Source organism: Panthera tigris, chromosome D1 (genome assembly GCF_018350195.1).
Source record: "Panthera tigris isolate Pti1 chromosome D1, P.tigris_Pti1_mat1.1, whole genome shotgun sequence".
NCBI lineage: Eukaryota > Metazoa > Chordata > Mammalia > Carnivora > Felidae > Panthera > Panthera tigris.
The window spans coordinates 16,356,954-16,486,197 of NC_056669.1; the positions used below are offsets into that span (position 1 = coordinate 16,356,954).

At 52.8% G+C, this 129,244-nt stretch overlaps 8 protein-coding genes and 1 long non-coding RNA gene across 30 annotated transcripts; 6 read left to right on the plus strand and 3 right to left on the minus strand.

Annotated features, from left to right (window-relative positions):
- Positions 1-11,029: 11,029 nt before the first annotated feature.
- Positions 11,030-24,530, plus strand: CXCR5 (C-X-C motif chemokine receptor 5). The gene is made up of 2 exons (XM_007080375.3): positions 11,030-13,237; positions 21,986-24,530. Exons 1-2 carry the CDS (start codon positions 13,181-13,183, stop codon positions 23,051-23,053), a joined length of 1,125 nt encoding a protein of 374 aa, XP_007080437.1. The 5' UTR covers positions 11,030-13,180; the 3' UTR covers positions 23,054-24,530.
- Positions 24,531-24,613: 83 nt separating this feature from the next.
- On the minus strand, positions 24,614-52,783 carry BCL9L (BCL9 like). The gene is given in 11 exon segments (XM_042957368.1): positions 24,614-27,987; positions 28,426-28,707; positions 29,165-31,451; positions 31,535-31,619; positions 31,783-31,858; positions 31,861-31,992; positions 34,844-34,963; positions 35,676-36,061; positions 37,324-37,425; positions 45,938-45,995; positions 52,415-52,783. Coding segments are annotated over 9 exon segments (4,488 nt in total). The 5' UTR covers positions 37,350-37,425; positions 45,938-45,995; positions 52,415-52,783; the 3' UTR covers positions 24,614-26,893.
- Positions 52,784-52,895: 112 nt separating this feature from the next.
- LOC122230952 lies at positions 52,896-61,746 on the plus strand. 4 transcript variants are annotated; one of them, XR_006207996.1, is made up of 6 exons: positions 52,896-53,246; positions 54,491-55,257; positions 58,501-58,598; positions 60,494-60,741; positions 61,208-61,329; positions 61,427-61,746. It is a non-coding gene; the product is annotated as an uncharacterized LOC122230952 (long non-coding RNA). The 4 variants fall into 4 exon arrangements; XR_006207997.1 differs by lacking the exons at positions 52,896-53,246; positions 54,491-55,257 and adding an exon at positions 55,546-55,828; XR_006207995.1 differs by lacking the exons at positions 52,896-53,246; positions 54,491-55,257 and adding an exon at positions 55,914-56,182.
- A 3,971-nt stretch (positions 61,747-65,717) lies between these two features.
- On the plus strand, positions 65,718-76,823 carry UPK2 (uroplakin 2). 10 transcript variants are annotated; one of them, XM_042959386.1, is made up of 9 exons: positions 65,718-65,832; positions 71,245-71,302; positions 73,451-73,567; positions 73,833-74,233; positions 74,881-75,215; positions 75,405-75,543; positions 75,816-75,886; positions 76,255-76,387; positions 76,711-76,822. In XM_042959386.1, the coding sequence occupies exons 3-9, from the start codon at positions 73,493-73,495 to the stop codon at positions 76,730-76,732; spliced, it is 1,176 nt and encodes a 391-aa protein (XP_042815320.1). In that variant the 5' UTR covers positions 65,718-65,832; positions 71,245-71,302; positions 73,451-73,492; the 3' UTR covers positions 76,733-76,822. The 10 variants fall into 10 exon arrangements, with proteins under 10 accessions (XP_042815320.1, XP_042815319.1, XP_042815322.1 ...); XM_042959385.1 differs by lacking the exons at positions 65,718-65,832; positions 71,245-71,302 and adding exons at positions 72,190-72,483; positions 72,673-72,806; XM_042959389.1 differs by lacking the exons at positions 65,718-65,832; positions 71,245-71,302 and adding an exon at positions 72,559-72,806 and having other exon boundaries at positions 73,451-73,646; positions 73,833-74,637; positions 75,081-75,215; positions 76,711-76,823.
- A 6,506-nt stretch (positions 76,824-83,329) lies between these two features.
- On the plus strand, positions 83,330-95,025 carry FOXR1 (forkhead box R1). Of its 6 annotated transcripts, none has more exons than XM_042958275.1 (6): positions 83,330-83,810; positions 92,276-92,350; positions 92,451-92,707; positions 92,947-93,173; positions 94,261-94,499; positions 94,946-95,025. In XM_042958275.1, exons 1-6 carry the CDS (start codon positions 83,750-83,752, stop codon positions 94,972-94,974), a joined length of 888 nt encoding a protein of 295 aa, XP_042814209.1. In that variant the 5' UTR covers positions 83,330-83,749; the 3' UTR covers positions 94,975-95,025. The 6 variants fall into 6 exon arrangements, with proteins under 6 accessions (XP_042814209.1, XP_042814211.1, XP_042814207.1 ...); XM_042958277.1 differs by lacking the exon at positions 83,330-83,810 and adding an exon at positions 84,086-84,155; XM_042958273.1 differs by lacking the exon at positions 83,330-83,810 and adding an exon at positions 84,252-84,417.
- Positions 95,026-99,796: 4,771 nt separating this feature from the next.
- Positions 99,797-106,588, plus strand: CENATAC (centrosomal AT-AC splicing factor). 2 transcript variants are annotated; one of them, XR_006208193.1, is made up of 11 exons: positions 99,797-99,971; positions 100,100-100,263; positions 100,673-100,771; positions 103,161-103,227; positions 103,303-103,365; positions 103,697-103,761; positions 103,911-104,016; positions 104,913-104,943; positions 105,990-106,079; positions 106,132-106,286; positions 106,373-106,421. XR_006208193.1 is itself a non-coding variant. In XM_042958058.1 (11 exons), exons 1-11 carry the CDS (start codon positions 99,852-99,854, stop codon positions 106,518-106,520), a joined length of 1,086 nt encoding a protein of 361 aa, XP_042813992.1. In that variant the 5' UTR covers positions 99,797-99,851; the 3' UTR covers positions 106,521-106,588. The 2 variants fall into 2 exon arrangements, 1 of the variants encoding a protein (XP_042813992.1); XM_042958058.1 differs by having other exon boundaries at positions 106,154-106,286; positions 106,373-106,588.
- On the minus strand, positions 106,525-108,767 carry RPS25 (ribosomal protein S25). The gene is made up of 5 exons (XM_007072911.3): positions 108,657-108,767; positions 108,328-108,423; positions 107,608-107,791; positions 106,698-106,796; positions 106,525-106,604 (listed from the first exon to the last, which is right to left on the minus strand). The coding sequence occupies exons 1-4, from the start codon at positions 108,657-108,659 to the stop codon at positions 106,702-106,704; spliced, it is 378 nt and encodes a 125-aa protein (XP_007072973.1). The 5' UTR covers positions 108,660-108,767; the 3' UTR covers positions 106,525-106,604; positions 106,698-106,701.
- Positions 108,768-109,093: 326 nt separating this feature from the next.
- Positions 109,094-112,133, plus strand: TRAPPC4 (trafficking protein particle complex subunit 4). Its single transcript, XM_007072907.2, has 5 exons — positions 109,094-109,325; positions 109,489-109,663; positions 110,662-110,765; positions 111,381-111,507; positions 111,789-112,133. Exons 1-5 carry the CDS (start codon positions 109,151-109,153, stop codon positions 111,865-111,867), a joined length of 660 nt encoding a protein of 219 aa, XP_007072969.1. The 5' UTR covers positions 109,094-109,150; the 3' UTR covers positions 111,868-112,133.
- Positions 110,736-119,487, minus strand: SLC37A4 (solute carrier family 37 member 4). 4 transcript variants are annotated; one of them, XM_042958057.1, is made up of 10 exons: positions 119,445-119,487; positions 117,921-118,263; positions 116,818-117,050; positions 116,262-116,505; positions 115,591-115,749; positions 115,262-115,347; positions 114,624-114,737; positions 114,341-114,406; positions 113,865-114,003; positions 110,736-110,821 (listed from the first exon to the last, which is right to left on the minus strand). In XM_042958057.1, exons 2-10 carry the CDS (start codon positions 118,066-118,068, stop codon positions 110,736-110,738), a joined length of 1,275 nt encoding a protein of 424 aa, XP_042813991.1. In that variant the 5' UTR covers positions 118,069-118,263; positions 119,445-119,487. The 4 variants fall into 4 exon arrangements, with proteins under 4 accessions (XP_042813991.1, XP_007072970.1, XP_042813990.1 ...); XM_007072908.2 differs by lacking the exon at positions 110,736-110,821 and adding an exon at positions 113,229-113,742; XM_042958056.1 differs by lacking the exons at positions 110,736-110,821; positions 119,445-119,487 and adding exons at positions 113,229-113,742; positions 118,822-119,095.
- Between the last annotated feature and the right edge of the window lie 9,757 nt (positions 119,488-129,244).

A 129,244-nucleotide genomic window follows, 5' to 3' on the forward strand; every position in this document is an offset into this window, starting at 1 on the left:
ACTGACTTATGAGTCCTTCTTTAGTACGTATTAAATTCTAGTTGGGGCAGCCAACAAGTATTTCTAAGCCTTGACTACGTGCCATACTATGGTAGGCATGGGGAAAAATGACACATGGTGAGTAAAAACATAGTCCCTCTCCTGACGCGCCTGGAGCTTTATACAAACGCTGACGTACATTTCCAGGTTATCTATTTGGTTCCACTGGTATCTCTAGGACTTTTCGTCCCAGGGCCACGGTCGTTATCATCGCGTACTTGCCATTTATTGAACAGCTCGTAAGGGCCAGGCACTGTGCTGGGCGCTTTCCATACAATATTTCATCGAACATTCATAACAGTTCTGTAAATGGTATTCTTTCCCCCACTCTACCGAACTCAGAAACGGAGGAACTTTCCCAAGGCGACTATACTAGTCCACTCCAGCCGCCATAAATAACCAAATACCGCAGACTGTGTGGTATAAACAATCAAAATTCTTTTCTCACAGTTCTGGAGCCTGGAAAATCCAAGATCAGGGTTCTGAGGTCCCAGAAGGGTTTGGTTTCTGGTGAGAGGTCTATCCTCGGCTTGCAGATGACTGATCGCTCTCCCTGACTGTGTTCTCGCCTGGCCTTTCTTCTGCGGTCTTGTGGCAAGTGGGGAGAACCCATCTCCAAATACAGTCACACCGAAGGTGAAGGCTTCGGCGTGTAAATTTGGGGGGGGGGGACCCAATTCAGTCTGTAAGAGCGACATGTCCAGGAAGTAGTGGCACCACATTCAAACTTCCTCCAGGCCTGAATTCTTATTCAACGCCGTTTCTGTCTAATAGGGGGAAATCCCATCTAATTACACTTACTTTCTTGAAAACCAGAGAAAACCAAGAACAAAACGAAACAAATCGAAGCATCCTTATCCGTGAATCCTTTCAGATGAATTTCACAAATCACCTCGACACGTTCCGCGTTGGAAAGAACCGATGTCTATATAGCAACACATCGCCGCATCCGGGAACAGACTAAGTGCTGTCTCAGCACCACGTGAGGGGAGTCACCTGCTTCTCCTCATCCGCGTCTCACGTACATTTCTTCTTATTAAGGGTTTTCTGAGACGATTTCTTTGAGCTTAGTGCTTCTCAAGTTTTAATGTACATGCGGTCCCCTGGGGATCTTCTTAAACAGCAGACGCAGCGGCCTGGGGTGAGCCTGGGTTCCTGCATTTCCAACAAGCTCCCAGACGCGGCTGCGGGCGTGCTAGGGACCGTACTTGGAAAAGTAAGGTTGTGTTCGCGCTGTTCTGCACGAGACGGTTTAGTCTAATATTTCAGAACTGGCTACTGTGATTATCCAGAAAAGCTACTGATTTTTATTTGACCAGTTTTGCATACCGTTTCCTTCCCGAACCCAGCAGGTTTCCTTGTGACTGTGGAGACCGGCTGGAGCAGCCAGGGTCAGGGCCAGGGTCTGGGGAGAGGGGACCGCATGCAGGTGCTAAAACAGTCCCCTGGCATCCCCCGCCTGGAAGTCTGGGCAACCAGGCAGTAACGCCCTTCCCACCCTCACCCTTGCGATGTCACCTTTCTTTTTTGTTTTTAAGTTTACTTATTTATTTTGAAAGAAAGGGAGAGAGCATGAGCACGAGCAGGACAGAGAGAGAGAGAGAGAGAGAGAGAGAATCCCAAGCAGGCTCCGTCTCACAAACGGTGAGATCATGACCTGAGCTGAGATCGAAAGTCAGATTCTTAAGGGCGCCTGGGTGGCTCAGTCGGTTAGGCGGCCGACTTCGGCTCAGGTCACGATCTCACGGTCCGTGAGTTCGAGCCCCGCGTCGGGCTCTGTGCTGACAGCTCAGAGCCTGGAGCCTGTTTCAGATTCTGTGTCTCCCTCTCTCTGACCCTCCCCCATTCATGCTCTGTCTCTCTCCGTCTCAAAAATACATAAATGTTAAAAAAAAAAAAGAAAGTCAGATGCTTAACCAACTGAGCCACCCAGGCACCCCGTGATGTTACCTTTCCGCATGACTTAGACTCAGACCCGGTGTATTGCGCATCTTAGCCTAGAGTATCTGCTCAATGAACACTTGCTGGATAAATTAATCTAGAGCAAACTCCCCCCGACAAATCGTTCTGGCAGATAGGGAAACTGAGGCCCAGAGAGAGGAAGCAAATTTTTGGAGCTGAGTTACGGGCCTGGCTGGAAAGAGAACTCAGGTTTCCTGCCTTCTATGCAGTGGTGCTCCTTGTGCTATGCCTTGAGAGAGTCATCAAAGGGGTGTGGTCTCACTTGAGGAAGGCTCCAGAACCTCACAGCATTAGACCCAGGAGGAGACCTTAAGATCACATTATTTCTTAACCAAGGTGTGTGTCAGAACCACTGTTTACACGCCTGGGCCTCACCCCAGAAGAGTCTGATTCAATAGGTCTGCTGTGGGCACGACAGGATCCAAACAATCCCCAGGTGGGTGAATCAGATACACAGCCAGCTTCGAGAACCGCCGTCTGGACCTGATCTCCTTGTTTTCCTGAACCGCAGCAGCTGGCTGATGGCCACGCAGCACCATCCCATAGGACTTCCTTGAGACCTGAGCTTCCAGAAGTTAGGAACCATGTCTAATCATGGGCTTCCTGACCAGGAGAGGGGAGGGGGAAGGGTGACAGAGGGTGAGGGTGACTTGGCAGCCAGACCTGGCATCCCATTTCTCCAAGCATAGCGCCAGGCCAGGAAAGTCTCGTGTGCGAGCAGGAAAGGCAGTTGTTTAAAGGCTGTAATCTGAGAGATGTGGAAGGCTTTCTCCCCAGCTTTAAAAAAGTGGTATAGGTCACACGGCGGAGTGATTTAAAAAGCAGAGATGGGGCGCCTGGGTGGCACAGTCGGTTAAGCGTCTGACTTCAGCTCAGGTCACGATCTCGCAGTCCGTGAGTTCGAGCCTCGCGTCAGGCTCTGGGCTGATGGCTCGGAGCCTGGAGCCTGCTTCCGATTCTGTGTCTCCTTCTCTCTCTGCCCCTCCCCCCTTCATGCTCTCTCTCTGTCTCAAAAATAAATAAACGTCAAAAAAAAAAAAATTTAAAAAGCAGAGATCTCTCAAAGAGCCCGCGAGAGAAGTCATATCCCCGCTCCGCCACCAGTGTTAGCAAATTACTTCGCCTCAGCCTCAGTTTCCCCACCTGTAAAACGTGGGCATCAACAGGACCCACCCGTAGAACCCAGAGGCGAAGCTTGTGACACTTGCAGCCAGACTGGCTGGTTCAAATCCCAGTTCTGCCGCTTGTCGGCTGTGTGGCTTTGGGCGAGTTATTTAAACTTCTTTGTGCCTCAACTTCATCACTTGTAAGATGACGATGATAAAATTTCCTCAGAAGGTTGTTGTGAGGGTTGCATGGGTGAGTACCTTTCCCTAACCTCTGGGCCCCGGTGCGTCTTGGGCCACACGGTCCGTCTCGTCTCTGCGCTCTTCCCGGGCTGTAAATGTCACCTGACTGGTTCCAAATTTATGTCTCAAGCTCCTTCCTTTCCTCTGAACTCTACATCTGAATATCCGACCGCCTGATAGACAACTCCCCACTCTGCTCCCCGCTGGCACCTCCCCAGCCACTCTCTCTCCCCACCGCCCCCCCTAAGAGTCCTCTCTTTGCGGGCCGACCGGGGCTCAGCCCCCCAGACCGATCTCCAGGACAGTGAGTTCCACGGCCATAAGGCCTGGGCCAGTGTCCAATTTCCACACACTGGGCTGGTTTGTCAGGCTCAGAGTATTGTGGCTTTCTCCACCCTACCCCAGGCCTGCAAGGGCAAAGGGCCCCACTTTGTTTCTGGGTCAGCCAGCAAGTAAACGGTGATGGCCTCTCTCTGAACTCTTGCTCAGTGGCATGCCTTCGGCACCCAGCTGGGGGCCCTGGAGCATCGTGGGACTGGATCACCTGTCCAGAGGACTAGAATTTCCTCTGCCAGAAGTAGAACATTAGTAACAGTGACAGCTGATGCTCATTTCGTTTCCAGAACACCTTGCTTACTTGGAAGTAGGATTCTAAACTCCAGAGACTATTGACTCTCCTGTCATTCACGTGTTCATCCACCCAGTCACCAAACCTCTGTGGACTGCTGTCCCTGCCCCGTGCCTGACACTGTGCGAGGTCGTAATCTAGTAGAAAGGCATCTACACGTACACAGTTGTCTCTACTACAAAGGGTAAGGCGAATGCCCACCCGATCCCACCCCCACCTAAGAAAACAAAAAAAGGCTAAAAAATTACTCTCACTTGAATGGCTAGCAAACAAACGGTTGAGCACTCACTAGGCATTGGGTGTTTTCATGTCCTGATCGCATATCGATGGGCACAGTGTTTTGAGGTAGGTGTTTCCTAATGTGTACATGAGGAAGAGGACAGACTTGCCCAAGGTCACGCAGCTACTGAGGGCCAAAGCTGAGATTCAAAGCCTGTGTTCTTTCTCCCGACCTTGCGGGCAGTCCCAGGGTAAGTACAGCGTACCCAAGCCCCAGCAAACCACCAGGGAGAGTCAGACTCCCCTGGGCCCTACCCAGACTTCCCACCACTTCTCCTCTGACCCACACCTTCATTCCCTCGTCAGTCAGTCCGTCAAAGACAATTACTGAGCCCCTCCTAGCTGCAAAGCTCTTGGGGAAAGAATGAATTATAAATGACTGTCTCAGGAGGCCCTCCGCCCAATAGAGCATAGTACATAAAGAACTACAGTGCAAGGTACAAGTAAGAAATACAGGTAAAGTGTTAGATTCGGTTCAAGGGAGGAAATGATTGTTTGGAGTCAGGGGAATCTTGAGGAGGAAGGGGCACCGAGACGGCCTTGGGCCTCGAGGATGTTTAGGTTTGGGTCTGCGCGATATGGGGGCGGGAAACGCCTAAGGAAAGGTGTGGGGGGAGTGGGGCACTCCAGAGGAATTAATTCTCAAGGTTGGAGGAAAGCTCACCTGAAAAGGAACCAGCAGGAAGTTAACTTTGGAAACTCACGGTGAACATTCTATAAATATGTATTGCCTGAAAAACAAACAACAGCACATCTGGGCCGTGTTACAGGGGCCTGAAGTGCCAAGCTACAGCACCTGGCCCTTGTTTCCTCGCTAACAGGGAGACGCCCACGTGATTTTCCAATGTTTCCCCCCCACCCCCCCCCCCCTTGGCAGGCGCTCCATCCCTGCCTCTCCAGAGCCGGCCCCACACTGTCAGCAGCCCTGTCTCCCACTGCTGTGTCATCATTTACTCTCTTTCAAGTGCCTGGCCCACGCCCAGCAGCCCCCACACTGCAGCCCAGAAAGCTTCCTTCCTGGGGCAGCGGGGCCCGGCGAGTCATTTGGAAACCTCTCTCAGATGAGCTCCGTGATCAAGGTGCTGATACGGCAGGTGGGCCAGCCTCGCCGTGTCCCCAGTCGCAGAGGTGAATGCGGTGGCGAGTTTCGTTGGCCCATCACCTCCGCCTTGGGCCTGGTACACTTTCACTGCCGCAGATGGGTGTGGATGCCTTTGACAAATGTCATTTCACGATCCTGCTTCAGCCGTTTCCTGCCTTTGCCTGTCGAGGCTGCTCCGTCCTGTGGACCCCACCCTGGGCCATCCGATACCAGGCGTCCCACCTACCCGCTCCTCCCTCCCTCTTCCCTCTATGGGGCTGTGAGGACGTGGACTTGGGCAAGATGAACTTTTTGCCATTTTGTCTGACATCTCGTCTACAACACGCAGGCTAAGCGGCCCACTGGGGGCCTGTTCATCTCATGCCCTCGGAGGACAGAGCACAGGGTCTGGCGTCAGAAGAAGTGGCTCAACTTCCTTTCTAAGTGGATATACTTAAGCAGCTCATGAGATGGGCCGAGGCCTGGTTTCCTTATAAATAAAAGAACTGAGAAATCCTGGTTGCCTTTCTCCATGGGCTTGAGATGAGGTTCTCCTGACACAAAGAATGAGAAAGGACTTCGTAAACTGTAAATGAATCCGGGAGTGTGACGATGCTGGTTATTAGGTTGTGAAGACTGAGTTCGCATTCTTTTTAAAAAATTTTTAACGTTTATTTATTTTTGAGAGAGAGAGACAGAGCATGAGCATGGGAGGGGCAGAGAGAGAGGGAGACACAGAATCCGAAGCAGGCTCCAGGCTCCGAGCTGTCAGCACAGAGCCCGACGTGGGGCTCGAACTCACGAACTGCGAGATCATGGCCTGAGCCAGAGTTGGAGGCTCAACCGACTGAGCCACCCAGGCGTCCCTATATTTTAATTTTTTTACGTGTTTATTTATTTTCGAGAGACTGAGAGACAGAGTGCAGGTGGGGAAGGGGCAGAGAGAGGGAGACACAGAATCGGAAGCAGGCTCCAGGCTCTGAGCCGTCAGCACAGAGCCCGACGCGGGGCTCGAACTCACAAACCGTGAGATCGTGACCAGAGCTGAAGTCAGAGGCTTAGCCGACTGAGCCACCCAGGTGCCCGTCCCCGTTCTTTCTCTAAATGACACTTTCAGATTTTTATAATTGGGAGTTATTATTATTAAACACATAAGCTTGTTTAATGCCTGCCTCCCCTCCAGGGTGCAAACTACAATAGGGCACGAGTCACGTTTGGTTTTGTTTCTTGTTGCTTTCCCAGCATCCAGTTCAGTGCTTGGAATGCAATGGAGGCTGAAGGAATGATTTGCGGATAAGTTACGGGAGGACCTCTCCACCCACCCATCCTCACTAGAAACATCTACTAGGCTAGACTATCTTGTTTGCTGCTAAACCTGGGCACACAGTAAGCAGTAAATAGGTGTTTTTTTGGAAGTTCGAAATGAACAAATAAATTCCTGCTTCATTGTGAAGTTCTGTTGCTAAAGACTGCTCATGACCTGAGCCAAAGTCGGACGCTCAACTGACTGAGCCACCCAGGCGCCCCTCCAATAAATCATATTTTTAAAAAGACAATAAAAATAATCATAATTACAAAATAAAATAAAAAGTGTGTGTGTGTGTGTGTGTGTGTGTGTGTGTGATAGTACTTTGTACCCATGGAGGATTTCTATTTGGAAAAAACTTTTGCGTCCATGATATTACTTTTGCATCCAGTAGCCAGATAAGCAGTGCAGTCACGAGTGTAGAGATTAGGAAACTAAGGCTCAGGGAAGTTTTATCGGTAATTTGTATACCCAGGATTGTGACTGATTTGTGGATCCGTGAAAGCAATTTGGTTTAAAGAAAGAAACAAACAGAGAGCAAAAGAAACAAGGACGCTACATACACCTACTAGGAATGAGTATTATTTGTGAAACGTGTGTGTGTAGGTACTTACGCCAGCCAGGTTGTGAGGTAAAACATATTTCTTACCGGGGGCCATGGTCAAAGGGACTGGGTCACACGGCCCGCTGCAGGTTACCCAGCGGGGCGTAAGCACCCCCAGTTGGAGCAGAGGCTGAGACCAAGCAGAGAGGCGCCAGAGGTGGGGGCCAGGCGGGCAGCGTGATCTAAATCTCAGTAGTGCCATTTTGGGCCCCGGGGAGGTCGGGTGCTCCAGGGGAAGCCAGCTGTGGGTTGTGGTACCAGCTATGTGAGGGCGTGAGGTGTTAGCCGTTGTTCTAGAGAGGCCTCAGCTGTGGCAGCATCTGTGTGAAGAGGCTGAGAGCGGCGGAGGGGTGGGTTGGGAGCCCCAGGCTGGGACACCGGCTGTGTCGGGGCAAGCCGTCCCGTGTGCCGATCCTGTGTAGACTGGGAAGCGGTTCTCAAAGCGTGTTCCCGGGTTGGTGACCCAGCCTCACCTGGACACTTGTTAGAACTGAGACTTCTCAGGTCCCACCCCCGACCTCTAGAAGTAGAACTCTGGCGGGGGGGGGGGGGGGGGGGCGGGCAGCAATCTGTGTTTAACAAACCCTCCAGGTGATTCTGAGGCATAACATTCGAGAACTCTTTTCCCGGGGGTGCCGTTTGGCATTCTCTGCTGTGTCTGAGAACAGCGACGCAGGGTCTGGTCCAAAAGCAGCCTTGTCGGAAACCAGAAGTGCTGGGCCTCCAGTCTGGGTCTTGTGATATAAAACCCAGTGTTGTTTCCACGATTTCTGTGGCCCATTCCCGTGCTGCACTTAGGTGGGTGGGAACGGTGGGTTTACCCTTCTTACTCGGTCACCTTCCGCACTGCTAGCCTCGGCCCGCACCGGGTTCGTGGATACGGTACGTTCATACATACGGCTCTGCGAATGTTCTCAAGTTGCACGTGTATGTGAGAGTGCAAAGTTGCACGGGTGTATCTGTTCTGCCTTCTCCGTCAGACAAAGTCCTCCCAGGGCAGAGGCTGAATCCCGCCATCCTTGATCTCCACATTTCCCCTCTGGTAGGGGTTCAGCTCATGTTGCACAAACACCTGACCAAGCACCTGACTCACTCTCTAACTCTGGGCACACAGCCCACCCGTGGGCCGAGGTTCCCAAGCACACTCATGGCCCCTGTAACCTTGAGATAACCTTGATGTGCCTACCAGCACCTGCACCCCATTTCCTCCCGCAGGACACCTACCTGTTACCTAATGAGAGAGGAGCTATGCGTGGGTGCCGCCACTGAGAATCTTTACCACCCCACTTCCTGTGTTGATTTGTATTGTGCTTTTGGGTCCCTGGTGCCTGAGTGAGCTGTTAACACTCACAACTACTTCCTACTAGTGCCTGAAGTTCAATTTCCACGTGTGTGATAATGTGACAAAAATACCTTAACACCTTATGAGTCTTCAGAGGATGGAAGGAAATAATGTGTGTGAATTTAGCACAGCTCGTGGCACATAGAAAGTACCTGACGAACAGCCCATCAAGGGTGTAGGCAGAGCTTTCTCCTCGGAGAGCCAGATGAGTGCCTACCTATCCTTTGCAAAACAATCTCTGAGAGAAGGTTGTGTGGCCTGGGGAGAGATCCTCAGGTCTGGGGTCCGCAGGGTTGCTTCCGACCCTCACTCCGCCAATTACTCTCCCTGTAATCATTCATGAGCGAGGACCTGAGCCTCTGTTTCTTCGCCCCCCACCCCTATCCCGAAATATGGTCAGGGATGATGCCAATACCTCCCACACAAGGTGTTTTGAGGATTAGATAGGATTAAATGCGAAATGAAGTTAAATATGAAGCGAAATGAAATGTCAAAATTGCAGAGCTTTGTACAACGGTAAATGCTAGGCGAATGTCATTGCTGTTCTCTTTTGGTGCCTAGAGAGATGCCCAGTGCTCCCCCAAGGTCCACTCACTGGTGGGGAGGGGGGACGAGGGGGGGGGGGGACCTGGGGAGCTCTGTTCTGAACAGTTGGGAAAAACTCGTAGAAAGAAGACAAGACCTCTGTCCGGATCAGAGAAGACAGCGTCTCAGGAAAAAACCCCAACCCATTCCCTGCACCCCACCCTCTGCAGAACAGCTTAATTTTTCTGTGGAATGTGGGAAATGAACTCTAAGACAAGTGATTGTATCTGGTGTCTGAAATAGACAGAAATGTAACCTAATCCACAAACTGTGAAGTAAAATAGCGGAGAAAGACTCACCTGAGCTAACCACAGCGGTCATTTTGATGAGAAGCCTGGAAAATAATTCAGCCTTGGGTAGGCTGCCCAGGGTGTGGGGATTGGGAGACCACATAATAGAAATACAAGCACGTTGCACGTTGAAATAAAATTTGGGCTGCATGATCTGGAAGCTTTCCCTCCTACCCCCACCCAGCCATCTGATTATTACACACTGGTGGAAACCGTGCTGTCTCATCTTTAAAGTCAAGGGATCACTGGGGCGCCTGGGTGGCTCAGTCGGTTGAGCGTCCGACTTCGGCTCAGGTCACGATCTCGTGGTCCGTGAGTTCGAGCCCTGCGTCGGGCTCTGGGCTGATGGCTCAGAGCCTGGAGCCTGCTTCCGATTCTGTGTCTCCCTCTCTCTCTGCCCCTCCCCCGTTCATGCTCTGTCTCTCTCTGTCTCAAAAATAAATATATGTTAAAAGAAAGTTAAAAAAAAATAAATAAAGTCAAGGGATCACAGCCTAGGCATTGCCTTCTCTATTTTGGGGGGGTGGGGGGTGGGGTGCTAGTCTGACTTGATGGGTTGGAAGGTCATAAGATCATCTTTTCGACCAGAGGCAGTTACTCTCTGAACCTTCTAAGGCAATGTTAGAATTCATGGTCGAGAGGTATGTATCCATTTAGGGCAAAATGAGTTGACCATCAAAGGCCAGTGGCCGGGACAAGTGGGCTCTGGGGACCTGCAGTATGTCCTAGCATCTGGAGAGACAGAAAGGAACATCTGAATGGGTCCATGGTGCAAGAAGCATCAGGAAGTCAAAGGACTAGAAGGGAGTTTGGGGGACAGTCACGGTTCCCTCTGTCCATGAAACCCAGGTCAGCCATTGAGAAGCCAGTAGATACCTCTCTGCCCCACACCATCATGGCTGGAACTACTACCACAGCTTGCTGCTGCACTTAAGAAGTAGTCCTGAGCCTCCTCACAAACTCCTCTTCTGGGCCTGCAGTGCATCATGGGAAATGGGCAACTATAAGAAGAATAGGAGAGCGGAAGGCCCCAAGAGCAATTCCTATCTTTCCCCAGGCACACTCTGACCTCGTGCCTCCTCCTCCTGCTGTCCTTCATCATCATCATCATCACTACCATGACCACACCCCCACGTATTTTTTTCATGCAGTCCTCATTATCTCCCATGCCCCCTAGCCATGCACCCTCCCCTCTAGTCACTTCAGGTCTTTATCCAAACTTTCAATGTCCGGCTCATGTCCCACTTCTCCCACGAAAGCCTTCCCTGGCCTTAGAGAACAATGGGCCTCTAATGCAGGAAGCAGAGCTCCGTGTTTGACGTTGTCCTGCCCATATTTTCCATCGGGACTCGGAGAGACCGAAGAATGGCGTGCTTACCTATGTTGTTAACACATCATCAGATGACCGAATCAGGATTTGAAAAGTTGTCCTTCACAGGCTGAGATGATGCAGGAGAACCACCAAAATGAAGTGTGTTAGGCACGTTGTCAAGGGGAGCGGGAGCCTATAGGAAAGCCCATTTTAATCATGGTTATATACGTACGGAGTCTCGAACAAAGAAACTCTTACCTTTGTATATTTTGTCCTAGACAGAGAATATGTGGACCGATAACCAGAAATCACCCAGAGGCTGATGAGGGACTCAGAAATCACGTCCTCTGAAATGACTGGAGACACGCAGAATATGTATTTTGAAGAGGAGAAGACTAATGGGGATGTGGGATCCGTCTTCAGAAGGTGCTTATTAGACAATCAGGACGAAGGCAGTGCCAGGACCTCTGGGATGAGTTACAGGGAGATACACTTTGACTCAGCATGAGGAACCTGCTTGCGATGATTAAATCATCCTGCCTTAAAACACCAAGCTCTTGAGAGGAACAAGTTTCTCACCCTTAGTGATGTTTGTCCAATACCGGGTGACCGTGTGATAAAGATGTAGTGACAAGAATCTTGCATTTGCTGGGGGCAGGGGACGGGGAATGAGAAGGGACTGGCTTATCTTCCAAATTTCCTTCTGGTTCCCATATGATTCCGTATGCTGTATTCCCTCCTGATCAATGTCCTTAGAAGTAGCAAAAACTAAGTTGAATGTTATCAATGGTTTGGAGGGGCAGAGATGTTGGGGCATGGGGCTGGAAGAACGGGGAGCGCTTAGCAAGCATGGGACACAGGAAACATTGGGGCAGCTTCCTTCTGAGCATTTCAGGACTGGAAATACAGAAGAGGAACTCCCACCCCTTGTCCTCGGGTTCTTCCTCCTTGAAAGCAGTTGCCAAAGGCGGTGAGCGAATGAGGAGGGAAAGACAGGCCCCAACAGCGCAAACAGAAGCCTGGGTTCTTCAAGTCGTTGAAATCCAAGAAAGCTGTGTCTGTTGGGGGTGCAGCGGGGGTTATAAACGAGGCGAATAGGAGAGAAAGAGGGGGGATGAATATGGAGGAAAAGGTGAAGGAAGGCACTAGAAAGGGTGGAGTCCCAGCAAAGGGTAATCTGGCTGGAAAGGAAGCTGATGACAAGAGCAAAGAAGTGGCATGTCATGTGTGGGTACCCCTGTGTGCACAGTCACTGTTTTCACGACATTGTGGCCCAAGAGAGGAAATGCCCCGCTCCTGGAAGAAAGGGCCCAAAGATGAGGTGTGGAGAGGAAATTGATCTGTGCCTACAAAGGGGCTTCTTAAAGGAAGGGGTCCTCAGACAGGACAGAGTTGAGGGAAACGCGAGGGTCACATGAGCCTGTGAGAGTGGCAGCCTGGTGTATACGGAAAACTCTGAATGTGCCGTGAGGACACCTGGGTTCGGGTCCCCGCTCTGCCACTGGTTAGTTGTGGGTCCTGGGGATGTTCCTCTCCCATTCTGAGCCTCAGGATCCTCCTGTGTAAAACTCTGCTCCAGCTGGGTAGTGGCTGCTGTTAATAATTAGGTGCCAACCAAGTTAATGTGTAGCCGAAACATCATTCTTTTGAGTCAGAAGACGACTCGGTGACTGTTTATGTTTTTGTGCTGGTAATTTGGGTGACTTTATTTTTGCCTTCCAGTAATGTTTTAATGATGTTCCCTTTGAAAGTTTCTAACGTTTCTCTCCAGGACTTGAGCTGGAAAGGCAAGAGGTTTTGCCCTTGACCAGGCAAAAGGATAGCAGCAAGTTGGATGACCAAGCGTCCCCATTTGCCTGGGAGTGAGGGGTTTCCCAGGACAGGGGACTTTCGGTTGGTGGCAAACCAGATGATTGGTCACCCTAGTGGCGAGAGAGGTGAAGGCTTGGAGGTGACTTGGAGAGGAGGTCCTGGAAGGGCTCTCCTCTTCCCTTTCTATCTGGAGTGTCCCTCGTTGCCACCACTGACTGGTGTGGTGGTTGTCATTACAAGCTACAACTCCCTTATTGGGAGGTACAGGGAGGAGAGGCGAGGGGCAGCCTTCGTATCTGTCACAAGCCCCATTGAGACAACTATTGCCAGGAAAGAAGCCGAAATGCTTGACTAGCACTGATGCTATGGGGATTTTCCCTTTTTCTTCAAAAAAAAAAAGACCCAGTGGAAAAAAAAAAAAAAAAAGCGATGAGTTGTGAGGCAGACAGCGGGTCCTACGCGGCCCCAGGAGACAGTGCGCAACTCATTTGCTTAAATTTGCAGCTGACGGCTGCCACCTCTCTATAGGCACCAGGCAGAGAGCCTCTCAACATCAGACAGTGACCAGTCTGGTGACATACGGCTACAAGCATGAACTACCCCTTAACCCTGGACATGGACCTTATCAACTACAACCTGGAGGACATGGTGAGTAGAGACAGATGGTCACCCAGACCCCGCTTGGAATTCTTAATTTCCTGTGCCCAGGGCTTAGGGAAGAGGGGACAGCTGTGGAGTCCCCTCCCGCTGTGGATCAGCAGAATCTAGACAGGCCCAATGGCACCTGCCTTTTAAGACTGTATTTCCCCATTCCAAGGAGGAAGCAGAGAAGTAGAGTTGTTGCTTTAAATAGACATCCTTTAGAGGGGATCAGAATTTTGGGTTCCAGTCCTGCATCCTCCCGGGCTTGCTATGTGACCTGGAACAAGTCACTTTGCCTCTCCGTTCTTCAGAAAAAGGTCCTCCTCTTATCTTTTAGGGCTGGAATAAGGGTCTAGATGGGAAAGTACTTTGGAGGTGTTCTTACCGTCAGGAACCTGGTGCTGTTCCAGGATATTTATCCATCACTTGCTATATGATTGTATCATCAGGGCACTACATTCTGTATTGAATGGAGAAGCCGAGGATTTGGTCCCGGCCCTCAGATAGCTCACGGTCTACCCATGAAGACAAAACCCCCACTCACTGGAAACTTAGACAGTAACTGGGTGCTAAACCAAGGAACTGTGAGACCAGGTGGCCAGCAAGGGAGGGGACCACATGGGGTCAGAGTCGGGGGGGGGCACAGGGATGCCAAATTGGTGGGAGAAACTGTGTTAATGCTAGAAATGTTTTAAAGCATGTTGTGGTCCCCGTCAGAGCACTGGAATCTCTAGAGTTGAGGTGTTCTCGGATGGGCTAAGAAAATGATTCCGAGAATCACACTCTGCTTCTCACCCAAGTCCCTCCTGTGAAGCAGAGGTTCAGCTGGCTTGGCTGTCACTGGGCTCGCAAAGGAGGTGTGTAGGGAAGAGCTAAAGCAGAGACTCTGGTGCTCCTGTGTGTCGGCAGGAGAGGGCTCTTTAGGAGGATCTTTGGGGAACTTCTTTCCTCCTTTCCTCCCGTGGCCAATGGCACTTCTAGGGAAAGGACTTCTCTTTGAGCTACACTCTGGGCTGGATCAGAAAAGATCCAAATCCTTTCTCCCAACGCCCACTTGCTTTCCTGACCCTAAACTCACCCTGAAATGTTCTCCAACACCCTTCAGTTCCACCGGCTGGAATCCATGCTGGAACTCTACCAGCCGGGTTCCCAGACGTGCTTGGAAAAGCCCGCCCACTTGCCCAGATCCCAGAGCTAGGAAGCCGCCGAGAATGTGAGGGCAAGAGCTAATTACCCCAAGTCTGGTCCCTCAGACCCAATCAGATAAAAAGCAGAGCCAGAACCATCAGTCTGATCCGACCCGCCGCCTAGCCTGTGGGAGCCAATACAAAATGAAAACGCAGGGCCCCTTGTTCAAAAATTAAGAATTTCAAGATAGCCATCGCAGAGCCCTAAACCAAGCGTGGAGCTCTTCTCAGTACAGGGCCCGGCGTGACTGCACAGGCCACATGTCCATAAAGTTGGCCCTGAGAGAAATGACAGACTCTGGGCAGTACCCTCAATCAGGCTAAAACCCCACCGCCCTGACAAGGTGCCAACCTCCCACCCTGGCCCCCAGTCTTGGCCCCTGGCCTCACCCGAGTAGGTTAGTGGATGTTTTCCTCTGCCCACAGCTTCGAGCTGACCACGAACCCTGACCCAGTTGGACGCATAGTAACCAACCCAAGATCTGGCCACTCCTGGCTTCTGAGAAACCACAGGAGTTTCCCCTAACTGCATGCGCCACTCCACTGCGTGACCTACTAGAGACAGGTGGTGGCAGAGGCCAGGGGACAACAGGGTGCGTCCCATATATCAAAGACCACCAGCAGCCCGGGGAGAGCGACCCGACTACTTGTTACGAACTGAGGGCCCTTGGCCACAGCCAGGTGTTGGTCATCCTGTCTTCCCTTCCGCCTCTTGAATTCTGAGATCAACTCCAGCCACTGGAAATGTCCATTTTTAAAAGATGAGCAGCCAATCCCCATGAGTGGCGGACCTACACAAAAACTCTAGATGGCTGACTAAGCACAAGGAGCCAGGTCCCTGGGGTGGGTGTACCAGGGACCGATCCTGCTGGGAAGGCAGACCTCGGCAGACCTAGAGAAGTCTCTGTCCACAGGAACCTTGATCTGAGAGTGCAGAGCCTCCTCTTGACAGCCCCGGGGCCTGGGCTGGGGGACCTACAGGGGCTGGGGGAAAACCTCACCTCCAGCCCCACCACACCAGCCAGGAGGGGAAGCTGCTAAAAAGCAGGACGGATCTGGTCCAACCCCAGGACCTGGACTCCCCTATCCTCTCCTCAGTGATGGTCCCCCCAAAACATTTCGCTGTGGGCAGAGCATCAAAGCCCGTCCACGTGTATCACCTCATTTCATCAAGGTGCAAGGAAGAGGAACCCAAACCAGCCCAGGCTGTCTCGGGCCATGCGTTGGGAGAGGGAAGGATCCCCCACGCCAAATAGGTCAAAAGTCCCAGAAGAATCCCAGGGCAGAGGGCCCCAACTGGAGGTGATTTGAGGAATCGGAGGTGAGGGAGAGACCCAGGTCCAGCCTGGGGAGGGTTCAGTGTTGGGGCGAATCTGGGCTCAGACATACAGACCGCAGCCTCCGCCGGGAACTCTTGCCTTCCTTAAGGACACAGATCCCACCCCTGTGGCAGAACGGCAGAAAAAGGGGCCACGGACTAGGCCCTGAGAATCAGGAGACAAGAACGAATAGTCTTTCAGGAATGACCAGACAAAATGTCTCAAGTGGGTGCTGACCCACGAGATGGTTGCTGTACAAAACCTAGGGTACACATCTACCTGTCCCTCAGACTAGGTGACTGTCCCCAAAGTGTAAATTGACTTTGGGGTGCCACATGGGGACCCTCCCCCAAAACCTAAAGATTCTGCGCAAAGATAGAAGTAGCTTTGGAGCACCTGCGTGGCTCAGTTGCTTAAGCGTCTGACTCTTGATTTCAGCTTAGGCCATGATCTCGTGGTTCGTGGGTTCGAGCCCCGTGTCGGGCTCTGCACTGACAGCTGGGAGCCTGCTTGGTACTCTCTCCCTCTCTCTCTCTCTCTCTCTTCCTGCCCCTCTCCCTCTCTGCCCCCACTCGTGGTCTCTCTCTCTCTCTCTCAATCAATAAACATTAAAAAAAAAAACAAAAACGTAGAAGTAGCTTAAAGTCTCCCCCCAGAACCACATCCGGGGCAGTACCATGTTCCTAATGGCCAAAACCCTGGGTACAGAGGAAAGAGGAGCCTGGCGGCTTCACTTCTGAAGGGGGGGAGGGAGAAGGGGGGAGGGAGGCAAACCAGGCCCCACATCTCTTCTTCCTTCAAGTGGCAAGCCAGAGTCTCAGATGGTCTTTTGGGAGTGTGGACCCTCAAAAGGAAGAATGGGATCAGGGACACAGACCCCCATTCGCACCCTTAGCCCGATCTCAGTCCTCAAGCCACTGAAGGCTGGAAGGACAGATGCCCGGCTGACTCCATTCACAGCTCTTGACTCTTGGCTGGGAATATCCAGACAAGGACACAAAAGGAGACGGAACCTGTGGGTGCTCCCTAAGGCCAGAGCAATGACCTGCGTCTGTGTGCAGACGCGTCCTGCGGCCAGTATGACTCAGGCCCCTGGGCTCCCGGGGTTCTGCCCGGATGAGCCACAGCACCCAGCAGGCCGGCGCTCTCTGGGGGGCTGAACGCCAAGGTCAGTCTGGCCACAGGACAGACAGCTAGAGAAGCGAAGCTCCCCCACAGGTGCCGAGCTACCTGAAGATCGTGCTCATCCTTGGGCAGAGCATGACAGCCCGAGAATCCGAGCATCTGGGAGCTGTGAGTGAGAGGCACTCGAGGGCAGAGCCCAGTCTCCCGTCCAGGGCCGGAATCCCTTCCCGAATACTTGAGCCCATTCTTCCTCCTCCCAGGGGACCCCAACCCACCGTGGGAGAGTTCTGCCTGTGAGAAGCTCCTTTCTCCTTTGACTGAAACACCCAACCCCCAGCCTCTGCCCATCCCTCCCCATCTGCCCTCGAGAGCCTCAAACAGTGAGCCCGTCCCGCCCTCTTGCCTATGGTGGTTCTTCCAGTCCTTGAAGAAGGCATCTGTCCTGGGCTCGGGTCTTCTTCTCCTAAGACTCTGCACCCCGGTACTCAGAAAACTTCCTCCCAGGGTGGGGATTTCCAGACCCCTCAGCAAACTGGTCACCCTTGTCCAGACCAAACAAACTGCGATGGTGTCGGCTGCCCACCTACAGGTTTCTGTTCACCTAAGTAAGGTGACGGGAGCCTTTCTGGCAGCCGCGTCACCCTGTTGACTCATCTTAAGCTAGCAACCAACAGACTCTCGGGCCTTTTTCTTCATCAACTGTCGGTAAGCCAGGTCTTCCCTAACTTGTCCCCTGACGGTTGAAATCTTAAACCCGCGTCTAGGTCTCTATGTTTTCCCCTGCCGATTCCATCTGGTCAGCTTGGGCCTCTAGTTCCAGGTTGTGGAGGACGCTGCGTTGCCTGGAAGGGTCCCCCAGCCGTGTCAGCTAAGACAGGGTGGAGAGTGTCAAAGGGGTGAGGGTCCGGGACAGACTCCGGAGGAATGCCCCGGTTAGCCCCTGCCCCACCAGCTCACACAGTCTAATCAGCAAATGTTTGCTAATCCTCACGCTGGCCAGTGCAGCGCCCCGATGCACCTGCTCCCCTCCTCCCCCCGGCCCATCCTCTCTTCTCCTCAACACCAGAACACAGAATGTTCTAACTCCTCTCGCCCTGTCCCCGGTGCTCAGGGCAATTTCTACCTGGATTCCTGGCTCACTGCTCAGCTTTATCCTGCTCATCAGGTCTCCTTGCCTTCTCTGGGGCATGAGCCCCCGGCTCCTGTGCAGGCTCTCTGCTGGGTACCTGCCTAGGCCACATGCCCTCGTGGCCTGGCCTGGGCACGTGGCTGAGTCTCTACACGGTGCATGCTGCTGTCAGGGTATGTGTGTGCCTGAGGGCCCCGGGTTCCTGCAGCTTTTGATGTCAAAGAATGAGTAAGCGCTCGGCCAGATTGCCTGCACTGAGCTCCCTCAGGGTGTGAGCCTTGGAGGGTTCCCTTCTGCACCCCACTCCCCAGCGTATTTAGGATTCGACGTATTTAGGATTAGGTTCCTCATCTTCCCACCAGGCCAGAGTCAACCTTGCCTCACTACCTCTCTCCATGGTTCGGGGAGGGGCGGGGCGACTGATCCCCTAGGTATGGGAAGTGGCTTTCACATGTGTCACTTCTGAGCCCCCAAAATGTCTGTTTGACACCTCCTGCTGAGATGTACTAACAACTCCCAGCACCCCTCAAACCGGCTTCCTCCCATGTTGTTGCCCTCCCTGCCCGAGCACTTTTCCAAACAAATACCTCTTGGCAAGAAGGAAAAGATAGCTCCCCTCAACCCTCTTTGAAACCCAGCTTCTCAGGAGATGGGAGTTCTAGGGTCCTAGGGGCACCTCCCGCCGTGCGGATGTTAAATGGGCAATAAACCAATCAGCCTGGATGCTTTAGAGGGTAAGGATTTGAGTGGTTCTCATAAAGGGCCTCCCGGGTCAGGTAGGCGGGCTGTACCTACACCGGCCAGACGTTGCCCAAGGGGCAGTGGGCGGCCAGGCTCCCCCCCCAAAGGTAGGCGGAGTCCAGCCCCACTCACTGCCCCAGGCCCCCCCTATCTCTTCGCCCCTGGTCTGAATTGCTTTGCTCACCACTCACCTCACTGTTTCCCCCGTGTACCTCCTGGTCAATTCCAATAGGAGTCAACGAGCATATTGGAAATAGCTCCCGGTATGGGGACAGAACCCAAGATGGGCTCTAGGCTCTCAAGGGTATTGGGAGGAGGCAGGAACCGAGGAAGGGTGAAAAAAAGTGTTTGAGTTTCTGCAGAGGCACAGAGAGGGACTTGCCTCAAACTTTGGAATACAAGGGCCCCCGGCCCTCTCTGAGAAACTGCTCTCAGCGGTAGTAACGACACAGAGAGGGGCGCCTGCGTGGCTCAGTCAGCTAAGCGTCCGACTCTTGATTTGGCTCAGGTCACGATCTCACAGTTAGCGGGATCGTGGGATCGTGGCATGGAGCCCTAGGTCAGGCTCTGTGCTGACAGTGCAGAGCCTGCTTGGGATTCTCTCTCTCTCTCTCTCTCTCTCTCTCTCTCTCTGTTCCTCCCCCTGCTCTCTCTCTCAAAGTAAATAAAGATGAAAAAACTTTGTTAAAAAGACGCAGAGAATGTAAGAAGAGAATCGAGTTCCAAGCTAGGAAGGAGGGAGGTAGGAAGGTGGGGCTGAGTGGGACCTTGGAAGAAACATAGGCATTAATGAGACAGGCAGTCGTGGGGAGAAAGAGTTATTCTGCAAAAGGTAGAGTTGGAGCAAAGTTTTGGAGACGGGAATGATGAACCTGGAGGACAGGGCGCCTAAGGCGATAAAGTAGAAGGCAAGGCTTGAAAAGTTGGAGGAATATACATTTTGTAGACACGTCAAGCCCCCATAGGGGAGTTCAGACGTCACCCTGCAAGCCCATGGTTTTCAAATGAAAGTAGAGCTGTGTTTTTTTGTTTTGTTTTGTTTTTTGTTTTTTGTTTTTTTTTTTTTTATTAAACGAGAGCTTCTGTGTGAAACACCACACGAGACAAGAGTGGAGAAGTCTGGTTTGAAGGCAAGGAGAGGAGCTGAGCCTCCCCCTCCCCCCTCCTCCCCACCCCTCCAGCCCCAGGAAGCCCTGCAAGGACAGTCCCTGGATGGGATCACGCTGTGTGGAGTGCCCTGCAATCGGATCTGAAACGTGGCCGTGTGTGTCAAAGAGAACAGGCAGTTAATCTCATTTCTTTTTGAGAACTACATCGTATTCTGTTGTGTGAATGCACGGAGACTGGCTTATGCCAATCTCCTATTGAGTAATTGCATCACAGACATGACTTCTTATAATTGGCTTTGCTATTAAATGTGAAACTGGGCGAGGGGGGTAAAGGTGAAAAGAAAACCACTGCTTACAGGTAACCGGGGACCAACGAAGGACTTTAAGCAGGACACTGATGGGATCTGCGGGTTGGAAAATTCCTCCTGTGTTTGGCGGATGGACAAGGGTGGAGAAGTTGCTGGCATGGGGCCATGGAGGCGGTAGGGCGAAGAAGGGCTGGACTGAGGCTGTGGCAGAGGGATGCGGGGTGGGGGGAGGCAGAGGGCTCTGCCATCGCACCGATGTATCCCCCACCCCCTTCCCCCAGACCCACTTGCCCCGGGGACCGGAAGGAAAGACACAGGTTGGGGACCTGGGTCTGCCCACTGAGAGCGAATGTGTGACCCACAACTGGGGCCCCTGGGTGGCAGTGTAACCATCTCCTGCTTTGTGCAAGACCCTCACTCTCCTGGAAGAAGGGCAGTGTGAGACCATCTAGAGCTTCTGTGCCGAGTATCCTGTCCCATCCTCTGCCTCCCCGGGGCTCATCATTTATAGAAGTGTCTTTTTCAACCCACATAAGTTGGTTATAATTGGTTTGAAACCATGGGGAGGGGGCCGGTGGGAGGGGTGGAGAACAGGGCTGGGAAGTGAGGAGGAGCAGGTGCAGGGGGACAGCTGCGAGTGAAAGGTATGAAAACAGACACCGTGTCTTCCTTTGCGGTTAGCTGGGTAAACAACCTGAGCGCTGGTGGGGTGGGGTAAGGGGGGAGGAGGAGGGGGGGAGGAGAAGGAGGAGGAGGTGAGGGGAGGAGGAAGGGGAGGAGGAGGAGCTTCCAGAGACAAAGTGGGCGCACCACCCTCTCTTGGAACAGCAACACCCCTTCCTCTCTTCTGAAACAGAGGAGGGAGCTCCCAAGTGATGGGCAGGAGCAGGGAGGGAAGCCCAGGCAGGGCTGCGTAGTGGTGGAAAAATCGGCTCTGGAGGGAGATCAACGTGGGTTCAAACACACCTGACCTTCATAAGATAGGAAAATCCCAGGGGCGCCTGGGTGGCTCAGTCGGTTAGGCGTCTGACTTCGGCTCGGGTCGTGATCTCACAGCGAGTTCGAGCCCCGTGTCAGGCTCTGTGCTGACAGCTCAGGAGCCTGGAGCCTGCTTCCAATTCTGTCTCCCTCTCTCTCTGCCCCTCCCCTGCTCGCTCTCCGTCTGTCTCTCTCTCTCTCTCTCTCTCTCAAAAATAAACAAACATTAAAAAAAAAAAAAAGACAGGAATAGCACATACCTGAGCTTGTTATGCGGAGTGAACAAAGCAGGAGGCTAGCACTACAATTTCAGCTACAGTGAAGACATTCAGGAACAGGGAGACGCATCAAGAGGAAGCCCGTAGGCCACACCAGCAGCTGCCCCCTCAGCAGGATCTTAGGTTTTAGCGCCCGCTGCTCTGTTGGGAATGGGAGCAGACGGCCCCTTGCCCCAACCAGACCCATTTCCAAAACTGAAGTTCCAATTCCATGCCGTGAGCCGGCGGCCTTCCCTACCCGAGGACGCGTAAACTCAAAGCACCTAACAGGTGCACAGCCCTTCAGAGTCCGTGAAGCCTCTCCCACCACGTATCTCCCTCCATCTTCGTCACCACCCCACCCCGCGAGGAATCAGTCCCGTTTACAGTCGAAACCTGCAGCTGGAAAGGGCAAAGCGATTTGTTCGTGGACACACAAGGGGAGGTCGGGATTTGGTCGGTGCGGTGTATCGGGAGTCCAGGGACAAAGGCAGCGTGGGGGTGGGGAGGACAGGAGAAATCTACAGGGGACTCGGGGTCCCCCTGTGAGGGGGGAGATGGGTCCTCAGTTCCCCGCCCTGCTGTCTCCTTGCCCTTGCAGTACAAGGAACTAGGCAACTACAGCGACAGCACGGAGAGCCCCGCGGTGGAAAATCACCTCTGCTCCACAGCGGAGGGGCCCCTCCTGTCCTCCTTCAAGGCCGTGTTCATGCCCGTGGCCTACGGCCTCATCTTCCTCCTGGGGATGATGGGCAACATCCTGGTGCTGGTGATCCTGGAACGCCACCGGCAAACCCGCAGCTCCACCGAGACCTTCCTGTTCCACCTGGCCGTGGCCGACCTCCTCCTGGTCTTCATCCTGCCTTTTGCCGTGGTCGAGGGCTCCGTGGGCTGGCTCCTGGGCACTTTCCTCTGCAAAACTGTGATCGCCCTGCACAAGATCAACTTCTACTGCAGCAGCCTGCTCCTGGCCTGCATCGCCGTGGACCGCTACCTGGCCATCGTCCACGCCGTCCACGCCTACCGCCACCGCCGCCTCCTCTCCATCCACATCACCTGTGCCACCATCTGGCTGGCGGGCATCTTCTTCGCCTTGCCCGAAATCCTCTTCGCCAAAGTGAGCCGCCTCCATCGCAACGACTCTCTGCCGCGCTGTACCTTCTCTCAGGAGAACCGAGCTGAAACCAACGCCTGGTTCACCTCCCGCTTCCTCTACCACCTCGGGGGCTTCCTACTGCCCATGCTGGTGATGGCCTGGTGCTACGTCGGAGTGGTGCACCGGCTGTGCCAGGCCCAGCGGCGCCCTCAGAGGCAGAAGGCGGTCAGGGTGGCCATCCTGGTGACGAGTGTCTTCTTTCTCTGTTGGTCACCCTACCACGTCGTCATCTTCCTGGACACCCTGGCGAGGCTGAAGACCGTGAGCAACAGCTGTGAGCTGAACGGCTACCTCTCCGTGGCCATCACCATGAGCGAGTTCCTGGGCGTGGCCCACTGCTGTCTCAATCCCATGCTCTACACGTTCGCGGGCGTCAAGTTCCGTAGTGACCTGTCGCGCCTCCTGACCAAGCTGGGCTGTGCCGGCCCCGCCTCCCTCTGCCAGTTCTTCCCTACCTGGCGTAAGAGCAGTCTCTCTGAGTCAGAGAATGCTACCTCCCTCACCACCTTCTAGGTCCCGGCCCCCTTCGTTTCTGCTTTCCTTGGGGGATGCGGTGTTACTGGAGCCCCTTCCACGGGACCTGGGATCCTAAGAGCTCGCCGTGGCCTAGCTGTGTCCTCACGTGGGGCAGCTGGATGAACCAACCCCTCTCTCCAGGACATCCCTGCCATGGCTTCTTCCGGCCCCAGGGCTGGGCTGCAGGCCGGGGAGGGGAGGCAGCCCAAAGGCAAAAGCAAAGGATACCTGTGCCCAGCTGTATCCCCTGGGGCTGAGTTGACCCCCCACACGCCTTGTTTCATCGTAACCATTGGAAGCTCAGGAAACAACTTTTACTTCTGCCCTTGCCCATCGCGGAAGTCAGTCCCCTCCCAGAATGCACTCCGTCAGCTCAGGGACCACCGACCTGCACCACTACCCACCACTCCTCTCGCCCCACCTGCCGAAAGAAGCTAGAGGCTGAGCACCAGGGGATGGATGGAGGTCAAGGCTGAGGAAAGGCCAGCTGGCAAAAGAACGCGGCCTTAATGTCTCAGTCACTAACAAACACAGACGTTCTGCCGGGCCACCAGCCCTGCAGCATCTTGGCCAGGCAGGAAACTCAGACTGACCCAATCCCAGAAGCTGCTCCTGGCCCTGACCAAAATGGCGCTGGGCCAGCCCCGCGTCACTGGGCCCTGGGAGGTCTGCAGACTGAGGGCAGACTCCAGGCGCCCTCAGAGACCAGCCAGCCAGTGTCCTACAGAAGAAAGAAGGCCCAGCCAGCAGAGAGAAGCCACTGACAGGAAAGATTCTCCTTCCTTAGCCCCAAGGAGGCACAAGTAAAAACCAAGGCCTGCTGTCTTCTCTGCCCAGTGTAAAGAGGGCCAGGGGCAGTAGGGTCCGGGGTCCTGGCGGGTCCGGGCACTGATAAGGAAGGAGGCAGTCCGTTCCTTCCCGCCCCCCTCTCTGCAAGCTACACAGAAAAGGGGTCGCAATCGCACGGAGGGAGCACTTCGCCGCGAGTCAGAACGGAGATGGAGACCCGCCCCCAGAGAAGGACGACAGACTGAAAGGGGCTTCTGGGGGTCATCACATCCGGCGCCCTGCCCGCAGGCCAAACCCAGAGCTTGCCTGTCTCTCTGGGCCTCAGCGAGAGCCACGAGGCATCCCCTTCGTCTAGGCAGGGTGAAAAGCAGGCCTGGGCAGGGAAGTCCCCGAGCCTCAGGAAGCCAAGCCCTGCCCCTGAGAGGATACTACTCAGATGGAACCAGAGGATGCTGCTCCGTGCCTGCCTGCCCAGAGAGGGCTCTCCCTCCCTCCTCCACAGCCTCTGGGCTCGCCAGGGCGGGATGTCCGGGACCCCAGCACTCGCTGAGGGCACCTCTGGGTTGCCCAGTCCCGCTCAAGGCAGCTGGCCAAGCTCTCTGGGAGGCCCCCATAGTGGAAGTCAGAGCTTGTGACCCCAGGAGGGAGGGCTATATCTTCACCGTAGGACCCTGGGAAAGCCCCCGGAGCCCCGCTTGTTCTCTCCCAGCATCCAACAGTAAGCTGGGCAGTCGAGTAGCCAGACACAGAAGCAAAAAGGCAAGAGGATGGATTTTAATTTTCTCTTTTTAATAAAAAGGCACCTATAAAACAGGTCAATACAGTACAGGCAGCACAGAGACCCCCGGAACAAGCCTAAAAATTGTTTCAAAATAAAAACCGAGAAGATGTCTTCACATATTGTATTTATATATTTATATTTATATATATATATTTATATAATGGTACAAAATGGCTGGGGGTATGGCCGTGGATGGAGGGAAGTAGGCTGGCCTGTGGAGTTCACCTTGGAAAGCTAGTCTGGTGGCGGAGATGGGAGAAGAGAATGGGGAGGGCATTAGGCCCTTTGCGGTCTGACCCCTCTCTCCTCTGGGCAGGAAACACTTAGAGTCAGTTTGGGGAGTCTTGGGTCAGGGTGGGGGGGGGGAGGGGGGTTCATGGGTACAAGGCCCAGGTTGAGGCAGGGTGGGCAAAGCGCCTGGCAGGATGGAAGCTAGGTGGCCCCCAAACACAGATGTCGGGGCCCTGGCCCTGGGCCCCTGGGAGGGTGCTGGGGGAGGCCGGGGCCTGCAGCCAGCCGGCCCCAGAGGAAGCGCTTGACCTGGCTGACGGTGGACTGAGGACAGCACCAGACTGGGAAAAGTGGGGCGAATTCCCTTTGTATCACAGCTGCCAATGCTAGACCAGACCCTGCAGATCAGGAAGGCTGGGGAAGGGGCCACGGCAGAAGACCCCTTGTCTAGAAATGGCCCTCGGCCCCGGAGGCGGGGCACAGAAGGCCAGGGAACTGCCCTGCCACCTCACAAGGCAGGAAAGGAAGTGAGAAAAGGAGAAGTGTTTTACTCCTGGGGCCAAGGGGGCAAAACACTGAGTCTGTATGGCTTCAGCTCTGACCAGAGGCAGGTGGGGAGTTTTGGGAAAGAGCAGGGGACTGAGGGGGAGGCAGTGGCTGCGCCTGGGCGGGCACAGAGCCCTGAGCCCGGGGCAGGGGGACCTTGCCGGTGAGAAGGCAGGCAGAGAGGAGGCGACAGGATGCCCCCTGCTTTTCCAACACTTTCTCTAATCCACGCTCAAAGGATGGAGGCTGGAGAGAGACAGATCTACTCAGCCAAACCCTTTTCCTTCCACCTTTGGTGATAAGAAGTAGGTGTAGGTAGCAGTTCCTGGAAGAGACGGGGCCTGGGGGTCACCTGGCCCAGGGCTACCGCAGCAGGCACGGGACCACGTGGACCACCGTGCCACCACCCCATGGCTCCACTCAAGGGGGCCACACAGCCTCCACCTCTCCCTCCTTTCCTTCATCCCACACCGGGGAGGGAGGACTTCAAGTTCTGGCCAAGATGTAGCAGCAGGGGATACCAGCCATCCATAGCTGGGGAGCCAGGGCCCCGTGTCGCCTGTGCGGGGCGAACACACACGCCCGTGCACACATTCTCCTGAATCATTCAGCAACAGACAGACTGCCGCTCTGGGAGGCCTCAGCCCGGATGGGGCTCTCCGGGAGGAAGCCTCGGTGGTCTGACCTCAGTTTAGGTGCGGGCTATCTTTCATTTCACCGTTTGGGGAAGGGACCGGAACGGTATCCTTACAGACCCAGAGACAATGCAAACACTGGGTACCTGTGTCAGACTGCATGGTCCTGAGTCCAGGAGAATGGAAGGGGCAAGAATTTGAAGAGGGAGGGAAGGGTTTTCTTTTATCCTTTTTTCTTTTTTTGTGACTTCTATCAAAACACAGAAATACAGCACACACACAAACCGGCACAAAAGCGCAGCGCTCTATTTACAGCTGCGGCTGGCACCTGCCCACCTGGCCAGCCGCCTGCAGGGAGGGGTGGGAGAGGGGGTCAGCCACATCAGCAGGGAGAGGAAATGAGGCAGGAAGAGACAGAAGGAAAAACAGGTGGGAGCAGAGAAACCAAGAGGAGAGAGAAGCCCGCGGCAGAAAGGAAAGGGACAGAGTGGGGAGACCTCCTCCTTCCCCTCTCCCCCACGGACTCGACACAGGGCTCCGAAAGCACAGCTGCAGAGGGTGGGTGCAGAGAAAGAGGGAAGGGAGAGGCTCCATAGGACTGGGGAGGAACGGGCGAGGGGCAGCCCCGGTGGCCGAAATGGAACCCCAATCCAAAACCCCCCACCCCGCTCTGTCACTTCCCCTTAAGCCGCCAGCACATCTGGTTTCCACAAAATGCCACGCCCCACACAAGCCCCTCCCACCCCCTCCACCCCACCCCTTGACCCAGGCCATCCCAACACTGGAGGGGAAGGAACTTTCTTAAGGTTATCATATTTGCAGTATCGCCCCAGCTCCGGCCCCGCACGGGGACTGCTAGAAGGGCAGGTTGGCCATGCTGCCCGGCGCCGGGAGGTAGCCCATCTGGCTGTCCAGAGACACACTGCGCTGCCGCAGGGGATGGGACACCATGAGGTTCTGCTGGGGCGGGGGGCCCATGAGGGAGCCCTGTGGGGACAGCATGTGGGGGGGCTGGCTGTAGACCTCGCCCCCCACGCCCCGTTGCTTCATCAGCATGAAATTCTGCTGGGTCATGAGGCCTTGCGGAGGCGACATGACCCCCTGGTGCAGGCCGTGGGGCACCATGCCCTGCTGTGGGGGCACACCTGTCCTGCCCAGCAAGGACATCTGTCCGGGGTGGCACATGGACATGTTGAGCCCCCGCTGGACGCCCTGCTGGCCCGGGAGGTTGGGGGGCCGTGAGGGGGTCTGCTCCGCCATCATGTTCTGCAGGTTCAGGAGATGCAGATTGGGGGGCTGGGCCTTGGGGGGCTGGTTCTCGCTCTTGGGGAAGTACTGGAGGGTGCTGCTTGGCTTCTCAGAGGGGATGATCCTCGACAAGTCGAACTCAGGGATCCCCGTCGGGGTGGGCCGGATCACCTCGCTCAGCTCGGGGTCGTTCAGCACTGATGCCACCCCGGGGAGCACGCCCGGCGGGTAGGCGTCGCCCATGCGCCCAGCCATGCCTTTGCCCATCAGGTGCTGCTGAGGGGGCATGGGGCCGGGCGGCTGGCTAGGCAGGTCCTCTGGGGGCAGGGGCATGCCTGAAGGGTAATGCTGCTGCAGGCCAGGCCCCCCACCCCCACCCCCACTGGGGGCCATGGCACCGTGGGGCTGCTGCAGCCGAGGAGGGAAGGGCATCATCTGGGAGGAGCTGGGCACAGGGCCGCAGGGGGCATTCAGGGTGTCTGGGCCCCCTGGAGGCAGCATCATCGAGTTTTGAGGGGGCCCTCCTGTCCCCTGCGCATTGGGGTGCAATGGAATGTTGGACCCCAGAGGGGTAGGGGAGGGCAGCATGGTAGGTGGGGGTTCGTGGGACAGGGGCTGCTGGCCTGGCAGGTTCATGCCCATGGGGCTCTGGGCAGCAGCCGAGTTCAGGTGCATCTGGTTGGGCTGGTTATTGCTGATCCCTGTGGGGAGAGAGAAAAGAGGGTCAGAAGCTGTGTGCGCCCAGCTGTGAGAGGGTGCAGAACTCAGTCCTTCCCCACTCCCCAGCCAGGCTCATGCCAGGAGGGGTAAGGGGCCTCCACCGTGGGCCTGTCCTGGCTGCAAGGGCGTGGACTTGAGGCATTCAAGTTAGAAGCCAAGAGACCCAAGTTCTGGCCCAGTGTGCCATGGGGTCATCATTGGATGTTGGAAAGACCACTGGAGTACTCTGGGCTTCGTTTCGCTAAATTGACGACAAGCGGGGGAACTTGACCCGGGACGCCACACCCCCATCCCCAGGGCCCACTGGAAGCGCACGAAAGCCAGCATAACCACAGGGGTGACCGCTGGCCATGGCATCTCTTCCCGTGCCCGGTGCCCACACCAGCTCTTCTCCTTGCGGCCCCCTTCCTGCCTCGCACCTGGCCCAGAGCCCTGCGGCGGTGGCGGAGGGGGGAGCAGGGGCCGGTCGGGCAGCAGCTCGTCGTCAGAGGTGGCGATAGTCTTGATGGCATTGTGGTAGAGCGGGGTAGAGCTGGGCATGGCGTACTTGGACATCTGGGACATCATCAGTGACAGGGGGTTCTGGGAAGGCGTGGGGTCTGGGGAGGAAGTGAATGGCAGGCTGGGGTTCATGAGGCCGCTGGGAGGGTTGGCGGGAGGCGCCGAGGAGCTGCTCCGGGGGCCGCTAGGCGGGAGGGCACCTACAGAAGCGGGGAGACAGAAAGAGCGGGAGTGACTGGGGAGGGGAAGACGAATTTGGCTGCTCACGTTGTGGGTGAGGAAAAGGCCAGCTCCCGAATCTCCCGACTCCTCCAAGCACGCCTCTGTTCCAGTGTTCTGCTCAGCACCCTCAACGTGGACCCCCGCTATCACTACAGCCCACCCGTCTTCAAGCAACTCCTGCAGCCTCAGGGGCCCAGACAGTGGGGAGACCCCAAGTACGAACCCCTCAAAACGCCTGGGAGACCACCACGGCGCTCCCTGCGGAAGCTCACGCCCAGCTGGTGACACGTGCCCCTTAAGCAGAGCCATCCACCTCTGCGCCCGGATACAGACGCCTTCACTCACTTGCCTGCCCCAGCCCGAACACGCCCCCCGACCCCCGGAGGTTCCCAGCGCCAGAGTCCGGTGTCCCCCGGCCTGGCCTGGCGGACTTACCCTGTTCCATGTTGCCCAGGGTGGTGGAAGAGTTCATGTTGAGAGGCGGCTGCTTGTTCTGGGGGACCCCAGGGCTGGGCATGGCTGTCTTGGGTGAGGCGACCCAGCCCGGAGAAGGCACCGCCATGGAAGGAGACTTGAGCCTGCTGGGCGAGCCAGTGGGCGAACGGACACTGAGAGACGAGCTGAGGACCTGGGGTGACTTGAGAGGTCCCGGTGGGTTGGCCGAAGGCAAGGGCACCATCTGTGAGGGAGTCTGGGGTGATTTGAGGTTGGCAGAGGGCGATGTGACCAGGGGTGAGTGCACCTGGCTGAGGGTGGGCGACTTCAGGTGCCCCATGCCTGGTGAGCCCATCTGATTAATACTGATGGTGAGGTCTGAAGGCCGTCTGCCCAGCCCCCGACTGGGGGCCGAATGCACGGACCCGGGAGGATTGGACGCGGGGGGCAGAGGCATGTGGCTGAGCCGGGTGGTGCCCACGTTGCCCATGGGCATCGAGCTCTGGTCAGGACTGAACATGTCTTGAGTATTGCCCATGTCCTGGGGCATGGCTTGGTAGGGTCCCTGGCCCCCAGAGAATCCCTGCTGGCCCTGGTTGGGAAACTGTGAGGGCATAAGCATCTTCTGCGGGCCACCCATCATGCCACTGCTGTTCTGGGCCCGCACCCGGGCCATCTCCTCAGGGCTGAGGCCCTGCGGCCCCATCATGTCCCCGGGGCCCCGCATCTTCTGCGACATCAGCATCTGCTGCTGTGGGGTCATCTGGACGTTCAGGTTCATGTTCATGTTCATGTTCACATTCATGTTCATGTTGAGGTTGCCTGGCCCCATGGGAGGGTCCACCTCTCTCAGCCCAGACTGCCCCATGGGGGGACTCAGGAGGCCCCGGCCTCCACCGAACTCCATGCCCATGGGGGTGCCCGCCAGGCCCTCGCCACCAGCCATCTGCCCGGGGAATATGGCCGGATCCATCTGCCGATGCGCCTGCATCATCCGCTCCATCTCCATGCCCTGCCCCATGGCGCTGCCTGCCATGCCCAGGGGGCGTTGCATGCCCATCGACCGCTTCTCCAGCAGCTGGTGCCGCAGTAGCTCCTCCCGGACCCGAGGGGTCATGAATCGCTCTGCTTCGCCCTGCCCCCCTGGGTAGGGCACAGCATTCTGGGCAAAATTGCCGGGGCCCCCCATGGGGGGCAAGTCTTCGGTCCAGCCCATACCCGGCCTCACGGGCCTCTGCATGGCATTCATGGGCACCTCCATGGGCATACCCTGCATGCCCCCAAACCCAGGCACCCGTTGCATCTGGGTGCCGGGGAAACGGGGGCCGGGAAAGGGAGGCCCGCCCCGGAGCTGCATGGGATCTTGGACGTCCATGGGTCCCCGCAGCTGGGCGCCCATCCCTGGTGGCCACTGATCCCCAGGCTTGCTGTGGTAGGGAGGCGGCGGCCCCCTCACCATCATGCCCCCCATGCCCATCATGTCCTGCAAAGGGCGGCCCCCGTGCAGCCCAATCTGCTCCTCCTTCCGCCGCTTCTCCTCGTAGTATTCTTCCTGCAGCTTGCGCCAGGCCACCTGCTCCGGCGTCAGGCTGTCCTGACCCAGCCTCTGCATCATCATGTTCATCTGTTGCCCCATGTCGCCGCCCGGGGGGTGCCCAGGCACTTCATGCTCCAGCGGGGGGCCCCCTAGGCTCTGCGTCTGTGAAATCATGGACTGCAAGGGCTCCTCGTACTTCTTCAGCCCGCTGGGAGGGGCCGCAGGGGGCTGCTGCGGGGCGGGAGGGGCTTGTGCTGGTGGGCCCCCCTCCACGGCTCCTCCTGGGGGCCCCTTGAGGAAGGGCTCCGCCTCCCCGCTGCGGAGCAACAGCCGCTCAATGTCTCGAAGCGTCTGGAGGGAGCGCTCCCGATGCTCCAGCTGCTCCTTGGACAGGCCTTCCGAGCCCACCAGGCTCCGCTGCCCGTTCCCGGCGGGGGCGGCCTCCCCCAGCAGGGCAGGGCCCGGGGCGCCGCCGGGGTCTCCTCCAGGGGGCAGCGGGTTGTTGGCGGTGGCGGCTGTCGGGGTGTTGGGGTGGGTGCCCCCGGCGCCACCGCCCGTGCTGGCGGCTCCCACGGAGTTGGGTGTCAGGTCCTGACCGGCGTCCTCGGGAGGACCCTCTGAAGGCAGGGCGGGCGGGGCGCTGCCAGGGGCGGGGGGCGGCGGGGGCGGCGGCAGTGGCTGGGGCTGCGGCGTGCCTGCTGACGGCGTGCTTAGGGGCAGCGGTTCGGGGGTAGGTGGCACTTTCGGGGCCTGCAGGACGACAGAGGCAGAGTGTGAGACAGCTAAGGGGATGCGCCGGCCAATCCTCCTGTTCACAGGGGCGCCGCACCCACCTGGTCCAGCTTGGCCCGGGGCACGTTCTGCTGGTGGTAGGTGAGGATAGAGTCGGCCCGGCCCTGAAGCACCGCCTCAGCAGCCCTGTACGGGAGGGAGGGTCGGGCACAGAGAGCTCAGACAGGGGGCCGGGAGGGAGCCCTTGCCCTCACCCAGCCCAGCCTAAGCCTGGCTCCCGGCAGCCACACGCTCAGGCTGAGGGGCACCGGGGAAAGGGAGCCGGCTTGGCCTGCCCCGAGGCACTTACGTGTTGGCCAGGTGGGTGGTGAAGACGTACACGTACTGCGAGGGAGGCTTTCCGGGGACGCCCCCACCCCCGCCCCCGGGGCATCAGGCCGGAGGCCTGGCGGAGGCCCGTGGGGGGCGCCTGGGGCGCTGCTCTCGCTGAGGGGCAGTTGGGCGGCTTGGCCGGGACCCAGCTGTGGGGCCGCCATGGCCGGGTCTGCTACATTACAGTCTGCGTGAGAGAGGAGAGAAACAGGGTAAGCAGCCCAGATTTAGAAAGGAGAGCCAGCTGGCACTCCCCGCCACCCCATCCCAGAGATGCCCAGGGACAGACGGGCTCACTGTTCTGCAGCTCGTGCCGGCAGGGGCCGTTTGTTGTCACACTCTGGCGGTGTGTGTCTGGCTTCTACGCTTACTTGCCCGATACCAGTCCTCGACCACGACGGATAAATTGTGGGGAGCATACGGAGCCGAGGGGGAGGGAAAGCGTGACCCCCGCAAACAGGCTCCCGTGTGCCTGGCATTCTGCAGGGTACTTACAGATGTGATTCCATCTAACCACAACGTCCCTGGGAGGGAGGTGTCACACACCCTACTTTACGGAGAAGGAAACGACTTTGGAAGGATGACATTACTCACCCAAGGTGACACAGCCCATCAGTGCAGAGCTAAAGTTTGAACCCAGGCAGGGACTGCAAAGCCCTTCTCTGAGCCACGCACTATAGTGTGTGTGTGTGTGTGTGTGTGTGTGTGTGTGCGCGCGCACACACACCCCTGCGAATGCTCCAACAGTGTGGGTGACGGTAGGAGGAGGCCAAGAGGCTGTACAGATCGATGATTCAAACGATGAATGGTTTTGCAAGCGAATCCACCATTAACGGATGTTATGACCTTATGAAGATGATAGTCCGTCCCCTTAAGCCTCAGTTGTTTCGTCTACACAATGGAAATACTAACTCCCACTCTGCACAGGAGGCAGGCCAAAGAAATCTGTTTTTACGGTAACTTCAGAACTGTGTCACAAACTAAAAAAAAAATCACTCCAAAAACAGAGTTATGAAAGGCTGGCATAGTGGATGCACTCCCAGGGTAGACAGACCGCCCTGAGTATGGACTGAAGTTTGTTCCACGGTCACAAAGTTGATTCTGAGTCCTAGCCTAAAAAAAAGATCTACACGTGGTCATTAATGGGACTAGGTAAGTCAGCAGACCCATTCCCACGCCAAGAAAAACAAAAGTTAGGGGTGCCTGGGTGGCTCAGTCAGTTACGCATCCGACTCTTGATTTCAGCTCAGGTCACGATCTCATGGTTTGAGGGATCAAGCCCTGTGTCAGGGTCTGTGCTGACAGTGGAGCCTGCCTGGGATTTTCTCTCTCCCTCTCTCTCTCTCTGCTCCTTCACGCTCTCTCTCAAAATAAATAAACAGACAAGAAAGAAAGAAAGAAAGAAAGAAAGAAAGAAAGAAAGAAAGAAAGAAAGAAAAACAAATTTTACATAGAATGACAGAGCCAAAAGCTTGGGGGCCCAGGGGGGGCTTGAGAGCTGACCTCAATGTGCAGGGTTGCCCTGGGGAAGAGGAAGGTGCATATTTGGTATACAGAACTAGGACTCCCAGGTACAAGTTAGGGGAGGGAGGCAGGCTTTATTCCAATGAGGAATTTTCTAGTACAATAAGAACAATAGCAAAAGCTAACTGTTCTAAGTGTTACACATAACTACTCATTTTCTCTTCATACCAACCCTATGAGGTAAATACTTTTACAGATGGGACAACCGAGGCTCTTTCCCAAATGTACACAAATAATAAATGGGAGACCCGGAGTATGAACCAAAGCGGTCTGACTGCAGTCTGTGCTACTCACCTCTACGTTAGACTGCCCCCAACCTAAGAATTTGGGAATCTAATGACAGAACTGAAACAGTAACAGTGGTTGCCTTAGTTTGGGGTATTGGAAGCTATCAATTTCTCCTTTGTATTTCCCTGTTTCTTTCAATGTTTCTACATCCTGGCAGTCTAATGTTATAAAAGTGAACGAGGGTGGTGGGGGGCTGAGGGTCCTGGGAGGCAGTGACCAGCCCCATCTATCCCTGATGGGTTCAGTGGGGCTCATGGACCACCTGGGCGGGGGTGGGGGGGAGACTTGGGACCAGATGACCTTTAAACTCCCAGACAGCTGCAGAGGCTTCTGTATTTAATCCCATCCACCAACACGGTCCACTCATTCCACAAACATCTGCTGAGTCTATTTCCTCCTCTGCAATAGGCATCCTAAGAACACCTACTTCATAGGGCTCTTGTAGGGATTAACTAAAACAAAGTAGCAAAGTAGCCAGCACATTCTTTTTCTTCCTTCTTTGTAGGGTCCCAGCCCTGGAGAAGTTCACAGTTTAACATTTCTCTGGCTGGCTTCTTCTGCATTAAGTTGTTTCACCCCTCAAACAGGTGTAATCTTTGAGGGGGCCGACCAAATAAATGCATATGGACTTCCCAAGGGCAGGACAGTATCTGGTTCTCCCCATTACGTGAGCAAAGGCCCAAATACACACTGATCAATACAATAATGAGAGGAAGGGGCATCCACCCACACCCACTCCTCGTCCTGGTGACGCACTCTAGGCATTTGCCAGGAGTCAATTAGAGGTTGGGGAAGGGTGCCAGAGACACAGCCACTGTCAGCTCACACCCAGGCTTAGCGAGACTTCGCGAGCAGAGCCAATGTCTTGCTCCCAGGGATGCAGGACCCTCGCCACCCTCCCTCCACTGACCAGTAGGTGGCAGCAGAGGCCAGGAATTCACGGGAGGAGGTCTAGGTGGTGTGGCCAAGAGGGGCCACCCCACCCTATCTCTGTCCCAAGGAAAAGGGGCCACTGAGCACCTGGAAGGCAGGGGCTAAGCTGTCACATCGCGGGAGGGACAGAGTGACAGGTAGGATGGGAAACAAGTAGCCTGGGCTCCTGACCCCTGCTCCTTGCCCAGACTCAGCCGGCTAAAGCCCTAGGTGAGGAGAGGGAGTCTCCCTCAGGGCAGCCATCCCCCAGGGGCACAATGGGCCACAGCATCCTGGGATCAATGGGCACTCACTGTGGGTGGCCCCAATGGGCTTGTCGTCCTCCTCGCTGTCGGGTCCTGAACACCATTCGTCCCCACTGTACGGCTGCTTCCGCTCCAGCACACAACGCCGCTTACTCCGGGGTGCCACCTCTGCCCGGGCAGGACAGAGCAGGCAGGGGTCAGAAGGAATGCCCAGAGGCCCTGTCCTCCTACACCCAGGGTCTCCACAGGCCCATTCTCCCAGATGCCCCACCCCAAGAGGGCAATGCCCAGGACATGGTGGGCACTTTGCCAGCCCTTGGCCCCCACCACACCGCCATTTGTTTCTGATTTCTCTCTCCAGCCCCGCTGCCTGTCTCCCTTCCCCCACCCAGCACCAAGCACAGCATAATCCCCAACCACAACTGGTTCTAATTAGGGCTGGGGGGGGGGGGGGGATGGTGAGGGAGGGGGAAGGCGCTGCTACTCTTCCAGGCCCCAGAGCCTGCTCAAGAGCTCCCACCAGCTGGGATACTAGGAGGTTCCTAGGAGGTGTGTGGGTCTGCTCCTCACCCCAGAGCACCTCCCTCTCCCCCTCTGGAGGCTCTGGTGGGAAAGCAGAAGAGCAATGAGGCTGACCGGAAGCCCCATCACGCTGGGTGGCCCCTCCATGGGTGGCACCTAAGGATGAGAAATCTCCACCCTGGCCAACCCCACTCCTGAGAGAATGACCAAGTTGGTGGGTATAATGGGGGTGAGAGAAAGGCGACCCTGCATAAATGCTGGAGAGAAGCAAGTGATAGGAATCGGGCAAAGAGGGCAGCAAGCTTCGGCCTTGGACTATGGAACATGCTGGGGTCTTGGGGACCAGGAAAACGGATACCTTTGGCCTCTGAATCCAGGGATGGGGTCCCAGCCTCTCGCTGCTCTCCAGAGTCCACAGACACGCTCCTCTCCCTCTTCACCTTGCCCTTGAGCGAGCTGAAAGGGGGCACCCCTGCCTGGGGGTTCTTCAGACTTGAGTTGCTAGGTGAGATCTGGTTGGCCTTGGCCCCATGGTTCCCCGCCCCCACGCCCTTCGAGCCCAGGTTGCAGGTGGGTCCTTGGTTCACATTCTGGTGCTGGGATTGGGCCCCGCCATTCCCTGTCTTGCCATGATTGGTCAACTTATTTTCTGGGTGCATTGGCTTGGCTGGGGCTGGGGGGCAGTGGCCGCGTGGGGAGAGCGGCGGGCTCCCTGGAGCTTCTCTCCTCCTGGGGTGGGGTAACCTGGGAGAAGGTGGGAGAGACATGAAAAGTTAATCTTGCTAGGGGCCTAGCGCACCTGATTTTAATGCCCCATCCTGCCTCACCTGGTGGTAGTGGAGGTGGGGGCTGAGTAGCATCTTAAGACCACCAGCTATTCCCTATCTCCCTCCATGGTTTCTCAGACAAGGGCTGAGGTCTTTCTCCACCTTGGGGAGTGAAGATAGGGCAACCCCCTCCACATCTCAGACCCCACGATTCAAGTGGACACCAGGGCCTTGGTTGGCAGAATCCGCCCCCCCCCCAACATCCATCACACTGCGAGCCTCCATGGCAACTCCCCTCCTCTAGCACCTGACCAACACTTAAACAACCTCTTTTAGGGTTTGCTGTTTTCAGACTCCTTCCAAGTTCCTACACCTCAACTTTCATGTGCCCCTACACCAGCAGGTAAGGGAAATGGGACCTGAGGGTCATTGTTCATGCCCCAGCCCCCTTCCTCTGGGGAAGTGGGGAAAAGCACACTGGAGAGTAGTGCCCACTGATCCAGACAGCTCCCCAGAGCAGGGAGGGGGGGAGCCTGAAGGGGGTCCACCGGCAGGCCTGGCAGGCAGGCAGGCAGGAGCAGGAGGAAAGGGGGAGGGGAGTGGCGTGTTAAGCAGAATGGAGTGAAGCTGGAAGCCAAGGATTCCTGCAGCCTAGGCTGCGGGCCCTTTAAGCTCCAGCCCGCTCCCCCCACCGCCTCCCCCTCCCCGGAGACCTATTAATAGCCGCTGGAAAGATCACATCACGGGAGAGGATATTTATCCCCCCTCATTCCACACCAGCTCAGATTTATTTCAGCTCTGCTGTCCTGCTGCTGCCGCCTGGCCCTGTCTGCCGGCTTCTCCTGGGGAAGGGGAGGGAGGCAGGCACCGCCCCTCCCTCCAGCTCCCACCCCCGGCTAGACTGAGGCCAGAGGGCGCCATTGGACCCGACAGTGAGGTGGGCGGGGGTCTGCTCAAACCGTTTTTTTTTCGGAGGCAAGGGCTGGAAGGGACTGGAGCAGCAGTCATAGCTGATTGCCATTCCCCTCTGTCCCCTGGGCCCAGGCACTAAGGCCGTGGGCTCCTGCCTCAAGGCAGGCCTTCCCATTCTGACCCCCCTTTAGCCCACCGGTGGCCTGGAAGCCAAGTGCCCACAGGGCTCACTTTCCAAGCCAGCACCGCTCAGCCCCGTGACCACTGGGCCCTTCCCTTCCCCGCACTCCACACACACACTTCCCGCCCTCCACGACACCCACACACCTTGTCTTGTTAGCCAGGATCCTCATGGCTCCCACACACAGTGGGGCTACGGCCCCTGTGCGTGCCCAGGGCCCAGCCAGGTACTCGGTACTGGAGCACGGACTGCAGCAACAAGCCCCAAAGAGAAAACTTGTGACTTGGGGAGGGGGTGTGAGAAGGGGAGGGGTGACGGGAGGACCCAACAGCCCTGGGACTAGGGAACTAGAGAGGGTAAGGTGGGAATGGAAAGGGAGGACTACTAGGTGGGGTCTCTATCCTGGAGGCCGGTCCTATCCCCCATCCCTCCCGCACCTTACCCTCAGGGAGCTTGCAGTCTCTAGCAAGCACACACCCCACACCCCCCGCCCCACCCCGGGCCGCTGAGGCACAAATCACTAAAAGGATAGGTTGCAAAGGTGCCCGCGTGGGGCTGCCAGGAGGTCTGCTCTAGCCCCCTGGGGGACTCCCGCTCCCAGGCACGCCCCTCACCCGGGGTGGGGACCTCCTCACGCCCCGCCCCCAGGGCGCCCGGGGCGTGGAGGGGGCCGGGGTGGGGGCAATGCCCCGCCCCGCCCCCAGCTCGAGGCCTAGCCCGTGCCCATTCCAGCAGGCCCGGGCGGGCAGCTAGAGGCCTGGCGGGGCCCCGGGGCTGCAGCTGGGCTCTTCTGGAGACCAGTAACGCTGGCTCAGATTCCTCCCCGACCGCAAGAATGCAGGAGCCTCCCCTCCCCCCCCCCCCGCCCCTGCACCCCACCCCGCCCCCTTCGGCAGAGCCCGAGCGGAGAGGCAGAGCGAGCGAGGGAGCCAGCGAGCGAGCGAGGGAGCGGGAGACGGACAGGACTGCAGCGTGCCTCGCCAGGCCCCGCACGCGCCGCACGGACAGACACACGGCCAAGTGCGGCGATGGGCGGGGCGCGTGCGGCGGCGGGCCGAGGTTCAACCTAGCGCCGGGCGCCGCCTGGCAGGGGCTCAGAGACTCACAAGCACCCAAACTGACTCACACACACTCACAGCACACACGTGGACGGGAAGACAAAGACACGCACGGAGCCCAGGAAACTAAAGGCGCGCCCACGCCGACCCCGAGGAGGTGTGCTGGAGGGCGAGGGAGGCGCTGGCCCAAGCAAGAGCACGGAATCAGCCTGGGGCACCCGCGGACGCCCAGGCTGCCCGACAGCAGAGAGGGAGCGGGCCGACTCATTGAACAGATGAAAAGACTGAGGCCCGGCCACAAGGGAACCATGGAAAGTTGAGCCTGATAGTGACAAAGAACCACGCGCGTGCGCGCACGCACACACACACGCACACGGGGCCACAGATACACCAACAAACAGACTTACACAAGCACCGACGCCCCACCCAACCGCCCCCTACCCTGCCCTCCCCCGCCCCACCGACCGAGTGGGGGAGGGGAGGAGTCTTGGGCCTAGCTTTGCCCTCGTGATAGGCCCAGCCAGACACCGGTACACATTCTCGCTGCTCCCTGGAAGGCTGCTGGAGGCTGGGCTGGAGCTGGAGGCGAGGCGAGGCTCCCTCCCACCCCCCGCCCCCGTGATCCTGTGGAAGTCTAACCCTAATTTAACCCCAGGCATATTGGCCTTCCCTGCTCTAGCTCTGTCTCCGGGAAGAGAGGCTGCTCAGGGGAAGGTTCCAAAGTCCAGGGCCTGGCTGGGAAGCCGCCCGCTGCCAGCCCGCATCTCCTGCAACAGGTCAGAGCAGGAACAGTTAAAGAGTGGGGCTGGAGAAGGCACCTGGGCTTAGGGACAGGCCCGTGGCTGACAAGTCTCGAGCGCTCCCTTTCACCACCGCGCTGATCCTCAAAACTACCTACCACCCGATGGGGACAGTATCCCCATTTCACACCGGGGAAACGGAGATTCGGGAAAAGGGTCTGGGTCATGTGACCAGTATGTGGGAGCGCCGAGACCCCATTCCTGGGGTGTTTCTCCGCACTGCAGTGTCTCGCGTCCCCCCCCCCCTTTGGTGTCATGACTACGCATCAGAGCCTGCACCATATCGGTGGGCTTCTCACAGGCCACCTACTGGGCCCGCCCCCTGTGGGGCAGAGGGGCAGGGCGAGGGCCACCCACTACCTCCTGTGTTTACTTCAAATGTTGGGACCTGTAATAATTTGGGAAGCGGCTGTTAGAAAACTAGTCCTCTCCTGTGTCCCCAGTCAGGCCAGGGCTCCTCCTCAGAAGAATCTCGGAGTGACCCTCCCGACTCCCTCTCGGACTCCACCCCCTCGCTCCCACCCCGCCGCAGGGCGAGCTGAGTCAAGCACAGATGAGTCAGGACTTTCCCATCTCTCACACCTCCCCCCGTCTACCCCTCAGGAGTCTGCCCCAGCTCCCAACGACCCCTCATCCTCACACACTCACAGGCCCAGAAGAGACCTGGAAGGCCTGGGGATGGGGGTAGAAGGGCTAATTCCTGGAGGGTGCAGTTTTTCACCACCGAGTAAAGGGGACTTCCCAGAACTAGAGCAGAAGCCCCTGGGATGAGTGAAAGGAAAGGCACCACCGGGCTCTGGGAACAGCGCTGTGGCTCCCTCTCAGAGGGTAGGGTGGGGAGTGGTGACCTGTGCTCACAAACAGGCTTCAGTCACCTGAGTGAATGGCCAGGAGCACACCCTGAGAACAGAGCCCAGGAGGCAGTTGAGACAAAGAACCTCAGATCAGCTGCTTTGCTGGTTGTCTTCCTTGGGGGAGGTGGGGGCTGGGGGGGTAGCCAGCGGACCTGACCCCAGCTGGGGGAGAAGACCAGGAGGCTTCCATGGATGCTCAACACAGAACCGCCACAGGTAACAACAGGCATTCACACACCGGTTGGCAACCTGCTTATTTCCAGCTGCCCCCACACTGGAAGCCCCTGCTTGGTTCGCCAGCCAGCCCACCGGTCTCATTGCCTAGCTCAAAACCATCCAAGAGACGCAGAGAGAAAATGGCTTGGAGGCTCCATGCTCCCCCCATACAGTGGGCAGACACCTCTAGAGAGGAAATGGGCTGCCTGGGCCCTCTGTGATGGCCGAAAGGTCAGGGCCCTGCTAGAGCAATAGGGGTAGGATTATTGTCCCCTGGCTCAGGGAGACGCAGCTCCCAAGACAACAAGGTCCGGGTGCCCCTTCCTCCTGGGTGTCAGGATACCTTGGTCCCTAGAAGCTCTCCCCTACCACCCAGGTCACTTCCTCTTCCTGAGGTGGTGACTCAGCCAAGAGGGGAGGTCAAGGATTCATACCCCAGCAGGAAATCTGCTCAAGGACCAAGGTATTGCTCTGGGACCCTCTATGGGGACTCGTAGACTCAGAGGCCTTCCCCTTGCCCTGGTTCCTAGCAGCTCTCCCCCTTTCCCCCCACCTCCTGCCAAAGGAGACCATGCAAATCAACAATTTTTGTCTGGTTGACAAACCACCTCACCCCACCTGCAGCCCCAGGGTGACGCCAGGCAACCTCAATTCTCCAGGGACATGGCAACTTCTGGCCCCAGACTACTGTAGTCTGGGGGCTCTGAACAGGGTGCTTCTGGGGGGGGGGGGGATGCTGCCCATTCTGGTGCCCACTGTCCCTTCTGGAGGCCGCAGAACAAGTGGCATTGCCTAGACAAGCTTGAAGTCACCTCACTTGGCTCCTTCAGCCAGTGCCAATGTGGCCAGGCCTTGGGACACAGTCATGCCCTGGCAGTGGGGTGCCCCCAAAGGCTGCTGCCCAATCCCTGGCTGCTCCCTCCCTCGGGGGGGGGTGGGGGAAGGGAGGGTGGGGGGCACAAGGAAACAAGACAGGGCAGGAAGCCCAGGCAGGCGGCGGGCACTCTGGGCCAGGCACAAACAGCCAACACAGGAAACCACAGCCCACCCCCGCCCACCCCACCCGCCCAAAGCTCTGGGAGAGAGGAGTTGCCAAGAGGCTGGTACCCCGACTGGGGCAAGGGCCTGGGGTTAGCCGGGGGCAAGGCGGGAGCAAGCAGTTCTTCAGCCTTCTCTCTGCCCCAGACCCTACCTGGGGAGGGGGAGAGGAAGCCAGGCTGGCAAGGGACGGTGCTGCCTCTTTAAATCCACCGAAATCCTGAGCTAGGCCCAACCCAGCTCTGGTTTCACAGGAAGGAAAGGAGCTCAGGAGCCAGTAGGGCAGGCGGTGGTGTCTGGAATTAGCCCCACCGGCCCAAATATATCTGGTCTCCGCCTGCCACCCCACTGGCACTTCCTGCCCCCTGGCACCTGCACCACGGTGGGGGTGGGAGAGGGTCTAGGTGCTACTCCCTACCCAGTGGGAGACCCTGGTCTCTGGAGTTGTCCTGTTGCTGGGTACACGTGGGTGGGAGGTGACCTCCCAAAGCCTTCCCAGAAGGGAGGAATGGGCAGGGTGGCTCCCTGAGGGCCCTCACCTGGCCTGTCCTCCAAGGGGTTAATCTGGCCCCTGTTGGGGGGCGGGGGGGTAGGGGTGGCCTAGGAACCTCCTCCAAACTGCCTGGCGGCTGGGAACAATGGGGCCATTGTGGGAGGACCGGAGTGCGGGCAGACTTGCTGGCACAGCCAGCCAGGCGGGACCTCACCCAAAGCCGGCCTGCCTGCCGCACTGCTCTCTCCCCCAGGTACTGCCAGCGGCCCAGACGTCCTCCCAACCCCCTCCCCTCACCCGCCTGGCCCAGACCCCTGGCACCAGCAGCACCTGGAGGGCCCTCAAGCTCTGCCCACGTTGACATCCAGACTGCTCTGACCCTACAGGAAGCAGGGGCATGTGGGCCAGGGCTGGGTGGGGGTGGGGACTGACGAGACAGGATGTGTGCCTGTGATCCTCCTGCAGGGAAGACAGGAAGGCCAAACGGGGTTTCTGGTGTCAGTCCTGGCACCCTCAGGCCAGAAGGGCTTAGGGGATTGTGAGACCAGTGACCGGCAGGGTCCCCTGCCCCCAGGCCTCCTTTCCCACACTCATTCCATAAACCTGCTCCCTGAGGAGATCCTGCCCCAGCAGCCTCACCTTCTGGGGTCGGGACACTGGTAGGCAGTGCGAGTGATGCAGGGCAGTGAGAACTGGGTTTGCGGTCAGACAGACAAGGTGCCAGTGACATCCCGCCCTTTCTGAGCTATGGGACTTGTCCCTCTGAGCCCGTTTCCTCATCTGCAAAATGAGGATACATTTACAGGGTGAGATACGTATGACATACTCAGCCCTCAGGAAACCACCTTTGGCCCTGATATCCCCTTCTTTGCCCCCTGCATAGCACCCAGATATGTGGGCATTTGGTAAAGGTGGGCATTTGCCCTTGCAGTATCCAAGGGAATGGGGCCTGTGGACATCATATTAATGGTACCAAGTACAAACGCTGGGCTCTTCCTCTGCCCTTCTGGAAGAGGCCAGCTCCCTCAGCTAGCACTCCCCTGGGTATCAGGAGATGTACTGACATACACTTGAACCCAGAGTGTGAACCCCCAAATTGATAACGTTCTCCGCTCTCTTAGCTTCGGGTGTGTGTCTCAAAGCCTCAGGAGGCAAGTGGGAGGGGTTTTCCTTCAGTAATGGCCTGTATCCTCCAGCCAGGCATCCCTCTGCCCGTCCGACCCCTTGGTAGTATCCTGTAGGGTTTGGGCTGGAGGAAGCTGGGGCCTCCTTTCTTGCCATGCGCATCTTTAAAGGGTGAAGGGTCCAAGAGAGCAAGAAAAGCAACTGGCACAGGCAGTTCTGGAAAGCATGGGTCCAGGGAGAAGACCTGTCCTCTTCTCAACTAGAGAGGGCTGTCCCTCTCAGGGTGGCTCCCCGAGCCCCCAAAGGGTTAACAAGGCCCTAAAAATAACCTGCTCCCAGCAGGACCCGCTGATTGGAACCCTCCAGCCATCTGTTCCCATTTTCTCCTGTTCACATTGGAACATCTGAAACCAGCCCCAGAGCCCCAGCCCGATCCCAAAAATAGCCCCAGCCTGCCCAAGGAACAGGCCCCAGGGGCTGGGCACAGGCAGCATGGCCAGCCCGGCAGTGAGGCATGGCCCAGGCCAACTCTGAGCCCTCACTTTCAGGCGCATAGAAGGGAGGTGTCCTCTCTGGTCCCAGAAGGAGGTGATGAGCAGAGCCAGGGTCTCCAGCCCACTCATCTTGGTACCAGGCCAGAGTACCAGGTCCTCATCTTGGTACCGACCAGCCAAGCCCAGGTCTCAGACCCAGGAGCCCTGGGATCCTAGCTCTGCCACATCTTAATCCACTTTGTCCTGAGATTTGAATACTCGCTCCCCAGAAGATCCAAACCACCCGTCTGCAGAGCTCCCCCTGTTGTGGGTACCCCATGCCTGCTGCCTACTCCTGGGCTCCTCATCCAGAAGTTCCCAAGCCTCAGCCCCTCCACTATCTCACTCCTACCCCAGGGCCCACAGGACCCTGCTCACCCAGGGTCACTCAGCATCCCCCCTGCCCCACGGTACACAGGGCTGAAGCAGAACTCTTTCCAGCACTGCCCACACTCAAGCAGCCCAGGAAAAGAGTCCTCTGGCCACGGTGGATGCCAATATGACCCCACCCCACCCCCGGGGGTTCAGGATGCCTCCTCCCTGCCGGCTTGTGTACAGCAGGTGCCAGGCAGGCCCATCTGGGCTTCTATACATATCCCGGGCCTGGGCACTGCTCTGCCACACTTGGGGAAAATGTCCAGGCAGGGTACAGGGAATCTAGGGGACCCTGGACCCTGGGGCAGGCCTCACAGCTGCCATCCAAGTCACAGCTCCACACTGCCATGGCTCTCCCCAAGGAAGGTCCCTGACCTCTTAGGCCAGGAAGGAGAGGAGGCAACCAGTTAAGCCATTTAAGGACAGAATGTAGCGTTTCAGCCTGGTGAAGAACAGAGCAGCAGGGATGGGATGGTGGGAGGGGTGCTAAAGTTGATCTGAGCCAAGCAGCCCGGGGGAGGGAAAGCTCAGCCTGAGAAGTGCTGGCAGACCGGGAGGGACATGTCCTAAGTCCCCCAGGCTCCTCTCTGGGCCTCTGGCTATTTGGCAAACTTGCAACCCAGATGTTGGTGGGCTCCAACGGTGGGGAAACTGAGGCAGCAAGAAAGTGAGTCTGGAAGGGTATTAGAATCCAGGAATCTGAAGTGCTGGAAAGGTTGCCCCCCCCCCCCACTCCTCCCACCGGCCATCAGTTCTTCCCTGCTGGAGCACCACTGGGAGGGTCGGGAGGGGAAGGGTCGGGGGTTCCTGCAGAAAGCCGTGACTAATAATGAAGAGAAGCAACTCTAGCGTTTATTGAGCACTGGCTCTGTAACATCAGACTGCCCCTAATGCTTCACATGCATGATCTGATTTAATCCTCCCCATAACGCCACAAAAAAGTACTTTCCTGATCCCCACCTTTAAGGCACAGGGAAGCTAAGTAACTTGCCGAAGGTACACAGTCCAGAATTGGAAGAATCAGGATTTGAACCCACAGACCCGCCAGCAATTGGGTTTGTAACCATTTTGCAATACAGATTCACCCTGGATCGGCTTTGACGAGAGAACGGGTGCCCCTCACTCATTCCGCACACACTCCCTCCACGCCTGATGTGCACCAGGTCCTGGCTAGAGGCCCCCAGTTCCTGCCCAGGGAAGAGATCAAAGAGAGGGCACCAGTCCCCACCCCCTCAGCACAGGTGCCCTGAGAGCAAAGTTCTCTAGGGCCCCCAGTCCTACCCACCCCCAATCTGCTAAGTCCTCACCCATCCTGGTCCCTAATAGTGGGAAGGGAGCCAAGCAAGTTACCATGACAACAGCACAGGGCCCCAGCTGAGAGAGGCCCCTAGGCTGGCGGTGAGTCTGCCGCCCCTCTCACTCACCAGGTGGGGGTCAAAGGTCAAGTAGGACTCACTGGTGAGGGTGGAGTCTAAACCCTGCCCCCACACCTGCTCAGCCACACCTGTCACTGCTCCCCTCTTTTTTCAGGGCTCCAGTTGGAAACAGGACCACTTCCTGCCAGTCCCTGAGGGGTAGTGGCCTCCAGCAGGGAAGGAGGGTGGGGGGATTAGAAGCCCCTCCCTCCTGAGGACAGTCTGAGAGAAGGGCCTCCTCCTGGTCCTCAGCCTTCTCCAGCTTTCCCTAGTCAGTCCAGGAGCCTACAGGCGTGTTTGTTGTGAATTCAGAGAGTTGTTGCTAAGTAAGGAAGGAGGGGAGGGAGGGGAGGGAGGGAAGGAGGGGGGTGGTAGTAGGGAGAGAGCCTCTGTGTGTGTGTGTGTGTGTGTGTGTGTGTGTGTGTGTGTGTGTGTGTGTGTCTAGAGGCCAGGGCAGAAACCACATTACGGTGGCTGGTAGCCACCCTGGCTTTGACTCAGCCAGCTAAGGCCAAAGCCGGGACAGAGCGGGGCAAGTACTTGGGATGACCAGGAAACTGTACCTTGCCCTCCAGGGGTGATTGGCCAGGAGCTCCCCACCTCCCACCGGGATGGGATCCAGCTAAGAAAAGGATTGGGACTTTCACTGGAGTGGCGCTTTAACCCTTCCTGCCCCGCCCCGCCCCAAGGCTCCGCAGCTCCCCTCCAATGGGTGTAAGAGAGCGAAAGGAGAAGTGGGGGCAGAAAGCCAGGAGGAGGGCGCCCAAGACAAAAAGCCAAGCGGGAGACTCTGGCAGACAAGAGAGCAGCGAGGAGGCTGCGGAGGGCACACACAAGCACACGGAGCTCTCACCTCAGGAGCAAAGTGTGACGGGCTCAGGCTCAAGGGTGTGGTCTGGGAAGGGGGCTCCCTGTGGAGAGACGGTCAGAGCTAGAAGCCCAAGCCAGCAATCTCTGCCCCTGCTCCTCCCATAACCCCAGCCCCTCCCCCAACATGCACACCACATAAACGTGTACACACAGACACACAGCCTGCAGCTCCAGGAAGTCTCTGAGCAACTCGGACACCACCACCACCCCCCCCCCCAACTCCAGAACTTCTGTGGATTGGCTGGGAGCCAGGCCTGACCCAGCTGCTGCACCACACGGCTCCCCCTCCCTATCCTGGAAGCAGGAAAGGAGAAGGCACTGGAAGATGCCTTTGAGAGAGAGAGAGAGGAGGGGCCGATGACTCCCATGACCTGGCCTGAGGTTCTGGGGGAAAGGATGGATGGGGAGACCTGAGGACCCTGGCTTTCAGTGCCCGCCGCCCCCAGGGCTATCCTATGTCAGAGAAAAGAAGGGTGCCTCTCCTGAGCCCCTGTGTGGTCTCTTTGGCTACACCCCTTATCCCCTGAAGACGCAAAATCCCCACCGGCCTGGGTGGGAGGACCTGGGGTGAGAGAATCAGGCTTAGCCGTTCAGTAGGAGGGGGGCTGGGTGAAGCTCCCACAGGCAGGCGGGAGGGAGGCTGGTGGCTGGGCTCAGTTTGTACTGGGGGTCAAAGGGGAGTTCTTTTCCGAAGAATTCTGGGAGAGACGCCAACTAGAGCAAGCTGCTAACCACCCCTCCCTCTCTCTCTCTGCACTGGGGGCAGGGGGGTGTCCCTGCCAACCAGACTTAACCCTGTCCAGACTGTGTTGTTCCCAGGCCCAGGATGGGGGAGTTGGGTAGGAGACTTCCAGTTGAGCTCAACTTCCAGTTCAAGGGGGCAAGTGCAGAGTTTCTGCCAGAATGAAGCTGGTTCCACATAGCCCCATCTGGTAGCACCCTGCCCTACCGCCACCTGGGTGACTTTTCTAGGCTCATCTCCTGAAGGTGTCTGCAGTGACGTGTGTGTGCGTGTCTCAGAGACAGAGATTGAGAAACAAACTGAAAATTCCTTGCCAAAGCCCTCCCCTTGCTGGGTCACTGAGCACTGTACCAACCTGTGCCTCTACCCCTCCCTTCCTCCCACTGTGTCCTGGGACCAGAGGCCATGGGGGTGGGGGGAAAGGACAGCTTATCCTTCTGCCTACCTCCTGCTGCTGTCTCCACAGGCCCTTGACTCCTACAAACAGCCCCTGCCGTGGCCCTCTTCTTCCTCACTGATTTGACCCCAGTGCTACTGGAGGGAAGCATCCAACTGTAGCCAGAGATCCCAGGATGGGAAACTGAGTCATAGCGAGACATCAGGGTTTCCAGCGCCTGAATCCCAGGCTGACATAACAACATAACTCTGCTATCACCACCCTTGCTTTAGCCAAAAAAAAAAAAAAAAACCCAAAACCAAAAAACAGCCCCTCTGGCACCACCACCCCTTCCCCGCCCCACTGCAGAGCACAGTCTAACTGCAGAAGGGACGGATAAGATTCAACATCAGGAAGGACTTCCCAGGATCCAAGCTGCAATGGCAGCTGGCCCCACCCCAAATGCCTCATATTTCTGGGGTGAAACATCACACCCCTAGGATTCCAGCCCCTTCTGTCTTCCGTGAAGGTGGGAAACACAAACGTCTTGTGTTGTTTTACTGTCTGCCCCTAGCCAGAGAAGTCAACTTTCCTGAATCTTAAATTAGCCACCACCAAGCTCCCAGGTCTGATGTGGCTGGATGTTCCTCATCCCTGCGGGAAGGAAGTGACTGGGGTAGAGGGGTAATCCCCTTTCCTAGCCCTTTCGGGCACCGGGGCCTCCCTGTGACAGCCGCCACTGTATCATCAGGTCAAGAAGAGGGTGCACTGATAGTTTGGGGATCCCTCAAGATGCTGGGCATCTGCGAGGGGCAGAGGAAGAGAGCCCAGCCCTGGGGATAGTTTATCCCAAAGTCTCCCCACTCCACCACTTTCTCTCCAAGGACCACGGAACTGCCAGAAGCCTTGGCCCCACTCCAGGAAACCTCCCTATCAAGGGACAGAGGACTCCATGTCCCAGGTCGCTGCAGGGAGACCTGTGACGACACACCCCAGACATGTTCAAAGGGAGGAGGAGAGAAGTGAGAACAGAAGCAGAGCACACACGTGCACAAACGCACACACATCCACACACGTACGCTCATCAAAGAGACACAACCCCAGGCGTATATACCCACTCCTTACAGATACTCCCCGTAGGTGCAACTGAGACACGGACACAATTCCCGAAGATACACATCCGAGATACCTCCTACAAGTAACCCCAAACTCCGTAAGAATGGCTCAAAACCCACAGAGGCTGCCATCCTCATAGAGAATGAGGAGATCTCAAGAATCACAAAACACATGGGCCGGTCACACAGAACTGCTGACAGAAGATACACCCACAGTGGGATACACACACACACTGGCGTGCACGCGCACGCACACACACAGAGTAGTATGCACGTGGCTGAGTGTTAGCACTCAAACTCACACACACACACCCTGGCAATGCACAGCGTGAGGTCAGATTAGAGGACTAAGTTCTGGGCTAGTGGGGAGGAGGGGAGGCAGAGGGGGGTGGAGAAGTACTCAGGGATTTCAAAACAATCTTGGTTTCGAAATGCTGGAAATGCTGGATTCAGGGCCATTCCCAGTTGAGGCTGGGGTGGGGGGTGGGGGGTGGGGAGTAAGGGGGAGGGGAAGACAGGCCAGTGCAGGGCCACCAGCCCTTTGGAGGAGGGGGTTGGACAGAGGGAATCCCAGCCTCCTCTGGGAGAAGGGGGCCTAGAAGAGACACCAAGGTTAGGAGGGGCAGGTGGTCCAGGACCAAGCAGGAAGGGCCTGGGGTGGAAAGGAGGCAAAAAAGGAGAGGGCTCCCCTTTGGCCACTGACTGAAAAAGTAAGAAGACAGGGAGGCCACCCCTCCCCTGAGGAGTGAGAGGAAGAGGGAAGCTGCCTGTGCCCACTTCCCCCAGTTATGGGCAGTGGTAAACACCTTCTCCCCTACAGAGTAGCCCCCTGGCTGCCCTTCTCCACCAGCTAGCAGAGCCCCAAGGTGGGCCCAAAGCTAAGGGGTCCGAGAAGGTGGGGGGATAGCTAGGGCCTGCAGGGCTCAGAGATCTTTCCTGGGACCCGAGCCTCCCCATACTCAGAGCAGGGTGGGAGACAGCTGCCTGGGAACCAGGAGCTTCCCTCTTCTTCATGGGGGGGGGGGGGAGGGGGAGGAGGCTTTGGGGAGACTGAGGGAGTACAACACACCCCCGCACCCAGGAAGTCACCCCTTTCCTCCCAGGGCAGCAGAATGCCCTCCATGCCCCTCCCCCAACCTCTGGGGAAAGTCGGCAGTTCTCTCCCAGGGAGGGGAGGTCAGGCCAGGCTGGGGGTGGGGCTCTGGAGGCCTGGCCCTGGCACCCGGCAGAGGAAATTCCAGGCTGTAACTCCAGGCTGCCTTTAGGGCCGCCCATCCAAGTGGCATGCAGCACCTCAAGAGTGCTAGTACGGGGGCGTCCTCCACTGAGACCCTCAGCTCCCAGCCTCTGGCTACCTAGCCCTCCAATGGGCTCTAGCCCCAGCTCTAGTAGATAAAGGACAGGACCTGGGGAAACTTAGGACTCTCTGGGCGAGCCTCCACCAGCCCCATCCCGGCCCCTTGGCCACTCAGAGCCTCCTTTTCCCAGATCCCCGGGGGGCAGCCCCTACAGTGTGGCTAAGGGTGGGCAGCTGCCAGGGCTGGCAGGCAGGGGCACAGATGCCAAACTACAGCAGCCGGGCGCTCAACAGGTTGAGCCAGTCCCTGGAACAGCCAGCCCCACCCCAGGGAGAGCGGGCCTGGCAGAGGCTCCCTGCCCGCGGCACCCAGCCTGTACCCGCTTGGCTCCCACGGCTGCCCACTTTCCCACGGTGCCATCCCCCTCTGCCCCCTCCCCCCCGGGTCAGCACCCGGGCAGCGCCCAGGGCTCCTGGCGCAAGGAAGGGATGCCATTTCCCCGTCACCCCTGGATGCCAGGCTCTTGGGGTGCCTCACTACCAGCAACCAAGGAGCCCCAGAAGAGCAAGCATGTCCTGATGGACAACAAGAACTCCAAAGTGCCCCCCACCTCCTTGCAGGCTTTTCCCGGTCCTGGGGAGACAGGACACTCAGACACCCTGGCTCCCTGCAGCTGCCCCGTCCCCTGGGCACTGGGGCAGAAGTTCAGCCTGTGGCGCCAGAGGCAGTGTGGGGGTGCCCCCAGATCCTGTCTCAGACTCCCTGGAGGAGGGGCTGCAGAGCTGGGTGACCGCTGGCCCCTTCCGCTCCCACCACAGCTTCTGCCACCTGCGGCGCTGGTCCCTTCCTTCCACCCCACTCCTGGGCTCCACGGAGCTCCGTCCCAGCCACTCCCCCACAGGCAGGCATCCCCCCTTTGCAGGCATCTCCTTTAATCTAAAGCAGGTGCCAGGCATTCCAGCCCTGGCTGAGTCGACATTGCCACCCACTAGGCCTCTGCCCAGAAGGCTACTGCCCTGCTCATTCATGGAAGTCGAGTCCCCAGCCCAGGGCTCCCGCTTAACCCAGGTACCCAGACACTGGGGTGGGGGCAGGGGGCGGGAACTCCCCAGACAGGCACGGGCGCCCAGCACAGGTTCAATAAGCAAGTTCACTGGACCCCACGTTACCACTGCTGTGCTAGCCCCAGATTTCTGTGGACCACCAATCCCTCTCCAGGACTCTGTAATCTCTTCCCGCCTTGACCCTCAACCCCAGTAGTTAAAGACTCCTTTTGGACCTCCACATGGACCTCCACAACCCACCTCTAGCCATAGGGCCCCTGCTATCCCAAGCATAAGAGTTACTCTGGATCTAAGATTATGCCATTCTATCCCCGACCAGCACCTTCGGAAACATTAAGCTCCCCTTCCCCTAATCAAGAACAACACAGGTAAGCAGAGAACCTCTGGAGGGAGGCGGCGAGAACCAGACCAGGTTCTCCAAGGCCAAGGAGCCTGATCTCTTAGGGGAGTGAGCACCTTCCTCCCTTACCAGACTTCCTTGGCCCCTCACCTTCCTTGCCCATTCTCACTGGGTCCTGAGGCTTCTATCAGCAGACAATTCACAGATGACACCAGAAAGACAGGGCCTAATCACGCTCTTCCCCTGGGGCCATGAAAGCATGGTCTTGACCCAGAGAAGGCGAGATGGTGCTGGGGGTTGTGGGGGGCAGAAAAGCCAGGCCCAACAGAAGTGGCTGCTTGCTGGAGAGGCTGAGGAGCAGGGAGAACCGGGGCAGTGGAAGCCCACCCACCCTGGAGGTCTCACTCAGAGAGCTGCCCAGAGGCATCAGTAGGATTCCAGCTGATACAGTGTGCAGACAGCTTTCCTAGGTAAAACAGGAAACCAAGGCCAAAGATCAAGTGGGCCTCAAGCCCCCTATCCCATGGCTCAGTCACATGCCCAGCTCACCTTTCCCAAGCAACACTTTTTCTCTCTGCAGCGGAGCACCCCCCACCCCCCACACCCAGACACAGACACACACCCCAAGCAGCAGACAGACTGAAGGAGGAGGGAGGAGGGGTGTCAGAAAAACCCGGAAGGAAGGAGGCCGGACAGACAGACAGAAGCAGATCCTGGCTTCACTGCTCCAGAGAGACACCCTCCAGACTCCCAGACGGCGAGGGACACTCTCTTTCTCTGCTCCCAAGAGGGAGAAGGGGAGAGTAGACTTAGTGTCTCCTGAAACCAAATTCCAGTAGCTCTGGGATAGGACATACCCCCAGACAAGTGAGAAGCCCTAAGCCTCACTTCTCTTCCCCATATGCCTCCCCCACGGTCTCCGGGGGGACCAAGGCAGAGGGAGCCTCCCCTTAGCAGAGCAGGGACACCTCCAAGGAACTGTGTGACTGCCCCACCCCCCAGCCAAGCCCACACCACTGAGAATCCTTGGCCGGGAGACTGCTCCAGTCACAGCCCCTGCTGCACCTAGGCACTGCTTGGGGGCAGAGGGTAACCCCAGCAATCCCCAATCCCAATGTACCTCTTTCTGGAGGCTCCCATTAACCAGGGGAGGAGTGCTGGGGTGCTGAGACCCAAGGGGTTGGTGAGCCTGGGAGGGGGACTACATCTCCCAGAAGCCCCCAGGGCAGGGTTGCTGCTCCAGCTGGCCCAAGGCCGGCCTTGTTCTCTGCGCTAGGGTGGCAGGGTCCCCTGATTGCCCCTAAGCCCTCCCCCCTGAGCTCTGGGGCTGCCAACCTGATTGGGGGCCCAAGAGTAGCCACCACAAACCCTGAGGGCGTCCCCCACCCCTTAAACAGCCTAGGGGTGCGTGCCAGAGGGCAACAATCAGACTGTGTTCCCCCTTCCCAGTTCGAACTGGATCTCCCTCCTCGCGCCTCTGCCTGCCTGGCATGACTTTCGCCCTCGGCCCCAGCCCACCCCTCACCTCGCGCCGGTCGGGGGTCCTCACGCCAGGCCGGAGCTGGACACCATGACCAGGTCAGGGTCGGTGACTGGATTGGGGTCCTCCGGGTTGCCAGTTGGAGGTGCGGAGGGGGGCGGGCAGGCGGTGATCTTTTGATGCTGGATGCCTTGATCTCAATACCAGCCCGGGCCGGGAGAGGGTATCCGGGGGTCTCTGGGCGCCTGGGTTCCTGCCTCCCAACCGCCGAGCATGGTCTTGGGCGCCGGACACCGGCGGGAGAGCGTGCACACCCGCCCGGCCCGGGGCTCGGGGCTGGGGTCTCGGCCCCGAACCTCAGGGCTCCGGCTCCTGCTCCTCCTCCCTTCCTTCCTTCCTTCCTTCCTTGCTTCCTTCCTCCCTTCCTTCGCCTCCTCCTTTCACTTTCCCCGAGGCCCGCGGGGACGGCGGGCGCGGGGCGGGGAGGGGGCTGTCTGGGCGCTTATTGTTGGTCGGACGCCGAGGGTCCGGGTCGCAGCCCCCGGGCGGCGCGGCGCCGGGGGACCCAGGCGTGCGGGCGTCCGTCCGGCTGGCTCCGGGCGGCGGCGGTGGTGCAGCGGCCCCGGGTCCGGGGCATGTCCGGCCACTGGCTCCGCCGCGCGCCGCCGCCTCCCCGGGCTCCCCTGCGCTGCCGGAGCCTCGCTCGCCCCTCCACTCGGCTCCTCTCCCCAGCCTGAATAAGCATCGGGGCTCTCTGGCTGCCTCCTTCTGCCTTCATACCAGAGCCCGGAGAGGCCCCTGTCAAAATAAGAGCTCCCCCATCTCGCTCGCCTCCTCGCCCAACCCGGCTCCCCCAGCCTCCCAGTGGTCTGACTCGGTAAGGCGCCCGGCCGGCTGGCTAGCGGGAGGCAGGTTGGCCCGGGGGCGGGGAGGGGGCTTCTACCCTTCTCTCCTCCCCATTCCTGAGGACTGGGCACGAGACGCCCCAACACCATCCCAGGCAACAGAGAGATTTGACAAACCTACCCTCCAATCTACACTGATTGGAAGGAGTGGGAGTTGCCTGGACTTCCCGCAACCCCCAACACACACACACACACACACACACACACACACACACACACACACACACAAATACTGGGTCCCCTTTTCACTGTACCCACCCACATTCATTATGCACTGAGCATCTCTTTATTCATCTTTCTTTCCTAGTAGATCATGAGGTCCTTGAGGACATAGACTGAGTTTTTTCATCTCAGTCCTTAGCCCAAAGTGAATGCTAAGAAAATGTTTGTGGAAGTAAAATCTTTGTCTTCGCAAAAGAACTCTCTCCTAATCTCAAGGTGCTCCACGCGTGGGCGCGCGTGCACACACACACACACACACACACGACTCTATAGGAGGATAGATGCAATGAAAAAGAAATTGTAAAGCCCTTTTAAAAAGCATTTCACCAATGTGATTTCGGTGTTTACCACAAGCCCGTGAGAAAGATGTTATGGCCCCATTATATATCGGTGAGGAAACTGACACTTGCATTTGTTAAGGACCTCCTCAGGTTTATACGGCTAGAACGTGGGAAGCCCAGGAGTGGAATTCAGGTGTCCTCATCCCAGGACACTTTCCCTGTATCCCACTGCTCCCACCTAAAATTAATACCAACAAGTAACAAGCATGGGCTGCTTCAGAAAGAAGACCAGCAAACCTGTTTGCTCCCGATATTCAGTTCCACTGCCCTCTCTCCTCCCCTTCGAATAGATGGTCCCCAGATCGCCTTACAGACCGCCCTCTCTCCTGACTACCTCTCCTTACATCTATGCCACTCAACTGAGTGCTTACTTAACGTTTTGTTTCTCCTGTATGTATGTTTGGTTGCCCCAAAAGATTGAGGGCCCAGACCATGCTTTCTATGCCTCTACATTCCCCACAGCACTCAAATGCTGGGCTCATAGTAGGGCTTTTGTAAACACTTATTTGGTGGGTTGATAGTGCCAGCAGCTGGGGCCTGGGCAAGGTCTGAGGAGGCACAGGTGGAGATGAGGGACAAACCCTCAAAAACAGATAACCCCTGTGTGAGCCTCACATCGGTTTACAAATCATTTTCATGCACATTATCTCTAGATCATGTTTTGATCCAATCAACAAAACTTCCCCAAGTGCCTACTAACTGCTGTGCCAGACACCAAGCTGGGTCAGGAGTTGAATCATCACAACCTCATGAGGTAGGTATTCCCACTTAAAGGAAAAGAAGACTGAAGCCCAGAGAAACTGAGCTCAGGTTTGAAAGATCCTAGAGCCTAGGCAGTAGGCTAATTTCCTCTCCTCTCTCCAGGGTCCTGTGGATATACATGAGCCACCAAGGCAAAAGGGCCATTTCTCAAACAGTGTGCTGGTTAGAAGGCAGGGCCCACCCCATTTGTGTGGATCAGTCTCCTCTTACATACATGACAAACCACATGGGCTTGTTATGATCCGTTTGGCACAATGCCCGGTTCACAGGAGGTCCAGAAAACTGTTCGCAGGAGTGAGAGCTGTGTTGTAAGAGGTCTGTTAAATGTGGTACACAGTAAGTTCAAGCGTATTCGGCATGTCCTGTGGAGCAGCCATGTAGAGCGCTCCCCTGGGTGGGGCTGTGACTCATGGCCCCAGCGTAGGTTCCAGGTCGGGATGCGGAGCTGAGCTCCGAGCAGCCACGAGTTCTGGGTGGAACCCTGGAGCGAGCGAGGAGAGGAGAGGGGCCGGCGGCCCACTGCCGGAATCGAGCGGCTCCCTCTACTGGCGAACTCGGGGAATCACCAGGTGTTTCCGTGTATCTGTGTGTCACCGTGTCACGAGGAGTGTCACAGGTGTGTCAGCGAGTGTCGGTGGAAGTGCCAGCACGGGTAGAGGTGAGTGAAGGTGCCTGCTCATGGAGCAGTGTGGGTGCGACAGTGCCATGCGGGCCCGTCTCTGCAACCACAGAATGTACACACACAACCGTATCATGGAATACAATTTACTTTGGGGCTGGAGGCGGAGGGGGAGTGAGGAGGGCGGCTCTAGGGCTGCATATTATCAGAGATTACTTCGTGAAGTGATTAGGACGAAAGTCGGTTCCAGCTGAGACTCCTCACCAACCCCATACCGATGGGAGGAATTCAGGACTGAAGAACAGTTCTTGGGAAGGCACTCTATCCCCTAAAGGAACTGACGACCCAAGAAAGGGTTAACGTTGAGCCCTACAGTGGCTTCAATCATTGGCTCAGAGCACTGTCAATCAGAGTTCTGGGGCGGGGTTCTCGGGCCGCCTGCGGACTGCCCAGGGCCCCTCGCTTGCCCCTAGACCCCCACATCATTTTACTTCTGGGCTGCGCCCACACCCCTATCTTGGTGGAGACACCTTCCTGGGCCTGGAGGAAGAGCAGATCCGGGCATCCTGGCTTCCCCACTCACTCCAGCTGCCTGGCTTCCTGATAGATGGTGATTATTATATAATAGACCTGCTGGACAGAACCGTGCCAGCGCTCGGAACACTTTGCCCCCTCCTCGAAGCGTGCCCCAAGGTCTGGCACCAGCCGCACCAGAGCCCGCCGCCCAGCTCTGCCGGCTCCCCCAGCACCACCTCCATCCCCGGGCGGGAGACCCCTGGGCCACCTTCCCCGGTGGACCTGGGGCCACGTCTTGGGATGGGGCGGGCGCCAGGCTGGGAGTCGGGCGGGCGCCCAGCAGGTCTCAGTGTCGGCCTGCAGAGTTTGGCTTTACCAGCGCCTCGCCGGGATTGTGGGACCCACCTGGCCCCTCGAACCTGAACTTGGAACTTGGGAGCCAAAAGAGGTGGGGATAGGGGGCGCGGGGGCCAGGGTGGAAAGGGAAAGAAGTTTGGGAAAGGTGCGGGGGCAGGAAAAAGGAGCCTGGGTGAGGGGGCCGGCAGGGGCAGTGGGGGAGGGACTCTTATCCTGACAGGGCTCCCGCCTTCCCCGACTGGAGGGTTTGGAAAAACTGAGCAGGCAGCCAAGGCTTGGCTGGAAATCCTGCAGCCCACCCTCCTGGGGACACAAAGCTGGAGGGCGGAGGCAGGGCGGGGGAAGAGAGCACGACCCCGGGGAGGGCAGGGCCTCTTTTGGGGCTGGGGGCCCAGGGGCCAGGTCCCTGGGGAGGGGGTTCCTGGCGCTGTCTCCCTGCAGTCTGTTTCCCCCTTCTCCTCCACTCCCCCTCTCCTCGCCCCCCCTCCTCCCCCTCCCCGGCTCCAGTCTTGCAGATTGCGGGCAGACTTAACTCCTTGAGTGCCAGCCTGGTGGACTCCGAGGTGGTGACGCTGGGAGGGAGGGAGGGAGGGAGGGAGGGAGGAGACTCCGGACCCCACTCCCACCACCGTTTAACACCTTGTGGCCCGGAACGCAGTCTCGGGATCTGGGCTGGTCAGAGCCCTGGAAGGTTGCCTGGTACTCGAGGAGAGATACACAAAACCCGGCACCCGAGAGCTGCGTAATCTGGCCCATTCTGCTGCCAAATCTTAACCGTCTACACTCCCGCCACCCCGGTCCTCTGTGTCTCTCCCTCCACTCTTCGGCTACCCTCCCCCCACTACCCGACCCACCAGTCGTTACAAAGGTCCCCGACCGACAGAAGGCTCGTGAGAACCCGGAAGTCTGGGTTCTGTGGCTGCCCCAGCATTCTCTGTATCCTCTGTGAGGCCCAGCGCGGGTGACCACAACCCGTACCTCTTGTGCCTCCAGGGGGCTCCTTCACCTTTCTGCGGAGGTAGCTGCCCAACTGAGGCAGGGAATGGTAGCCTCCGCCAGCCCCGGCTGGAACAAGGGCTTGAGTACCTGGAAACCCTGACTTCACCTCCACCCTAGCCCCTTTCTCGGGCAACACCCCCTCCGCCATCAGATTGGCCTTCCAGTTCGGCTCTGAATGACTCTGCCCGAGCAAAGTAAACCAGGCCAGGCAGGAAGGGGTTAACGGAGCTAGCCGACTCCGTGTGAGAGCCAGGTGAGGCACCGCCCATCTTGGCCCTCAGGTGTGTGTGGGTGGGGACGTGGAGGGACACCCACCTAGGGGCCGCTTTTTTGCCCCCTGGTGGCTAGATCTGGCCTAGCAGTGGCAGGCGGAAGCTGCGCGCCGCGCCGGTGGGGATGGGTGGAAAGATTTTGCAGACAGTTAGAGGACTCCTCCCGCGCCAAGAACACTTCCGGAGGGAAAGAGAATCCTCTGGGAGAGCTCGTGGAAGCAGGGAACTCCCACAGGCCCTGCCATGTCCCCCTCACTCAGCGGGCTGCCTCAGCCACTTCCAGATCTTTGCCCTGGGGGACTCCACTCGCGGGTTTCAGGTGCCCAGGGACCTGGAAGAGGGAGGAGGGAGTGAAGACATAGGCTCTGTCTCAACCTAATAGAGGAGGTCAGTCGCGGGGCGCTGCTCCTCACCTTCTTTTTCTTCTTGTGCCCCCAGCCTCCCCAGAACTCCCATTCCCTCTGGACCCCAGCATCAAATTCAAACCTGTAGTCAGGCTTCGGAGCTCCTACCAGCTACCCTGGCACACCTCAGCTACCCTCCCCTCCAGCCAAGCGGCCCTCGGGGTTTCTCCTCATAAAAGAATCCCTCTTGAGGGGTTCTAGGTGCTCACAACCGCTTCCCCTTATCCCCCTCAGGGCTTGAGACCCTTCCTCCCCTCCACCCCAAGCCCTTCCAGGTTACTGAAGGCCTTGTTCTTGCGGGCTTCCTTCCTTCCTTCTTTTTTTGTGTTCCTTTCAATTGGCTCACTTCCCTCCCTCTCCCCATTTCCCATTATCCTCTAAGACTTTCTCTTTCTTTCTTTCTTTCTTTCTTTCTTTCTTTCTTTCTTTCTTTCTTTTTCATGTTTATTTGTTTTGGAGAGAGAGAGACAGAAAGTGCATGCATGGAAGGGGCAGGAGGGGCAGAGAAAGAGAGAATCCCAAGCAGGCCCCGAGCTCACTGCCAGAGCCCAACTCGTGACCTGAGCCGAAATGAAGAGTCAGGCCGACTGAGCCACCTGGGCGCCCCAAGAATTCCTTTTTATATAGGCACTTCACGCACACAGGGACCCTGACTGACTCAACATTTCCCTTTTCCTCCTGGAATCCTTCTCTGACCAACCCATGGACTTATTCATTCAAAAACCATTTTTCAGGACCTACTATGCACTGGGCACTGGATGAGACGATGCGTCTATGTTGGGGAACAAGACAGATGTGTCACCCTCAGAGCCTGCAGTCTAGGTGGGGATGGGTAAGTGAACAAATGATCTCAGTTCATTGTCATGAAGCCTTGGGGAGCATCTCAGAGAGACACCTATCCTGGACTTGGGAGTCTGGAAAGTTTCCGGCTTGGGAGCAACATCTGAGCTGAGACTTACTCTAGCCTAAGGTGTGGTTCCGCCCAGGTGAACAGTACATCTCACTGGAGGCCTAAAGATAGAACAAGATTCCAACAAGGGACCTCACCAGATGTTATTGGGGGCGGGGGGGGGGATCTCTAAGGCTGCACTCCCAAACAACCCATTTCTTTTTTAAGATTTTATTTTTGGGGGCGCCTGGGTGGCTCAGTCAGTTGAGCTTCCTACTTCGGCTCAGGTCACGATCTCACCGTCTATGAGTTCGAGCCCCGCGTCGGGCTCTATGCTGACAGCTCAGAGCCTGGAGCCTGCTTCGGATTCTGTGTCTCCCTCTCTCTCTGACCCTCCCCCACGCATGCTCTGTCTCTCTCTGTCTCAAAAATAAAATAAAACATTAAAAAAAAATTTTAAAAAAAGATTTTATTTTTTATTTTTCTGACTTTTTTTGAGATTTTATCTTTTAAGAGCCCACAACCCCAAGATCAAGAGTCGCACGCTCTACCGACCGAGCCAGCCAGCTGTCCCCCAAACAACCTATTTCTAATAAATTTTCCAAGTCCCAAAAGAAAGAGGACTAACCTGAGAATCTAGAGTATGTGACCTTGGCCTAGTCACACCCAGTCTCTGGGCCTTAGTTTTTTCAAATGGAAATCAAGAGGGTTGGAGTTTATCTTCAGGCTCTTTATCAGGAAGATAGCAATTAAATAGAAGGCTTGGTTAGTTAAGAGAGAAATACTCACTTAGCTCTGGTGGGCTTGGGGAGGGATAGCAGCTTTCAGAAGCCCAGGAGAGGCTACCACAAGCAGGGGCCCAGAGAAAGCCACCTCCTACCCCTCACCCTACACGTTGACTGGCAGGTTTTTTTTTTCCTTCAATGTTTATTTAAATTTTTTTATGACAATGTTTATTCATTTTTGAGAGACAGACCGCGACGGGGGAGGGGCAGAGAGAGAGAGAGAGGGAGACACAGAATCCCTAGCAGGCTCCAGGCTCTGAGCTGTCAGCACAGAGCCGGACGTGGGGCTCGAACTCACAAACTTCGAGATTGTGACCTGAGCTGAAATCGGACATTTAATCGACTGAGCCACCCAGACACACCCTATTTATTTTATTTTTGAGAGAGCGAGGAGAGAGAATCCCAAGCACGCTCCACGCTATCAGCACAGAGTCCCACATGGGGCTCGAACTCACAAACCTGTGAGATCACGACCTGAGCCGAAAACAAGAGCTGGCCACTTAAACGACTGAGCCACCCAGGAGCCCCATCGCCTGGCAATTCTGAGTGCTGGAAACATTTAATTTCTGCCATCAACTGAAGGCAAGAGCCCTTCTAAGACGGTGCTGGGAGGAGCGAGCATGGGGGCAGGGAGCACACATAGGACACATTTAGTTGCTGCATTAATTTGCTCACAAGTGTAGCACTCCAGAGCTTTTGTTTTTAATAGAATGTTCGCAGGTAAGGAAACTGAGGCCCAGAGTGGTGAAAGGACTTGCCCCACACCACGTGGCTGGTGAGCAACGGCTAGAAGCGATGCCCAGGCCTCCTGATTCCCAGTCCAGACCCTTTCCACCACACCACTGTAGCGTTTGCTTCCAACTTTCCATTGGACTTCTTCCTGTGTCTGGCTCATTTCCCTGGGAGGCCACGAGATCTGGGAAGGCAGGCTTGGCCTTCTTATCTGGACATCCCCCAGAGCCTGGTGCGGAGCTCTGAACACAGGGAGGGGTGCCCAGATGCCCCAGGCACCCCCATCCCCCCTTTTCTGTCTCATCATGAGTCTCTTTACAGGCACGGAACTCTCTGGCCCAAGGGGAAAATGGCACCCCTGGACTGTGGACAACCCCCTGAACGAGGCATATCCTCAGTCCCGGCAGGGCCTAACGCCTGCTCTGTGACTTCCAGAAACCGCTCTGTGATGGACTTCCGGGGGCCTTATTTTCTCCATCTGTCAAGACCCACAGCCCCTTCTAATTGCTAGGGTACTTGAAACTTGAAGTCCCAGATGAGGAAATGTTTTTACAAGACGTAACTCTGAGGTAAGGGAAGAAGCTTCACGATCCAGTCCGTTTCGCAGAATCCCGCAGCCTCGGGACCCCACCCCGTCTGCTCCATCTGCTGGGACTAGGGTACCGCCTCACGGGGTGCCCACACCCTCGCACTGTGCTGGACCCCGCGGAAGTTGCGGGATACGAAACCTGAATCTATTCTGCGACCCCGCCAACTAATTTCCCACAACCGAAAATGATTTCACCAAGGAATCCCAATTTTCACTTGTATCTCTTGGGGCTGCTCCGGTTTATTACCTACAACGCCGCTTGTTAAAATTCCCTTCCCCCTTTTCTGCTACACCTTGCAGCAGCTACCTGTCTCTCTGCCTCTCTCTGTCCTCTGGAGTCAACAGAGCTTTTCTGCCTCTCTTTGCCCGCTCTCTTCTCCTTAGCGTATGGACTGGCTTAGCCTGTCAGGCTTCATTATTTTCCGTTTCTTTCACCCGTTACCCAGATTCTAACACACAAGGAAGCTGCTTGGTTCCTGCCTCCTGTTTCTCCCCGGCTATCCCTCCAGTTCTCTGTATCACAAAAGCCCTGGAACTGAGTGGGCCTAGACAAGATTTCCAACAAGAGGTGAGGGATAAAATTATCTTGGGGTGGGGGCAGGGAGAGGGGAGGCAGAGGGAGGCCAAGAACAGTCAATGATGGATAAGTTTTGATCCTCTAACAGGCACCTGCCCTCAAGGAGCTTATGAGGTGGAGACAGTTAAAACACAATAAACGTTGCTAAATAATTGAAAGATGTGGACCTGATGTGATCAGCGCGGCATCCTCGGGGAGACCTGTGGAGAAAGAGGAGATTGACCTCAGGTCCAGGGGAGGGCAAGGGCTTAGTAAGGGGCACAGAAAGGAGAAAAGCAATGGAATCACAGATCTTGGTGGGAAGGGGCCTCAACAAAGAACAGCTACCTAGTTCGGGTTCTTTCTGATGCTCAGCTAACAGCCCTGGCAAGCAGGGGATCAGTCACCGTCTTCTTGAACACCTCCAGCCGTGGGAAACTTACTGTCTCCCAAGGAAGCCAGTTCCATTTATGAACATTTGTGGGTTTTTTTTTTTAATTTCTTTATTTTGAGAGAGAGAGAGAGAGAGAGCTTGCGCACCAATGGGGGAGGGGCAGGGAGAAAGAGAGAATCCCAAGCAGGCTTCATGCTGTCAGCACTGAGCCCGATGCGACGCTTGATCTCATGAACCATGTGATCATGACCTGAGCCGAAGTGATGAGTCAGACATTCACTTAACCGACTGAGCCACCGAGGTGACCCTGGTTTTTGTTTTTAGTTAAAGTTATTTCATGTATTTAAAGTAAGTCTAGGCCCAACATGGGGCTTGAACTTACAACCCTGAGATCAAGAGTATATGCTCTACTGACTGAGCCAGCCAGGCAGCCCTAGGAATGAGCATTTGTTTTTCCTTCCTTTGAGCTGAACTCTCTCCCAGTGGTCTTTACTTATTAGTCCGCACGCGCTACCTCCTCGGGTCACAAAATGTAAGACTAGTTCTTCCTCCTCATGATAACCCTTCACTTATTTGAGCTTCAATGACTCCTGACTCTTCTCCTCCTACCCAACCTAAATATTCCCAGTTCAATAAACCCTCACTCCCACGATAACACCTGGCCAACTTAGAGTCAAGCAAGGCTGTCAATCCTCTCCTTTATTCCAAATACCGTATCTCTATTAATCCGACCTAAAATTGAATTTACTTTTGGCAACCGTATCATGCTGATGACTCAGACTGAACTTACTAAACCCCTCATTTCTGTGATTCTGTTTCACCCGAACTGCTTCTTTTTCTTTTTTTTTTCTCACGTGAACTGCTTCTAAGCCTCACCATTGTACAATGCTGAGGTCTTACACGGACCTTTGATCATTTCATCTTGTTAAGTTGGCCTGACATTCTACATATGGAGATGATTGGGGGATCCTTATCTTGTCCTTCAAAGTGTTTACTATCCTTCCAGGGCTATATGTGTGAAATGTGCTACTACGTTTTCATATCAGATAATGATAAAAATATTTAACGGGACAGAGATGAAGACAAAACTCTAAATGACACAGTTGTCCTCCTGGTTGATACCAGTCTGTGTCACACTGAGAAGATGATACATGGTTTTGTAGGTGGGATGGGGTCAGATGGTAATGAGCCTCCAACATGTAAAGAAAGAATAAGAAAATAGATTCAGAAGGTTTTTGAGCACAAGAGTCTTATGGAAACAGGTTGATATAGGGGCGCCTGTGTGGCTCAGTCGGTTGAGCGTCCGACTTCAGCTCAGGTCACGATCTCGCGGTCCGTGGGTTCAAGCCCCGCGTCGGGCTCTGGGCTGATGGCTCAGAGCCTGGAGCCTGCTTTCGGTTCTGTGTCTCCCTCTCTCTCTGCCCCTCCCCCGTTCATGCTCTGTCTCTCTCTGTCTCAAAAATAAATAAACGTTAAAAAAAAAAAATTTAAAAAAAAGAAGAAACAGGTTGATATAGCAAAAAATAAAAGAAAACACCAACTTTGGAACTCTGCACATCTGAAGTTGAATCTCAGCTCGGTCGCTTTCTCGCTGTAGAACTTTGAGCAAATTAACCACTCAGAACATCAATTTCTTCTCTTGTAGTATGGGATAATGCCTCCTCGACTGTGGAGATTAAGTGAGATGATATATATGAAAAGCCTCATACATAAAAGGCTCTCAATAAACTAAGAAGAAAAAGCAGGAGAAGGAAGGAGGAGAGAAGAAAGTCGTGTTTAGAACAGGCTTAGTTTCGGCGGCGGGGGCGGCGGGGGGGAGGTGGGTAGGGGTGGCAAATTTATGATAGGCCCAAGGAAAAAATCCCAGTGTAAAATGAGCCTCTGGTGAGGCCCAGATTGACTGGATGATTGGTCTAGGGCAATATATACGAAATGGCGGAGTGCTGGAAGTGGATGTGGGTGACATTTCAAAAGGAGAAGTGATTCACCTTGGATTCTGGCTACGTGTGTGGAGAATGACAGAGAGGAGACACGGGAGCACAAAGAGAGGAAATGGATTAGGGAAGAAGGGTTCAGGGGCGTCTGGGTGGCTCCAAGTGTCCGACTTCGGCTCAGGTCATGATCTCACGGCTCGTGAGTCCGAGCCCCGCATGGGGCTCTGTGCTGACAGCTCAGAGCCTGGAGCCTGCTTCAGATTCTGCGTCTCCCTCTGTCTCTGCCCCTCCCCGGCTCATGCTCCGTCTGTCTCTCAAAAATAAACATTAGGGGCACCTGGGTGGCTCAGTCGGTTAAGCGTCCGACTTCGGCTCAGGTCACGATCTCGAAGTCTGTGAGTTCGAGCCCCGCGTCGGGCTCTGGGCTGATGGCTCGGAGCCTGGAGCCTGCTTCCGATTCTGTGTCTCCCTCTCTCTCTGCCCCTCCCCCATTCATGCTCTGTCTCTGTCTCAAAAATAAATAAAAAAGTTAAAAAAAATTAAAAAAAAAAAAACATTAAAAAATTAAAAAAAAAAATAGAAGCGTTCGTGTTTAGAGTGGTGAAAGTTGGCAGGATAGTAGGACATCCCAGGGGGTATGACCAACGAGCGGGTGGAGAGATTTAAGGGGAACTGTGTGCAGAAGAAGTCAGAGGGAAGGTTAGGTGTTTCGGAAGCACCCTGGTAGCTGTAGCCATTGGGTCAGGTCTCTGAGGGTGAGGTGGGAAGGTGGGAATCGAACCGACAACGGTAGCCTGCAGGATACCCCAGGGCCACGCTGATTTCCCTCCCCCCCCCCCCCCCCCACCTGTCAGAGCTGAACCGGAAAAACTCGACCTTACATTCACCTTTGCATCATGGGCCTCAGTCCAGGGCCTGCTGGGACCTGAACCCTGTCCCTCCAGGCCTCTCTGCTTCTCGGCCCTGATATCAGGACAGGAGTTCTTATCTGGTCAACAGACTCTAGCTTGTTGCTACAATCATGGGCTGGAAAAGGGAGAGAGGGGAGGGGACCTGTAGAGAGAGATTTGGACGGAAGCGGGTGGGGACAAATGGAGAGCGAGTGAGAAACACACAAGCTGGGAGAGGCAGGGCAAGGTGGGCACCACGAGTAGGTAGAAATGCGGGCTGATGGAGGAGAAAAAGAGAGACCGAAGGAGGGGGCAGAAAAAAAGATTTGCCGAGAAACTGATGAAGTGCAACTGAGAAAACTGTTGCCATGGTGACGGGTCCAGAGGAGGGAGTAGGAATATCAATCGGATTATGAGTTGGGGGAACGGGGAGGGGGTCGCTCAAGACCCAGAGGCAGTGCCCCCCACCCCCGCTGGCCGGCCCCAGCAGCCCTCCCGCAGCGTGAGGACCGCCTTCCTGAGAGGCCTCCCAGAGGCCAGCCCAGGGAGGACCGTGGGGACAGAAGCATGGGAGGGGCCCAGGGCTCTGGCACTTTCTCCCCTCCTCTCCAGCCTGGGCTGGCACAGATCTGTACCCGCCCCCCCCCCCCCCCCACCTCAGCGTGCCTCACTGGCTCTGGGACAGCCTGCTCCACCCACCCTACTTTCTGTCCTCCCCACGTCTTCCTCCTCGGAGCCCCCAAGTGAAGCGCGGGGAGGGGACTTGTGTTAAGAACCTACTGTGTGCCCCGCACGGTGTTGGGCACCTCGCGCCTTGTTTCATCCGGGGCCTCACCGCAGCCCCGTGGGCTAGGTGCGCCACCCCCACTGGCAGACAGGAAACCCAGACCAAGGTCCCAAGCTGGAAAGTGGCCGCCGCCTAGCTGGCCCATCTGCTCCAAAGCCATTTTCTGCCCTCCGAGCCCCCTGCCTACCCTTCGCGGCCTGCTTTCCGCCCCCTCAGGCCAGGATGGGAGGTGCTGGGGGGGAGGACCCGTTCAAGGCTCGAGCTCCATTCCTAGAGACAGAGAATTGGGGACACTTGAGGCAACTGTGCCACAGCCAGCACAGCCTCCAGGCTAAGTGGGAGGCGCAGGGGAGCTCAGAGCTCAGGGCCAGGGGAGTGGGGAGGAAGGGCTGAGGGGGAGAGGACTGTGGGGCTGAGGGGAAGCTCTGAGGCAGGCGTTTCCGGCAGAGCTGAGGAGAAACTTCCAGCAAGGCCCAGTGGGGAGCACTCAGGCTTGCAGCGTCTGAGCTGGTGAGTGAGTGTGGCTGGGGGCTGGTGTTTGATTGCAGGTCCCTGCAAGTGGAAGTGGCTATGTGGTGGCGGGGGGGGGGGGGGGGGGGGGGGGGGGGGGGGGGGGGGGGGCTGTCTCCCTCCCCCTCCCTCCCCCTCCCTCGGGGCGGCTGTACAAATAACAGTTTTGTAAAGGGCACCGGATCTGATGCGCATATCAAACAGGGCCTGAGGAGATGGGAGAAGGCAGAGTTCAGGGCTGTGACCTTGGGTAGCCGAGCCAAGACTACCCCTCCCTGCCAGAGGGTGGAGTGGGGTTCCAGAGGATTCTGACCCCTTCCCACACGCCTTGCTTTTCCTTCTAGCGGCCACCTTGAAACACCTCCCTGTTCTCTCTGGGGATTGGCTGGAGCCACAGCCTAACCCGGAAGTGGCTGGGGGGGGGGGCAGAAATTGGCTGGACCCCAAGAGGGGCTAAAGGTCACAGGTCTGTTGCCCCCCCCCCACCACCTGTTCGCTGGGTTTGAGTTCCCAGGTCTCTGCCCCTCACCCCTGTAGGGGGGGATGAGGGGATAGAACCCTTTCCTCTGCAGACATGAGGCAGGGAAGACTGACCCAGACCGACTCACCCTTCACACTCCACCAATATCCCAGGAAGCCCTCCTGACCTCCTTCCCCTGCCCATGTTAGGTTTCTACAGACAACTGGAAGGGGACCCCGCCTGAGGTAAAAGAACAGGGGAGGGGGTGGAAGGGAGTACCCCCTCCCCCCCACTCCAAAGAAGACTCTTCCTACCCTCCTCTTTCACACCTGCCCTCCCGAGGCCGTCTGGTGCCTTGGCCCTTCCCTGAACCCCAGACCCAGCTCCACCCAGACAGCCAGTCCTTCAACACCCTCTTGTCCAGCCCCGTTGTCCTCATCCACACACCCTCACTCCCAGACTGAAGCAATCTCCATGACTTCTACTTGCCAAAGCCAAGGAGCACGCTTCGAATCTCTCTGGTGGCCTATGAACCAGTTTGCTGTGGGCCGCGGGTCCTGGAAGCATTGTTCTTTGGGGACCTGGTTCACCACTCCCTCCTGGCTCTTTTCTTTTTTCTTCTAGGGAAGCTTCTCAGTCTCTTTGGCAGGCTCCTCTTTGCCTTTGACCCTAGTGGTGTTCCCAGGCTCCGTCCTTGCTCTTGTCCTCTCACTGGGCCGCGCTCCTCCCCCAGGCTGCAGCTGTCACACCAGGGCCCACAGCCTTCCTGAGCTCCAGCCCGGGAATCGCAGATCTCCAGCCCCTCCGGAAAAACCTCCTTCCACCACCACCTGCACCCCAGCTGGTGAGGGTGCCGCCATCCAGCTGCCCAAGCCACAGCCTGGGAGGCATCCTTCACCCTGCTCCCCACCCCGCCCATAGCCCTCCCAGCCAAACCATCACCTTAGAATTTTCTCTTCGGTCATTTCTTGCCCAGAATTGTATCTCCACAGTGTGTCAAGAGACATCTAAAATATCTCCCAACCCCTCATCCAACACAATCTCTACAGTACATCGAAAATCATCTTTATAAGACACAAATTTGATCATGACACTCTCCAGTTTTAATCCTTCAAGGGCTTCTTTGTATCCTTAGGATAAAAATTAAAATTCTTTAAACGGGCTTACAAAGCTCTTCATCTGGTCCTGGCTGCTTCTCCAGTGACTTCCCCAAATTCCACTCTTTTTTTTTTTTTTTAATGTTTATTTTTATTTTTGAGACAGAGAAAGAGCATGAACGGGGAAGGGTCAGAGAGAGGGAGACACAGAATCTGAAGCAGGCTCCAGGCTCTGAGCTGTCAGCACAGAGCCTGACGCAGGGCTTGAACTCATGGAGAACTCACGGACTGTGAGGTTGTGACCTGAGCAGAAGTCGGACGCTTAACTGACTGAGTCACCCAGGCGCCCCTCTTTTTTTTTTTTTTTTTTTTTAAAGTAGGCTTCATGCCCAGCGTGGTGCTCAGCGTGGGGTTTGAACTCACGACGCTGAGATCAAGACCTGAGCTGAGATCAAGAGTCAGACACTTAACTGACTGAGCCACCCAGGTGCCCTCCATCAAATTCCACTTTAAACCTCCAGTCGCTTAATGAGCATTTGCAGCTCTTTCAGCCTAGAACAATCTCCCCTCTCACTCCTTCCTCCCTCCACCTTCACCCTGCTAATGCCTACTCAACTTTCAGATCTTCACTTATTTACTACTTCCTCCAGGAAGCCCTCCAGGACTGCCCAAGCCCATGTAAGTTACCCTTTCAGTGAGGAGTCATTTAATGTCTCTGACCTCAGTTTCCTCATTAATACAATGAGGAGAATAACAGTACCCACCCACAGAGTTTGCTCTGAGGGATTAAGCAAGAAAATATAGGAAGGACTTAGCGCAGTGCCTGACATGTGGTAAACACTCGATAAATAATAGCTGTTAGCGTTACTTTTTGTACTGAAATCCTGCCGCAGTGAAATAGTGGACTCTTCAGTATCTCCCATCATACCATAATTTTCCGGGAGAGCAATCGTACTCACCTCTGAATGCCCGGTACTTAGCACAGTGACTGGTACAAAAGCATGTAAGAAACATTTATTGAATAAATTAATTCATATTCATTCGGGCCACTATTATTTCTTGGGTCGATTCGCTCTCCTTCAGGCCTAAGGAGAGGCTTAATTACCCCGCAGTCAAGCCTCCGCCTTTCCTACAATACTGAAGTTTGCCACTTCCCTGCTTAAACCCTGTCAGAGGCTCCTGACAGTCTGAAAACATGGTGGGCCAGGCCTTTGCAGGGCGGTTGCCCAGAAGATCTGCTTCTTTAGATCGGCTCCTCCCCTCCCTCCCCTTCCACTGCCATCCCTCCTTGCCAGGCTCTGCCCCGCTGGCTACAGGGAACCCCTCTGCTTTGACAACCCTGCAGCCTCTATCCCTTCAGCCTCAAATACGCTTCGTCCTTGCTCACTAGCAAAACACCACTCCCCTTCTGACACCCTGTCCCAGATGACACCATCTGGGGCACCCCGTGGCAAAGTTGGCCTCAAAGATGTATGTTGTTCAGTTTCACTCACCTTGTTTTACTGATTTGGTCACCTGCCTGGCCCCAGGGGTCCACAGCCCCTGTCCGACCTCACAATGTTGTGATCCGTCCAGCTGCAGTGAGGGCCTCGACTTTCTCTCCCCAGCAGCCACCTGGATGGCCGCCACTCTCCCTCCTGTCCCCGTCCACACGCCCATGCTTCATTCGACCTTGACCTCACCCCTCAGTGCCCCGCTTCCCGGCACATCCAGTCACTCCTTTCCGTAACTAGCCCCATCTTGTTCTCCAACCCTTCAGGCTCGCCAATACCCTCAACTTTCCGTGCCTTGAGTCTGGACAACTTGACAGTTGTATCATTGCTGCACTCAAGCTGTTGTGTAATTTGCAAAACTCCCAAAATGTCAAAGTTAGTGTGATGGTTAATTTTATGTGTCAGCTTGACGGGGCCATGGTGCTCAGATATTTTGTGAAACGTTATTCTGGATGGCTCTGTGAAGATGTTTTTTGGGGCAAGATTAACATTCAAATCAGTGACTTTTGGGGGAAGGCAGATTATCCCATGGTGTGGTGGGCCTCATCCAATCAGTTGAAGGCCCTGAACAAACAAAGACTGACTTCCCCTCTCGCCTGCCCCACAAAGAAGGATTTCTGTTGGTAGATCACCTTTGGACTCCAACTGCAACTCTTTCCTGGGTCTCCAGCCTGCCTGCCTCCCCCTTTAGACTGTGGATTTGCCAAGCCTCCACGATCACATGAGCCAATTCCTTAAAATAAACCTCTCTCTATATATACACATCCTGTCGGCTCTGTTTCTCCAGAGAACCCTGACTAATGCAGCCAGTGCCCCTGAAGACCAGTGGTCCCCAAGCTCAGCTGGGCCACAGCCACCAAACAGCCTTCCTCAAGGTCCCTGGTAGCTGTGTCCTCCTCTTCCCACAAATAGCTACTCAAACTCTTTTATGATCTAGCCTCAGAAGTGACCATTGCCCCTGCTGAATTCTATTGGTCACACAGACTAACCCTGCTACAACATGCCAATCCATTACCTCCTGCCGATCCCTTCCCACACTGTTTCCAAAATGCTCTTTCCACAATTAGAACTCCTCAGAGGCTCTCTGTTTCCTTTAGGGTAAAAACCAAGCTCCTTAGTATAGGATCCAGTGCCACTGGTGACCCAGCTGCTGGCGAGGGGTATTGTCCCACTCATCTTTGAAGACCTCTTTCTAGCCAAGGTGTGTTTGTTCACGGTTCCCAGAAAGTGTCAGGATCATTCGCTTCTCTGAGCCTTTTCATATGCTGTTCCCTTTTTGGAATATCCTCTTCCACTTATCTCTCTTTTTTTTTTATTAAAAGTGTTTTTTTTTAAGTTTATTATTTATTTTTGACAGAGACAGCTCAAGTGGGGAGAGGCAGAGAGAGAGAGAGAGAGAGAGAGAGAGAGAATCCCAAGCAGGCTCCGCGCTATCAGCACGGAGCCTGATGTGGGGCTCAAACCCATGAACTGTGAGATCATGACCTGAGCCAAAACCAAGAGTTGGATGCTTCACCGACTGAGCCACCCAGGCGCCCCATCTTCTTCCACTTACTTTAACCAGGCTACCTCCAGTTCATTCTCCAAAACTCAGCAACTTGAGAGCAGGAATGGCTTCTTGTCCTCTCTGTGTCTCACCTATCATGGCAACTACCACTGAGCAGTTGTTTGACAGATGTTTACTGAATGAATACACGAGTGAGCAGGCAGTTCCTGTGTGCCTGGGACCCCGGTGGCATGCTTAGCATACAAGGAACAGCTGGCTCACATCTCCGTCACCTTCCCCTTCACACTACCTTTCCTGCCCAACCATTTCCCCCTGCATCGATGCCAGAATTGGGAAAACAAATTCCTATTTCTCCCTTTTAATTAATTAATTTTAAGTAGGTTCCATACCCAGTGTGGGGCCTGAACTCATGACTCTGAGATCAAGAGTCGCATGCTCTACTGATCAAATTCTGAGCAGCTCTACTGATCAAATTCTATCCCACCTCATTCCCTACTAGCTCTGTGACCTCAGGAAACTCATTTATTGCCTCTGAGCCTCTAGACTTCACCTGCAGTAAGGGTTAAAGGAGAAGATAAGATGAATTACTTAAATTAATATTTATTGAACCAGATATCATGCTAGGCACTCTTAAATAAATTAGCTTGAGTGATGGTCGTATTAGTTCAGTGAGACAGATTTTAGGCCCTTTCTGCAGAAGAGGAAAGTGCAACAGAGTACTCAGGTAGGTAACATGGTCACAAAGCTGGAAGATTTGGGGTAAGTGGTTGTATCATAGGGAGCATTACAAAAAATAAAGGAGCACCCAGGTCTCTTTCAACCCTGAATGACACACAGATTTTCCTTTCCTTCCAGCCTTTTCCTCAGATCTCAAGGATCGAGGCCCTGCCGTTTCCCATCAGACCAATATTTGGTAAGCCCTGCATATTACTTCTCGATCCAAGGTCTCCCCCAGTCTGCTCCCACCGACTGTGACAGTGACGGCCGATATTCCTTCTGCACCTTTATTTTAAAGCATTTTTACTCCTGTCATATCCTGCTAGATGATTGAGAAGGAATGAGTCTTCCCATTTTATAGGTGAGAAAACTGAGGTTCAAAACGGCATCACCTATCATCAGGAGGACAATAGTCCCCATCAGAGGCTCACATGCCCACGGAGTCAAGTGGACATGGGTTTTTTTTTAAATTTTTATTTTTTAATGTTTATTTATTTTTGAGACAGAGACAGAACGTGAGCAGGGGAGGGGCAGAGACAGAGGGAGACACAGAATCCAAAGCAGGCTCCAGGCTCCGAGCTGTCAGCACAGAGCCCGATGCGGGGCTCAAACCCAAGAACCGTGAGATCCTGACCTGAGCTGAAGTCGGACGCTTAACTGATTGAGCCACCCAGGCGCCCCAAGTGGACGTGTTTTTAACTGACTGGCAAGCAGACGAGTGGCATCCAGAGCAAGAACCATCCGTATACCAGACAGAGCTGGGTTCCCACCTGAGATCCCGTGGCTGCAAAGCTACTACATTCTAGAAAAGATAAAAAGTACCGTAATTCAGAAAGAGTAAGTCTGCTTTAAGAGCTAACCTTTTATTTAGTCCAGGCAGAAGAGAGAGGTTAAGAACTCCCTGAAGGCAGAAACTTATTTTGCCTTTGTGTACCCGGTGCCTAGCACAGTTCTGGTACTTAATAAAATGTTTGTTGACTTGAGTATGGAGCTTGGAAGGAAGGAGGCAGAAGACAAAACTTGCATGAGTTTAGAATCAAGCATCTGAGGGGGAGACAGCCTAGGAGGTGTGGGTCCAAGAGAGAAACTCCAGACATTTGTGGCCCTGGTTCCTTTACTCCAAATCGTGAGGACATCCTCCAGAGGCACAGGGTGCTGTGGCTTTAAATGACTTCCGTGTGTCAATGAATCTGCTCTGCTAAAAGAGTTATCCTCTTGCTCCTGCGCTTGGCCTCCCCCTCCTCGCAGCTCCCCAAACCCTCCTCGGCCGCTGTGATGGGATAATTAGATGCGAGAGCTCAGCACAGATGATGCTCCAGTTGCTTAGCAACTAATGGTTTCCATGGAGACCGCAAAGCACAGCCTCCAGAGCAGCCAGTGAGCAGCTCGGCAGGGCAGGGAGAAGACGCAACTCTCAGTTCCTCCAGAAACCTGGGGAGGGCCGGGTGGGGAAGGGGGGCTGGAGGGAGAAGGGAGGACTTAAAGGCACAGGGCCCTCTTATCCCTTTAAAATCTGGCCAGGGCTCTGCCCTGCCCTACCCCACTCTGCCCCACTCACAATTTCAGATGGGATGGGGGCTGAGATGTGGACCCAACCACAACGCACCCTGCAAGAAACCCGACCTCTTCTTTCTGCTTCTTGGTTTATGAGTGAAATGGGAAGACATACCTCCCAAGCCTGAGCATAAACATCCTTCCGGGTTAGTGATGGGATTTGAAGAGCGAGCATCAGGAAGATCCCCTCGCTCCTAGAATGCCACCACCTACTTCCTCCCTCTCTCCAAAGTTCTCCTCAACGTGCAAACAGTCCTCTTTCAGTTTGTAGAATGATGGTAGGATCTGATGGAAAAGGAAACAAAAGCCAAGGTGCCGGAAAAAACAGAATTCAGTTCTTCACCCCAAGGCAGCCTGTTCTGGGAGACTGGGGAAACACACCTGCCCCTGATCTCCACCAGTATGTGTGTGTGTGTGTGTGTGTGTGTGTGTGTGTGTGTGTTTACGGGGTGCAATATGGAACATCTGGCAATTCAAAGTGTGGGCCTCTCAGACTAGCATCAATCGATGTTACCTGGAAACTTGTTAGAAATGTGGACTTTCAGGCTTCACCTCAGACCCACTGAATCAGAAACTGCATCTCATCAAGATCCCTGGTGATTCATAGGCACATTCAATGTGGAGAAGCGCTGGTCTGAGACTCTCTGACCCTCTGCTTGGGTCTGTGAGTTCTATCTTTACCCTCACCCCCACCCCCCCACCCCGGGCTCACACTCCAGGCTTTGAACCTACCCTTCTTCCCACCATCGGAGTAAGGACACAGCCCCACCAACCCTTTGCTTCCTTACAGGACCCTGGCCCTTCTCTGGGTCTGGGGAAGACAGAATAGTTCATGGCACAGAGATCTACATCAGCGCGCTCTGTACAGCTCTTGGCCTCTCCCTGTGGACTATCCCGCTTCCCACAGGTGACTTCCTCTCTGAGTCTGTTTCCACATCTGCAAAAAGGAGCCTGTGACATCTGCGGCCCCTTGGCTGTAGGGATAAGTATGTTGGCTCATGTCCACAGTGGGCACTTTCTCCTCGTCTGTCCTTGCTTTCTGCTTATAACTCCCCTTTCACTTCGGTCTAATCCAGCACGGGGCTGGGGGATGCGGTCAGAGGAGTTGTGTCTCTTTTTCACTTTCTCTTACCGGGTCTGTTTCTCCTCTTTATTCTCAATCGTTTCAACAGTGGTTGCTGAGCCAGGCTGACTGTGCCCACCGCTGCTGGATGGGGTTGGTGGCCACCCCTCCGGTCTCTCTGGAAGTCTTCCCTAGCGTCCCTCTGCCCAGCTCTCCGGAGGAACCTGGAGGCTCGCATACTCCCTGGCACCCACACCCCTCGGCCTCTCCCAGAGCAGCAGTACCTGGGCCTCGGTGGACACCCCCCCTGGGTCTGCTGCCCCCGTCCCCTCCTACCAGCCTCAGTTTCCCTGCCATCCTCGCCCGGCCAAGGCCCTGGCAGAAGCCCCTCAGCGTTGCTTTCCTTTTCTTGCATGCCACGGCAATCTCAGAACTCACTGCACTCCCGGGAAGACGCCCATACCTGAGGGGGCCAGTCCTCCACAGGCCATGCCCCAGATGCACGCACAGGCAAGAATACTCAGGCCCTAACACGCGGGAGTCCCAGAAGAAGGGGTGATTTCCGCCTCCCACTTTAGTTACTCTGCCCCTCTGCAGTTGACTAAGCCAGCAAGATCCAGCCAGGGCATCCCCACTTCTGACCTGAGAGCCAGCTCCCCATCCTGAAAAACCTGTCTGGGGGCCTGCCCTGAGGCTGTAGGACCCAAAGGGCAGGTTGGACAGGATTCCCCTCCAGCCACTCCCACCCCAAGACAAAATCAGCCACCCCAGGGGCCAGGCCTCACTTGCCTCAGGAAGCCTCAGCCTGCCAGCACCTGTCCCAGCTCCCAGCCCAGCTATGGCATCCCCGCTGCCCTTCCGGACCTTGCCCTTCAACCTGATTCTGCTGACTGTCCTGGCCCTGGGGGCTGCAGGTCTCTGCCTTCTCTGGCGGGGGTGTGGGGAGGGGAGGCACTGGGCCTTCCAGGGCTCCCAAAGCAGAGCTGGCCTGGCCGGTTGGGGGTGGGGAGCTGATGATGGCAGTGACCATGCATCAGTCACTGAGCCCAGGGGACGCTCCTGGTCCTCTTCCAAACCCAGGAGGCAGAGAGATGTGCCGAAGGGCCCAGGGCTAAGGATTGGGGTAAGGTTGACCGCTGCCCCCTACTGACACCCAGGATCTGGCCGCTTGGCGGAGGACCCGGCTTTTGCGTCCCAAGCCTGCCACCTGGTGGTCACACAAGCAAAGGCCTGTGTTCTGCTGGCCGACTGCAGCACGGCAGGGGAGGACTCTGCATCCTTAGAAATGGCCCCCAGGGATCAGGGCCAGGAAAGGGGATTGCGTGCCCCCACCCCGAACTCCCTCTTGGCTCCCCAGCAGACTTCAACATCTCAAGCGTTTCTGGTCTGCTGTCCCCGGCGCTGACGGAGAGCCTGCTAGTTGCTTTGCCCCCCTGTCACCTCACAGGGGGCAATGCCACGCTGATGGTCCGGAGAGCCAATGACAGCAAAGGTTTGCTACCCGCCTCCCAAAGTGGCCCCCTGATCCCCAGAGACCCCTACCCAGGCCACCACCAGCACCCTTTCTCCCACTCCTGCCTTCCTGTAGACCTTTCTCCTGAGCCATCCATACTCTGCTGCCCCTTCTCTTTGGGCCCTCCAGAAACATGACCCTGACTTCACCCCCCGATTTCCTGTCCAGTGGTGAAATCCAGCTTCATGGTGCCTCCGTGCCGTGGGCGCCGGGAGCTGGTGAGCGTGGTGGACAGCGGGGCTGGCTTCACCGTCACCCGGCTCAGTGCATACCAGGTGACAAACCTTGTGCCAGGAACCAAATACTAGTAGGTACCAGATCCAGGCCTGGGGCACCTGCTGGCGGGGGGGGGGCGGGGGGTGGGGGTTGATAGGAAGAGAAGCTGAGTCCTAACATTCGGTGGGAGGTGATATGGTCAGCCTGGGGGAGGAAGTGAGGGTGCAGCTGACGGCGTCTAGAAGGGGCCTCTCTTGGAGGAGGGCACGGCTACGAAGGAGGGTGCCTGGGCTCCGTCTTCTTCCAAGTCCCAGATAATCACTGAGGAGTCTCCACTCTCTCTCTCAAACCCCACTACAAAAGCCTTTCCTACCTAGTGACGAAGGGGGCATCCACTGAGTCCAGTAGAGCGATCCCAATGTCCACGCTTCCTCGTAAGTAACATCAGGGTCCCCCAAACCTCCCCTGGCCCTCCCACCCCATCCCCCGGCTGCCCCTCCCTGTGCCCCCTTAGCTTCTTTGTACCTGTGTCCTCGTACTAAGCCCTTGGCATTTTAAGTGCCTGTTGGCTCGTCTCATAAACTAAAGGTTCTGTGCGTGTAGGGATGGTGCCCGATTAATTTCTGTACCCTCAGTGACCAACATAGGAGCTGCTTCGTAAATGTTTGCGTGATGGATGTGTGGATCAGTTGGCTGGTTGGATGGATAAATGGATGAGGATGGCTGGATGAGACGGAGAGCGTGGGGTCAGGAGAGGGGCTGTTCCTGCCCACGAAGGCCTCCCCGCTCTGTCTTCTGACAGGGAGGAAGATGGAATCCATTGGGCTGGGGATGGCCCGGACGGGGGGCATGGTAGTCATCACGGTGCTGCTCTCTGTCGCCATGTTCCTTCTGGTGGTGGGCTTCATTATCGCCCTGGCACTGGGCGCCCGAAGGTGAGGAGGCCCTCACCAGGCAGCAGGCCGCCAGAGGGTCCGCGACGCGATCCGTTTCCCCAGCCCCCCGCTTTGCCCTCTGTGCCTGCCTCCTTTCCTGAAAACGCCGCCTGCTCCCAGACCTCAACCTGGAGGCTTTGGCTCTTTCAATGGCTTCACCTCCCCTCCCTGCCCCCTCTCACTGGAGCCCTTTCCTCCCTCTGCCCCTCCCCTTGTCCCCAGTGCCTCACCTTCTCCCCACACTTCCTGTCCTCCCCTCACCCCCACTCTTGTCAGAATTGGCGCTCCTTCCACTTCACCTCTTTAATCTCCCCCTCCCTCAGCAGTTCACCCCTCCCGCAGTGATGGAAGTTTCCAGAATAAAGTCTGCTGCCGCCTCTGCTGTGTGTTTCCCTTTCATGTGCTCCGCCTGTGTGGAACCGAATCCCCGAATCCCCCCGTTAGGCTCCCAGTCCGCCCTCCTTGCCCCCCTAGAACAACCTAGTTGCTCCTCTCAGGAGGCAGGAAGGGGGGGGGGCGGGATTAGATGCCAGGAGTCAAGAGTCCTCAGAGCCCACGTGGGCTGTGGGTTTGGCCCCCTCCACAGCAGGCCACCCAACCAGGGCGCGGTGCACTGTGTGGGTGAGTCTAGAGGCTGAGGGTGTGTGGTGTTGTGGAGCAAAGGGAAGTGTTGGGGCAAGGAGTGCGGGCTCCGACTGGGGAGAGCCAGAGAGGGCTACCAGGCTGAGACCCCAGACAGGGTGCTGGGCGGTGGGAGAAATGGAGAATTTTCTAGAGAGGACCTAGGAGGAGGGCAGAGAAATGGAAGAAGCCTGGGTGCAGGAGGACAACAGTGGTACAGTCTGGTAACCTGAGGGAAAAGTAACTGGGAACTGAGGGAAAAGAGTAGGAGTGTTCTCCTTTCCAATACACAACTCTTATAAGGATCAGTGATCTTTGCACTGATCTTAGGGGAAATACCAGAATCTTTAAGGCGACCTTCAAGACCAGCCCTGGACTCTCCCCTAACTGCCCCTCAGTTCTCACCGTGCTCCCTCCAATATCCTGTGTTCCCTCTTGCCTCAGGGCCTTTGCACCGACTATTCCACGTGCCTGACTTGCCTTTATGACTCCCCCCATCCCTACTCCATTCTTATTTGCACAGGTAACCCACCTTCTCCAGGGAAGCCCCTGACTTCTACCCCCCCCCCCACATTGGGTTGGGTTCCCCTTTCCTGTCTTTCATAGCAATACCGTGGCTTATAATTATATGTGTATGTGATTATTCAGTTATCTCCCCAACCAGACTGTGTGTTCCATGAGAGCAGTCATTTTGTTCCCAAAGTACCTTTCCTCCACAATGCCTGGGGCATAGTAGGTACTCAGTAAATACTTGTTGAATCAGTGAACCCATGAAGGAATGAATAAGCCCCTGAAGAGAAGGCGGGGACCGGGCAAGTGCCAAAAATTCTGTGAAAACAATAAAAAACAACACAGAGCTCGAAGATGCTGGAACAATGGTGTTAATGACCCCTTTATAGAGTAACATGAGAGCCTCGGAGAGGGAGGCAATGGAAGAGAGGAGCAACAATGTTTATTCATCCCACAAACATTAGTTGAGCATTTATTATGTGCCAGGTGCTGCTAGAAGTGCTAAGAATAAAATGTGGAAGGACATTGTTCCTCCCTCCTGGAGTTGATGGAACTTAATGCAAGAGACAGATTCTCAAAAATGTGAACAAGTAAATAAATTAAAAATGAGATACGTGCTGGGGCGCCTGGGTGGTTCAGTCAGTTGAGTGTCTGCCTCTTGATTTTGGCTCAGGTCATGATCCCAGGGTCATGGGATCGAGCCCCATGTTGGGCTCCACACCGACCGTGGAGCTTGCTTAAGATTCTCTCTCCCTCTCCCCAGCTCCTGCACAGGCCATGAGCTCTCTCTCTCTCTCTCTCTCTCTCTCTCTCTCAAAAACAAACAAACAAACAAACAAAACCAACAACAATGTGGTAAGTGCTGTGAGAAATGAGAGAGGAAACACTGGAACTTTGGGTGGGCCTAACAGAGCTGAGGCTTAAAGTCAGGAGACACAGGCAGAGAGGACGTGCCCAGCAGAGAGAATGGTTTGGGCTGTTTCCCTAACTTCACTGCACCAGCCAAGGGGAGTTTGGGAGCCCAACCTTCCCATGCTGGGGGAAGACCATCAGACTGGGAGTCAAACTGCCCACTGGAATCATCTAGGGGGGGTTTATTTTTTATTTTTTTTAATTTTTTTTTAATGTTTATTTATTTTTGAGACAGAGAGAGACAGAGCATGAACAGGGGAGGGGCAGAGAGAGAGGGAGACACAGAATCGGAAGCAGGCTCCAGGCTCTGAGCCATGAGCCCAGAGCCCGACGCGGGGCTCGAACTCACGGACCGTGAGATCGTGACCCGGGCTGAAGTCAGATGCTTAACCGACTGAGCCACCCAGGTGCCCCCATCTAGGGGGTTTTAAAAACCTCAACGCCTAGGCCATTCCCCATACCAGAATCAGAATGACTGGGGTAGGAGCCAGGCATCAGTATTTTTTCAAGATCCTCAGGAGATCTTGAAAATTTGGAATATGCAGTAAAGTTTGAAACGTACAGAGATAAACATTTTTGAAATTGTGATGAAATATACATAACGTGAAATTAACTATTTTAACCATTTTTTAAAAATGTTTATTTTGAGGGAAAGAGAGTGCAAGTCAGGGAGGGGCAGAGAGGGAGAGAATCTTAAGCAGGCTCCGAGCTGTCAGTGCAGAGTCCGATATAGGGCTCCATCCCACGAACTGTGAGATCATGACCTAAGCCAAAAGCAAGATTCAGATGTTCAACCAACTGAACCACCCAGGCACCCCTATTTTAACCATTTCTAAGTGTTCAGTTTGGCAGCATTAAATACATTCACAATGTTGTGCAACTACCAACACTATGGGCTCCAGAACTTTTTCCTTACCCCAAAGAGAAATTCTGTATCCACTGAACAATATCCCCATTGCCTCCTCCCCCACCCTTATCAACGACCATTCTACCTTCTGTCTGTGAAATTGGCTGTTGTAGGTATCTCATAAAAGTGGAACCACACACGATTTGTCCTTTTGTGTCTGGTTTATTTCACTTCGCATCATGTTTTCAAGGTTCACGCATGTTGCAGCCTGTGTCAGAGTTTTATTCATTTTTAAGGCTAAATAATATTCCATTGTATGTATAGACCACATTTTGTTTATCCATTCACCTGCTGATGGACATTTGGGTTGTGTCCACCTTTTCGTTCTTTTGAACAATGCTGGTACAGAGGTGCACAAATATCTGTTCAAGTCTTTGCTTTCAATTCTTTTGGAGAGATACCCAGAAGTGGGATGGCTGGATCGTATGGTGATTCTTTAATTTTTTGGGGAACCGCTATACTCTTTTTCCCTGGGGACTGTACCATTGTACCTTCTCACCAGCAATGCACAGGTGTTCTAATTTCTCCACATCCTCATCCACACTTATTATTTTCTCGTTGTATTTGTTTTTAAAAAAGCCTTCCCAATGGATGTGAAGTAGTATTTCACTCTGTTTTTAATTTGTATTTCCGTAACGATTAGTGACGTCGAGAATCTTCTCACGTGACTTTTGGAAATTTGTCTATCTTCTTTAGAAAAATGTCTATGCAACTTCTTTGACCATTTTTAAATTGTGTGTGTGTGTGTGTGTGTGTGTGTGTGAGCTGTGGTTCTTTATATATTCTGGATATTAATTCCTTATCAGATATATGATTTGTATGATATAAACATTCTTAAATGGTAGACTAATTTGAAAAGGGCTATAAAAGTGTAGATGCATTACGGTAAGTTTTTTTTTAACAACACAAAAATGAAATACCCATATGGAAAATTTTTGGAAGTATATACATCAAAATGTGATCTATTATCTGATTGATACAAAGAATGATTTTTGCTCTATCATTTTCCCCTTTGTGTTTTCTATACTTCCGAGTTTTCTGCATCGAATGTGTATTATTTATTTATTTTTATTATTTTAAAAATTATTTATTTATTTTTAATGTTTATTTTATTTGAGAGAGAGAGAGCAGGGGAGGGGCAAAGACAGGGAGACAGAGGATCTGAAGCGGGCTCTGTACTGACAGCAGAGAGCCCAATGTGAGGCTCGAACTCACAAACTCCAAGATCGTGACCTGACCTTTATTTTTATTTTTTTAAGTAATCTCCAGGGTCACCTGGGTGGCTCAGTCAGTTAAGTGTCCAACTCTTGATTTCAGCTCAGTTCATGATCTCAGAGTTCATGAGATCAAGCCCTGAATCAGGCTCCATGCTGACAGCTCAGAGCCTGGAGCCTGCTTCTGATTCTATGTCTCCCTCTCTCTCTGCCCCTCCCCTGCTCACACTCTCTCTCTTTCTAGAAATAAAATAAACATTTAAAAATTTAAAATAAATAAATAAAATAAACTTTAAAAATAAATAAAACAAAAAATAAAAAGTAATTTCCACATCCAACGTGGGGCTTGAACTCACAACCCCAAGATAACAGTCAATGCTCTACTGACTGAGCCAGCCGGGCACCCAGAACAAGTATTACTTTTATAATTAGGGAAATTATCATTAAAATTACTATTATTGGTATTAAAGGTAGAGTCCTAGCAAATTTTTAAAAAGGGAGCTGTTGTTTTCAATGTAGTTAAAACAACATTTATTGAGGGTCTCCTATATGCCAGGTGCTCTCAAAGTTTCTGGTCTATTAGACAAGCCACAGGCAGCACAGTAGGGGAAAGGAGGAATCCAAGGAGGCTCCCACTGGCAAAATCTGGCACAATTTGAGGATTAAAATACATACTATTAATGAGTTATACTTCACTATATAGAATTACAGAATTTTATAATTATAATAAATTGCTATAATCAATAATTACAAATAATCCACTCTAAGAATCCTTTGGGTCCATACTGACAATAAACAAACAAATATGAGATAAGGGGACACCTGGCTGGCTCAGCTGGTAGAGCATGTGACTCTTGATCTCAGGGTTGTAAGTTCCAGCCCCATGTTGGGCGTAGAGATTACTTAAAAAATAAAATCTTTAGGGGCACCCGGGTGGCTCAGTCAGTTGAGTATCTGACTCTTGATTTCAGCCCAGGTCATGACCCCAGGGGTTGTGGGATCACACCCCTCGTTGGGCTTGTTGATGAGCATGGAAGTCCTGCTTAATAGTCTCTCTCTCTCCCCCCCTCTGTTTCTCTCCCCGCTCATGCTCTCTCTCTCTTTAAAAAAAAAAAATTAATTAAAAAAAAATAAAATCTTTACCTCTTAGAGTTAAAAAAAATCAATAAAAATAAAATAAAATATTTTAAAAAATATATGAGATATGGAAAAGCTCTTCCTTACAATAGAATGTCAACTGAATAAATGGGAAAGGAGTGATAGATTTAAAAAAATCATTTTATTTTATTATTTTTTTTTAAATTTTTTTTACATTTATTTATTTTTGAGAAACAGAGTGAGACAAAGTGCGAGCGGGGTGGGGGGGGGGGGGTGAGCGCAGAGAGAGAAGGAGACACAGAATCCGAAGCAGGCTCCAGGCCCCGAGCTGTCAGCACGGAGCCTGATGTGGGGCTCAAACTCACGAACTGTGAGATCATGAGCTGAGCCAAAGTCGGACGCTCAACCGACTGAGCCACCCAGGCGCCCCAGAAAAATCATTTTAGAGGCACCTTGGTGGCTCAGTCAGTTAAGTGTCTGACTCTTGATTTAGGCTCAGGTCATGATCTCACAGTTCATGCGTTCGAGTCCTGAGTTGGGCTCTGTGCTGCCAGTGTGAGGCCTGCTTGGGATTCTCTCTCCCCCTCTCTGCCCCTCCCCCCTCAAAATAAATAAAGCAACATTAAAAAAAAAATCATTTTATCCCATCATAGTAATGATTGATTCAGGCAAGGATCATAAATAGATAGGAATTAAAAGGCCCAAACTTGATAAGGAACAGGACTTTAGTTAATTTTATTTATTTTTAGTATTTAATTTTTTTTTTTTTTTTTTTTTTTTGAGGAACAGGATTTTAGATCAAAGTACCTCCCCACAGATTACTTACCAATTACAAAATAGAAAATAACTACCGTAGGGAAACCTGGTGGAGACCACTAAACCAAGTGATTGAAGTTAACGTCAATAATAATGAGATAAACTGACACGGTGTGGCTCTCGATGTGAGGGTACTGAGAAAGAAACAGCACTCAACAGCACTCGTGTGGTGTTCTTGCCAAAAATGTGTAAGTCGAATGATGAGGAAACATCAGACAAACCTAAACCGAGGGACATTCTACAAAACAAATGGCCAACACTCTTCCCAAAATGTCCATGTTATGAATGACTAAAAAGGCTGAGAAACTGTTTCGCATGAAAAGAGGACTAAAGAGACAATGAAGAAGAAATGCCTGCGTGATGATGAACTCGATCCTAGACCAGAGAAAAAATTTATACAAAAGACATCATTGGGATGATCAGTGAAATTTGAATGGAATCTGTATGTTAAATAAAGTACTGAATCAATGTTCAATTTTCTGGTTTTGATTATGTTCTCATTTCTGGTGATACAGGCCAGTATCCCTGTTTTTAGGAAACACACGCTGAAGTATTTATGAGGAAAGGGGCATTGTCTGTAAATTACTCTTAAATAGTTCAGAAAAAACAACAACAACAACAACAACGATGTCTTCTATATGGAAAGAAAAATTGTAATGTGATAAAATGTTGATAATTAGTGTCATTGGTGGATTACAGGATTTAGGCATACAGGAATTTTTTATACTATTCTTGGCATTTTTCTGTAAATTCGAAATGATTAAAAACCAAATTAAAAGACAAAACAAAACAAACCACCCTCCAATCCTATCGCCATAGGTGCTACGGATGAGATCTTCGATAAGCCATAAAATCTATCAGAAAGTAGCTATTAATACTATCACGGGATCATTCTTAAGTGGTAGAGAAACTTACTAAACACAGGAAGAGCTTTGTGCAAATGCAGAGCGGGAGGAGAGCCTGGGATCCCTCCCTTCTGGACCCCCAGGGTCCCCAAGCCCCCAAATGAAAGCGTAGGGGGTTGAGGAGACACGTCGCAGGAGTACCGGGTGGAGGCCAGAGGCGATTAAAGGCGTCAAATTGGGGACTCTCCACACCTGAGCGGGCGCCAACTAACCAGATCGAGCCCGTGGAAGTGAGGAAGTGGTGCGAGGCCTTCAGCCCCGGACTCTCCCACCCCCTGCCGGGCGACCTCTCCTCTCCCTGAAGGTGGACCTGAAACTCCAGCACCTCGACCTCTGGGCCAGCCTCCATGGCCAGGTTCCGGGCTTGCTGGACTGGGACATGGGCAACGAGTCGTTCCTGGCCTTCACCACGGCGCACCTGCCCCTGGCCGAGCAGAACCGTGAGTGCGTGGGGGGCGGGAGGCGTGGGGGAGGGGCGTGGTGGGCGCCCGGGTGGGGTGTTCGCGGGGCTCCCGGCCCCTTGGCCCCCAGCCCACCCCCCACCTTCGGCCCCGCGGACTAGCTGGGCGCCCGAGTGCGGTTTCGGGATCCGCGCCCCCCCTCCCCCCACCGCGGCCGAGCGGGAGCCCCTCCGTGCCCCACCCCCCCGGGGCCATGGCGACGCTGGCCTCGACCCAGAGCCCCCAGGAAGTGGGTCCCGCCACAGCACACCGCCTGCCACCTCCACCCCCACCGTCCGCTGCGTCCCAGAACCTTCTAGGCCTCACCTCGGCCCTTTTCCCATGGTGCCTACCGCCATTTGGCGCGCCACGAACATTTTACTCGTTCTGTTTTTAAAATGTTACCGGTTTTGTTCGAGGCTGTACCCCCACCCCCACCCCCGTTAGTACATTGGCTGACACCTAGAGGTGCTCGATTTTTGCCGAACGGATGGTTGGCCGTTATGGTCTTTTAAAAAAATGATTTTTTTCTTTGGACCTCAAAGGCAGAGGCAAAGACGATCCCCTCCTACGGTCGTGGTATATTATTGCCATCTGGTCAGGCAAGGTCCTTGGATTAACCCCTTACCCCCACTTCAGTGCACCCACCTCCACCCCTACCCTGCCTTCCATCACCTCGCACACTCCCTTGTAACTACCCTAAGTGATTTAATGTCTTTAGATAGGTTTATCTTTGAAAACGATTTAACGTTATTTTATGTTTATAGATGACCTTCATTTACTTAATGCTCATTGCTTTTTTGTGCCTCCTCGCATTGTTTTTGAGAGCTACTCGGGTTGCTACGTGAAGGTCTGGTTCATTATTTCTGATGGCTGGGTGGTATTCTGTTATCTGCATATACTACCTTTTGCATGGACCTTGCTGATGGAGACCTGGATCGCCTCCAGCTCTCTGCCACCATAAGTAATGCTAAGGAATTCCTGTATCTTTGTTGATTAACAAATATTTATTGAGCACTTGTAATTTGCTAGGCAATGTTCTAGACACCCGTGGTACATAATGAACAGAACAGACAATATACATGGAGCCTACGTTCCACCGGGGGCAGACAATCCACATAAAAATATATCTATAGTATGAGGTGATAACTGAGATGGGGGAGAAAGGATACAGTAAGAGGGCTCAGGAATGTGGGGAGGTGGTGACAGCCACGGTTTTAAATAGGGTCGTCAGGTGGGGCTTCCTTGGGAACATAACCTTGGAGCAGAGAGTTGAAGGGTATTTAGAGGAAAAATTTCCCAGGCAGAAGAAATAGCCAGGGCGAAAGTCCTAAGGAAGGAATATGTCTGGAGTGTTGGAGGCGCAGGAAAGAGGCCAGTGAAGCTGGATGAAAGGAAATACGGAGGGAAGTTCAGAGCATGTGGAGCAGAGATCAGGACAAGCCCATCTTCCACTCTAAGGACTTTGGGGTTGACTTTGAGGTTGAAAGGTTTTGAGCAGTGGAGTGCCATGATTCAGGCTTCCCAAGTGTGTGACCCATGTAGTTGCTTCCTCTGCTGGAGGAATAGTTTCTATCTATTATAGGATATATAGGAGGAGAATTTCTGTAGGATATATAGGAGGATAATTTCTAACTTGAGATAATTTTCATTTTAGAACAAGGAACCCCTCATTTTCACTTTGCACTGGGCTCTGCAAATTAGGTAACCCAATCCTGCTTGATCTATACTTTGAAAAGATCGCTTTGGCTGCTGTGTTGAGGGTACGTTGTAAACGTAGAAGAAGCCAGCAGACTAGAAGGCCACTACTGTAATCCAGACCAGAGATGGTGGTAGGCTGGACCCTTAGGGTGGTGGCAGAGAAGGCAGAACCTGCTGGGTTGGCTGATGGATCGGATGTGGAGTGTATGAAGGAGAGAGGATGACTCCTCCAAAGTTTTTGGCTGATCCGGTGAAAGGATGGAGTACTGAGATGGGGGAAGCTTCTGGTCGGACAGAGAGAAAGATCAGGAATTCTGTTCGGGACCTGCTGAGTTTGAGGATACTTTTTAGATTTCCAAGCAAAAATGTTGAGTGAGCAGGTAGATGTGTAAGCCTGGAGTACTGGAGAGAGGTTTATTTTGAGAGTCTTTGGTATGTGGGTGGCGTTTAAAGGATGAGAAGCGAGAAGAGAGAGAAGGACCAAACATGAGCCCTGGGGACATTCCATTGTAAAGATACCGGAGAGAAGAGAGATAACCAGCCCAAACTAAGGAAAGGACCATTGAGAATCAAAACCAAGAAACCGTGGTTTCCTGGAAACAAGTGAAAAAAGTGTGTCATGGAAGGACTGGTCAGATGAGAGGACTACCCCTGTGAGGTCAGGTGGGAGGTACACGGACAATTTGGTTTAGCAAAGCAGACATCATTGGTGACCATGATGATGGTGGGGCGGTGGAGACGAAAGCCTGATTGGCAAGGGCTTAAGGGTGGAAGGAGGGGAAGTGGGGTCCGAAAGAATAGGTAGTTCTTTTGAGGAGTTCTTCCTCAAAAGAAAGCAAAAACATAGGGCAGTGGCCTGGCACAGAAAACCAGGGCAAAAGATCTTTTCAATAAGATGAGAGAATTAACATCATATTTGAATGCTAATAAGAATGATCCACTAGTAAATACACACACACACAAATAACAGGAAATAGAGGAGTGGTTGGTTGGAACATTATCCCTGAGAAGGCTCAAGAGCATCTGTGCCAGGGAGGGAGGGAGGGAAACAGAGCCACTATGCTCTGATCTCCCTGAGATCACCAACCTGTTGATGTCACCCTTTTTTTTTCTGCTCTCGAGCCCTGGGTGTTTTTCCTTCTTTAACCAACCTGTAATCCCGTGGTCAAACATGCTCTCCATCGATTCCTTTGACCCTCTCTGGCTTTGGAGCACTCGCTTGGCCAAACCACCACCCTGATTAAATCCAGCTCTACCAAAGAGTACTCCAAAGCCATAGACCAACGGATTGGTGATATCATGGTATCCAAGGATAGTTGGAGTGGGGAGAGTTAGCTGGAAAGATAGGTGAAGTATGTTTTTTTTAATTTGTTTATTAAATCGGGGCACCTGGGTGGCTCAGTCTGTGAAGCGTCCGATTTTTTATTTTGCCTCGGGTCATGATCTCACAGTTTGTGAGTTCAAGCCCTGCATGAGCTCGGTGCTGACAGTGCAGAGCCTGCTTGGGATTCTCTCACTCTCCTCTCTCTCTCTCCCCCTACCCCACTTTCTCTCTCTCTCTCTCTCTCTCTCTCTCTCTCTCAAATAAATAAACTTAAGATTTTTAATTTGTTTGTGAAATCAGTTAATCAATGTCTACACCCAACTGATCGTACCAGAGAAGATTAGCATATAAGTTCCCCTACTGACTTGAATAGACACACGCAGGAGTAGACCTTGGTGTCTTGAATCAGCCCTTCACTGTGATAGCACCAGCTGCTGTTCAGATCTCGAGTCTGAGAAAGGATTCTCTTCTAGTTCCCTGCATCTTTGCCAACACTTGGGATTATCTGTTTTCATACTTGTCAGTATGATGTAAAGTGTTATCTCATTATTTTATTGTGTTCTTGTTACTAGTAAGGCCAAGAACATCTTGTTAGTAATTCAGGTATCCCTTCCTTATGAATACTGATTCATATCTTTTGCCCACTTATAGGTTTGTGTTAGCTTCTGCAAGTCAGTAAGTGAAAGATTGGTAGAGAGCTGAGAACTTCAGGAGTTGAAATGTTCTTTTCTGGCTTTTTTTGTTGTCTATTGATTTTTTTGTTGTTCGTGGTTTTACTCTGCAGAACATTTTAATTTTTATGTATTATATTTACATAAAATGTATAGATTAATTTGAGGGTAATTGGTATCTTTTAATACGTATTATGTCTTCATTTATTCAAGGCTTTCATGTCCTTAAATAGTGACTGCATCTTCTTCCCATGAAGGTCTAGTTCGTTCTTTGATGGGTTAACTCCTGATTACTTTATACTTTTGGTTGCTACTGCAAACAGTACCTTTTTTAAAAAACTTAATTTATTTTTTAAATTTACATCCAAGTTAGTTAGCATGTAGTGCAACGATGATTTCAGGAGGAGATTCCTTAGTGCCCCTACCCATTTAGCCCATCTCCCCTCCCACAACACCTCCAGTAACTCTCTGTTCTCCATATTTAAGAATCTCTTATGTTTTGTCCCCTTCCCTGTTTTTATATTATTTTTGCTTCCCTTCCCTTATGTTCATCTGTTTTGTCTCTTAAAGTCCTCATATGAGTAAAGTCATATGATATTTGTCTTTCTCTGACTAATTTCGCTTAGCATAATACCCTCTAGTTCCATCCATGTGGTTGCAAATGGCAAGAATTCATTCTTTTTGATTTCTGAGTAATACTCCATTGTGTGTATGTATGTGTGTGTGTGTGTGTGTGTGTGTGTGTGTGTGTGTATATATATATATATATATATATATATACACACCACGTTTTTATCCATTCATCCATTGATGGACATTTGGGCTCTTTCCATACTTTGGCTATTGATAGTGTTGCTATAAACATTGGGGTGCATGTGTCCCTTCAAAACAGCACACCTGTATCCCTTGGATAAATGCTTAGTAGTGCAATTTCTGGGTCTTGGATAGTTCTATTTTTAATTTTTTGAGGAACCTCCATACTGTTTTCCAGGGTGGCTGCACCAGCTTGCATTCCCACCACCAGTGCAAAAGAGATCCTCTTTCTCCGCGTCCTCGCCAACATCTGTTGTTGCCTGAGTTGTTCATGTGAGACATTCTGACAGGTGTGAGGTGGTATCTCATTGTGGTTTCGATTTGTATTTCCCTGATGATGAGTGATATTGAGCATTTTTTTCACGTGTCGGTTGGCCATCTGGATGTCTTCTTTGGAGAAGTGTCTATTCATGTCTTTTGCCCATTTCTTCACTGGATGATTTGTTTTTTAGGTGTTGAGTTTGATAAGTTCTTTACAGATTTAGGATACTAACCCTTTATCTGATATGTCGTTTGCAAATACCTTCTCCCATTCTATCGGTTACCTTTTAGTTTTGCTGATGGTTTCCTTAGCTGTGCAGAAGCTTTTTATTTTGATGAGGTCCCAATATTCATTTTTGCTTTTGTTTCCCTTGCCTCTGGAGATGGGTTGAGCAAGAAGCTGCTGTGGCCAAGGCCAAAGAGGTTTTTGCCTGCTTTCTCCTCGAGGATTTTGATGGCTTCCTCTCTTACATTTAGGTCTTTCATCCATTTTGAGTTTGTTTTTGTGTATGGTGTAAGAAAGTGGTCCAGGTTCATTTCTCTGCATGTCGCTGTCCAGTTTTCCCAGCACCACTTGCTGAAGAGACTGTCTTTATTCCGCTGGATATTCTTTCCTGCTTTGTCAAAGATCAGTTGGCCATACGTTTGTGGGTCCATTTCTGGGTTCTCTATTCCATTGATCTGAGTGTCTGTTTTTGTGCTAGTACCATACTGTCTTGATGATCACAGCTTCGTAATACAGCTTGAAGTCTGGGATTGTGATGCTTCCTGCTTTGGTTTTCTTTTTCAAGATTGCTTTGACTATTTGGGGTCTTTTCTGGTCCCATACAAATTTTAGGATTGTTTGCTCTAGTTCTGTGAAGAATGCTGGTGTTATTTTGATAGGTATTGCATTCAATGTATAGATTGCTGTGGGTAGTATTGACATTTTAACAATATTTGTTCTTCCTATCCAGGAGTATGGGATATTTTTTCTTTGTGTGCGTGTGTGTGTGTGTGTGTGTCTTCTTCCATTTCTTTCATAAGCTTTCTATAGTTTTCAGTGTACAAACAGTACCTTCTTTAAAAAAAATTTTTTATATGGGAATGCAAGCTGGTGCAGCCACTCTAGAAAACAGTATGGAGGTTCCTCAAAAAACTAAAAATAGAACTACTCTACGACCCAGCAATGGCACTAGTAAGTATTTATCCAAGGGATACAGGTGTGCTGTTTCGAAGGGACATATGCACCCCAATGTTTATAGCAGCACTATCAACAATAGCCAAATGTCCATCAATAGATGAAAGGATAAAGAAGATGTGGTGTGTGTGTATATATATATATATACACACACACATACATACACACACACAATGGAGTATTACTCAGCAATCAAAAAGAATGAAATCTTGCCATTTGCAACTACCTGGATGGAACTGCTGGAGGGTATTACGCTAAGTGAAATTAGTCAGGGAAAGACAAATATCATGACTTTACTCATATGAGGACTTTAAGAGACAAAACAGATGAACATAAGGGAAGGGAAGCAAAAATAATATAAAAACAGGGAGGGGGACAAAACATAAGAGATTCTTAAATACGGAGAACAGAGGGTTGCTGGAGGGGGTGTGGGAGGGGGGATGGGCTAAAAGGGTAAGGGGCACTAAGGAATCTGCTCCTGAAATCATTGTTGCACTATATGCTAACTAATTTGGATGTAAATATAAAAATAAATAAATTAAATTTAATTAAAACAATTTTTTTTATTTTTTCCAGTTTCTTCATGCAGCTATGGAGGAACAGCGATTAGTATTTGTTCTTATATCCAGCAAACTTTCTAGGCTCTTGTCGGTTCTGATAATTTGTCTATTGATTTTGTATGGTTTCTGTCTTAACATTTTCTTCTATAAATAATGCTAGTTTTGCCTTTTTCTTTCTGACTTTATATCTGTTTCTTTCTGACTTTACATCTCTTTCTACTTTTTCCTCTTTTCAATACTATGTTGGACATTATTATTAATGTAATGGGCATTCTTTCTAATTACTGAGCTCTCTAATAAATATATCATCATTTTCCAGACAAAAACCTAGATTCAGCTGCAGTATGATGACACCCAAGGAGTCCTTTTGGAGGGGGGCGGGTGAGGTGGAAATAGTTGCCACTAACCCCCAAGGAGCCAGCATAGGGCCAAGCAGATAGCTCTAATATACACTCGATTTACTCTTTTTCTTTCTTTTTTTTTTAACTGTTCCTTTTTATTTTTTAGTATTTCATGGTACAGAGGGACCACAGTTTGTTTACAGTTCACCCACTGGAGGACATCTGGGTCACTTCTGGTTTTTGGCTAATACGATTAAAGCTGCTCTGAACATTATCATGCAGATATTTTTTTAATTTTCACAAATGATTTTATAATTTTTTAAATATAATTTATTGTCAAATTGGCGAACATACAGTGTGTAAAGTGTGCTCTTGGTTTTGGGTGTAGATTCCCCTGGTTTTTCACTTACATACAACACCCAGTGCTCATCCCAACAAGCGCCCCCCTCAATGCCCATCACCCATTTTCCCGTCTCCCCCAGCCCCCCATCAACCCTCAGATTGTTCTCTGTATTTAAGAGTCGCTTGTGGTTTGCCTCCCTCCATTTATAACTATTTTTCCCCCTCCCCTCCCCCATGGTCTTCCGTTAAGTTTCTCCGGATCCACATATGAGTGAAAACATATGATTTACTCTTAGCCCACCACGTAATCATTCATCCAGTTAAGCTGAGCTCCTCCAGGTTAAGCTGAGCTCCTCCCATGTGCCAGGCAGTGAAAAAGACAGTCCTGGTGATTGGCTCTAAGCAAAGTAATTAGGATAAAATGTGTGTTAGGGAAGTGTTTGGACAGGCAGAGAAGGCCTGCTTTAGAAAGATGTTTCAACAGAGACATGATGAGTGAATAGCAATTAACTAGGGCAGCGGGAAGAGAGAAGAGTGTATCTGGCAAAGACACAATAGTTTGTGGGGAGGCCCGGGATCTAGACTGTGGTCTGTTGGAGACCTGGAGAGCCTGGGAGGAATGACCCAACACTGATGAGGAGCCAGGGCCTTGCAGACTGTCCCAGTAAACTTCAGTTTGGCCCAAGGGTCATAGAAAGCCATCAAAAGTGTTTAAGCAGAAAGGTGACGGGATTGCATTAATATTTTAGGAAGATGCTCCAGCTGCAGGGGGACTAAGTTGGAGAAAAGCAGATAAACAGACCATTCGGGTTATGGCTGGACTTGGGGATTGACTGGGTGTGGCTGGATGGGAAAGAGAAGGCAAGAACACTTCCGCGTTCCTGACCCAAGCCACTTCGGTTAGATGGTGGTGCCACTTGCGGAGACGAATACAGGAGCGAGAGCAGGAAGGTGGAGTTTAGTTGCAGGAATGTGGAGTCTGAAGTACCTGCGGGTTATGCAAGGAAAGATCTCCAAGGCCCAGTGGTACTTACGGGCAAGCAGAGGAGTCTGGGCTGGAGGTACGGATTTGGAAGCCCTACGTTGATAGATAGTGGCTGAGGCCACAGGCATTCATGAATTGGCTCCGGGACAGTGTATGTGGCACGAGGTCAGAGAAGTCGAATATGGTGTCATAACGCCCCAGGGAGGGCCCACAGCCACGTGGTCCAGGACCCTGGGGCCACAGCGGGAATACTAGGACATTTTGACCCTCTTCTTTCTTTTTGCCAGTTGCCAGGTATAGACTTCGAATAGTTGAACCACCAAGAGTACCTGTGGGAAAAACGCCCAACTCTGATAAAGATGGTGAGTAGGGGGTAGTGGGTTCTCTGGCATGGTCACGCGGCCTGGGCCGGACCCCAAAGCCAGTGAGCTGTGGCGCACAGTCTCCTTTTTCTCTGCACAGGCCCAGCTCTTGAGCCCAACCTGTGGATGTGGGTAAACCCCAACATCGTGTATCCCCCCGGAAAGCTGGAGGTCCCAGAACCTCATAAGGGAGAGGATCTCCCAGGCACACTCCCCTCCCCTCAGCCAGCCCCCAAAGAGGAAGACTTTGCCAGCTGCTCAGAGGCCACGGCGGTGGAGTCACTGCCACCATCCTCGCCCTCCAGCGAGCAGTCTCCCCCTCAGAAGCGGTTTGCCTCTTCCCCCAGCACCTGGGAGGTAGGAGTTTCTGGGGTCCTGGGCTGGACTTGGGCTGTAGGCAGGGAGGGTGCAGGGATGATGCGATCAGAGAGGGATCCTTAGGGACCACCGAGGGTTAACGGGTTCAGAAATAGGCTGTGCCCTTGGGTTGGGGAGAAGCCCCGAGGAGGGCCCCCTACCACTCCCCCTCCCTGCCACTGCACCCCTGGAGTAGAGGCGGTGGGGTTAGGACCAGTTCCTACTCTGTGCTCCTCTAGCTCACAGAAGAGGAGGAGGCTGAGGACCAGGATGACAGCTCCTCTGTGGCTCTCCCGTCCCCTCACAAAAGGGCCCCCCTCCAAAGTCGGAGGTTTCGGCAAGCCAGCAGCCAAGAGGGGAGGCTCTGGTCCCGGCCCCCTCTCAATTACTTCCACCTCATTGCACTGGCATTAAGAAACAGTGCCCCCTGTGGCCTCAACGTGCAACAGATCTACAGTTTCACTCGGTACGTGCCCCGGGGCGGGGGGGGCCCTGTAAGGACGGGACGGGAGGGGGTCAGGGCCCTCGGACTGACACCTTCCAAGCTGCCCCTGGCCCTGGGCTGCTGCCTCAGTTCCCCCATCTGGGTCTGAAAGGATAAGTGTGTTCCCAGGCCTCCTTCCCCAGACACTGGTACTGCGCTGTCCCCAGGTGGGTGTCCACGTACCCTGCGTTAGGGAAGACCTCCACCTCCACCCCCTTTCACGTCTAGAAAACCCTAACCGTTTTACGTCTTAGTCCCTTAAAACGTAAATTCGCCTGGGTCAGAAATTCTCCCATCCTCCCTGTCAAGATGATCCAGTAGAAAATCTGGTTCTGCCAGCGGTTTCTCACATGCTTTCCCTTTGGCTAGACTGCCTGGCACAGGTCCCCGCACGCCCAGGGGAGCAGGGGGGCACCCGGCTGAGAAGGGATGTGCGTTTAGCTTCGACAGTCGCCTACACGTGAGCGTGAGGGGTTTCTCAGACCCTTTCCCTCTAGCAGGAGAGTCTCAGAATATTAATCCACAAGCGGCATCCTTCCTTGACCAGGATTCCTCTTACAGGCATGGGTTGGCCTGATTCTGGTCCGTTCACGTCACAAGTCACAGTCATGAGCCCTCAGAGGGAAGCAGGACAAAATGAGTCTCGGAACGGGAGCAGTAAACTGGGTTTAAAAGACGAGGGTTTGCGGGGTGCCTCGGGTGGCTCAGTCAGTTGAGCGTCTGGCTCTTGATTTCGGCTCAGGTCGTGATCCCGGGGGCTTGGGGGTCAAGCCCCACGTTGGGCTCCATGCTCAGCATGGAACCTGCTCGGGATTCTCTCTCTCCCTCTGCCCCTGTCCCCTGCTCGCTCTCTCGCCCTCTCTAGAATTAAAAAAAAAAAATGAGGGTTGGCACAAGCAACACACCGGGTCGGGCTTTGCCGCGTGCTCCGTCAGCAGAGAGCTGTTCCAGGCCACCGTCCACCTTGACAGAGGGGCCGAGGCTCCTGGCGCCTGGGGGACAGCCGTCTCGAGACGGGGCGTCTCCCGAAGACAGCGTATCTTTCCTCACCGTTCCCCCCTGTCCGCAGACAGCATTTCCCCTTTTTCCGGACGGCCCCGGAAGGCTGGAAGAATACCGTCCGTCACAATCTCTGTTTCCGAGACAGCTTTGAGAAAGTGCCGGCCAGCGTGCAGGGTGGCGCGGGCACACGGCCCCGCTCCTGCCTCTGGAAGTTAACTGAGGAGGGACGCCGCCGCTTTGCAGAGGAGGCCCGCGCCTTGGCCTCCAGTCGGCTGGAGAGCATCCAGCGGTGCATGAGCCAGCCAGGTGTGAGGCCCTGGCACGCGTGGGGCCGAGGGGCACCCCCCCCCCACCATCCTGACGCGAGGGGAAGGAGACCGGGTCCCACCGTGGGGGGCGGGGGACACCTTCTGTAGGAAGGGGAGGGGATAGCGGTGGTCCGAGACCCTGGGCCTGCCCCGGGTGGGACCCCAGCCACCCAGGCATGTACTTGAGGTCCAGGGGGTTGACGGAGGAACAGCTGAGGTGCAGCTGGCCTCACGGCCCGGCAGCCTAGGGAAAGGGTGGCGGCGCAGCGAGACACGCACGGTATGAGCGGCGACGTGCAGAGGTTTCATTTCTTTTTCCGGAGACCGGGTGGCATTTGGGCCTTGAGGGGAAAAATAGGTCCTCTGCCGCGAGGTGGGCCAGGCTGAGGGAACGGCAGCCGCAAAGGGCAGGTAGATTCTGTTGACTCTCTTCTTTTCTTACAGATGTGATGCCCTTCCTCTTTGACCTTTAAATCCAAGAAGCAGGAGTCAGCCCATCCCTTATTAAAGTTACCTGCAGCAGCCTGGTGGTGTGTGTGTGGTCTCTGAGGGTGGGGACGGGGTGGGGGTGGAGGTGGAGGTCAGCTCTCGGGCTGGAAATGGGATGCCGTTCGAGCTGACGGATGCTCCAGAGGCAATAGGGCAGGTGCCTGGCGCGCCGCCGAGGGAGCCCATACACTTCTTTCCTCAAAGGAAGAAAACACTCAGCCCCGTTCAGGAGCCTGGAGCAAATCCCATTTTTCTGGATTATGAGGATAGTCTCGGGAGATGCTAGCTCGTAGGGGCCAGCCCTGCCAAAGGCCCAAAGCAGCACGACCCGCACACAGAGGGGATGTAATCAACTGGGGACAGTGGAGAGAAGCAGAAGGAAGCACATCACTTGTAGGGCTGTTGAAGGAAAGGCAAACCCTCCTAGGAGGCCAAGAAGGAGCAGTGAGAAGGGCGAGAGGAAAGACTTTTGGAAAAGGATGGTCAGGCTCAAGCCTCATCCCCCACCCCCATTTAATCGTTTTGAGCGTGGGAGGGGTGGCAGTGAGGGGTGGGAAGTTGGAGGCAAGATGGGGTACCTCCCCGTGCTGTTTGTCTCCACCATGGCTCAGCAGAGGCCACAGCACTGGTTGGATTAGGAGTCCTTAGAGACTTCGGATCCCAGCTGGGCGCTGTGGATTTCCTGGCGGCAGGGGCGGTGTCCAGGGCAGGGCCAGATGCCAGCCTTGGGTCCGAGGGGAGTACGGAGATGCCCGAGTGAGTGAGAGAGGAATGAGGTTTAAAGCCGCATCGGGATACCCCAGACATTCAGACAGTGCTTGAAGGCAATACTGAATTTCCCACAGGGCTGCAATGACCTTTCTCATTCCCTCTCCTGCTCTCCCCTCTCCCCCCAGGAGATCTGCACAGAAACAGGGCTCCACCCTCAGAACCCAGGGCTTCAGCTATCCTCAGTGCAGGAGGCAGTCTTTGACCTTGAAGAACTGACCCTTCTACCCCAGGCCCTTGGCCATGAGATCAGCCAAGAACCTGACCTGGGGTTATACCTCAGCAGAAAGTATTTGTGGCACCATTTTAAGATACACTGAACTTTCCAGGAATGCAACTGTTATGTAAAATGAAGGATGATTGTGCTTTTTTTGGTTTGGAAGTTGACCAAGAGTTGTTTGCCATTTCAGAAAATCACTTCACTGACAGCAAAGCTGCTCTGGTATTTAAGTCACCAATACCACATGCCTGTATCAGATTGTGTTTGTGTCTGCTGCACTCACGGGGATTCTGCATGTATAAACAAATCTTTATTACATCCAGGCAGCCGATATAAAGACAAAGTATTGTCAATAGTCGTATGACTGTCAGCTCTTAAATCTGAGCTCTTCACTGTAAGTATGTACAAATTTCCAACTATCTCCTTTTCAAATACAGTTTATCCATTGAAATACAATTTCCCTTTATTTTTCTGTTCTATTGCAGTTAAAGTGTTATATTGATCTTTTCAAAATCGCATGTGTAGGTCAGTTATTTTATTAGTAAGATTCATTCCAAGGTGGTAAAGACAGTCTACAAAATGTCTGCTCTGTTCCTCGGGTGTTAAGGCGGATGGGATAGAGAACCACTGAACCAAGCAACATATAAAATAGAGGCCCTGCCCAGAGGTGCTCACCCACAGTGACACTGGTAACCAGTGAGGACAATGGAATAAATCATGTTTATGTCCATCCCCCCAAAGCCTAGCGTGGGGCCTGTTAGGAAGTTAGAATGCATTATTTGTGAGGTGCCTGGGTGGTTCAGTTGGTTAAGTGGCCAGCTTTGGCTCAGGTCATGACCTCACGGTTCATAAGATTGAGCCCAGCATTGGGGCTATTAGCATGGACCCTGCTTGGGATTTATTCTCTCTCTCTCTCTCTCTCTCTTTCAAAATAAATAAATACAAGAAATCTCAGAGGGGTGCCTGGGTGGCTCAGGCAGTTAAGCATCCGACCTCGGCTCAGGTCATGATCTCACGGTTTGTGGGTTCAAACCCTGTCTTAGGCTCTGTGCTGACAGCCTGGAGCCTGCTTCAGATTCTGTGTCTCCCTCTCTTACTTCCCCTCCTCCACTCACGCTCTCTCTCTCTCTCTCAAACATTAAAAAAATAATAACAAAAAATAAAAAGAAATCTCAGAAATCCAAGAAGACAACTTGGGTGGGGTGGATATGGGGACTGACTAAAAGCAAGTGTCAAGATAACCCTCCCCCAAACTCCAGGCTTTAGCTTGGCTGTATTCAGTGGAAGCATGATAATAGGGGATGTTCTGAAGTGGAAGACGTTGAGTTCCATTTCACACAAGTCAAGTTCAGTGGGCAACTGAATGAACACTCGGTAGTGGAGAACTTTAGGGAGACGGCTTCGAAAGCAAAATTGCAGGGGGCTAAGAAGGTAGAAGTCGAAGCGATGTAGACAAAGTAGCTTTGGAACAAATGAGGAAAACAGATGACTGGGTTGATCTGCATTTGGGGTTTGATGAAATGAAGTTTTGGAAGGTCAAGTGAAGTAACAGGTTGCCATAAAAGTATGGTAGAAATAGTCCTGGGATCCGGTGGGTAGAGCAAAGCCAAGGACCGAAGACCTAGACCAGTAATTTTCAAACTTGCTTGATCATCAGAATCACCTGAAGGACTCATTCAACTGAAGCTTGCTGGGCCCCGCTCCAGAGTTTCTGATTCAGCACATCTGTGATGGGCCCAAGAATTTTCATTTCTAACAAGCTGACAGGCTCTACTGTTGCTGACCCGGAGGCCACACTTTGAAAACCTAGACCAAAGTCGCTGGTAGATACTGAATAGTTTTCTGAGTGAACTGATTAGAGCGCTCATCTTCAAGAATGGAAGATGGTGGTCGGGATATAACTGCAGAATTTGAATTCAGAGAAGGAGCAATTTGGGGCAGACAAGATTCAGGATGGACCCTCCCAGGGAAATGATGGGAGGTCAAGGAATCGAGTGTTGTGGGGGTCTTCAAAATGAGTCACATCTGTCAGAGGCCTGAATCTAAGGGGGAGCTCAAAGAGGAAGTCAAGATCTGAAGGGGAGTCTGGCTACTTTCTGGGCCTGAATTATGCATAGTTAACTGAATATCCACCTACAGACATGGTGGCCCATCCAGGTTAATGCGCCAGTACTGGTAACAAATGTAAGGGAAATTTGGGACTCTGTGCTAGTTTTGTGTGGCACATTCTTTTTCTTATCTTTTTTTAAAGTTTATTTATTTTGAGAGAGAGCAAGTGGGGGAGGGGTACATAAGGAGAGAGGGAGAGAGAGAGAGAGAGAGAGGGAGAGAGGGAGAGAGAGAGAGAGAGAGAGAGAGAGAGAGAGAATATCTCAAGTAGGCTCCATGCTGCCAGTGCAGAGCCAGACACAGGGCTTGAACTCACAAACTCTGCGATCATGACCTGAGCCAAAATCAAGAGTCAGTCACTTAAATGACTGAGCCACCCAGGTGCCCCTGTCTGGCACATTCTAAAATTTTTTTTTATTTTAATGTTTGAGAGAGAGCACGCATGTGCATGCCTGCCAGCGGGGGAGGGGCAGAGAGCGTGGGGAATGGAGGATCGGAAGCGGGCCTTGTGCTCACAGCAGAGAACCCCACGTGGGGCTCGAACTCACAGCTAAATCATGACCTGAGCTGAAGTTGGACCCTTAACGGACAGAGCCACCCAGGCACATCACACATTATGTAAGTAAGGTCTGCGCTGGGCCTCAGGTTTTTTGGGGGGGATGCTCTAAGGTGGAGATCACAGCCTGGGGATTCCAGCCATGTAAGGGAGCATTTCACCTTAGACCCTCAGGCTCAGGGGAGCAGGACAGACAGGAAGGCTGTTCCTTCTGGGAAAAGCAGCTTGTAAAGAATGAAAATTCCACTAGATGAGCATGTTTTTTTTTTTTTTTATTTTTTTTTTTCAACGTTTTTTATTTATTTTTGGGACAGAGAGAGACAGAGCATGAACGGGGGAGGGGCAGAGAGAGAGGGAGACACAGAATCGGAAACAGGCTCCAGGCTCCGAGCCATCAGCCCAGAGCCTGACGCGGGGCTCGAACTCACGGACCGCGAGATCGTGACCTGGCTGAAGTCGGATGCTTAACCGACTGCGCCACCCAGGCGCCCCTAGATGAGCATGTTTACAGAATAAAAATGTCTGTTAACCCTCAGCCATGATTCTGTACCCTTTATAGCTTCCCCTTTACAGGAACAGCTGCTCAGAATACCCCGCAAGGGTACAGCTGTGATTAGGTCTTAAATTAAGGCCACCTCCAGCATGTATTCCTTACTGCCAGCTGGTACTGATGAACACTGAAACCCAAGGTGCTGCCTTTGATGCTTAACACCTGTGCAACCTTCCACAAAGTTCCTTTCTCTCCGTGCCTGTTTTCCCATCTGTAAAATGCCGGTAACGGTAGTGCGTCACATTGTTTGGATCAGGTCAGGCAGGTAATGTAAAGCTCTGGACATTAGTGAGCACCCTAATAATACTAGTTATGATTTGTTGCAGTGTCTGATGCGGGTCCTTGACGACGCCCCGACATGCGTGCGATTTGTGGTCCTGCAGTGTCCCCTGTTGCGTGTGACCTTTCGGTGCATCTGTACAGCGGTGCTGCCACTTTTTCTAGGTAGACGGCATCTGGGGATCTTGAGGACGGCTGGGTCTGCGCGTCTACGGGGAGGCCCGGAGAGGACTCGCGCAGCCGCAGAAGGGCCTGCAGTGGCGCCTGCCGGCCGCTGGGGGCCGCAGGGGCCGCTGGGTTCGCCCCGCCCCCGAGGGGGTCAGGGGTCACCGAATGGCCGGAGACCGGCAGGTCGTCGCGGGTACGCGGTCTTGGGCCCATGGCGCCCGCGCAGCGTTGCCCTCTGTGCCGCCAGACCTTCTTCTGTGGTCGCGGACACGTGTATAGTCGCAAGCACCAGCGGCAGCTGAAGGAGGCTTTGGAGCGGCTCCTGCCCCAGGTGCGGGCGGGAGGCGGAAGGGGGCCGCGGCCGCCTGGGGGCGGGGATGCGGGCATTGCGGTGAGAGCGCGAGGGTGTGGGGTGCGGGGGGGACCCCTGGGGTCCTACACGGCCTCTCCCCGCCGCAGGTGGAGGCCGCCCGCAAAGCCATCCGCGCCGCTCAGGTGGAGCGTTACGTGCCGGAGCACGAGCGGTGCTGCTGGTGCCTGTGCTGCGGCCGTGAGGTGCGGAAACACCTGAGCCACGGAAACCTGACCGTGCTGCACGGGGGGCTGCTGGAGCATCTGGCCAGGTGAGAAGCGGCCTGGGAGCCTCATCCAGCCCACTCGCCTGCTTGTGTGGGAGGGAGGGTTTAGGAGTGGGGGAGAGGAAGACCGCTTTGATGGTCTGATGAGGGTGGATCGAGTCACCTTTAGCCATTGCATTCTTTAGGGGTAGAAGGGTTTATGGCTTCCATGGCCCCAGCGGTAGTGGTGGGAAAGCCAGCTGGGTAGCTGGCTCGGGATTACCCCGCATCGTCTATCAGATGCCTCTGTTTTTCTTGGAAGAGGGAGACTGGACATCTGGAAGAGACTGATAACAGTATCGTCAGCCTTGCCCAGAGGCAGAAACCCCGATGTCAGTGTGCACTACGTATCTGATGTGTGCATAGCTGAGTAATGTTTTGTAATAGATCATTGAGATTATTCCTTCCTTCTCAGCCCGGAGCACAAGAAAGCAACCAACAGATTCTGGTGGGAGAACAAGGCGGAGTTCCAGATGAAAGAGAAGTTTCTGATCTCCTCCCAAGACTATGCACGGTAAGTCATTGGTAGTGAAAGGTGAACTAACAGAACAGGGCTTCTCTGGGTCTGTGTCAGGTTCTAGAGCTTCCTCTACTAATTGGAAAATTCAGTAGGGACTTCATAAGTATCTATCGTTTTCATAGTACTCATGGTGCTAGGCACTATACTGGACACAAAAGTGTGACAGTCCTTGAAAGGTTTATATCTACTTGGTGGGGGGGGGGGGATTTACAATGCCGTTAGCAAATGGAGAATAGTGTATAACAAAAATTGACTATAACCAACTATTTAAATGCGTGGTACAGAGTAGATGAAGTCCTTTAGAAATAGAACAGGCTTGTTATAGTGTGCAAGAAACTGGTACTCCCCCAGTGTCAATAGTTTTAGACTATTTTAACTGGCCTCTGAAGGACCCTGAGAAACTGGAGTGCAGGAAGCTGGTCAGCACGGAGTGGGGGTGAGTGCTGACTGCTTCAGGAAGAGGACACAGGCAGCCTCACACTATGTTTATTGGGACTATATTGAGATTATGGGGTACGGAGCCCAAGGGGATCCCAGAGCCAAAGTTACAGAAAAACTCATGTCTGTTCTCAGTGTGGAGAATGATGAGGGGATGGTAAGAAATGCCTAAAACTTACTGCCTTGCTTTCAAATCTGTGGTTCATACAGGCAGGAGATGGGAAACTGAGGTCAAAAAGCACTCACTCCTTACATCCTGACCCAGCTCCAGATGGTTTTGGTGGGTGAATAAAGGATAGCTGAGCAGAAAAGGTTATAATTGAGAATTGCGAGGATGGACACTTTGAACTTTTTTTTTTTCTATGTTTGTTTATTTTTGGGACAGAGAGAGACAGAGTGCAAGTGGGGGAGGGGCAGAGAGAGAGAGGGAGACACAGAATCAGAAACAGGCTCCGGGCTCCGAGCTGTCAGCACAGAGCCCGATGCGGGGCTCGAACCCACGAACCGTGAGATCGTGACCTGAGCTGAAGTCGGACGCTTAACCGACTGAGCCACCCAGGCGCCCCTGAACTTTTTATTAGTTTTGACTTCTGAATCTTACAAATTTCAAGGTCACACGCACAAGGCAAAACCAAGCCTAATTTGACCAGTGAAGATACCATGAGCCCTCTTTAGACTGTTCATCACATACACAGCAAAAAGAATACACCTCAAGTGCCCACTTCCCAGGTCCTGGCCCCACCCTCCGGAAAGAACCACCCTGAAACACAAAGAGCTAGCTAACTGCAGTGTGAGCACGGGACACCCTGCTGCTGGGGAGCCCAGTCTGGCCTACAGCTTTAATCTGAGTGGGCAGAAAGCAGCATACTGCCATCAGAGCCCGGAGGCGATGACAGACTCTCATGACGGCCTGGGGGTGTTGGGGGAGGTCGGGAGGTGAGTGGCAGATGGCCCCACAGCAGCTTTTCAGCTCTGCCATCCTCTCGTATTCCAGGGGCGTCACACAAGCGTTCGGCTAAGACTCTGATGCTACGGTTCTAGGCTTTGCCCGTAGGGATAGGCACAAGGCTGCCAGGGCACCATGGTAGAGCCATTCCCTCAGCGTTTTACATATTCAAATCAGGCCAGAAAGCAAATCCTAAAATTAACTGCCAACAGTGACAAGTTATCATAACTGTATATAAATTGGTATCACAAAAGAATAAGAATTTAAGTAACTTGAACACAAAATTCTGACCGTATACCCTCAAGAAGGCTCTAAGGACTAAAACACTGCAAAGAAATTGAGGCTTGCTTAGTTTTTTTGTGATAGTGGGATCAGTAGTATTGGTATTATTCTGATACCTTTACATGTGTATATAAGATAAAAACAACTGCAAGCATATTGGTGGTGTTCCAAATATGGACCAATTCAAAAGGATAATTGATCAAAAAGGATAATTGATTTTTTTTTAAAAAAAGTTTTGAGTACACATGTGCACGTTGGGGGTTGGGGAGAGGGAGAGAATCCCAAGCAGGCTCCATGCTCAGCACAGAGCCCAGTGCAGGGCTCGATCTCAAAACGAGATCATGACCTGAGCTGAAATCAAGAGTCAGACCTTTACCAGAGCACCCAGGTGCTCCGATCACTGATTTTCTTACGTATGGTAATGGTTTCATGGTATCTTAGGCTCTTCCTGTTCTTAGGTGCATGCTGAAGTTTTCAGTTAAGTCTCATGATGTTCTAAAGCCCATTTTTGATTTGGAAAAAGGAAATGTGTGCATAGAAGAGAAGTGGAGCCAGTATGGCAAAATGTTAACAGTGAATCTGGTTGAAAGGTACATTGGTGTTCTTCGTTCTATTTTGATTTTGAAATTACCAAAACTTAAAAGAAAAAGTGATCTGAAGCTCTTTTCATAACTGGCAGGGATTGGAGTTCTTGGCTGACTTGCCCTTTTTCTTTAGATTCAAGAAATCCATGGTGAAAGGTTTGGATTCCTATGAGGAAAAAGAGGATGAAGTAATCAAAGAGGTGAGTTGAAAGAAAGGCCTCTGGAGGACCCAACCTTACGACCTTGTACCTAGCTAAGCAGCCTCTCTCCCACAGATGGCAGCTCAGATCCGTGAGGTGGAGCACAGCCGGCGGGAGCTGGTTCGGTCTGTCTTAGAGGTTGGTTTCCCTCGGAGGAGCCAGAGCAGTATCCAAATCCATTTGATCCCTGGTTCTCCAGGCCCAGCATTTCACCTACCAGCTCTTCTAAGAGAACTCATGGACTCCATGCTTCATCTGCTCAGCTTGAATTCCCTTAACTGTCTGCCAGGGGGGCAGGCCTTGTCAGTGGCAATGTGGGCAAGGCAGGGAAGGGAGGAGGGAGGGACGGAGGGAAGTTTGCGAGGACAGTACCCTCCATATGCTAGTTTCCTTCTGAAGGGTGGGAGCATGGCCAAGACAGACTGTTAAAGGGTCCTAGACACATTTATTTTTCCTGAATCAAACTCAGCCTCAGGCAGTGCCAGACCCAGAAGAAGGCTCTTCAGCGCTTGGAAGCTGGAAAGGGACCAACAGGTAAACTTGTTAAGGACTCTTGTTGAGGGTCTGACATGTTAGAGCCTTCTGTAACTTTCTGGCTGGGAAATGGGAACAAAGTTCATCTGTGCCATCCTTATGGCTCAAGGACCTCATCTGCCAGCCTGGCTCCTGTCTGTCTTTTTCAGTCAAGTGGCCTCCGCCTCGCAGCAGCCTTCCTACTTGGACCTGCCACCAGCCCCGGAGCTTGACTGGATGGAAACAGGACAACCTTTGACATTCATTGGCCATCAGGTACAATGGATAAGCCAGCCAGGAAGGGCCAATGTCCCCTTAGTTCCCAGGACACCATCTCTCCTGGGTTTCGTACCTATTCTAACCCTTCCTACCTTTCTTTTCTGTGTTGTTCCATAGTATGTTCTCAGACCCATTTCCTCACCCTCCAGTGATCTCATCACACCTTTGCCCCAATGCCTTTGCAGAACCCCCAAGTCCCACTCAATGTAGGATATCTATAAATATCTCATAAGCACTTGAAGCTAACCTCTACCATTCTATTATTCTATTAACTGTGGATGAGTTATTTCCTCTTCCATCACCTGACTAGAAGATGGCCTCCAGATACATACACTTTCCCGCAAGTTTCTATTCCTCCTGCACTCCTGTCCCACAGAAAGTCACTGCTTCACCTATTCTTATGTTGTCTACGCCAGCCATATTGTGCTTCCTGTCTTTGCACATGTAGTTATCATGCCTTAAGTAACGTTTACCTTCCTTCAGCCTAGTTCAAATGTCACCTTTTCATGGAATGATTATCTGAACAGGTTGCCTGTTATAAATGTACTTAGTACCATGTAAAAAGCTGCAAATATAATGTGTGATTTGTGCTCAATTCTCTTCCCCTATGATACATACGCCCTATGAGTAAAGGGTTTTGCTTACCGGCATCTAGCAGGCATTCTGTTTTTGGACATCTTCATTACGGAGACCCAGAAGTCTCTTGAGGACAAGACTGTTTCTCAGTTATCTGTGCTCTTAGGATTTAACTTCAAACCAGGGCACAGAACTAGCACTTGTAGTGCTTCCACTACCCCTCCCCCCCTCCTGTGGTTTGTCCTTTCTCTAGCTAGGAGTATCCACCCTGTCCTGGCTTCTCATCTGGGATTTTTCCCCTCCATTTCTAACTACAGGACACGCCAGGAATTGGTAACATCCACTCAGGTAAGGCCTAAGGCAGTGTTTCTCAGATGGTAAGAAACAATTATTTTAAAGAGTAAAACTGATTAAGTACTACCGGGGGCCCCTGGGTGGCTCAGTCAGTTAAGCTCAGGTCATGATCTCATTTTGTGAGTTTGAGCCCCATGTTGGGCTGTGCACTGACAGTGCAAAACCTACTTGGGTTTCTTTCTCTCCCCCTTTCTGCCCTTCCCTTACTCGCATTATCTCAAAATAAATTTAGAAAAAATTTTAAAGTACAGTATGGAGTACTATCTTGTGGGTAACAAGATAGAGTTGTATCTTGAATACATGAAAAACTCAAAACTCAGAAGTCATGTAAAAAGATGCTCATCAGAGTGGCTAAAATTAAAGATGGACTGTGTTAACGCTCATATACTGCTATCAGGAATGTAAAATAGCAGAACCAATTGGAAAATGGCTCAGGAGTTTAAAAAGTTAAACACATACCCACTGTTCTAGGATACAGACGTTACAAGATAAAAGAAAGCTTACCTGCGCACAGGCTTACAACACACATGGTCACAGCTTTATCTGCAGTACCTCTAAGCTGAAAACGACCCATATGCCCCTCAACAAAGCAACGACAGAGTAGTGCCCAACAAGGAAGGAACTGTTGTTAAGCGCAGCATAGATAAATCTCAAAACTGTTAGAAGCCAGACCAAAACCAGGTACGTCCTAGAAAATGCAAACTAGAGTAACAGAAGCAAACCCATGGTTCCCTGGGGCTGTGAACAGGAATATGGGGAGGTACAGGAAATATTTCTAAGGGTTTTTCTTTTCAGATCGTACACTTTCAATGTGTGCAGCTGTATGTCAGTTATGCCTCAACAAAGGTATTAAATATCAGCACATCATGTCACATGTAAGGTGTGTTTCTTTAAATTAGTCCAGGGCCCTCAACTTCCCAAGGTCCTGGGTTTTGTTTTTGAACATTTCTAGTTATCAATCAGTTAAGAGCTTTTACCTTGGGCAGTTTCACAGTAGCCTAAAACTTTGCCTTAATTTCTGCTGAATGGGTCTTTTCCAGGAGCTACACCTCCCTGGATGGTCCAAGATGAGGAATACAGCTCTGGAAACCAACAAATAGGGCCCTCCTATGAAGAATTTCTTAAAGAAAGTAAGTAAAAAAAATTCCAGAGTGGGAATGGGTTAAGTTTTCCTACTCAAAGAAAACTGTTTACTTCTTTGTAGAAGAAAAACAGAAATTGAAGAAACTCCCCCCAGACAGAGTTGGGGCCAACTTTGATCACAACACCAGCACCAGTGTAGGCTGGCTGCCCTCTTTCGGCCGCGTCTGGAATAATGGACGCCGCTGGCAATCTAGGTATGGGCCCAGTGCCAGGACCCCAACCCACTACCCCTTTGGAGAGATCTCAGCCTTCATCCTGTTAACCCTTCACTTTCTTTCAGACATCAATTTAAAACGGAAGCTGCAGCAAGGAGCAAACAGTCACATAAAGAAAAAAAGCCAAATGTTTCCGGATACTTTTCCAACCACCATGAGGCACAAAGCCAAGCCAACAAACCCATACCTGCTCTTCTCTCTTATCCTTTGTAACTGCTTTTCTTAGGAAAAGACACATACCCACTTATTTGATTTAATAAAGTTTTATTTTCCAAAATGTACAGTTGGTGGTGGAATCTGCAAAAGAAAAAGAAAAATCACAGTCATAAAGCCTTATGCAGCAGGGGGATGTATACTTTCTACACGATGAGCCCGTAGGTTCCTGCCTACCTGTTCATGCATCTTCACCAGCAGCTGGGGCATCTCCACCCTTGGTGTTTCTGGTGTAAATTACTTGAGCTCTGTGCTTTGAGACGAGTTTAATAAGTCCTGGGGAGAAAATAAGGATAAGGTTTTCACATAATCCTATGAAGTAAATACTTCACAGACGTGAGAAATACTGAATTTGAGCATGAGAGTTTAACAACAAAGGCAAGCATGCCTATGTTTCTTGGTGATCATCTAATTTGATTTATCCTTTCTAAACGAGGGACCCACTATCTGCTCTTGGGATGGTTACCCTTATTGCACTTTAATAAAACTTAGAAGTCACTATATTTCCATACTAGACACTCCAGGGGCTTAAAATATATATATTCCTATTAAAGTGAGATTATGAGTAGACCCACCACTCGATCTTTAAAACACAGAAATAAAAAATGATTTACTATCAAAGCTTTTAATATTTTAGTAACTGTATTTCAGTACATTTGGGTTACTTCTGTAACTGTATTTTGAGAGAGACCAAGAGAGTGTGAACAGAGAAAGGAGAGGGAGAGAATCTCGAGCAGGCTCTGCACTGTTAGCATAAGCCCACAGCCTCCCATGAACTAGGAGATCACAACCTGACCCGAACTTAAGAGTTGGATGCTTAACCAACTGATGTCCCTATTCTGTGACTCTTAAAGTGGATTTATTCACTTGAGAACACAAGAAATCCCTGTGCTTCACCACATGACACAACACTGGCCAAGAACCCCGCTTTGAGGTCTACCCTAGAGATAGCATGTTAGAATATTACAATCACTGGTTAGCCTGCGCCCATTTTAATAAGTTCCAGTAAAAAACACATTTAAGATGGCTAACATGGTCAGGCCAGTTTTACATGCAAAAGCACACCGGTACGATTTACCCCTCTCACCTTTACTAAGGAGCTCCTGAAGGGCTGCCCTGGCCAGGGAACCTCGAATCTTCAGTCTCTCAGAAACGACAGCTGGAGTTATAAGCTTATAATTGGGAACTTCCTTACAGAGTTTGTCGTACGTTGCTTTATCAAACAAGACCAGGTTATTGAGCTTGTCCCGAACTTTGCCTTTGGACCACTTCTGCTCCCAAAAGAAAAAGGACAGTCAACATTCCCTGGAAGAAATTACTCTTTCCCTCACCAAACCATCTGTGTCACCGGAACTTTTCTTCCATAGCCATAGGAATATACTGCAAAGTTGTCTGTTCTTGCCCTGCAGAAATCTACAAAACTTGAATTTACAGCAACTCTGCAAACTAAGATTCAAGTAATCTGAAACCAAGATACAAAAAAAAGGCCCCGTTGCCATTTACGTTATCCAAGATAAGTTAGATTAAAAAGAAAAAAAACAACCACCCCCGAACACATCTGCAAGCGTTTCGGATGTAGGCTAAGCCCCACTAAACCAATTAGAACACCACGTGACCATCAGACTACATTCACACTGTGTACCACCCCATTCTTCCAAACACAAAACGGTTTGAGAGCACAATTCTAGTCCTCGGACTCTAGACGCCACAACCTTAAAAGCCATTTACTATACACGTCACTTATTACTACAGCTACACGGGCCCGGCGTCCCCAGTGTCTCCCACTCTTGGAGGACTCCACGCCTACCTTCTTTTTGGCCTTGCCCCCAGATTTGTTCACTGGGTCTTTGTCTTTTTTGGCCGATTTCCCGGCATCTTTCTTCTTCTTGTCGTCCTTGGGCGGCTGTGCGGAAAAGGGAGAACGCAGCCAGATCACACGGCAGCCCCACGCTCCGTCTGCAACGGCGCCCCCACCCCGCCCAAACCCCACTACCTGAGCACATGGGTGAAGCAATCCCCCCGCCCGCCCGAAGCAGCCCGGCAAGTCTGGGGGCCTGCGTCTGGTGCCGCCTCCACCCCGTCCCAGCGCTTCCCGGCTCTCACAGCCGCACTAGTTTCCCACTCGGAAGAGCTCACCATAGCGAAGCTCAGAGAGCAACAGCCAACACCGCAGCCTCGCTAAGATGTCGGACAAAAAAGGAAGCGGCGCTCACGCACGGGCCCAGAAACCTCCACCCTCAGCAAGCGTTTCCGGGGCAAGGGGCGGAGCCAGCGGCGGAAGGTCGTAGGTCCAGCCCCCTCGTCCAGCGGGCGGCAGGGAGGGTGGTTGTCGTTCCCCAGCCGCGCACCCCGAACACTGTCCGCGGCCTTTTGGACTTTGCCGCTAGTTGTGAGGTAGTCACACGTCGCTATCCCCTGGTCCTGGAAACTAATAAAGAGAGAAAACAATCTGCCGGCCTCCGTAACTACCCCCACGATCCCGCTAAGCGTGGTGCTACAAGTGCGCAGGCGCCGGCTTTGCGAGGCTGGGAGGAGGGGGCGGGGGCGAGGGGCGGGTCCCGCGACTGCGGTTCCGGGGCGGGGCCGTCTGGAAGAAGCCGAATCCCCGCCTCTGAGGGGCATCGGCCGCAATGGCGATTTTTAGCGTGTACGTGGTGAACAAAGCTGGCGGCCTCATCTACCAGTTGGACAGCTACGCGCCACGGGCCGAGGCTGAGAAAACTTTCAGTTACCCTCTTGATCTGCTGCTCAAGCTGCACGACGAGCGTGTGCTGGTTGCCTTCGGCCAGCGCGACGGCATCCGGGGTGGGCTAGGATTGCGTCCGATGGGCGGGCCCGGTGCTGCGGAGTGGGCTGGTGTCTCTGCTGGGCAGTAGGGTGGGGGGAGAGGGGGTGAGGCCGGGTCGCTGGTCCCATCAGCGGAGTCCCCACGCTGGGGCTTCGTTGACCCTTAGCTTCACCTCTACAGTGGGCCACGCAGTGTTGGCCATCAATGGCGTGGACGTGAACGGCAAGTACACGGCCGATGGGAAAGAGGTGCTGGAGTACCTGGGCAACCCTGCTAATTACCCGGTGTCCATTCGGTTCGGCCGACCCCGCCTCACCTCCAATGAGAAGCTCATGCTGGCCTCCATGTTTCACTCGTAAGTCCCCCAACCCTGTCTAGTGCCTTTTGGCCTTCACTTGGCCCTTAGGCTAGCTGGATTAGTGTGGTTCTGCGGGAAGTCTCCTGAGCAGCAGTGCTTACCTTCCTTTGCCTTTTCTTTTTTTTAAGCTTATTTATTTTGCGAGAGCACGCGCAAGCAAGGGAGGGGCAGAAAGAGAGGGAAAGGGTGATTTCCAAGCAGGCTCTGCAGTGTCAGCAGGGAGCCGATGCAGAGCTCGAACCCAGGAGCCAGGAAATTGTGACCCGAGCGGAAACCAAGAGCCGGACGCTCAACCAGCCGAGCCAGCCAGGCGCCCCTCTTTGCCTCCTTTTAGGTCATCCGTTCTTGTGTTATGAAAAGAAAAAGAACGAGTCCAGTATAACTAGGCTTTAGATAATACTGGCAATGGTGTGATCTTGTGTAAGTCAACTTCCCTCAGCTTTAGTTTCTAAGTCTTTAAGGTAACTGAACTAAATGATCTTTAAGACCTTTTCCTGCTCTCAACTATAGTATGACCTATGCTGGATAATTATAGTCATGGGGTAAGTAACCCTGGCGCATAGTCCCGGTGTTAATTTCACCCAAAGCTTTCAAGGTAAAATGCTTTACAGCAGAGTAGGAGTGTAAACTACATGCAAAGTTCAAATGAATTTTAAAGAAATTTTGGTGCTTCTGCTAGGCAATTGAGGAAGCTGCCTCTTCCTTTTTTTTTTTTAATGTTTGTTTATTTTTGAGAGAGAGAGAGAGAGAGCTCCCAAGCAAGAGAGGGAGGGCAGAGAGAGGGGAGACAATCTGAAGCAGGCTCCAGGCTGAGCTGTCAGCACAGAACCTGACGCGGGGCTCAAACTCACAAACCATCACACTGCCTCTTCTGACCTCTCAGAGTGTAATGTAAACTCCTCAGCAGCTAGGGTTACTTCAGTGGAAAAGTTTGAGCAGCACCCCTCCCTTAAAACAGTGGGGTGCATTCCCAACCTTACCTCCTTTGCAAATAGGCTGTTCGCAATCGGTTCCCAGCTGTCTCCAGAACAGGGCAGCTCAGGCATTGAGATGCTGGAGACCGACACGTTCAAACTGCACTGTTTCCAGACACTGACAGGTATGCGTCTTCAGATAGGCCAAAGGGATGCACTGGGGGCTGGTTGGGGGAAGGGACTGACCAGAGACAACTTTGGTAAGCAAGGGGGTGGTGGTTAGCTTTTCCTGGGACGATTGCACAGACACATCTGTTTTGCAACTCTAAAACCAATATTTAATCTGATGCCAGTTTTGCCCACACCACCCAGCACGCTCAGCCATGGTTACCTTGTGTGCAGATAAAACCTTAATGTTGCACATGTTTTGGTAAGTGTTTCCAAATGAAACTTGAATGCCAAATGGAAATGACCTTTGGATCATGTCATTGCCTCACTCCCTTAATGGGGATAATTGAAAACTTCCTGAATTTGTTTCCTGCCTGGCACTTGCTGCCGAGGGACCACAAGACTAGGAATTAAGTGACAGAGCTAGAAATCAAAGCTTGGTCTCAATCAGTTGGGTGATGTGATAAAGTCATGTTACTGCTCTGGTCTTACAGATCCACAGTCTTGGTTTTCCTGCTTTACGGAGCAATAGGATAAAAGTAAAAATGGGCTTATGAAAATGCTACACACACACAGGATGATGTTATTTGCTTTTCTCCACTCTTTGGTAACCATTCCTGGCCCTTCTCCAGGGATCAAGTTTGTGGTACTGGCAGATCCCAGGCAAGCTGGAATAGATTCTCTTCTCCGAAAGATTTATGAGATTTACTCAGACTTTGCCCTCAAGAATCCATTCTACTCCCTGGAAATGCCTATCAGGTAGGTAGTCGCCCTCCCCAGATATTGGTCAAAGCGTCCTCGCCCTTCTCTTTGTGCTCTTCCCCAAGGATATTTTTCAAAAGTGTAAGAAGAGTTATTTTTCAAATAAAACAAAAGTGACTAGCCTTTTCTTGCTATTTTGAAAGACTAAAGACTTTCCTATGGGGTTCATATCCTTCTTCACGGAAGAGTTTCCACTGGCTCTACCTCGGCACCCAAAGTGGGGAAGAGTCTGAGACTTTACACTTTGTCCTCATCTGTGCCACTTGGGTCTGGCCTAGGTGTGAGCTGTTTGACCAGAACCTGAAGTTAGCCCTGGAGGTGGCAGAGAAGGCTGGAACTTTTGGACCTGGGTCATAGGCTGAGCCTGCAATGGATCTCCCAAATTTTGAGAGATCCTGCAGCAGGAAGTCTGCTGTATCCACTCCGATGGAGATCCTCACAGCTTCCTTAGTGCACTTGACAATGGGAGGGTGCAGAGCCTGATGACACATACTGATCCCTGAGCCTTAATACTGCTCTCTGCCCTCCCGTGTCTATCGTGGGCCTATTTCCCAACTCTGTACAGACTTATTTATGGAGGGAGTAGGTCCATAAATGCTAAATAAACATTCCTTTGATCTGTGTTTGCTATCCTAATTGATGGTTTGGGGGGAAAGGATCTGGTGGGTAGACAGGAATGAGAAGAGAATTCTGAGATGAGATATGTTCCAATAGAAAAAAAATAAGTGTTCATTAAATGAATGAACTTGGGGCTTTAAGTCAGGACCTTGGTCTAGTTCCAGAATTGCTGATTTCTAGGGTGATGGTGGAATATTTATCAAATGTTTATAGCCAGCCTTTACTGCTTTATCAAACTTAAACCTCACCCTAATCTCAGGGGGTACATTCTACTATGGACAAGAGATTTAGCAAGGTACAGACACTCTATGCCTCAGAGTCTCAAAGCTAGTTACTAACTGCGTGAGTTTGAACCCAGGCTTTCTGACTATGCTATCATAAGCCACTGTTCGGAGCGCCTAGGTGGCTCAGTCAGTTGAGTGGCCGACTTCAATTCAGGTCATGATCTCACAGTTTGTGAGTTCGAGCCCCGTGTCGGGCTCTGTGCTGACAGCCTGGAGCCTGCTTCCGATTCTTGTTTCCCCCTCTTTCTGGCCCTCTCCTGCTCACCCTCTATCTCCTTCTCTCAAAAATAAATAAACATTAAAAAAAAAAAATTATAAGCCACTGTTTACTGATTCCCTCCATCAAAGTATTTAATTTGTCTGAAACCCAGTAGCTTCATCTCTAAAATGATCATTGAATTATACAGTGGAAAGTTGAAGGCAAAGGAGACATAAGCTAAAAGGAGTATATGTCAGATCTCCCATTCCAAGGAAATGAAGTCTGTCCTTTTTGGGGTGGAAAAAGCAGGTAGCAAGAGAATATTTTCCAAGGAAAACTGTCTCTGGTCTGTAATACCCCTTTTGAAAGAATGGCTCACTGTGTTTAGTATCAAATCTAGTTTTAATCTCTTTATCAAGTCGTCCTCCCTCCCACCCAGGCCCCGGTGTTCCCGGGGTATTGGTGAGAGTGATGGCCTCCTCTCTGCCTGGAATCTTGAGGTATTGGCAAGAACAGTCACCGTGTGCTAAGAGGCCTTAGGGCAGAAATCATGGCCCATTGGTGCCCTGCAGCTACAGGAGGAGCCTCACCTCTTGTGGGGATGGGGTGGGGTGGGGTGGGGTGGGGTGGGGTGGGGGTGGGGCAGGGTTCAGGAGAGGAAGAGGGTATTGGAGACTCCCTCACTGTAGGGGTTTCCTGTTTGAAGGCAGGAAATTGGAGCTAATGAAGTCCAAGAACAAAAGTTGTCTTTTAAATAGAGCACAGGATGGGGAGCTGGGACCTCATTAGCCACTGATAACTTCCAGCACCACCTGGGCGAGGGAAAAGGAGCAAAAAAGGCGATCCAAGGTTCATCGGTAGCCAGAGCAGCCCCACTTTCTTTCTCCCCGCCCCCGCACCTCCCCAGCCCTGTGCAGGGGAAGGTCCACAGGTGGGAGAGGATGCACAGGTGCCTGTACTGTCTTCACTCAGCCTTCTTGGGCACTCGGCCCATCTTGGTGCGGATGTTTCGTAGCAGAAAGAAGGCGACTGTGCTGACTGCACAGATCACTTCGGCCACCCAGAAGGCTGTGCTCCAGCTATAGTGCTTGGCAATGGTGCTGAAGGGCAGCCCAGCCAGAAAGCCGCCCACTGCCAAGGAGGAGGGGAAGAGTCTGGGTCATTTGTGAGGCTAGGGCCGGCGGGGCCTGCCCCAGCCTACAGCTGGCTTAAGTGCGAGGCACAAGTAGGGGTGAGGTGGAGACTCCGCTTACCGTTGGCCATGAGTCCCACGATGGCATGGGAGGTGCCGCACAAGTTGGGAGGAGCACTCTCATTGGCTATAACTCCGAACAAGGCAATAGGACCATAGGAGGAGAAACCGAACAGAGCTCCCAACACCAGGATCCAGAGCTGCAAGGGCAGCACAGAGTGGCATTCAGAGTTTGAGAGAGCCTACCTACCTATCTACCTCTGCCAGAGGACAGAACAAATAACTGTAGTAAGGACACAGGAAATGACCTCCCTCACCCCACTTTCTGATATAATGGACAGGGCAGAGCTAGAGGAGTGAGTGCCGCACCGAGCCAACCCGAGGGCCTGTGTGGGTAGGTGAAGGAGGTACAGAAGCCATCCCTCCCAGTTAGATGCTGTCTCTTCTCAGAACTCATGCTAGCTGGATTGGCTAGGGGCAAGGAAGACAGTAGGACAACGGTAAGACAAACCAGGAAGAAAACCAGAGGTAAGGCACCTCGTGCTCCGTAAAGCCTGTGAGCTCAGCGAGAGGGTGAAGAGCTGGAGTCCAGAAAGCAACATCCTAGAGGAGCACAGGAAAGAAAAGGAAACCAAGTCCCGAGTCCAGGAGGGGCACCAAAGTACAAAGAGGACACGAGGTAAGACAGACCTGGAAAGGGAGATCTGAGAGGCAAAGAAAGGCCTGGGCCAGCGTGGAGCCAGGGAGAGGAAGCCTGAGAGTCGGCGGCCCTCGCTTTCTCATCCTTGTGCCTGTTGTGGGCCAGGCCCTCCTTATTTACCTTGGAGGAGTCACTGGTCACAGTGACCCGGAAGAGGTACATGGACACGGTCATGCCAGCCATCATGAGCAGCAACAGGCCATGGCGAGGGTTCCCGTAGATGGATAGGCCTGCCTGTGGATACAGTCCCAGCAATGTCAGGGCCTAAAAGCAGCAGAGAACCTCCACCCCTGGACTCTGATACAGCAGGGCCTCTGCTGACAGGTCTTTGGCAATCCCACCACAGCTCTTGGCCCCGGGCAGCTCTGGGAGGCCCCGGGACCTGCTCGTTGTGTTCAGAGGCCAAACTCCACAACATCCCTTCCTCCACCACGGGGCAGGGTCGGGACATGTGCTGGCAAGCTGCACCTGCTTCCTCCTCAACCCCAGTTTTCCTGGGGCTGTGGAGAAGCCCACTGCCAGGCTGAGAGACATTCCAGCTCTCCTTGACATCATTTGAAGCCTTTTCCCCAAGAGTCTTAACCTTCACACCCCCAGCAAATAACAGCAGCCTGGAATCATTCCAACCTCCCCCAACCTAAACTGGCTTATGCCAGCCTGCCCGTGCCCCAGGGCTCCCGCCTCTCTGGTGCCTGTCCCAGTCACGCTGGGAAGATTTAAAGGGACCCTCCTCCTTCCTGTCCCGTCTGCCCACTCACCTTTGCCATGGCCCGGTCTGACAGGTAGCCAGCTGCGATGCTGCCTACAAGGCCCCCAACCTCCAGGGCACTCATGTAGGAGCTACCTGGAGTAGGGAGTTGTGGTGGGAAGAGGGAAAGGAAGGGTGGGTGTTACACACTGGGGTTGTCCCAGACTGGCTTAAACCCAGAGAGGTACAGGGTCCCCAAGGGTGACCGACCACAGCTGTCTGAGTAGTGCCTGGCCTCAGGGAAAGAAGGAAGGGATAAAGAGAAGCTGGGCCTAAACTTCCCATCCCCTTCATTGACTCCTGCTCCCTAGGCCCACCCCCGTTCCAAACTCATCTTACCCACGAGGACGGATTGCCCTTTCTCCTGGATGAGGAAGAACTGGCCCCAGTCAGTACAGCAGGTCTTTACTCCAAATACCACGAGGTAGCCCGTGGAGAGTACCCACAGGTAGGGGGACAGCAGCAGCTCCTGTAAAGTACTCTCCTCCTTCGAGGAGCCTGGGGGCAGGAGAAGCCAGGCCTGAGGCTCCACTCTTGCTGCTCTGCCCCGACTGAGCCCCCACCACTCATTAGCCAGCCACAGGGCCAGAGTCCATCCACACAGCCAGGGACCAGCAGGAAGGCACCCCTTCACCCACTGTTCTACCCTGTCGCCTCCACTATAGGCCTCAGCAAATGAAACAGGGACCAGGGCACATGGAGGAAGGCACCCAAGCCACTTAAGCTTAGGATGCTGTTCAGGACAGGACAGGGAAGCCTGGCTCTGCTGTGAGGAAGGACCGGGATATAACATGAGTCACACAGCATTTGTTGGCTCTGCCGCTTGTCTGGTACTTAAGTGTCTCTTGGAACGGAGTTTTATTTACTCCCCACCAACTTGCCACCACCATCCCTCCCCCTGCCTCCATCGGCTAGCACAGGGCCAGGCATACAGCCAGACCTCAGTGAAAGTCTGCCAAATGAATGGTGGATGAAGGTGCCCCAGGGATTCGGCTTGGGTGCGTGCTCACCCTTCTTGTCCTTGGAGGGGGCGGGGTCCAGGTTCCGGAGCCCAACGTCAGCAGGTTCATTGTGGATGAGCAGGAGACAGAGGAAGGAGACAACTACACAGAGCGCCCCAGACAGGGCCAGCGTGCTGCGCCAGCTATAGCTCTGGGCGAGGATGGTTGCCAGGATAGGGCCCAGCCCTCCAGCCAGGTTCATGCTGGTTGACAGGACGGCCCACCAGGTGCCAAACTGAGATGGCTCAAACCACTGTGGGGCAGAGGGTTCAGAGTAGGTGCCCACGTTAAACACGTTGAAGGTGAGGGTCAGGTGGGGCAGGGGCGGACCTAGAAGCTCACATTACAGGGACGAGGAAGAGGGCGCCTCTACTTGGCAGGGCCAATTCCCTCATCTGCCACCTGATCCCACCATGTTTAGCTCCTAAAATATCTCGACGAGCAACAGGAGTTGGACTGGAACTCCCGAGGAACCCGCTCTGGGATGGGGGTGCTGGTACTCCCACATGCCCTGTAGGTATCCCCTCGGCCAGTCTCAACTGGCTTCTTGGGAGCAGACACTCACCTTCCGCAGGATCTTCCCACAGGGGGGCCAGCCCAGCCCCTGTGCCAGGCCATTGAGGAACCAGAGAGCAGCAAAGACAGGTACCATGGAGCTCCAGGAAAAGACTACGTTGACCAGGCCGACCAGAAGCAGCCCGGAAGAGAAGAGCCAGCGGGCACTCATCTGGTCAGACAGCACCCCGCTCACAAACTTGCTGATGGCGTAGGCTGCCGACTGGCTGCTGGTGATGAGCCCTGCAGGGGAGGGGAGCAGGAAGCAGCACACCTAGGGGGTTAGGGGCCAGGGCAAGGGCACAGGAGGGACGGAGGAAGGCATGGGGTCACGTGTGTAGAGGTGCCTGGCAGGGTGAGATAGGTTCCTTCCAAGGGGACCAGAAGCAGCCTGTGTTGGAATCCCAGCACCCATTCAGGGGGCGCCGCTACCCCTCCTCACCGCCGGCGCTAGCCCCAGGCTGACCCTTGACTTTTCAACCTGGAGAGTTCCCGCTGCAGCTGTCAGGGGGCAAGAAGGGGAGAACAGGGCAGCCCCACCCTGGGATTTACCCATGCCTGATTACATTTCCTCCTCACCCTGGATGCCGACCCAGGGCTTCTAGCAATTCCGTCACCCCCACCTCTGGGCATGGGGCAAAGAGCTTAGAATTGGAATCGAGGACGTTATTCCCCCTGAAATGTAGCGTGCAGGGCCACGTGAAGTTCCTGTGCCAGGTCTCCAGTTCCCATTGCTTACGACGTCAGTGGCCAGCGTGCACCCTGTGGTCTCAGCACGCACCCACGAGGTGTGGAAACCATGCCCAGAAGCCCCCTAAACATACTCGGAATAAGCCAGACCTCTGGGGGCGCATGTGGGTCACAGGCACACGAAGACACATCACACAGGCAGCCCTCCTCAGACGCGTACCGACTACACACTCCTGGTGCTTAGCCCACAGCCAGGCGTATGGTTTTCAGAGTCCGGTCGGCGTGTGCCGACTCTCCCTACCCTCCACTGTGCAGACGCTCCACACACGCTACGTGCCTTTATGCACGACACTGCCACCATCACCAACTTGTCCTACGGGTCCTGGGTCCCAGGGCCCACCACCCTGCCCTTCCGTGGCTCACCCAAGTCGTCCTTGTCCAGAGGGATCTCCTCCACCAACGACGGCATGACAAAGGAGAAGGTCTTGCGGTTGAAGTAGTACAGGCTGTAGCCTCCAAACATGGTTGAGAAGATCACAGCGCGGTAATAGCCGTAGCCTTGGGCGGCCATGGTGGAAGGGAGCAGGCCCCAGTGGCCAAGACGCGAAGCCTCCGACCACAGCTCCTGCCTGTGGCTCTCTCAGTGACCAGATCTGCTGAGTTAGGCTTTCTCTGTTCCCTCCTCCACCCAGCCTCCCAGGCTCCCTTTATAGCCACCTTCTGGACAATCATTAAGCCTGGGGCAGCTCGTAGGGAACCCAGTGTCCTGAGGGAGACAAGAAAACAGGAGATTACTGTCGGAGAATCTGTGGGGGCTGGAGGGGGTCCCAGAGGGAGGCACTGCCCATAAGCCAGCACGCTGTGTCCCTAGAATTTCTGCCTTTCTCCGCTCTTCCTTGTCCGCCTGCCTGTGAAACCAGCTGTGATTAAAGGCTCAACCTAATTACTTTTGTCTGCCTGAGCCCAGGGGAGGCAGGGGTGGGATAAAACAGAGCTGCCCTCTCTAGCCCTGCTCCCTCAGCCACCTACCTTCTCATTCATTCAGCCAAGGTTTACTGGTTGCCAGACACTGCACTAGGTGCTCGGTTAGTTTCTACACGCACACACACACACACTCAGACACATACCCCCACTTCCAAGCCTTCTTAGGGCTGCTGACTCAAGCCCTGTAACTCCCAATGCCTAGCACACATCGGGATGTAGCTGTTTATGGATAGTTGCAGAATTGTAAGCGAGGGGAACTTCCCAGCGCAAGCCCCTGTTGCACTGAAAGCCCCTGTAAAGCCTGCGGTCATGGTCACTCAGCTGCCTCGGGTCCCTTTACCCTATGACGCCAGTGTGGGGTGCCCTCTGGCTGGCTGGGGGCTGCAGGGCGAGTGACAGCACGACCCGTGGGCGGGAAGGTCCACCCGCGGACTTCAGACTGCACTGCCGAGCCCGCTAGCGTTCTGGGGCCCCGGCAACACGCCCCCGGCTTTTCCGCTCGATTAGGAAAGCAATTGGAGCAGAAGGCGTAGGCGAGAGCCGAGCAGGCGACCGCTCATAGTCTCCCGGAGGCTCCTCGCTCCAGGCGCCTAGTGGCTCAGCCCAGCAGGACGGGGCCAGGCGCAGGCTCTCGGCACCTGCCCAGCCCCGTGTCCTCAAGCTACCCAGGACACCTGACTCGGGCTGCGAGGCCACAGACCCGGCAGCCGGAGAGGTACGGAGACACCGGACTGGTGCGACAAAAAAAAGCAGGTGCAGGCTGGTGCGGAGCAGCGCCTCAGAGGCCCCCAGACCTAGGAACTGCCCCTCATCCCAGAAGGGGCAGCTGCAGGAACACCTCCGCTTTGGATCGGAAGTTACGGCAACCTTTACTGGGGCTCTAACAAAGGAGCCCCAAGACCCGAGACTCCCCCTCCAGCCCCGCCTTCAGGCGGCACCCCTCCCCAGCATTTGTCCCGCTACCTGCACGCAGGCGGGAGCCGGAATAGGACAGAGCCCGGAGGCGGGACCGCATGCGCATGCGCCTGCTCTCGCTAGGGGGCGGGGCCTCCGCCTGCGCCTAGCTGGCTGAGAGCCAAGTCCACCTCCAAGGGTGTAGTCCAAAGCTGCCCGTAGTACTGGTCCTTGGGTGAGAAGAGCGCCCCTTAGGGGCTGGACTCGTAGGTCCCTTCTTTAACCGATGGCATTCAACATACCAGTTTTTAGTGAGCGCCTCCCGCTACCAATCACTGTTCCGCGTTAACAGTCTGGAAAAAGCCTTGTAGAGAGCACAGTCTTTTCTGTAAGAAATTAAAGCAGTCTTCAATAAATACAGTATGAACATTTGACTTGTAATCAGACTGTTGGGGACAAAGTTAAGACAAAATACACGGGGTGTTTAAAGTGCCTGGCCAGGAATAAACCTTAAATTCTAATCCTGGACCCACTACATTTTAACAATGTGACCTCGGGTAATAATTTCTATGAACCCCAGTTTCTTACCAACTCATAGGTTCATGTGAGGACTCAACAGAAGATTTATTATTATTTTTTAAAGATCTTATTTTTCTAAATATTCTCTAAGTGGGGCCCGAACTCACAACTCCAAGATCAAGAGTCACATACTCCACCAGCTGAGCCAGCCAGGAGCCCCTCAACAGAAGATTTAGATAAGAATTTAGAAAATTTAGGTAATCGCTTTCACAGACTACTGGAGAATTGCTGAAAGAATTCTAAGTGTTCCAAAGTTGACAGCAAAGATCTTTTAGATTAGGAAGGTGATCAGGGAAGGGAGGAGAAGCCTGCAATCAGCCACCACCAGTGCCACTCCAGAATGCCTCATGAAAGCTCTTATTTTATTTTTATTTTGTTAACGTGTATTCATTTTTTGAGAGACAGAGAGAGCACAAGTGAGGGAGGGGCAGAGATAGAGGGAGACACAATCTGAAGCAGGCTCCAGGCTCCGAGCTGTCAGCACAGAGCCCAACACAGGCTCAAACTCACAAACTGAGATCATGACCTGAGCTAAAGTCGGATGCGCAACCGACTGAGCCGCCCAGGTGCCCCTTGATTGGATTCTGATGAGAATCGTGGGTGGGTTCGGTATTTCCCCTCATTTCCCGTCTGGGTACCCAGAACAATGAATGCAGCCAGGGATTCCCATGAGCAGAAAGATGAAGCATTCAGCCTCCCAGATGACAATCTTGGATCTAGCAATTGGGAGGCAGCCGATTTAGGAGAAGATAAAAGTAATGAAGAACTGGGAGTCTTAATATCAGCAAAGTACGGATAGTAAACTATCAGAAAGATATTGAGGACATTGTAGACTTGGCTTCAGTGAGGTAGGAGGATCATGGCGCAGAAGGTAATATGGCTGGAGATGATGATGATGATGATGATGATAATGATTCACCTGATTCTGAAAGTCCAAATGACTCTGAAAGTGGTTCACAGAGAAAGAAGAATCTGCTGAAGAACTTCAAGCTAACTGAGCACCCGGATGAAGTGAAGGATCCCCAACAAAACTAAAAGATAACCTACTCAATGGGAGAAGATATTTGCAAATGACATATCCAATAAAGTGTTAGTATCCAAAATATATAAAGATACTTTATATAAACTCAACACCACAAAGCAAATAATCCAATTAAAAATGGGTGGAAGAGGGATGCCTGGCTGGCTCAGTCAGTAGAGCATGCAACTCTTGATCTCAAGGTTGTGAGTTCAAGCCCCACATTGGGTACAGAGATTACTCAAAAATAATTAATTTGTAAAATAGGCAGAAGACATGAATAGACATTTCTCCAAAGACATACAGATGGCCCACAGACACATGAAAAGATGCTCAACATCACTCATTATCAGGGAAATGCAAATCAAAACCACAATGAGATGGGCTGCCTGGGTGGCTCAGTCGGTTAAGCATCTGACTCTAGGTCTCGGCTCAGGTCATGACCTCACAGTTCATGAGTTCCAGCCCCGTGTCGGGCTCTGCTCTGACAGTGTAGAGATTGTCCCTTCTTGGGATTCTCTCTCTCTCACTCTGCCCCTCCCCCACGTCCACTCTCTCTCTCTCTCTCTCTAAATAAATAAATAAACTTAAAAAAAATGAGATATCACATCACACCTGCAGAATGGCTAAAATCAAAAGGACAAGAAACAAGTGTTGGAGAGGATGTCGAGAAAAAGAAACACTTATGCACTGTTGGTGGGAGTGCAGACTGGTACAGCCACTGTGGAAAACAGTATGGAGGTTCTTCAAAAAATTAAAAATGGAATTACCATATGATCTAGTAATTACACTACTGGATATTTACCCAAAGAACATGAAAACACTAATTCAAAAAGATATATGTACCTCTATGTGTATTGCAGCATTATTCACAACAGTCAAATCATGGAAATAGCCCGATTGTCCATCAATACGTGAATGGATAAAGAAGATGTGATAGAGTCACCTAGGTGGCTCAGTTGGTTGAGCGTCTGGCTCTTGATCTCTGTTCAGGTCATGGTCTCATGGTCATGGGATCAAGCCCTGTGTCGGGCTCCACGCTGATGGCTGGAGCTGCTTGGGATTCTCTTTCTCTCTGTCTCTCTCAAAATAAATAATAAACATTAAAAAAAAGAGAGAGAGATGTGGTGTGTGTGTGTGTGTGTGTGTGTGTGTGTGTGTGTGTAACTCAGCCATAAAAAAGAGTAAAGTCTTGCCATTTGCAACACCATGGATGGATCTAGAGAGTATAATGCTACGTGATATAAATCAGAGAAAGACAAATACCACATGATTTCATTCATATGTGGAATTTAAGAAACAAAACAAAGGAACAAAGAAAAAGGAGACAAACCAAAAAACAGGCTGTTAACCATAGAGAACAAATTGGCAGCTGCCAGAGGGGAGGTGGGTGAAGGATGAGTAAAATAAATGAAAGGGATTAAGAAGGTTCTTATGATGGGGTGCCTGGGTGGCTCAGTGGGTTAAGTGTCCAGCTTTTGATTTCAGCTCAGGTCATGATCTCATGGTTCGAGGGATCAAGCCCTGTGTTGGGCTCTGTGCTGGCAGGGAAGAGCCTGCTTGGGATTCTCTCTCTCTCACTCTCTCTCTCTGCCCCTCCCCCGTGCATGTGCTCTCTCTCTCTCTCTCTCAAATAAACTTACAAAAAAAAGTATACCTATCGTGATGAGCACTGAATAATGTATAGATATAGAATGGTTGAATCACTCTCTTGTACACCTGAAACTAATATAACGCTGTATGTTAACTATACTGGAATCAAAATGAATATAAATAAAAGCCTTATTATAATGGACAGTGGGGGACTATACAGCACAGACTTTTACATTATAATTATTTATTTAAAAAAAATTTTTTAACGTTTATTTATTTTTGAGACAGAGAGAGACAGAGCATGAACAGGGGAGGGGCAGAGAGAGAGGGAGACACAGAATCTGAAATGGGCTCCAGGCTCTGAGCTGTCAGCACAGAGCCCGACGCGGGGCTCGAACTCACAGACCGTAAGATCATGACCTGAGCCGAAGTCGGACGCTTAACCGACTGAGCCACCCAGGCGCCCCACATTATAATTATTTAAAAGAGTGCCTGCAGATACTATGGGTTACACTTGTATGGGTATGACTATAACCATTTTGACAAAGAGTAAGGGTTGTAGAAGATAATAAATAAATACAGTACTCAATTTTCTTTCTTATTGGCACCATCAAACTTCTTTGTTATTAAAAAATGTATAAGTTTATTTATTTTGAGAGAGACAGAGACAGTATGAGTTGGGGGGGGGGAGGGAGGGGGAGCAGAGAGAATCCCAAGCAGGCTCCGGACCATCAGTGCAGAGCCTGATGTGGGGCTCGAACTCACGACACCATGAGGTCATGACCTGAGATGAGACCAAGAGCCTGCTGCTTAACCCACTGAGCCACCCAGATAGCCCAGCACCATCAAATTTCCAATCCCATCCTTTTACAACCTTTCAAATACAGTTACAGGGAGGACATTTTATAGTTTGTGGTAACTGTTTCACCTTTTTTGTTCCTGTATATTTTTCTCTTATAAAATCTTATCTGATACTGTGATATGTTCATGAAAAATATTCTTGTATTATTCTTTGTAATAGTAGTACTATTCATCATGGATATTTCTACTGCCAATAGCAAGCTAAATTATTGTTGGCATAAGATTAGGTACTGGCCTTTGACCCAAAGCAACACGAAAGGAAATACTTCCACATCTCTTAGGATGGGATGGCAACTGTCATACATTTGGAATGTTACGATCCCAAGCAATCTTTACATAATATGAATTACATAGTGTATTATATTTTTGATGAAACTTGGCCCGATTTGACATAAAAAAAATTACTTCTCTGATCAATTGGTCTTCTATATGTAAAACTGGATTTTTTAAAAAGGGAGTATGTGACCAAAGTTAATTTTCTTCCTAAGGCCTACATAAAGAGAAAGCAGTTTCCCATTTTTAAAAAAGAAGAGAAAAAAATCTTTCATGGCTAATATTTTTCAAGAGTCTAGGTCAGTTGTTTTACAGAATGTCCCTCGATATTTGTCCAACTATTTTTGCGATGATAATATTAATTTTGGAAGAAGTACTGTATAGATGATGATGTGTGTACCACATCGGGAGGCTTGGGATAAGTTTGATCATTTAGTTAAAATGGTGTCCGCCTGATTTCTTTATTGTCAAGTGTATCTCTTTGTAATTAGTAATCTGTGGGTCCATACTTTGGTACTGCCTCATCAACCTTCATCTGTGGGCCTACCTGACCTCTCTCCAGGCTTCAATTTCTTCCAACATCTGATCAATGTCCATAGGCAACCTTCAGAACCGTCTTCACACCACACCCTGCCTCCGGGACCAGCCAACACCTGCTTTTGAGATTAGCCCCTTGTGGTCGACCAGCTACTGAGCTCCCAGATTTGCCAGAATTATTCCACCCACGTGGCCTGCCGCCTAATCAACCTGCATCTGCGGGCCTCCTACCCTCCCTCCCTCCCAGCTTCTATTTCCACCGCGACGGTGTGGCTCTGGAAGGCTGGGGCACTTCCTCTGCCAGTGGGCAGAGGACCAGCGCCAAGGCACTGGGAGCCCCTCGATGTCAACCCCGCACCGCGGCTGTGCCCTCTTCCAGGACGAGCAGAAGCCTCCCAAGACTGACAGGGCAAAACCCTGAACTCAGTGGAAGCCGCCCCAGCCCGGGAGAAAACCCGAAGCAGGCCCTTCTGGATCTGCAAGCCCCGCCCACACACACTCCGGGTCTTGCGGGAAAACCGGATCCTAGAGGAGCAGGTGAACCTCGTCAGGAAGATGGGGTGCACCTGCCTAGCTCCCGGGGACGGACTGCGCAGCGTCTCTTCCAGAGACTCACCCTCCTGCCCCCTAGCAGCCTCCGGAGCCCACGGCTTTTGAGGGGCCCTTCTGCACCCCCTGGCGTGGGGGCTTCTGCCAGAGCCTCTCCCCGCAGCCCCTAGGGAGCTTTTTAACCACCCTGCAGCTCTCTCCCAAGCCCTAGGCCAGATAGAAGCAATAATGCTTTTTGCAGGGGAAAAAAAAAAAAATCTTTATTGGACGGTTCCTGGTTAGTGTATAAAAAAACACAAGTGAGGGGCGCCTGGGTGGCTCAGTGAGTTAAGCGTTGGAGTCTTTAATTTCCGCTCAGGTCGTGATCTCATGGTTTATGAGATCCGTCCCCGAATAGGACTCTGCGCTCTCAGCTTGGATTCTCTCCCTCCCTCTATCCCTCTCCCACTTGTGCTCCTCCTCTCTCTAAACAAACAAACAAACATTAAAAAAAAGGAAAACAATATGGCTTTAGAAAAGCCACACCCACAAGTGATTTGGGGGTCCTTCATTTTGTATCTCACAAGGCTGAATGCCTTTATCAGTTCTAACAGTTTTTTGGTGGTCTTTAGGGTTTTCTATATATAAAGTCATCTGAAAACAGTTTTAAGGGTAGAGGAAGATCATCTGAATCCGGTATTCTCAGGATAATTTTACCTTCTTAAGTATCATTGAAGACTCTAAAGAGCCATGTAGGTTATCTCTGTGGATATTTTTCACATTATTAAAATTGAGAGATTTAGGGGGTGCTTGGGTGGCTCGGTTAAGGTTTTGACTCTTGATTTCCACTCAGGTCATGATTTCACAGTTGTTGAGTTCGAGCCTCACATTGGGCTCTGCATTAACAGCGTGGAGGCTGCTTGGGATTCTCTCTCTCTCCCTCTCTTTGCCCCTCCTCCACTCACGCTATCTCTCTCTCTCTCTCTCTCTCTCTCTCTCTGTCTCTGTCTCTCTCTCACTCTCTCAAAACAAATAAATAAACTTAAAAAAGAAACAGAGGGGTGCCTGCGAGGCTCGGTGGGTTAAACATGTAACTCTTGATTTTGGCTCAGGTCATGGTCTCATGGTTTGTGGGTTTGAGCCCTAATTCGGGCTCTGTGCTGACAGTGCAGACCCTGCTTGGGATTCTCTCTCTCCCTCTCTCTCCGCCCCTCCCCCACTCACTCTCTATCCCTCTCTCAAAATAAAAATAAACGGAAAAAAATGAGAGATTTAAAAAGTACTTATGAATACATTTTAAAGTAATGCTAATAAACCAAATAGGACATCAATGTAAATAGCTTTTTAAATGACAAATAATTACATTTTAAGAATTTATGAGGGGTGCCTGGGTGGCTCAGTCAGTTAAGTGTCCGACTTCAGCTCAGGTCATAATCTCGCGGTTTGTGAGTTCGAGCCCCGCGTCGGGCTCTGTGCTGACAGCTGGGAGCCTGGAACCTGCTTCGTGTTCTGTGTCTCCCTCTCTCTCTGTTCCTCCCCCGCTCGTACTCTGTGCCTTTCTCTGTCTCTCAAAAGTAAATAAACATTAAAAAAAAAAAAACAATTATGAGAACAGTGAGATCGTTTTACATTTTTGCAAATCTCTTTAACTTCTGGTTTAAGAGAAGACCACTGTATTCTCACATCTGCTTCTGCATTCAAACTGCTGCCTGCGCTAGCTTGGTTGAAGCATATGAAGATTGAGCCTCACACAGATATGTAGCTGGAAAGGAAGTAGTTTTATAGCCTTTCCAGATATTTGTGATTAAAAAAAATTTTTGTGGGGGGGCGCTTGGGTGGCTGAGTTGGTTGGGCGACAACTTCGGCTCGGGTCATGATCTCACGATTTGTGAGTTCGAGCCCCATGTGTCTCTGTGCTGACAGCTCCGAGCCTGGGGCCTGCTTCGGATTCTGTGTCTCCCTCTCTCTCTCTGCCCCTCCCCCACTCATGCTCTATCTCTCTGTCTCAGAAATAAATACATATTAAAACTTTTTAAAAACTTAAAAAAAATTTTTTTAATGTTTATTTATGTTGAGAGAGAGAGAGCATACGCACATGCACAACTGGGGGAGGGGCAGAGAGAGAGAGACTCCCAAGCAGGGTCCCCACTCAGCGTGGAGCACAACGCAGAGCTCTATCCCACAACCGTGTCATCATGACCTGCACCGAAATCAAGAGTCGGAAGGTTAACCAACTGAGCCATCCAAGAACTCCATTCTTTTTTTTTATTCTTCTATTTTATGAATATTCTTTCTTTTTTAAGTGTTTATTTATTTTTAAGAGACAGAGAGAGACAGAATGTGAGTGGGGGAGGGCAGAGAGAGAGGGAGACACAGAATCCGAAACAGGCTCCAGGCTCTGAGCTGTCAGCACAGAGCCCGACGCGGGGCTTGAACTCACCAGCTGTGAGATCATGACCTGAGCCAAAGTCAGACGCTTAACCAACTGAGCCAACCGGGCACCCCCAGAGATTTTGGATTATTGATTCAATCTCCTTACTTGTTATAGGTCTAATCTGACTTTCTGGGTTTTTTTTAGTTTTGGTAGTTTGTGTGTGTCTATGAATTTGTCCATTTTATCTAGATTATCCACTTTGTTGACACATAGTTATTCGTACCACTCTCTTACAATCCTTTTTAGTTTTGTACAGTTAGGAGTAATATCCCTTCTTTCACTTCTGATTTTAGTAATTTGATTCCTCTCTGTCTTCTATTTTAGTTAATTTACCTAATAGATTTATTTATTTTGTCGATCTTTCCAAAACATTAACTTTTGGTTTCGGTGATTCCCTATTTTTTTTTTTTCTATCTTGTTCCTCTCTGCTTTCACTTTTATTATTTTCTGTCACATTTGAGTTTAGTTTACCTTTTTTTTTTTTTTTTTAAGTTTACTTATTTATTTCGAGGAGGGGAGGGGCAGAGAGAGAGGGAGAAAGAATCCCAAGCTGGCTCCTCACCATCATCGTGGAACTGGACACGGGGGTCAAACCCATGAATTGCAAGACCGTGACCTGAGCTGAAACCACGAGTCCACGCTTAACCGAATGAGCCACCCAGATACGCTGAGTTTAGTTGACTTTTATTTTTCTAGTTCCTTAGGCAGTGGAGTGAGATTGTTCATTAAAGATGTTTATTCTTTTTATGTGTAGGCATTTACTGCTATAATTTCCCTCTGTGCGTTGCTTTCAGTCATCCCCACAGGTTTTGATATGTTGTGTATATATATGTATACACACAAGCGTGTGTGTTTCAATAGACTTTATTTGTTACAACAGTTTTAGCTTCACAGCAAAATTGAGTGGAAAAGTACAGAGAGGCCCCATGTACCCCCTGCCCCCACCCCCACCCTCACAGTCTTCTCCCCCCATCAACGTCCCACATCAAAGTCGTATGGTTTGTACAATCCATAAACCTGCACTGACACATCATTATCACCCAAAGTCTACAGTTTACATTAGGGTTCACTTTTGGTGTTGTACATTTTTTGGGGTTGGGAATGACATGTAGCCACCATGAAAGTGTACAGAAGATTTCGCTGCCCTGAGAATCCTCTGCCCTCCACCTATTCCTCTCTCCCGTCCCGCTGACCCCTAGAAACCACTTATCTTTTTTACTTTCTCCAGTGTTCTTTTCATTCATCTTGAGGTAGTATCTGATTTCCCTCGTGATTTCTTCTTTAATCCATTGGCTGTTTAAGATTGCATCACGGGGCGCCTGGGTGGCTCAGTCAGTAAAACGTCTGACTTCCGCTCAGGTCATGATCTCGCGGTTTGTGAGTTCGAGCCCCAGGTCGGGCTCTGGGCTGATTGCTCGGAGCTTGGAGTCTGCTTCGGATTCTGCGTCTTCCCCTCTCTCTGCCCCTCCCAGGCTCATGCTCTGTCTGTCTCTGTCTCTCAATAATAAATAAATGTTAAAAAAAAATTTTTTTTAATAATAAAAAGAGATGGTATCACTTACTTTCCACGTATCTATGAATTTTCCAGTTTTCTCTTTGTGACTGATGTCTAGTTTCGTTTGACTGTGTCAGTGAAGATACTTTGTATGATTTCAGTCTTATGGAGTTTATTGAGACTTGTTTGGGAACCTAAAATAGTCCATGCTGAAGAATATTCTATGTACAATAGAGAAGAATGAGTATTCTGCTGTCACTCAGCGGAGTGTCCTATTACTGGGTGAAGTCTGTTAGGTTTAGTTGATTTATAGTGAGTTTTAAGCCCGCTGTTTCCTTACTGATCTTTCATCTAGAAGATCTATCCATCATTGAAAGTGGGGTAGTGAAATCTCAACTATTACTGTGGAAGTTCTATTTCTTCCTTCAATTTTTCATTGAGTGTCATTGCATGCTTTATATATTTGGGGTCTCCTTGGTTTGGTACATATGTTTATAATTGTTATAGCTTCTTAATTAATTGATTCTTTTATTAATACATCATGTCTTTGT

Bases quoted from the DNA above. Each gene is read 5' to 3' on its own strand.
- CXCR5 (XM_007080375.3), top strand. From the start codon at position 13,181: ATGAACTACCCCTTAACCCTGGACATGGACCTTATCAACTACAACCTG. The intron at 13,238-21,985 runs GTGAGTAGAGAC...TTGCCCTTGCAG, and splicing joins ACTACAACCTGGAGGACATG to TACAAGGAACTAGGCAACTA.
- UPK2 (XM_042959386.1), top strand. From the start codon at position 73,493: ATGGCACAGAGATCTACATCAGCGCGCTCTGTACAGCTCTTGGCCTCT. The intron at 74,234-74,880 runs GCAAGAATACTC...ACTGACACCCAG, and splicing joins TGCCCCAGATGCACGCACAG to GATCTGGCCGCTTGGCGGAG. The intron at 75,887-76,254 runs GTAAGTAACATC...GTCTTCTGACAG, and splicing joins CCCAATGTCCACGCTTCCTC to GGAGGAAGATGGAATCCATT.
- FOXR1 (XM_042958272.1), top strand. From the start codon at position 91,908: ATGGTGGTGCCACTTGCGGAGACGAATACAGGAGCGAGAGCAGGAAGG. The intron at 92,708-92,946 runs GTAGGAGTTTCT...GTGCTCCTCTAG, and splicing joins CTTCCCCCAGCACCTGGGAG to CTCACAGAAGAGGAGGAGGC. The intron at 93,174-94,260 runs GTACGTGCCCCG...CCCTGTCCGCAG, and splicing joins CAGATCTACAGTTTCACTCG to ACAGCATTTCCCCTTTTTCC.
- CENATAC (XM_042958058.1), top strand. From the start codon at position 99,852: ATGGCGCCCGCGCAGCGTTGCCCTCTGTGCCGCCAGACCTTCTTCTGT. The intron at 100,264-100,672 runs GTGAGAAGCGGC...CTTCCTTCTCAG, and splicing joins CTGCTGGAGCATCTGGCCAG to CCCGGAGCACAAGAAAGCAA. The intron at 104,944-105,989 runs GTAAGGCCTAAG...GGTCTTTTCCAG, and splicing joins AATTGGTAACATCCACTCAG to GAGCTACACCTCCCTGGATG.
- RPS25 (XM_007072911.3), bottom strand. The intron at 107,792-108,327 runs GTAGGCGTGGAG...TTTTGGGAGCAG, and splicing joins GGGGCAAGGCCAAAAAGAAG to AAGTGGTCCAAAGGCAAAGT. The intron at 106,797-107,607 runs GTGAGAGGGGTA...TTTTCTCCCCAG, and splicing joins TCAGGAGCTCCTTAGTAAAG to GACTTATTAAACTCGTCTCA.
- TRAPPC4 (XM_007072907.2), top strand. From the start codon at position 109,151: ATGGCGATTTTTAGCGTGTACGTGGTGAACAAAGCTGGCGGCCTCATC. The intron at 109,664-110,661 runs GTAAGTCCCCCA...CTTTGCAAATAG, and splicing joins CTGGCCTCCATGTTTCACTC to GCTGTTCGCAATCGGTTCCC. The intron at 111,508-111,788 runs GTAGGTAGTCGC...GGTCTGGCCTAG, and splicing joins TCCCTGGAAATGCCTATCAG to GTGTGAGCTGTTTGACCAGA.
- SLC37A4 (XM_007072908.2), bottom strand. From the start codon at position 118,068: ATGGCCGCCCAAGGCTACGGCTATTACCGCGCTGTGATCTTCTCAACC. The intron at 115,750-116,261 runs GTGAGCACGCAC...TCCTGCCCCCAG, and splicing joins CCCCTCCAAGGACAAGAAGG to GCTCCTCGAAGGAGGAGAGT. The intron at 114,738-115,261 runs GTGAGTGGGCAG...CTGTATCCACAG, and splicing joins CAGACCGGGCCATGGCAAAG to GCAGGCCTATCCATCTACGG.